Raw genomic sequence first — 117,577 nt, 5'->3', positions numbered from 1 at the left:
CATTTTAAAGGGTTTTGCTATATATCATCATTATGAGGACTAGTGGACCAAAAATGTTAGTTTCTACCGCTGGATGGCACAATATAAGAATACATGTACACACATATATATACTTGAAGTCAGTTCAGTGTATAAATTATAACATACATATATGTAAACTCATATAAGTATGAATGTCATTCAAAGAACGAATGTTGGTTTTGACCACAGGCAGCAATATTCCAGAGCTGTACACAATCTGGACAAGGCAAACCAATGGTTGACAGCATGAGTAACAATCCAAACGATGACAATCAGCCAGGACAAAAGCTGTAACCAACCCACTGTAGTCTGGGCTTGCGACCAACAGTGCATACCTGTCAACTCTCACGCATCTCGCGTTAGTCTCCCATATTTATCACCTATGTCAGCTCACATGCAAGGTTGGGAAATTCTCACTCATTCATATAAAATGTAGATAAAAATATAATTTTTCAGAATTCATGCTCCCTAAGGCCATTAAAATGGTCTTAAAATCATTCAAAACCAGTTTTCGCCCCCTTACGCCCCCCCTGCCCATAAAAAAGATAGTTATATTTGTGCACAGCTATGAATTGCTGTGCCTTATGAAAACAAATGATTGACCATATAGCACCTTCCATAAACACATTGCACAAATACTGACAAGGTAGCTGTGGATCCCCTGGATCGGTTACATGAACCCATGGTTCAACAACTCTAACTGTAACATCTTTGGCAACGCACCTCACCAACACTGAATTCTAACAGCAATACGTTTCTCTCCTAGCCAAATCGAAATGTTTTCCTTGATGTGCTCGCCTGGGTCTCTACTCTTTAGTAATCGCACTTTTAATTTCAATATGATGTTTTTGGTTGAAAACTGTCAAAATAGTTTTGGGTGTTGGTGCTTGAAAATATATGTTCTGGTCGTTGCACACCTCATCTCATTAGGTTTTATATTAGAAGGAAAAAAATAAAGTTTAACACATCACAAGATGATTTTCTCGAGTGACCATTGTTGTGTAGTATATGTAGTAATGTCAGGGGCAGCAAGTGATTGAAGGGCTAGTAGAAATGTGGAGCGCTGTCATGGTTCCATTCTTGAGGCAGTCCAGACATTTATAATTTCTGTTGGTTTGTTGTTTAACTCCGCACTCAGCAATATTCTAGCTATATGACGTCAGTCTGTAAATAATCGAGTCTGGACCAGATAATCCAGTGATTGACATCACGAGCATCGATCAACGCAGTTGGGATACGATGACATGTATCAGCCAAGTCAGCGAGCCTGACCACCTGATCCCGTTAGACTTACGACAAGCATTGTCGCCTTTTACGGCAAGCAAGGGTTGCTGAAGACCTATTCTACTCCGGATCTTCACGGGCCGCTGCCGCTATAGATTATTAATCACTGTATAAATGAAGGGATGGTTTCGTTCCTATGATAATGTACTGTTTTGCAGTTCGGGTTATAATTCAAACAAATATCAAATATTGAGTATGACTATCGTTATTTCAAAAAGTCAAGCTCTGTGTGTAGGTCCAAATAACACAAATTGCTGAGGTTGAATCCGATAAACGTTTAATCGATCTCCAGTTAATTTGTTTTCAACACTTTGAATGATTAAAAAAAAATTGATATTAAATCCCATTGAAACAAATCAGCAAACAAACATTAATGTATCTTCATGTCTGATTTGTCATGCAATAAAAGGACTTTGTGGAATGTTTTGCAATGTTCATACCACACCATGAAACATGCGACGACCCTCAACAATGAACTTAAAACAAATGCATATATATGGGGCTGATCACGTGGCAAGCGAATGCTTTAACCTCTTGGCTACCTTGCTGCCCCTACATTACAGTGTGATATTTGCAAGATAAAAATAAATTTGTTTTATGCAGTGATTGAAATACACGCGTAATGGCTGCGATTCAATCATTAAACATTAGCTAAAATAAAACGCCCCTCTCACACAAGTTATGTTATCAAGTAACATAATATTAACATAATAAAACAAGATAATGGTCAAACAAATCAGCATGCAATCAACAAAATATATTTGTTTTATATAGATATATATAATCGAAATCACGACACAGCAAATATCACATTTGTTATAAAACAATAAACAAACCATTAAAACTGAACGCTACAGATCATCATTCAAATTACAGAAACAAATCACGAAGCAAGTTGTTTAGTGGATTGGTCAAGAATGGACATCTGATATAACATATAGTCATATATAAAGGGTTCCAATGATCCCGGCAGTGTGACATTCACGTAAAGGTTAAAGAAGTATATTGAGCTAACATCTTCAATTTATTTTTTTGTTTGTTGTTTAACGCCGCACTCAGCAATATTCCAGCTATATGACAGCGGTCTGTAAATAATCGAGTCGGGACCAGACAATCCAGTGATTGATAAAATGAGCATCTTACGACATAGTGCCTTTTTACGGCAAGCGTGGGTTGCTGAAGACCTATATTCGACCCCGGATCTTCACCGGTCAGCTAACATCTAGTCGGTTTATAGACTACGTCACATAGTCAGAAGTACTTGGGTTTTTGTAAATACTGTAAAACATTGACAATCTATCCGGCAAAGTGACCAGTAACACCGCCCAGATTGAGAAATGTTCACGGGTCAGTTAACATCTAGTCGGTTTATAGACTACGTCACATAGTCAGAAGTACACATGTTTTGTAAATACTGTAAAACATTGACAATCTATCCGGCACAGTGACCAGTAACACCGCCCAGATTGAGAAATGTTTGGATGAGCGTACCATGATATACAGAGTTATGGCCCTTTGTATATATTGTCGGTCATTCGTCACCACTCGCACCTTTCCGTAACCTGCAAGAAGGCTTGTCCCGGAATAACACGAGTTGGTCACGAATGATATGTAGGTGTGCATACCCTTTAGTTCTGAATTTCTAAATTACGGGAGCTTACTTTTTTATGTAATACTGTTTGGATTGTCGAGGTTTGATGAACTATATCTTTTGTGGAAGATAGGTAAGTGTGTGAGTGAGTGACTTCACATCATGTACGAAATTGCATCTTCCCGAGGCAAGGGAGTTAACTGTCTTAAAAGTCCAGACAAAAATGCGAATCGAACAAGGTCTTCATGAATGCGTGACAATTAGGCTATTTCCCTAACGTTAAGATCATAACAACACTCGTTCCAGCTCAGAATGTAACAAAATAATTAAAAGCAAATAAAACTGCCAAATGCACAAAACACTGGTATGGTAGTCGCTAAATACCTGAAAAAATACCCATACGACTCACAGACCTCTTCGTTATTGGGTCTGGTTTCACAAAGCGACTGTAGCGCTAAGCCTGTCGCAAGTCCAAGTTTGTGGAGGTGGAGCCAGACAGTTATTGTGAAATCTGGAACACCACTACATCTGTGTCGTCTAGGCACTCAAGGTAGAGGTAGGGATAACACACACATACATCAAGATTCAGGCGACATGAGAAAACTGCCATTTTGTCAAATAAATAGAGAATCTCACCCAAGTGTCTTTGGATATCAAATATATGAACGAGTGTAGACAGCAGAGTACTGCTAACAGCTTCAGAAGGAGAGCCATTAGTGATGTCATTTGATTGTGGCGTCATGGCAACCAGTGACGTCACAATGGTCTGCAAAGCATTGTGATGAAATTTCATTGCAGCGATATCTACAATGTAGATATCGCTTGATCACACCCAAGCCATTTCTTCTGTGGGGGCCAGTTTTGGATGATAAACGATCCACCCAGACAATGTCTTCTTCCCGTGGCAAGGGAGTTAACTGATAGTAAAGGTGGAAACTAAAGCCAGTTAACTCCCTTTCCTGGGAACACGGGACAGTGTCAGCACCCTGATTGTTTGTGATATAACAATACCTAGAACATTATTTTAGTTATGCAGCACCGTATCTGAAGGCCGTACTGTTAGATCAAGATTTTTAATCGAGACGACACTAGGATTCGAACCATCACAAATAATTTTTTTTGTCTGAGTTTGTTAGTAATTCTAAAATTTAAACCAGTCACTCACAGACGTTCCTGTTTGCAGCCTTCTAATGCCCGTTAATGCATGGCTTAGAATTAATGATATTTTGATTTAGTCGTTTCATTCAGTTAGTCCTGAATGACTAGTGAAATATATTTAAAGTCTGTATTTGTTTGTAATTTTTGATTATGAGTCGTGTTATACAGTTGAACTCCGATATTCAGTTAAAGGGTTCGGTCAAATGACCTGGAATTGTACTGTTTGTCAAGAGTAGGGCTTAACAAATAATTGACACTCTAACCCTTCAACGCAGTTTGGCTTAAATGGAAAGTCTTGTATCACGTGTACGGCTGCCATAGGTCACAGGTGTCCATACCAGTCGATGAACCATAACCTAATTACAAACATTGTACAGGTTTCTTCATGCCACAATCCTCCTCAGTCAATAGCCATTGCAGAAGGAACAGCTTAAGCAGCATTGATGTTGAAGGTGTAGGCCTTGTCATCAGAGTCTCGTCAGAACTTCAACCTCGTATGGCTTTGGGGTCATGGTCATCCCAAACTCGGGGTCAATGTCAGGGTCGATGTTGCCGACCTTGGAGAAGTGGAAACTCTGCAGCAAGTTGGAGAAGAACAGAAACAGCTCCATCCTCGCCAGAATCTCACCTGCGCACATCCGAGGACCTAGCAGGAACATAACAGTTTGCAAGTAGTATCACTATCTAAAATGACATACATTGATCGTTTAAAATCCACTGAAGCGCATGCACCAATCGTGTGTGACAAATAAAACGTGTTTTTTTTCTAGTAATGGGGACATTTCCATGGGAATTCCGACTAAGAGTTGCACAGAGGCGAGGCACACACACAACACCATCTACGCCGACCTACGATATCATATTAGGATAAATACAATGCCATTCGAATCAGAGCCTTAAAGAATCTTAACGAAGGAATCAAGGTATTATTATTTCAGAATGGAGATATTATGCCCCGGACAATCGAAGATGTACCAACCTCCACCAAAAGGAATCCATGGACCAGGGTAAATTATCTCTCTTTCGGGGGTAATGAATCTCTCCGGCTTGAAGATATGGGGGTCCCCCCACAGCTCAGGGTCGTGCAGCACGGAGTAGATGCTGGTGTACACCAGGGTGTTCCGGGGGATGCGGTACCCCCCTACCCAGGTATCCCAGGGGCTTGTGCGGAGTACGGCGGCAGAAGCTGAAAGTAGACCAAGTGTACAGGATAATGTCAAGAATGATGACCATGCATACTATATACTGTACCAACTCTGAATTATAAAAATAAACAAATTATAAAGAAAACAACAACAACAAAAACAACAAAAAAAACTCTTGTAATTATTCATGAGGATTCCTAACCCTTTAATCAAAACTACTGTCACCTACCGAAACACGGACGGTATGCTTGGCCTTTTTTTTAAGGCGTTTGCTCGTCACGTGTCCGCTTTCGATTCCCCACAATGTGAAAAGCGCATTTCTGGTGTTTCCCTTGCCTGATATTGTTGGAATTTTGTTAAAAGCGGCATAATATCATACACACTCACAACGTAAGGATCTTGGTGAGAAAGTAAGTGATGTTTTACACAGTGTTAGGTATGCAGAAATCCACTAACATTATAAACTTGTCTGGAATCGAACCCATGTCATATGGCGTTCGAAGTTATCGTTAAGCCATGACTGATATCTTGCTTGGTTTTTTCACTGGCAATGAGTGAGTGAGTGAGTGAGTACGCTTTTACGCCGCGTTTATCAATATTCCAGCAATATCACGGCGGGGGACACCAGAAATGGGCTTCACACATTGTACCCATGTCGGGAATCGAACCCGACCGCCCCACTGGCAATGAGGTGAAATGGGGTTTATTGTCGCACTTATATAGGGACGAGTGCGTGTGGTTGTACTAGTGCGGACTAATCTATAGTGTTCCTATTGCTAGCCCACTGAGACACCATGCCGACCAGTCCTTGTTTTTGCCCCTTAATGCCAAGCGCCAGCCTGGGTAACAACAAGTACCATCTTTTAACGTCTTTTGGTATGACGCTGCCAGGGATCGATCCCAGACCTTCTGCTCTCCGGGCGGAGGCTCTACCACTAGACGACAGAGGCGGTCCACACTGGTTACGAGCTACCAAGGTCTTCAGAATTCAAATAAATGTGGGGAGCACGGGTGGCCCAGTCGTCTAAGGCGCCGCGATTCGCTGTCCAGAGTTGCGTCCCTTGGACACGCCAGAAACGTATGGTTGTGGGTTCGAATCCCGGTTCGCCCCGATTATGTTTCTAGGTTTGTCAGCACCATACCCGTGCTCGTGGGTTTCACCGAAGTGGTAAACGTCTGAGACCTGCATCACTTCTGGCTTTCCTCCCACATTAAGCTGACACGCCGTGATATAACTGGAAAACTGTTAAAAGCGGCCTTAAACCAAACTCACTCACTCACTAACTCAAATAAATGTGAGCTTCATGCAAATTTTAGCAATATTCTAGCCATATCAAGGCAGAGACATAACGAGTTGCATACATATAGCCTGTCCTGTCAAATTTTCTCTTTGTAATTCAAATAAATATGAGTTTGGCTTCATGCACATTTTATAGGATATCCTAGCCATATCAAGGCAGGGTGGGACACGTTTGCTTCATATATCGTATCCATGTTGGGCTCGAACCCAGTACTGGGTGTGACGAGCGAACACCTAAACAACTTGGCTAACTCCAAAACAATCTGAGACTGACCAATAGACGACATGCGTTGTATTTCCATCAGCGTGGCTTCAGTGTAGATGAGGGAAGGTCTGTCGGAGACTTGCACTGTCCGCCCGCATCCCACCACCTGGAGACAAACCCATACTGTACTTCATCTTACTTTCAACTCAAAAAATCTAACCATGCATTTGATCATTTATCAATATATAATATTTATTACTTTGTTTGTTGCTTAACGCGCACTCAGCAATATTCTAGCAAAATGACGGCGGTCTGTAAATAATCGAGTCAGGGTCTGACAATTCAGTGATTGATATCATATCAATCTACGCAATGGGGATACGATGACATGCATCAACCAAGACAGCGAACCTGACCACCCGATCCCGTCAGTTGCCTCTTACGACAAGCATAGTCGCTTTTTACGGCAAGCATGGGTTGCTGAAGACCTATTCTTCCCCGGATCTTCACGGGTTTAAAGACTTCGAGGTCTATTAGGCAACTGACCAACTTATGTCGAGTTTGTGTTGCATTTAATTTTGTACAACTGTGATAAAACATACACTTTAGATAACTATAATAATAATCCTGGGTTCGAATCCAAGGTTTGACCCGATTACGGTTCGTGGTGTGTCAGCTCCATATCCGTGCTCTTGGATCTCACCAGAGTAACCATCTACTACGACTTATTTTTGAATTTCCTCTACAATTATCCATCAACCTTCAAAGCGGCGTAAGATGCCTTCGTGGTCCAGTGGTAGAGCGTCCCCGGCCGCGTCATACCAAAAGACGTTAAAAGATGGTACTTGTTGTTACCCTGTCTGGCGCTCGGCATTAAGGGGCTAAACAAGGACTGGTCGGCTCGGAGTCAGTATACTGTGTCTGAGTGGGGTATTCATGTTAAACTGCGGCATGGTATCGCATGAGCTAGCACTATATATCGGCATCAGTCCGGACTAGCAAAAGCAGCCACACACAAGTTAACGCCCTTGCCTTGGGAAGATGATTGCTTGGAGATAGTTGTAGCACTATAGTATTCTATTGCCGATGTAAGTGGACCAGCGACTTTTTACGCCGCTTTGAGGTGAGATGAAAGTGGGTTTAACGTCTTGACTTGGCGCCGCGATTTTGTCTGAAGCAAATGCAGGTGATATGAGAGGTAGAATCTGATTGGTCAATAGGAGGGACTTAGAAGGGACATAACTTGTAATAGCCACTGGTGATGCTGCGATCGAGCCCCGAAATTCCAACCTAGTTCTGCAAGGGTTGAAATTGGACTTTTACAGTAAGTTAACTCCCTTGCCTCGGGACCCGTGAAGATTCCGGGGGGAATATAGGTCTTCAGCAACCCATGCTTTCCGTAAAAGGTGACTAAGCTTGTTGTAAATGGCGACTGATGGGATCGGGTGGTCAGGCTCGCTGACTTGGTTGATGCATGTCATCGATCCCAATTGCGTGGATCGATGCTCATGACATTAATCACTGGATTGTCAGGTCCAGACTCGATTATTTACAGACTGCCGTCATATAGCTGGAATATTGCCGAGTGCGGCGTTAAACAACAAACCAACCAACCCTTGCCTCGGGAAGATGCCAGACAATCAGTCACATACATGTATTATCTGTTTGGACACTCAGAATACCCCAATCAAAGTGAGTGAGTGAGTCTGGTTTTACGCCGCTTTTAGCAATATTCCAGCAAGATCACGCCGGGGGACACCAGAAATGGGCTTCACACATTGTACCCATATCGGGAATCGAACCCGGGTCTTGGCGTGACGAGCCAACGCTTTAACCACTAGGCTACCCGACCGCCCCTACCTCTATCAAAAGGTGAGTAGAACAGACATATTGTCATGAGAATCGGAGGCATAATTACCCTGTCTATTTCCCTCTGGCACTTGTGTTGAACATCCGGGTACTTTATCATGTATAGGATTCCGAAATCTAATGTTGCGGAAGTTGTCTCTGTCCCGGCGAGGATTAGATCCATGATGCATCGCGTCATGTTCCCAGCTGCAGAGAAACTAGGTCATATGATACAGTGTACAGCTGCGATATATTACAACACAAAACCACGCACGTCACTGCCTCATCAACAGTTGGATTACAATATCTTTGCCAACTGCGGGAAACCCTTGACGAAATTATAGTAGGTTGATGCTGTGGTGATTCGTTCATAGTAGTTTCTTGGAATATTCAATTCAATTCACTATTTAGACTATTTTTATAAGGATCCAATCAGCTTGTCAGTCAATCTCATGAAAATCAGATCTTAGTTCTCGCTATCGCTAAACAAAGAGGACATCCCATTACGGGTCACGTCAGAGCGACCTTTCATCCGACCAATCAAAGCGTCGCTTACCAGATTATGAAAGTGACAGTCGGAATGTGTTGACACGGGGTATTCCGACCGACAGTTACGGCCCGTACGACTGAGTCTGTCAAAATTATCTCGCACTTCCGTGGGATAAACGTTTGAACGGAGGAGGCGTTGCACAGTACGTGGGAAGCACTGCCATACAATCTCAAACATATATTAGACATTCCGGAATGTTCGTTTGTTCAGTTTTCAAAATTTTAATCGAGAACTGTGTCAACATATTTTTCAAGCGTAGTCTGAAATGGAAGTCGCTAGGTTAAAACGAGTGCCGTAAAGCTCGAGAAAGCTGCTTTCTAATTGGCTGACGTCGACTTCTTGCTAGTCATTTCAGTGGTCGGTCAAAATTCGCCATATGTACCTGTCATCACTTGGTTGTTGTCACTCCAGCTTGATGACGGTGTAAAAAACTACATCGAAACGTTGCTATATGCAATAAACCAGAAGTTGTTATCCATACCTTTTTCTTACTTATTTGCCAATTTCTAGAATGCCAATCAAACAGTTAACAACATGGCATGTTTGTTTGATCATTTCGGCTGACCACACCTGTATAGACCGTGGAGTCGGGATTCTCAGCCTCGTATTTGAGGAAGGTGTCGACATAGTCCCGTTCCACGCCTTCCTGATAGGTCTGTCGATGTTCTTCAATGCGCGAGTCAGCGTACGCAGAGATCTTGTTGGAGCCTTCAATGTACGGTTGCAGCAACTGTCGTAGAAAATGATGAAGATGTCAAGGGAAATTGTGAGACATACTGCTCCAGCAACGTTAACGCAAGTTTGCCAATTGTTGCGGTCGTTTTTGAACTTTGAAAAATAAAGTCTTCATGTTTGCAGAGTTGTGAAGTACGTATTATGTGATTATTGATACTTTCAGTACAATGCTACAAAAGAATAGATACATGTCCCCGAGATCAACATCTTTGGTTTATAAATCAACTCGCGTCAACGGAAGGCAAACAGAGATCAAAGTGCTCACAGGCGAGAGGACTTACCTTTCTGAAGTATTGGAGGAGACGGAGAGCAAACAGAGAGAATAAGTATGTCTTACCTTTCTGACGTGTGGGTGGAGACGGAGAGCAAGCCGGGAAAATAGTATGTCTTACCTTTCTGAAGTATTGGAGGAGACGGAGGGCAAACAGAGAGAATAAGTATGTCTTACCTTTCTGACGTGTGGGTGGAGACGGAGAGCAAGCCGGGAAAATAGTATGTCTTACCTTTCTGAAGTATTGGAGGAGACGGAGGGCGAACAGAGAGAAAAAGTATGTACGAGTGAGAGGTCTTATACCTTTCTGACGTGTTGGAGGAGACGGAGGGCAAACAAGGAGAAAAGTGTGTCAGGTGAGAGGTCCTCCCTTTAAGTATGGGAGGAGACGGAGGGCAGAAAGAGAGGCAACATGTGCACAGGTGAGATGTCTTACCTTTCCGAAGAATGGGAGGAACCTAATGGATGGAATAGCATTGATGGCCGCCCTAGCACCCTGCGTACGGAACAAGTTGTCTGTGGCGTCTATGAGAGACTTGAACGTCGGATCATCATACTCAAATCTAGACATAGAACATTGGTGTGAGGACCTTCACTGGATTACAAGGATGATACATATTTGAATAACAGTAGTACTTTATTCTTACCCTGAAACCCAACGGGTATCCGAACAATGAATGACATGTGGAGGACTTCCTAAATAATTGAGAGTGGGTGAGATGGGTTTGACGCCCCCTTTTGACAGTGTTTCAGCCTAGTCGGGACGTGGAAGCTGAATGTGACGCCTGTCTTTGTTTGCCAGTCTGGTGGAACCCAATGAGTACAGGAATGGTGCTGACATTCCAAGGATCATAACCGGAACTAATCTTTGATTCGAAACCACAACAAGCGGATCCTGGGACAGCATATTTCAGCGCCCAAGATCACATATCTACAGTTTCAGAGTGATTTCTTCAGAATTAGAAAGAAACATAGTATTAGTGTGTCTAACACCCATATCATGGCGGGGACAGAACACACTGGCTTCACACGTTGTATCCAGGTGGGGAATAAAACACGAGCCTTCGACGTGACGAGAGTACGCTCTATAGTCACCCAGCTCAAAAGAGTGAGTGAGTGAGTGTGGTTTTACGCCGCTTTTAGCAATATTCCAGCAACATCACGGCGGGGGACACCAGAAATTGGCTTCACATATTGTACCCATGTCGGGAATCGAACCCGGGTCTTCGGTGTGACGAGCGAACGCTTTAACCACTAGGCTACCCCCCCCCCCCCCCCCCCCCCACACACACACACACAGCTCACAAAGAACATAGAGTGATGATCTAGCTACGTATCTGGAATATGTTTGTTTGTTTTAATTGTTGTTTAACACCGCACTCAGCAATATTCCATATATGACGGCGGGCTGTAAAAAATCGGGTCTGGACCAGACAATCCAGTGACTGACATCATGAGCATCAGAACACGCAATTGGGATACGATGACAAGCATGAGCTGAGACAGCGAGCCTGATCACCCGATCCCGTTAGTCGCCTTTTACGACAAGCATAGTCGCCTTTTACGGCAAGCATGGGTTGCTGAAGACCTATTCTATCCCGGATGTTCACGGGTTCTGAAGTATGTTCCCACCTTGAACCAAACAGTACACTGTATATGACATTGGCAACAGATCTTGTCAAGTTTTTTCGGATCTGCACTGGTTGTCCGTCTAGGTCTGTAAGAACCTCTTTTAAACAATGTATCTCTTCCGTGATACGTTCCTCCAAGGGAGATTTACCAACGCCAAGGTCACGCAATGCCCTCAGGGTCATTCGACGTAACTGTCGCCATTCTTCTCCATCCCCCCATATGATTCCTGTGAACAAAACAACATTTGTTGTCATTGTGTTTTATACGCTATTAATAGTATTACCCTACAGTATTAACCTATCCACTTCAACAACATTTCGACTGACCCATGCCATTGTTCGAAACTTAAAACACATCCTGCCATTGTATAAGGGTGGACGTCATGAAAACAGGGTTTGGATGAGTGAGTGAGTGAGTGAGTGAGTTGTGTTTAACGCAGCTTTTAACAGTATTCACGTTATATTGCGATGTGTCAACTGAATGTGGGAGGAAAGCCCGAAGTGATGCAAGTCTCAGACGTTTACCACTTCGGTGAAACCGAAAAGCACGGGTATGGTGCAAAGCCAACAAACCTAGAACATAATCGGGGCGAACCGGGATTCGAACCCACAATCATAGAATCTGGCGTGCCCAAGGCACGCAACTCTGCACAGCGAATCGCCGCGCCTTAGACGACTGGGCCACGGGGTTTTGGATTTCTCCAAACTACAATTGTTTTATGTTTACATGTTTTATAACGTTATACTGAAGAACCAGAAAATGGAATTCAAATTTGCGAATGAATAATGAATAATAAATGAGCAGTCGCTACTCCCACACCCCCACAGCCCTACACCGTATCAGTTCCACACACCGGAATCATTACAGCGTGTAGACCTACACTTCAAGCGAGCGTGGACGAGTGGAGTCTCCCTTTAAGGTCGCTCCGTTTGTCTCGAACTACAGACAACTCGACATGTCAGCTTATTCCTTGGACTTCGAGTTAACCGGGTTTTATTGTAGTGTAAAATATAGAAAGGTAATAGTTTGGGGTAGATATGTTATTAATTTAAACAATAGCAGAAAAAAATGTATTAGATATCTTGAATCAAAAGTACTCCATCTAATTTTACATTGAAACTTGAGACGTTTGGGTTTAGGCTGACTGTGTACAATTGTCATGAAATTGTTAAACATCTGTGGTTAAAGACGCAGTTCACAAATGAAGACCAGTATATTTCATCTCTCAAACGTTTTCGAAATTTAAATCTCACGATTTGCCAAACTGTCGATTAGTCGTAGTATTCTTCCCAACATGGCGTGTGTGCTGTGAATATTTAATCATTCGTCTTAACAGCTATACTACTCCACGATCCCAGGAATTAAGTAACATGATGCATTTTCCAAATACAGTAAACTACGGTTATAACGAACACAAAGGGACCACTAAGTTTAGTTCGCTATAACCGTAGTTCGTTTTAATCATATATACAGCAAATATTGGGACGAAAAATAGGTTCGTTATATCCGTCAGTTCGTTATAACCGTGTTCGTTCTAAACGTAGTTTACTGTATATTTGATCGCGCTGCACTGCACTACATCGATCGTATATACAATCATGGCTATATTACAGCCACTATTCGGATCAACATGCATATCGCTAGATCCTATAACGTTCCAAAAGCAGCTGGCGCTTGGTGAGCGAGTACACACACATACAGAGCATGCAAGTAGCGGCGTTTCCGCTCACCTGCTGGACCGCCAGTTACAGATTCCCAACCCGGAAATGCTTACCTCTCCCTTTCTTTGTTGCTTGTTGCGGGCCGTACAACCAAATCGGACGATAGCTGAACAAGCCCCCTTGCTTCACCAACACCTCATGCACAGGCCCATAGCCGTTCACAACTGTCATCATGGAACTCCCGAAATATATCCTGTACACGTTCCCATACTTTTTCTGCATCTCCGCATAATACAAATGCACTTTGGTTCGTCCATGCTTCCCAATGTCCAATAGATTACCTATAACTGGCCAGGCTCGAGGCCCCGGGGGTAGCTCGTGTGACGAGGAACAGAACAGGTAATATGACACAGCTAACACCACCAGTGACACCAGGAGAGTCTGTAGGTCTATAAATTCGAGGAGCACGATCGCCATTTTCATTCAGCTCACTCGAGTTGTGATTACGACGGATTTGTACCAGGCAGGTGTCAGAACTGGGTCACACCGTCGTCATCTGACCTCGTTCACGTTTGTGTGATCCTCAGTGTTTAGTCAGTTGAAACAACCAGTCGGCTATCGTCGTCTTTTTCCGTGAGTTGGTTTAGTGTGGAAATTGTGAGACAGGTTGTCCGGGGGTATGTAATGTAGGGCCAGCGTAGTAATGTTCCCATCGTCTGCGGAGTTTTATAGATATGCATATCAATATCTTTTACATCAACATTTGCGTGGCGGTAAGTATATGTATCATTTTCGCTTTATAGCATTCGGTATTGAAACGTAACTACTGTTAACAACTATAGAGATTCAGCGTAAGAATATATGTCCCATTAACCCATACTTGTCGTAAGAGTCTACAAAATACGTCCCCAGCAATCTATATGTGTCCTAAGAGGCGAGTAAATACGCCCCCAGCAATCTATATGTGTCCTAAGAGGCTACAAAATACGTCTCCAGCAATCTATATGTGTCGTAAGAGGCGAGTAAATACGTCCCCAGCAATCTATATGTGTCGTAAGAGGCTACAAAATACGTCTCCAGCAATCTATATGTGTCCTAAGAGGCGAGTAAATACGTCCCCAGCAATCTATATGTGTCGTAAGAGGCTACAAAATAAGTCTCCAGCAATCTATATGTGTCGTAAGAGGCGAGTAAATACGTCCCCAGCAATCTATATGTGTCGTAAGAGGCTAGTAAATACGTCTCCAGCAATCTATATGTGTCCTAAGAGGCTACAAAATACGTCTCCAGCAATCTATATGTGTCGTAAGAGGCGAGTAAATACGTCCCCAGCAATCTATATGTGTCGTAAGAGGCTAGTAAATACGTCTCCAGCAATCTATATGTGTCCTAAGAGGCGAGTAAATACGTCCCCAGCAATCTATATGTGTCCTAAGAGGCGAGTAAATACGTCCCCAGTAATCTATATGTGTCGTAAGAGGCGAGTAAATATGTCCTCAGCAGTCTATATATGTCGTAAGAGGCGAGAAAATACGTCCTCAGCAACCTATATATGTCATAAGAGGCGACTAAATACGTCCTCAGCAGCCTATACGTGTCGTAAAAGGCGAGTATATACGTCTCCAGCAACCTATATGTGTCGTAAAAGGCGAGAAAATATGTCCTCAGCAACCTATGTCCTAAGAGGCGACTAAATACGTCCCCAGCAGCCTATACGTGTCGTAAAAGGCGAGTATATACGTCCTCAGCAGCCTACACGTGTCGTAAAAGGCGAGTATATATACGTCCCCTGCAACCTATATGTGTCGTAAGAGGCGAGTAAATATGTCCCCAGCAATCTATATGTGTCGTAAAAGGGTGAGTATGTACGTAAACAGCAACCTATATGTGTCGTAAGAGGCGAGTAAATACGTCCCCAGCAATCTATATGTGTCGTAAGAGGCGAGTAAATACGTCCTCAACAACCAATACTCGCCGTAAGAGGCGACTAAATACGTTCCTCAGCAACCTATTTGTGTCGTAAGAGGCGAGTAAATATGTCCCCAGCAATCTATATGTGTCGTAAGAGGCGAGTAAATGCGTCCACAGCAATCTATATATGTCCTAAGAGGCAAGTAAATATTTCCCCAGCAACCTATATGTGTCGTAAGAGGCAAGTAAATAAGTCCCCGGCAACCAGTTTGTGTCGTAAGAGGCGAGTATATATGCCCACAGCAACCTATATGTGTCGTAAGAGGCGACTAAATACGTCCTCAGCAACCGATATGTGTCCTAAGAGGTGAGTAAATATATCCCAAGCAACCTATGTGTGTTGTAAGAAGCGACAAAATACTCTCCTCAGCAACCCATATGTGTCGTAAGATGCGAGTAAATACGTCCACAGCAATCTATATGTGTCGTAAGAGGCAAGTAGATATTTTCCCAGCAACCAATATGTGTCGTAAGAGGAGTGTAAATACGTCCCCAGCAATCCATATGTGTCGTAAAAGGCGACTAAATACATTCCTCAACAACCTATATGTGTCGTAAGAGGCAAGTACATACGTCCCCTGCAACCTACATGTGTCGTAAGAGGCGAGGAAATATGTCCCAAGCAACCTATGTGTCGTAAGAGGTGACTAAATACGTCCTCGGCAACCGATATGTCCCGTAAGAGGCGAGTAATTACGTCCCAAGCAACCTATATGTGTCGTAAGAGGCGAGTAAATATGTCCCCAGCAATCTATATGTGTCGCAAGATGCAAGTAAATATGTCCCCAGCAACCTATATGTGTCGTAAGAGGCGAGTAAATAAGTCCCTAGCAACCAATATGTGTCGTAAAAGGCGAGTATATATGCCCACAGCAACCTATATGTGTCGTAAGAGGCGACTAAATACGTCCTCAGCAACCGATATGTGTCCTAAGAGGTGAGTAGATATGTCCCAAGCAACCTATGTGTGTCGTAAGAAGCGACAAAATACTCTCCTCAGCAACCTATATGTGTCGTAAGAGGCGAGTAAATACATCTCAAGCAACCTATATGTGTCCTAAGAGGAGAGGAAATACGTCCTCAGCAACCCATACTCGCCCTAAGAATGGACTAAATACATTCCTCAGCAACCTATTTGTGTCGTAAGAGGCGAGTATATACCTCCCCAGCAACCTATATGTGTCGTAAAAGGCGAGTAAACATGTCCCCAGCAATCTATATGTATCGTAAGAGGCGAGTAAATGCGTCCACAGCAATCTATATGTCAGCAACCGATATGTCCCCTAAGAGGCGAGTAAATATGTCCCCAGCAACCTATATGTGTCGTAAGAGGCGAGTAAATATATCCCCAGCAATCTATATATGTCGCAAGATGCAAGTAAATATGTCCCCAGCAACCTATATGTGTCCTAAGAGGAGAGTAAATACGTCCTCAGCAACCCATACTCGCCCTAAGAGGCGACTAAATACGTTCCTCAGCAAACTATTTGTGTCGTAAGAGGCGAGTAAATACGTCCACAGCAATCTATATGTCCCCTAAGAGGCGAGTAAATACGTCCCCAGCAACCTATATGTGTCCTAAGAGGCAAGTAAATACGCACTCAGCAACCTATGTGTCGTAAGAGGCGAGTAAATAAGTCCCTAGCAATCAATATGTGTTGTAAGAAGCCACAAAATACTCTCCTCAGCAACCCATATGTGTCGTAAAAGGCGAGTAAATACGTCTCAAGCAACCTATATGTGTCCTAAGAGGAGAGTAAATACGTCCTCAGCAACCCATACTCGCCCTAAGAATGGACTAAATACGTTCCTCAGCAACCTATTTGTGTCCTAAGACGCGAGTATATACCTCCCCAGCAACCTACATGTATATGTGTCGTAAGAGGCGAGTAAATACGTCTTAAGCAACCGATATATGTCCTAAAAGGGGAGTAAATACGTCCTCAGCAACACATACCCGCCCTAAGAGGCGACTAAATACGTCCTCAGCAACCTATATGTGTCGTAAGGGGCGAGTAAATACGTCTCAAGCAACCTATATGTGTCGAAAGAGGCGAGTAAATACGTCCTCAGCAACCCATACTCGCCGTAAGAGGCGACTAAATACGTTCCTCAGCAAACTATTTGTGTCGAAAGAGGCGAGTAAATACGTCCACAGCAATCTATATGTCCCCTAAGAGGCGAGTAAATACGTCCCCAGCAACCTATATGTGTCCTAAGAGGCAAGTAAATACGCACTCAGCAACCTATTTGTGTCGTAAGAGGCGAGTAAATAAGTCCCTAGCAATCAATATGTGTTGTAAAAGGCGAGTATATATGCCCACAGCAACCCATACTCGCCCTAAGAATGGACTAAATACGTTCCTCAGCAACCTATTTGTGTCCTAAGAGGCGAGTATATACCTCCCCAGCAACCTACATGTATATGTGTCGTAAGAGGCGAGTAAATACGTCTTAAGCAACCGATATATGTCCTAAAAGGGGAGTAAATACGTCCTCAGCAACACATACCCGCCCTAAGAGGCGACTAAATACGTCCTCAGCAACCTATATGTGTCGTAAGGGGCGAGTAAATACGTCCTCGGCAAACTATGTGTCCTAAGAGGCGAGTAAATACGCCTTAAGCAACATATATATGTCATAAGAGGCGACTAAATACGTCCTCAGCAACATAAATATGTCCTAAGAGGCGAGTAAATACGTCTCAAGCAACCTATATGTGTCGTAAGGTCAGGAATCGGGTGGTCAGGAACAGTGACTTTGTTGACTGCATGTCGATCAATTGTGTGATCATGGTGTCAATCACTGGATTGTCTCGTCTTCCAGTTGGAATATTGCACACTGTGGTGTTAAACAACAACAGACACAACAAATTGTTTACGAGCGACTGGGTGACACTTATACCTGTTTGGTGAAACCCTGGGGCATGAATGGTGCTGACAAACGAATGACTATAATTGAGGCGAATTTTAGATTCGAACCCCAGATCTTTGGGGCACTGGATCCTAAGGGACGCAACTCTGCACAGTGAATGAGGCGACTGTGCCGTCCTGCAGCCTATACATGCATGTCAGGTAAACATAACATTATGTATAAAGTGAAGGCAGTGTTGTTACCGAGTGTACAGTGAATGACATATTTGTCATCGATATGGGAAGATCTAGCTTAATATAAGTTGTACTCAATAATTTAAAATCTCCCAAAGTGGCTTTTCTAATACCACGTTAGATGTGTGAACGGTGAAAGCTCGTTAATACAGAAGTCGATAATCTAATATCTAATTATTCGAATACATGAAACCTGACATTACAGGTGAGGTAAAATGGGGTTTAACGTCGCGTCCAAGATTATTGCACTTATATAGCGACGTGCATTCACATGTGTGTTTGTGTGTGGCTGCTTGTACTAGCCCGGACTGATGCCTGAATAACCCATTCAGACACAGTATACTGACTCCGAGCCGACCAGTCCTTGTTTTAGCCCCTTAATGCCGAGAGACAGACAGGGTAACAACAAGTACCACCTTTTAACGTATTTTGGTATGACGCGGCCAGGGATCGAACCCCGGACCTTCCGCTCTCCGGGCGGACGCTCTACCACTAGACCACGGAGGCGGTCCCCTGACATAAGAGCTTATTAAAAGGACCCTAACATTATATAAATTCATAGATAGCATATCGAGTTAAAGTGGGTTTCGGTTTATGTGTGTGTTAATAAAGTAAACACCAACACAGTTCTTTCTTTTTCATATTTATTCACAGAACCAATTGAATTTCCACACCACACGAAAACATACAATGACTTGTAAATTTGACCCGTGAAGATTCCGGGGTGGAATAGGTCTTCAGCAACCCATACTTGCCGTAAAAGGCGACTATGCTTGTTGCGACTAACGGGATCGGGTGGTCAGGTTCGCTGACTTGGTTGATACATGTCATCGATCCCAATTGCGTGATTGTCTGGTCCAGACTCGATTATTTTACAGACCGCCGTCATATAGCTGGAATATTGCTGAGTGCGGCGTTAAACAACAAACAAACAAACAAACTTATAAATTCAGTGCGCCATGATTCTGCTTCGAAAATAGCCTATAAATTATACACACATATTCTGGTTACTCAGATGAGTTGAACAAGGCTGGCGAGCACAGCAGAGCAATCTATAACCTTTCCAGCAGAGTCACCAGCCCATTACGAAACAGCCAGTTCAGAAGCATGACGACAAGTGCACACAGGCACAGCTTCTTCAGCAGACATGTCCATCCGTCATACAGTCCATCCCTTTCATTCTGCCCTGACTTTCTGGTTTGCATGGGATACAGCGTCTTCTCCCGCACAGAAAAGATGGCGTTCCGAGCTCCGGACCACTTCCCCGGACCTTCCAGTCTCCACTGAGTGGGAACCGCGGGTCCGAACACCATCTTGTACCACAGCTTCGGGTCAGTGAAGAACAGCCGACCAAGATTAGGTTTGCAACCGATGAGAGAACCTATTTCGTCTTGGTACTGAATGAAATACACTTGAAGCGTGTACCTTGCAGAGTCCACGTACCTTGTTTTCAGGAATGCCTTCCGTTTTTCCAGCTCGGAAAGCATTACTGAAGGGGGAGGTAACTCTACTCGACCTGCGAATACTCTCGAAGCGAGTCGTGCTTGGATTTCAAGAATTGGGGGAAGAGATCCAAAGGGTTGGACTAAGCCCACAACTGCAAAAGTGTTTTGGTGAATATTTGGTGGGAAGATAAGTTTGTACAAGTACGAAAAATGTCCCTCCATCTTCACAATGGAACTGTCGAGAAATGGGAAGCTGTAGTTGTATCCTGTAGCCAGAATGACCACGTCAATGTCCTTCACCTCTGACCCATCCTCAAATATGGCTCCAGTTTTGGTGAATGTTTTGATGTCGGCTTTTATGCTAATAGCTCCAATGAGAATTCTGTTTGGCAGATCATCACTGATGGTTGAAACGCCTGCGTCAAAGCGAAAGTTGGGAGAAAGTCCATAATCCCTGTGTCTGTAGCGGTAGTTGATTTTGTGGTAGTGTATAGGGCGCATCAGACTGACGGGGATGCCCTGGACCCAACGCTGGATGGCGACCTGGTCGAACGGTTGGCCAAACTCCCCCGCTCTCTGTATTGTATAGCATCCACGACGTGTACTGATGTACACCTTTGGGGGATGAGAAGGGGATAATGAAGGCGATATACAGCCTGGCAAACATGGATTATTTGAAACGCGTAGCACGTCAATGTTATTACGTATACGAGGAGGTGCAGGGTGCAGGATGCGGGGTGCGGGATGCGGGATGCGGGATGCGGGATGCGGATGCGGCATGTGGGATGCGGGACGCTGGATGGGGGATGGGTGAAGCTGGATGCGGGATGGGGGATGCTGGATGCGGGATGCTTGAACAGGATGCGGCATGTGGGATGCGGGATGCGGGATGCAGGATGGTTGAATGATGGAGACCTGATTTCCCACTGAGTTAAATGTATCTACTTTTTCACACAAATTAAAAGTATACTGCGCCCATTATAACCATTCTTGTCCTGAAAACCATGCTTTCGCAAAAGTACAAAGAACTTATAACATTTGAACTTGTAAATCTCGAAAGCTTTAATTTTTAACATAAGTTTGTTATGGATTTGTAAAACTAACAAAGCTTTATAGAATTCTATATCCTATTTATCTATATTTAAAATAGGAGCAGTGATTATCATTGCAGAAAAAACCCAATACGACTTACATGCTCTGCGTGCCTACTCAATACACAAGCCACGTCACTTCCGGAATTACCAATCCCAACAACCAGAACTCGCTTATTTTCAAATCCGTGGAAGTCTTTGAAGTCGTGAGTATGCAGAACCCGACCGCTGAACTGTTTCAAACCCTCGAGATGTGGAATATTGGGTTCTGTCAGGTGCCCGTGACATACCATCATGAAATCCACAGCCTCTCTTTCGATCTTTCCCGTCTGCAAATCACGACTGATGATCACCCAACTTCCGGTTTCTTCAAAGTTATCTCCCTTTTCAACCTTCTCAACCAATCTATTGAAGCGGATGTACTCTCGAAGTTTGAAATGGCTGGCATAAAGCTCAAGATATTTTTGAAAATAAGATCTGTGCATGAAGTTGGGAAACTCTTTGGGTATGGGGAAATCACTGTAGCATGTCATCTCCTTACTGGTGTTGATAACACACGAACTGTAGACACTGGGGCAGCCATCTTGGGGAGTAGGGGAGTAATTCCACAGCCCTCCAATGTCGTCCGACTTCTCAAAACAGATCGGCAGCAGACCTTCATCAAGGGAAGATTTAATGGCTGCCAGACCCGCTACTCCCCCACCTATCACTCCAACTGTTTTCGGCATTGTGGCTGCAGGATTCTGCTCAGCAATGTATAGACTGCAAGCAAATATAGAAAACGGGCTAGTTGAATAATTCATTAGTTACTTTTTACATTCTTACAGGACAAATGCTGTATGACCTTTCATCACGCAACTAATATCCCTTAATTGTGAAAGTGCTTGTACCTGTCTGCTGGTGTTCGTTATGTTCAGTTCTGTAGAAACACTAAGTAGAAATACTCCGGGTGTGTTGTTATGGGCATTTATCTTGACTTAAAAATGCACAGACAGGTGGCGGAGTTTAGATAGTACTCCAACCTTGACCTCTTATATGTAAAGCGGTTTGACAGGTAAACAGGATAAGTTTGCATAGGTGTGGTGATTATTGCTTAATGAGTTAATCGTAGGCGGGTGGGATGAAATAGCCTTCATCTCTGTTGATTGATGGCTTGTGGCGGCGAATGTTGACTGCTTCTGTTAATTTCCTTTAAGTAAAGTGATGGAGGTTGTTAGAGAGGATTTGGACGTTTTCCCAGTTGATGTTGTGATTGGGGCAGTTGCTAATATGGTCCGATGGCTGATTTAATGTCTGATTTGATGGTTGAAGTTTTGTCCTTCGCAGATGAAACATCCCGCCCCATCAACACCAGAATCAAAGAGTACACATTCGCCGCTGCAAGCCATCAATCAACAGAGATGATGGCTATTTCATCCCACCCGCCTACGATTAACTCATTAAGCAATTATCACCACACCTATGCAAACTTATCCTGTTTAATTGGCTTTTTCCGCCGTGTATATATGATAAATGCATGTCGAAGTGCTTAATAGTTGTTTGAATAGTTCACTGGTGTCGTACTTTTATCGTTTTGGATTTTGAATGCAATATTTGTATGTAAACAATAACCTTTATTTGTTGTATTCATTCTTTATTCTAGTCAAGATTCGACTATAATTGCGTACTTTTAGTTAGTCCTTTATTTCAACTTTGTATTTTTTTACCGAATGGCAGCCATCATGTTCTCGTAAAAACGTCTATCGGAAAAGGGCTAAAACGACCATGAACACGTTATAATTGTCATATCAAGTCAAACCTGACATTTGCTTAGTTAATTTGACCTTAATGTTTTGAATAGGACAAAAGATTCTTTTGAAGTATGTTACGTATCCAGATCGATGCTTGTCAACATGTCTAATCCCCACGTGTTAATAATAGTTTCCTGCACGTGATGTTTTATGGAATCCTGATCTTGTTCAATTCAGAGTGACTACTCAGTATCTTAACACCCTCAAAACATTGATTGAGATTCACCCATGGTCCAGTGTTTTTGCAGTTTTAGCAGACTGACATTGTCGTTGGTATGTATATTTTTCCATCGAATACTCTTCCCATCCACACAGCTTATGTTTGGAAAACCTGTTGAGTATTTCTCAGTTTTATTGTACACGAACCATAAGCCTAACGAAGCATTTATTCAATAGTAACATGGACACTGTTGAAAACGGTAATGTTTTCCCATGATAACAATGTTATCGTAACATTATATGACGTTCGTACCTTTTAAGTATTTATTGGTTTGGTTTGGGTTGTTTGTTGTTTACATCGAACTCAGCAATAGTCCAGCTATATGACGGCGGTTTGTAAATAATCGAGTCTGGACCAGACAATCCAGTGATTGACACCATGACCATCGATCCACACAATTGGGATACGATGACATGCATCAACCAAATCAGTGAGCCTGACCACCCGATCCAGTTAGTCGCCTCTTACGACAAGCATAGTCGCCATTTATGGCAAGCATGGATTTCTGAAGACCTATTCTACCCTGGATATTCACGGGCATTTATATTCAAGTATTTATTAAAACCACCTCGTCCTATAACATGTTAAAGTAAATGACATACACAAGGATATCGAACTGATAGCAGGCTCGCAATAGCGGTTAATACTTACTTATTTCTCAATACACTTTGTATTCACAAAGTCCATGATTGTCGTCGCTTCACTATCTACCTTAATTATAACGCTGCACAATATATGTTTATAATATATGTTTATAACCCGATATCTGCACATGCAAACACTCTACACTTCCACACACCTACACAATCATTATTAAAAATAAAAAAAATAGTGTTTGCATATGTGTCACTTGTTCCGTATCCATTTGATATTTTGCTATAAGATATGTTTAAATAAATCAAATAATAGGTGCTTATGAATAGATAGAGACCCCAGTGAAAAAATACAAGAAAGGACAATGTGAACAAGTGCCTTTAACGTTGTTTGAAAAAGGATTTCAGTAACATCACGCTATAATAGTTTGATGTTTAATTAAAAGCGACGAAACCCTGCCATGATCATAATAATCTTGGCTAAAAGAAAGAAAGTACTTCGTGATGCGGGCCAGAGAATCGAGCCTGGTCGTCCTAGAGTTAAGAGGTCAGTTTGTCTTTGAAGTTATAAGTTGCCGTTAACTATTGAAATATTCACAGCATACATAACGAAAATATGGAACTAGCACCACGTTAGCACTTACCTGGCTTGTCCTTTTCGCAGTCAGTGATAGGGTGACTGTTCAAGTCAGTCTTTATCTGAGCCATCTGGGATCTCCCATATATATACTGAACCGCAAAAGAAACGTCACCATGGATAGATATATGAGAAACCTCATTTGTCCAAACACTGTAAACATACTTTGAGACATATCAAAAAGATGAAACTTGGCAAAACTAATCATCGAGGTTGAAATTAAAGTGTCAAATGTTCTTAAAGTGAAATACAACACTAGTCTCTGAGAAAATGGCATTACAAGTCAGTATCTCGTGAGTCCACCATGTTCATTGTTGACTGCCGTGCAACGTCGATAAATGGAATGGATGAGGCGGTTGATGAAGGCCATAGGCACTTGAAGACACACTCGGAGGAACGCCTGACGCAGTTCAGCTGCAGTTATCGGCCTTGGTTGGGCGTCATTCAGCCGTCTTTGAATCTCGTCCCACGGGTGCTCAATGGGATTTAAATCGTGACTGAGGGCAGGCCACTGCTTGGTTGTGATGCCATTCTGCTGGAGGAAGTCATTTGTTGCCCTCGCAGTGTGGGCACGGGCGTTATCATGCTGAAACTCGAGTTTGCGGCGACGTGTCAAATGAGGTATGGCATGTAGTCTCAAGACTTGATCAATGTGCCGAGCTGCTGTGACACCATTGTCTCTCCTTGGACCGATGTTCTGGAAGACCACAGGGCCGAACCTCTGTGCAAAACCGATCCCACCCTACACCATGATGCTCGGACCACCCCACGAGTCTCTCTCAACAACATATGCATCCGAATGACATTCCCCACGGAATCGCCAGACTCTCTCTCTCTCGCTCTCTGCCATCTGCTGTTGAGATACAGTAACGGTCCCGTCTGAGAAGACTCTTCTCCTCTCCTGGTTGCACCAATGCTGGTGCTGTGTTGCCCACTTAAGACGGTCCCGGCAATGACGTGGTGTCAGAATGGGTCCTCGGTGCGGCCTGTGACAGTGGAGGTGTCTGCTCGTCAATCGTCGACGCACAATGTCCGCACAAATGTGTCGCTGGTGTGTCCCCATGGTCTGTCGAGCAGTTTCCGCAGCAGTAACAAAGCGATCTCGAAGATGCTGTCGCACAATCTGACGATCCTGACGTCGGGTGGTGACCTTTGGTCTTCCACTACGTGGTCGGTCATCTGTAGTGTTCGTGGTCTGGTACCGTTACGTGGACTTGAAATGCATTGGCTACTTGCCGGGCGGTTTGTCCAGCTTGCAATCGTCCTTGGTGTCGGGCTTGGTGTCGCTGATTTCTTGTCAATCTTGGCATGTGGTAGCAATTCAATAACTCACGTGCATCGGGTTACCATGGCCGTTGCCGTGATGCGTTTGGGTGATCGGTTTTATTGTCATCTGCTTTGTTTTTTTATCATCAAATTTATTTTTTCCGGACAAAGTAATGTTAAATTTCAGAAACTTTGCCCCAAATTTCCCAGATATTTGAATGACAACTTTTCATGCAATGTTACTTGGGGTGACGTTTCTTTTGCAGTTCATTATAGATGTAAACACAATAGCCATCAATGTAGGTATATATCTATCTACCTTGCTACACAAGGCAGACTTCGCAGAAGATATATTATTATTATTATAGATACTCCTGAACACATTACATCATCTATTGATGTTATGGTCACCGTCACGCCGCCATCTGGCACACATGGTTAAGCTGACATTGTCCTATTGTGTGTTGTCCTGAGCAGATAGGCGATAATGCATGTAAACAGTTACTATATATTGGCAAATGCAAGATTTATACATAAAGAATTTACCCTAACTTATCTTTAAAGTACTGAATGGACACTAGAATTAGAACTGGCATTATTTCTAGTGGGTGGTCTGGTTGTGGAATTTCCCAAGGTGTGCAACTGACATACCTATTTACATTTGCTTTAACACAAGTTATGAATCAATTATAATAATTATGTTCAGCAAATTTCTTCTAAACTCCCCGTTTCATTCAAGAAACGATTTAATTATTGTTTTAATGAATGGATCCTCCTCTATCGCAAGTTATATTCGAGCTAAACTGACGTCCAAAAGAAACTTTACCAGAGTTTGAAATCACTCTTGCTCAAAAACAACAAAACATACATGCATGAAGTAAAGTGTATTGAGAAGATCAATATATCAACATAATCAACACTGAAAATGACAATCATACCGCGTCCGAGAATGACGCCAGAGCCCCCCAAAGTTGGGTGTGGTACAAAACTCGAGCTTTCAGAATCATGGACAATAGACAGAGTACATAAACAATCGCTCTCGTTCAATAACAAGTCATTAGTAGCGTGTGTGACCACCAAATGCCTCAATACACGCAAAAACTCTCCGACGCACAGAAAAAGTCAGTCGTCTGATGAGGTCACGTGGGATTTGACGCCATTCTTCTTGGTGGGCCCAGATCAGTTCTTGCCGGTTGGCTGGAGAGTGTGGCCGACATGCATAGTCGCCTCTTGTTATATCAAGTGCAAGGATAAGTTGTTTAATTTTCAGACATAACAATAATTAACTATAATGTATTCGTAACCAGATACTATAAACATGTAAACATGGCCAGTACCAAATATTTGTTATTCATACGATTACCTTAATTTCACTGACGTCGAATTTGATTTTTTGACGTTTTCTTCTGTCTTCGTATATTGGTCTGTTAAAACGTGTTACTCCAACACAAGCACTGGTCGGCTCGGGGTCAGTATACTGTGTCTGAGTGGGGTATGCATGTTAAACTGCGGCATGGTATCTCAGTGGGCTAGCAATATAAATCGGCATCAGTCCGGACTGGTACGAACAGCCACACGCACGCACGCACGCACGCACGCACGCACGCACACTCTCACACACAGACTCTCTCTCTCTCTCTCTCTCACACACACACACACACACACACACACACACACACACACACACACACACATACATGCATGTCGCTATATAAGTGTAATAACCTTGGACTCGACGTTAAACCCCATTTCGGGGGCACGGGTGGCTCAGTCGTCTAAGGCGCCCCTTACAGGTGCAGAGTTGCGGCCCTTCAGCATGCCATAAACCTATGATTGTGGGTTCGAATCCCGGCTCACCCCGATTATGTTTCTAGGTTTGTCAGCACCGTGCTCGTGGGTTTCACCGAAGTGGTAAACGTCTGAGACCTGCATCACTTCGGGCTTTCCTCCCACATTAAGCTTGACACGCCGCGATATATTCCATTGAGAGGTTTTCCATCACCACTCATGTATTGTAGTTCATGTGGAGAGCATTTTGCTTTTTCGTTGTCTTGTGTGAGGCATCACTCCGTTTTTAATTGACGGCTTTGTCTAAAATACCATTCCTTCTCAAACCAATACAACCTTCAAATGGTCTAGATTTCATATAATTGCCTTGAAAAGTCCTTAAATTAATTTTTGGCTTCGAAAGGCCTGGACTCAGACACAAAAATGGGTAAATGGTAACTGAAAGTTATTTTTTTATGGGATTACTATGGCATTGCAATTTGAAAATAGCCTGAAATGGGTCTTAAAAGGACCTCTGGTCATGTTGACAGTCTCCGTCCCGAGATCATGTTGACAGCCTTCGTCCCGGGATCGTGTTGACAGCCTTCGTTCCGGGATCGTGTTGACAGCCTTCGTCCCGGAATCGTGTTGACAGCCTTCGACCAGGGATCGTGTTGGCAGCCTTCGTCCCGGGATCGTGTTGGCAGCCTCCGTCACGGGATCATGTTGACAGCCTCCGTCACGGGATCATGTTGACAGTCTCCGTCTCGGAACATGTTGACAGTCTCCGTCTCGGGATCATGTTGACAGTCTCCGTCTCGGGATCATGTTGACAGTCTCCGTCTCGGGATCATGTTGACAGTCTCCGTCTCGGGATCATGTTGACAGCCTCCGCCCTGGATCATGTTGAGAGCTAAACGCTTGGAATGGGATATAAACGATGTGTTGAAACATCACAAAGGAAAAAGAAGGCGTCAGCTGTGTACAATTCACACAGTATGTTGACATTTAATCTCATTTCTGACAAAGACAAATAATGTCTTGACTTTTTTCCCAGCATTTTATTTTAATCAATGACTTAGACGAGGTGGTTACACACTAGAAATTACATGATACATGATACACTCTGGTCAGGGATATCTACATGCACAAACATTCATGGTTACAACAAACAAAGAAAGTACTGAAATATTGTGATGATCGTTCAGCAGCATCTGCAAAGTTCATTCTCAGATCGCTTTAAGGAGGTTGGTGGGCATCACATATCAAGCCGTAGTCTTTCCAATAGAGTCACCAGCCCATTACGAAACAGCCAGTTCAGAAGCATGACGACAAGTGCACACAGGCACAGCTTCTTCAGCAGACTTGTCCATCCGTCATACAGTCCATCCCTTTCATTCTGCCCTGACTTTCTGGTTTGCATGGGATACAGCGTCTTCTCCCGCACAGAAAAGATGGCGTTCCGAGCTCCGGACCACTTCCCCGGACCTTCCAGTCTCCATTGAGGGGGAACCGCGGGTCCGAACACCATCTGGTACCACAGCTTCGGGTCAGTGAAGAACAGCCGACCAAGATTAGGTTTGCAACCGATGAGAGAACCTATTTCGTCTTGGTACTGACTGAAATACACTTGAAGCGAAAACCTTGCAGAGTCCACGTACCTTGTTTTTAGGAATGCTTTCCGTTTGTCAAGCTCGGAAAGCATTACTGAAGGGGGAGGTAACTCTACTCGACCTGCGAATACTCTCGAAGCGAGTCGTGCCTGAATTTCAAGAATTGGGGGAAGAGATCCAAAGGGTTGGACTAAGCCAACAACTGCAAAAGTGTTTTGATGAATATTTGGTGGGAAGATAAGTTTGTACAAGTATGAAAAACGCCCCTCCATCTTCACAATGGAACTGTCGAGAAATGGGAAGCTATAGTTGTATCCTGTAGCCAAAATGACCGCGTCAATGTCCTTCACCTCTGACCCATCCTCAAATATGGCTCCAGTTTTGGTGAAGGTTTTTATGTCGGATTTTATATTGATAGCCCCAATGATAATTCTGTTTGGCAGATCATCACTGATGGTTGAAACTCCGGCGTCAAAGCGAAAGTTGGGTGAAAGGCCATAATCCCTGTGTCTGTAGCGGTAGTTTATTTTGTGGTAGTGTATAGGACGCATCAGACTGACTGGGATGACTTCAATCCAGCGCTGTGCAAACATCTGATCGAACGGTTGGCCAAACTCCCCCGCCCTCTGCATTGTGTAGCATCCACGACGAGTGCTGATGTACACCTTGAAGTGGAAGAATGGGAAAATATTTACCTGCAAGCATTTTCATTACGATTGTACAGGACGAAATACATAAGTGTACTGACGACTTTCAGAAGTAAGTCTAAACAGTAAATAGTAAAGATCTCCAACATGTCTACTCTATTAAATGCATGTCATGAGGAAAACTCGGTAATCTTGTTCCATCAGACATGTCTACATACTTAATATATCTAACATTATGGGGTACTGGTTATCTTTTTAACTATCCTGGAAGCCAACGAGGACAACCAAGCCAAATGAACTTCATGAGTTTTATCAAGAATCAGTAAACACAGGATCTAAACACTTGGCTGTTTATACTTAGTTCTTGCATGTCAGAGCTGTATGCTATATCCCATTAATGCATACAACCGCCTATATTTGAGGGGGCACAAATTTGCCCTGACAATCATCCTTGTCAGCTCCATACTGGTTTGTACCAAAATGTTAAACGTCCAATATCATCACCATTTTGGGCTTTCCCGTCGAATGTAGCTGATCTTCCGTTATATAACGGTAATACTGTTCAAAGAAACTTCAAACCAAACTCCCATTCTTAACCTTGATCTATTTTCAACCAAGTGTAGAAACAAGATGGAAGATTACAGCACAACATATGTTTACTTACATGCTCTGCATGCCTACTCAACTCGCAAGCCACGTCGCTTCCGGAATTACCAATCCCAACAACCAGAACTCGCTTATTTTCAAATCCGTGGAAGTCTTTGTAGTCGTGAGTATGCAGAATCCGACCTCTGAATTGTTTCAATCCGTCGAGATGTGGAATATTGGGTTCTGTCAGGTGCCCGTGACATACCATCACGAAATCCACAGCCTCTCTTTCGAACTTTCCCGTCTGCAAATCACGACTGATGATCACCCAACTTCCGGTTTCTTCAAAGTTATCTCCCTTTTCAACCTTCTCAACTAACCTATTGAAGCGGATGTACTCTCGGAGTTTGAAATGGCTGGCATAAAGCTCAAGATATTTTTGAAAATAAGATCTGTGCATGAAGTTGGGAAACTCTTTGGGTATGGGGAAATCACTGTAGCATGTCATCTCCTTACTGGTGTTGATAACACACGAACTGTAGACACTGGGGCAGCCATCTTGGGGAGTAGGGGAGTAATTCCACAGCCCTCCAATGTCGTCCGACTTCTCAAAACAGATCGGCAGCAGACCTTCATCAAGGGAAGATTTAATGGCCGCCAGACCCGCTACTCCCCCACCTATCACTCCAACTGTTTTCGGCATTGTTGCTGCGGTATACAGCAGTAGTGTAGACACTGAAAGGAAATATACAACATGGGCTATCTTCATGCACTGTTTTAAACCTTTCTCATAGTTTCATGAAGCTGATTTAATTCTTCTATCTTCATTTTACTGATGACATTTAGATTCTTTATTGACGTAGTTTTCAGTTCTCTGTCGATTTTGACTTTGTAAACTATTTTGAGAAAAACTCGAAAATATCTGTTAAGACGTCACATTTTAAAATGCGTACTTGAATATTAACTTATCTTTATTATTAATTACAGTCAACATAACCTGATACTCGACATCATAATTTCACTGTTTCAGATATGTGTGACTGGGTAAAAGAAGAATAAGAATGTTAGACATGACAATGGTTTCTATGATGTTTTCTTTTTACTACTGAGAATGTAGGAACAAGACTTTAAATTAAAAGAAATTAAACGATTCCAGCAACCTTTCCTGATGGGTGGATCGGCAAACATTACGAACAGTATCGACTAGGCAGTGTAGTTCTTGATATTGCCTTTAAACTTTTGACCAACCAGAAGCTCCATCAAATCTGACAAAGACTTCATGTTTTTGAATATGAAATTTGCAAACAAGGTAATTGGTGTCTTAAATTAATATTCTCATACAAAAATCAGTTTACCAAAATGTGCCACAATATTTCATATTTGGGGAAGCATCAACAATTCCATTTTCCAATACGAAAACATTTCATCAGCTTGTTCAGTGAAATTGTAAGAAAGTTTTGCAGAACGTGGTCTTCGCGGCTCATGATGTAAATTCTGCTACTTATGGCTGCCAAGACCAACCTGTAGGTCATATAATCACCGGTGACTTCTCAGTTGTTGACAATAACTGCCTTCGTTAGCTGTTTAAATATGGACTAAAATATTGGGCAGCCTCCTACCAATTGGGATCACAAGTTTTAAATCATTATGGATGCTATCGAAGCATATGCCAATAAATGGGCCAAAAGAGAAAAGGGACCTGTTGAATGTCTTTCGGAGAGGGTTAAGTCAGAGGGAGAATACACAAACTGAAAACGAGGAAACAGAATTGGAATATACCCATTCTGTCCCAGCCAGCTCTCAGAGAAAACCGTGAAATGCTGCGGTGGCAAAACAAGATAAGAAGGCCAAGAAGTATAACTTCAGCTTCAGGTGATCTGATATTGTTCAATAACCATCAAATGGCTAATTCCCTTTTACTGTTTTACCCAACTGAACTAAAAAAACAAAGAGACCAGTCAGATTGCTCATCTGTTTCATAGTTAGATATGTGCATTAAGATTCAGAGTGACACTATACTCTCCACAAGAATGCATGACAAGAGGGATGACTTCACCTTCCCTATAGTCTTTGAATGGCATCTAGCAGAAAGGAAGAGAATTATTAATGTCAACGTTTAGGAGTATATACTTACTCCTTCATCAGGTGAATGACAACGTTCATTAGGAACACAACGTTTCGGAGTATATACTTACTCCTTTACCTTATGAAGGAGTAAGTATATACTCCGAAACGTTGTGATCCTCATAATAAAGAAGTTCTCTTACTTAACTTTCCAATAGTCAACTTTCCCTTTATGTAGAGCAATATTCCTGCAGCTACAGCCCTTGGTGTTAACATTTCACATCTTTCGAGGTACAATTGAGCATATTCGTTCTACCAAGATTTCAGAGAGTGTCCTGGGACTCTTGCTCAGAAGCTGTTTGATCAAGGTTACACCATTCAAGGCTCAGTAAAGCTTTCGAAATAATTTCCAAATTTGTCGTATGTACCACTATTTGCTCATACTCATTTATCACTCTTTACCAAAACACGTGTAAGACTATGCTCTAATGCTCATTGCTCTAGTGTTTTAAAACCCATGTATTAGAATGTTCATGTACCACTTTGTTCTAAGATTCATGTATGGCTATGTTCAAATGATCATGTATCGCTGCGTAGTAAGACTCATGCATCAACATGAAATGATGCTCAAGCACCACTATGAAAGTCCTGCATCGCTGTTCTAATGCTTATGTATCACTGTTCTGATGCTTGCGTTTCACTATGTACTGATGCATAAGTAGCACTATGTACTGATAATGTTCATGTATCGCTGCGTAGTAAGACTCATGCATCAATATGTAATGATGCTCAAGCACCACTATGTTCTGAAACTCATGTCTCGCTGTTCTGATGTACAACTATGTACTAACGATCATGTATTACTATGAACTAATGCTTCCGTATAGCTATGAACCAATGCTCCAGTATTACTATGAACTAATGCTCCTGTATCTATATGAACTAATGCTCCTGTATCACTATGAACTAATGCTCCTGTATTACTATGAACTAATGCTCCTGTATCACTATGAACTAATTCTCCTGTATTACTATGAACCAATGCGCCTGTATTACTATGAACCAATGCTCCTGTATTACTATGAACTAATGCTCCCGTATTACTATGAACTAATGCTCCTGTATTACTATGAACTAATGCTCCTGTATCACTATGAACTAATGCTCCTGTATTACTATGAACTAATGCTCCTGTATTACTATGAACTAATGCTCCTGTATTACTATGAACTAATGCTCCTGTATTACTATCTACTAATGCTCCTGTATCACAATGTGTTAATGTTCATGCACCATTATGTTCTGATGCTCGTGTTCCACTATGTTCTAGTCCTCATGCAATGTAATAGAGTATAACTCCATACTATTCACGCGAAATTTGATATGTGGTTTTTTAAAGAATAGTGAACACAGACACATCGTTTGAATACGTTGAGCATATGTGATGATACATAGATAACTTTAAAGCAATATGAGTTTGACTAAGACCTAAGACAAAATCATAATCTTACCTACAATCAGAATTCACGCAGAGTCTCTAGATTTAGCAGCACGGTGGATTGCCACTTGGCATATATATACACAGAGAAAGTCCCAGTCATCCAATGAAACATAACAGTAATTAATAGTCGTCCAGTAATGGTGCTATCATGTACTATAATGGTCATTTGTCCGACCATGCAGAACATGTTCTAGGGGACTTAATAGAAGTAGGATGAAATCGTAATTTATGATATTAGATGCCATCCTTAATTACTTTTTAATAATTCCAGTTTCTATGGTTCATCTCGACTTCCGATCATTGCCCTACATATTGATGTAGGGTCACATTTACAAGTGGATCTTTATCTGAAGAAATGTATATTGGACGCCCCTGTTTCGTATTAGTTTTTAGCTGTACGCTGATTCGTTTCGACCATTCCCAAAGTGCAGTAGCCAATTTGTCAGCACCCATGTAAATGCGTGAGTTAGAACAATGGATTTGTCAGGGAAGCTGATATAGCTCTTCTGTTCATCTCGACTGTGGGGTATGGAGATCTGATACTGGCAGATGTTTTTCAAAGAATATGTATTTGATTGAACGCAACAATAACTAATATCCAAATCTCGATGTGATGTAGTGTTGTCATACAATGTGCATCCAGTGTGAATCTGACACTGTGTGAATTATGAAAGCAATGGCAAAGTTTTTGAAGACAAAATGATAACAAAATGACTCACTCAGTATGTGATGCTGTTATCTACATCATGTGTAAAATTATAGCGTTTAGAAAATGTTGGAAGTAAATAATTGATCTATTATTCGAACTACCATCAGGGATTACAGTGTGTTGTTTTCAGGAAATAACATATTAGAATTGTTAGAGAAACTGGTTTTAGCATGATTTGATTTATATAACAGTTATCAAATATAACAGTTATGTTCAAATGCCTGATCATCAATCATGGCGTCACCAACATGGCGTCACCCTGTCTTTCGGCGAGCGAGTCAGAATTGACCATTGAAGATCTTGACAAATTACTGGAATAATAATCACAGTCCAATTGAGACGTGTTTAAAAAATCAAGTTTCAGCTGGATGTTTTTTGCTGTGAAGAAAGTGGTTTATCAAAAGTTATTTATGGTGTTCTTCAGAAATAACAGAGGTTGCAATCTAGAAATAATACCACTGCATCACTAAACTTGTTAACTCAGGAAACTCAATGAAACGGAAGAAGTACTTCGCAAGAAAGAATAGGAATGTTTTGAACTTAATAAAAAACATGTAGAACTTAAAGATAAGATTTATCTTGAAAAGTTTGGAGTTAGCCGTTTTAGCACTGATAATTCTTTCATACGATTCTACACTGGTTTTCGAACATAAGCTCTTTTTTGTGCATTTTTCTCTTTCATTCAGCCTAGTGCCCCCAACATGCAAAGTGCATACCATGTTCCGAGAGAAATTGTATGTCTTGCTGGTAGACCAAGGTCAATGCTGCTCATAGATAAGTTTTTTTTAATGTATTTTTTGTAGACTGAGAGCTGGTCTGCTAGAACTGGATTTATCTGTACGTTGTATCACCCATTCAAGTACTGTGAGTAGAAAATTGGTTACACGGGCTAATTTTTTTTGTACATTTTTAATTGATAGATATATGCCTTCATGTTTCAAATAAACTTACCCATCTTCACGAGTAGTCATTGATTGCACAGAAATTAAAACCCAGTACCCATCCTCTATGAATCTAAACTCTAAACCTTACTCACATTATAAGACTACAAATACATTTAATGCTCTTTTAGGTATTGCTCCATACGGTGCAGTCACTTTTGTATCTTGTTTAGCTCCTGGGTGTATGTCTGATGTTGAAATTGTTCAATTGAGTGGAATATTAGATCTACCGGAGCCTGGTGATAGTATCTGGCAAAGGATTTACTATAGGCAACAAGTTAAGTGAAATCAATGTTGGTCTCAACATCCGACCATTCTTACACTCTCATGGTCAGTTTAGTAGGAACCAGGTTGAACAAACAGAAATGTATCCATGTTGAGCGAGCCATCCGCAGAGTAAAAGAAAATCATATATTTGACAGCTTTATTCCCCTTAATCTTGTTGGATCCATCAACCAACTTTGAACAGAAGCTGCTCTTCTTACCAACTCTGGGGGTCCACTTATACAAGATAGGTTAAAATAGCATCAATTGTACTTGTATACAGGACCATAAAACTGTAAAATATCTACAAAGTCAGAATAAAAAGACAAATTCATCATTATATTGTTATCATTTCAAAACACTTTGTATTGTGTACATAATCCAAGAAAGTTTGTACATGTCTCAAACAGTGTTAGCAGTTAAAATAGCACACTGTTCACCATAATTAAAGATCCATGAAGATCCAGGTTAGAATAGCAACCCATGCTTGTTGATCGGAAGGTCAGACTCGCTGACTTGGGTGATGCATGTCATTCTATCCCAATTGCAAAGATCGATGCTCATGATTTCAATCACTGGATTGTCAGGTCCAGACCTGATTATTTTCAGACCGCCGTCATATAGCTGGAATATTGCTGAGTGCGGCGTTAAACAACAAAGGAACCATAATTAAAATTTGGTTCAAATCTGGACAAGCTGGAGTGGTGTTATTACTGACATGACAAACATGGGGTTACTTTCTTGTACACTCCTGAATTCTGCTTCATTACATTTAACTACGTCTTTATTCTCAGTATTCATTGGAAATATTATCATGGTAAGATACAAGTATCTACAATAGATAAGTATCCTTATGTCGTGAAGATACGGGGTAAAATAGGTCTTCAGCAAACAGCAAACGCTGAATACATGAAGATTCGTGAGGAGAGACGTTTATAGACGTTGAGGTTCGTAGGTTATTCACGCTGGAAATGATTTAAAGATACAGAAACAGAAACCGTTACTGAAAATGGGACACACGTGAACTACTTACATCACAGTATCACAGTAAATACAAAGAAAGTATGTATAAATACAATAATATGTGATCCAAGAAGCCAGAAATTTAAGTGTTACACGAACTAACATTATAGTTACAATTCTTATCTCTCAACACTGATGTATACTTATTTCTTGCCCCTCTGCATCCGAAGATTCCGGGGTAGAATTGGTCTTCAGCAACCCATGCTTGCCGTAAAGGGTGACTATGCTTGTCGTAAAAGGCGGGATTGGGTGGTCAGGCTCGCTCACTTGGTTGATGCATTTCATCAATCCCAATTGTGTGGATCGACGCTGATGATGTCGATCACTGGATTATCTGGTCCAGACTATTATTTACAGACCACCGTCATATAGCTGGAATATTGTTGAGTGCTGCGTTAAACAACAAACAAACATCATAAATGTCAGTACCCCTGTAATTATTAGACCCTTGGGCCATAATTTTAGACCACCGAAGTGGAGAATGTGTATATACCAGTATAACTGACAGATACTAAAAGTCTATGTCACTCAACTTGCAACTGTTGAAGAATATGTTGAATAGATAACAAGTATATTTAAAATCAATATTCCACATGAGCTTTCAGATGAACTTGTGAGTTGTCATACCTTCACAATGTTACCAATTAAAAATCAAGCAGCAACATTTGTTCGCAATTCATTACTATCAAGGGAAAATCAGATTGGATCATCTGTCTTGGATACTTATTGTGTTGAATACACACACCTGTAGACAAATTTTGTGTTTCATAGAACATATTTTCTTCAAAAAGTAAATAAATAGTGTAAGTCATTCCTCTACATGTTTATGAAAATACTTGGATGATAATCTGGTCATTATATTAAAATCCTTGTGGCCTAATGATCATGATGAAAATAAACTTTATGTTGACTGACCTTATCGTATTCTTTATGTTTCAGTTTTGGGTTGATTCCAGTATTACTAAAGGGCATTGTAAAATAGCTGCAGAGGACAGATAACTAATTAGTCACTGTTAATTTTGTATAAATTAATTAAGGTAATACTAAAAAAGAATGCATCTAACTTAGCTTGAAGTTTACACCACTTTTCAGAATTAAATTTAACTCTTTCCAAATGGGTTTCCTGCTGAGGCCAAACAAAAAGAGTCACACCATGTTAAACCTGAAACAGCAGGTGACATGACCTGAAAATAATCGTTATGACTTTCCTTAAGGGACATCATACCATTCTTCCTCTGCAGGTAAGCTACATTATCTAAATCTGGAGCTACAACACTTTTGATCTCTAAGAGACCAAAAGGAGGGTCAGGAGAATTTCCGTGTTGCACATTTACTTTCTACAACTGAGAATGTCTGTGTTGCATGTTTACTTCATGCTGCTGAGAATGTCTCTGTTACATGTTTGCTTCATGCTGCTGAGAATGTCTGTGTTGCATGTTTACTTCATGCTGCTGAGAATGTCTCTGTTACATGTTTGCTTCATGCTGCTGAGAATGTCTGTGTTGCATGTTTACTTCATGCTGCTGAGAATGTCTCTGTTACATGTTTGCTTCATGCTGCTGAGAATGTCTGTGTTGCATGTTTACTTCATGCTGCTGAGAATGTCTCTGTTACATGTTTGCTTCATGCTGCTGAGAATGTCTGTGTTGCATGTTTACTTCATGCTGCTGAGAATGTCTCTGTTACATGTTTACTTCATGCTGCTGAGAATGTCTGTGTTGCATGTTTACTTCATGCTGCTGAGAATGTCTCTGTTACATGTTTACTTCATACTACTGAGAATGTCTGTGTTGCATGTTTACTTCATGCTGCTGAGAATGTCTCTGTTACATGTTTGCTTCATGCTGCTGAGAATGTCTGTGTTGCATGTTTACTTCATGCTGCTGAGAATGTCTCTGTTACATGTTTGCTTCATGCTGCTGAGAATGTCTGTGTTGCATGTTTACTTCATGCTGCTGAGAATGTCTCTGTTACATGTTTACTTCATGCTGCTGAGAATGTCTGTGTTGCATGTTTACTTCATGCTGCTGAGAATGTCTCTGTTACATGTTTGCTTCATGCTGCTGAGAATGTCTGTGTTGCATGTTTACTTCATGCTGCTGAGAATGTCTCTGTTACATGTTTGCTTCATGCTGCTGAGAATGTCTGTGTTGCAGGTTTACTTCATGCTGCTGAGAATGTGTGCCTTGTATGTTTGTTCAATACCCCTGAGAATGTTTGTAATGCACGTTTACTTTATACTGCTGAGAATGTTCGTGTTTGGTGTTTACTTCATACTACTGAGAATGTTTATGTTGCATGTTTACTTCATGCTGCTGAGAATGTGTGTCTTGTATGTTTGTTCAATACCCCTGAGAATGTTTGTAATGCACGTTTACTTTATACTAAGTGTGAAACGATACACCGATATTCCGATGTATCGCGATACTTGACCCACGATACGATATACGATAAACGTAGGCCCATTTATCGATACGTCACGATACGGAACACAAATCTCAAGTACAGCGTTTCCTCGCTATTGTGCCTTTCAATAAACCACTAACTTGGTTATAGCGCGCGGTAACGCATGGCTCCCAAAAACGTACTTACATTTTTAATAAGCTCAGGTTTTACACCGACAGATGTTTTTCCCCATCTCAAAAGACATTATCAGCTGATCCCCGCAAGCACATAACAATGGAAATACCTGTCAGCAAATCCGAACTGAAGTACGCAATTCAATACAATTATCATACTATCTTGTTATTAAAACGTGTTCATTGTATATCTGGACATGTGTTTGTAATATATTTTAATAGTTTTTTCAAAATTTCATTTAATATTGTTTTCATTAGGTTATGTGAAATCATGTGTGAAGAGATACAGCAACCAAGGTCAGATTACCGCTTTTGACGCATTGAAACGAACTTTAGTTGCTAGAGATTGGATACATATATTAAAAAAATGCCATACTTTGACTCGTCAAAAGTCATATTTGTGGCAATTCGGCTAATATATGTCAACATAACGTTTCCGCAATCGAAATACATGTAGCACGGGAAGTCCCTAGGGTGACTGGTCAAATTGTTCCATGCGTAAAAATATCCTGCAACAGCAATCACCAGTACCAATATGCTACACTTGTGGTTCTTATAATTTTAAATATATATATATAGTAAAAGCTGCAACTAAGGTAACACGATATTGGAATATATTCTTCCTGATAAAACAATAATTTCAGATACAATTTCTTCGACCATTGCATCCAAATTCTTTGACGTTGTATCACTGGTGGAGCACATTAATTATTTTCTGGTATTTGAACTTTGAATTGTTTTTAAGGAAAGTTAGAGAAAGTTCCACTTTGAAGCTGAACAACTTCAGTAGTCTTGTTATCATACAATAATTTTGACTGTTCCAAAATCATGCTGAGAATGTATCTGTTACATGTTTGCTTCATGCTGTTGAGAATGTCTGTTGTATGTTTACTTCATGCTGCTGAGAATGTGTGTCTTGTATGTTTGTTCAATACCCCTGAGAATGTTTGTAATGCACGTTTACTTTATACTGCTGAGAATGCTCGTGTTTGGTGTTTACTTCATATTAATGAGAATGTTTATGTTGCATGTTTATTTCAACTGCTTCGAATTTTTGTGTTGCATTTTGTTCGATTGCGTGTTTGGCCTTTACTTCAACTGCTGAGAATGTTCGTGTTTGGTGTTTACTTCATACTACTGAGAATGTTTATGTTGCATGTTTACTTCAACTGCTTAGAATTTTCTTGTTGCACATTTACTTTATACTACTGAGAATGTCTCTGTTACATGTTTGCTTCATGCTGCTGAGAATGTCTGTGTTGCATGTTTGCATCATGCTGCTGAGAATGTCTGTGTTGCGTGTTTACTTCAACTGCTGAGAATGTCTCTGTTACATGTTTGCTTCATGCTGCTGAGAATGTCTGTGTTGCAGGTTCACTTCATGCTGCTGAGAATGTCTGTCCTGTATGTTTGTTTAATACCCCTGAGAATGTTTGTAAGGCACGTTTACTTGATATTGCTGAGAATGTTCGTGTTTGGTGTTTACTTCTTACTACTAAGAATGTTTATGTTGCATGTTTACTTCAACTGCTTAGAATTTTCGTGTTGCACATTTACTTTAAACTACTGAGAATGTTCGTGTTTGGCCTTTACTTCAACTGCTGAGAATGTTCGTGTTTGGTGTTTACTTCATACTGCTGAGAATCCCGGTTACAAGTATCCCGGTTCATTGCAGAGATGCATAGTGTTGGTTGGTTTGTTTGTTTGTTGTTTAACGCCGCACTCAGCAATATTCCAGCTATATGACGGCGGTCTGTAAATAATCGAGTCTGGACCTGACAATCCAGTGATTAATATCATGAGCATCGATCCACGCAATTGGGATTGATGACATGCATCAACCAAGTCAGCGAGCCTGACCACCCGATCCCGCCTTTCACGACAAGTATAGTCACCCTTTACGGCAAGCATGGGTTGCTGAAGACCAATTCTACCCCGGAATCTTCGGATGCATAGGGGCAAGAAATAAGTATACATCAGTGTTGAGAGATAAGAATTGTAACCATAATGTTAGTTCGTGTAACACTTAAATTTCTGGCTTCTTGGATCACATATTATTGTATTTATACATAATTTCTGTGTATTTACTGTGATACTGTGATGTTAGTAGTTCACGTGTGTCCTATTTTCAGTAACGGTTTGTTGAGGTAACTGAGTTTCTGTATCAGCTACGAACTACAACGTCTATAAACGTCTCTCCTCACGAATCTTCATGTATTCAGCGCTTCATTGGTTCATTCTCATCAGTTCCTTTTACAATACTCCTCCAAATAATAACTTTACTGGACACACTCACCATACGTAATTCAATAACCAAGTAATAAAAAATACGAGGAATTCATATTTGACAAAAGAATGTATCACGTGAAATTATAGGTCCATTAAGATTGATTGAGTGATTGTGTATGTTTTTACATCGCTTTTAGCAACGTTCTAGCAAGATCACGACGGGGGACACCAGAAGTGGGCTTCAGACATTGTACCCATGTGGGGAATCGAACCCGGGTCTTCCGCGTGACGAGCGAACGCTTTAACCGCTAGGCTACCCTACTGCCCCTCCATTAAAGAAAGTCATGAAGTATGGTTAAAGTGCATGTTTTAAAAGAACGCTTCTTTTGGCAGAGACAGAGCTGCACGTACTGTCATATTGGACGTAGCTCGTTTCAGCATATTTCAAATATTAATTGAATTGTAGGATATTTAACTTTCTTCTTTCGATAAATATGTATTACTTCCCCATAATATAGCAATGCCTTTACTTAAATACATAACCTCTGTTCACAATTTACTGACAGATGAAGCATCTGTGCGACTTTCATTATCTATTTAAATGTCCCTAGTTTAGCTGTCGTTGATACTAGTATATGTATTTTCAGGAAAATGATTTCACAGTCGGACGGACATACTTTATTTGTTTTAGAGGCCATAAGGCCAATAGTACAATATATCACGTACAGGATATCGGTGAGCGCCATTTGTTCTAGGCTTGCAATCTTTTTCTATCTTCCCATTCACTATGTAGACGTTTGAAAAATGAACATATTTCTTGCTTATAAAATACTGCTATGTCCCCGCTTTGTCTACCGAATCGATTAGTTCTTGAAGTTATACTCCGGTGACTTATAGTTTGGGAACACATCATGAAAACTGGATGCATGTTTTGCCCAAGTCATATTATATTCAAAAACAAAATGTCAATAGATGAGAACGATGCAACCGATTTGACAAGGGTATCGTTGTGTGGATACAGTTCACAGTCGTCAGCTTTGTCCTGGCAACGGTCACCTCCCTATACAATTTCTTGCCCTGACGCGTCGTGACGTCTGCTCGAATGGCAATACAAACGTTGACTTGGTGAGGTGAGGTGGGGTGAAATGGGATTTAATGTCGCGTCCAAGATTATTGCACTTATATAGCGACGTGCATGTACCTGTGTGTGTTTGTGTGGCTGCTTGTACTAGTCTGGACTGATGCCGATTTTTAGTGCTAGCACACTGAGATACCATGCCGCAGTTTAACATGAATACCCCACTCAGACACAGTATACTGACTCCGAGCTGACCAGTCCGCGTTTTAGCCCCTTAATGCGGAGCGCCAGACAAGGTAGCAACAAGAACTATCTTTTAACGTCTTTTGGTATGACGCGGCCGGGGATCGAAACCCGGACCTTCCGCTCTCCGGGCGGACGCTCTACCACTAGTGTAGACTGTCTGTATTTACATACCAGAGTGTAGCATGCCAATTATTTTTATGAAAGTGTATTTACGTATAAATACCCTGTGGTAATTAATAATATTGTGTTTGTTATTTAACGTCTTACTCAACAATATTTCAGCTCTGTGACGGCAGCATTTAAATGATCGGACCAGACAAACCAGTGATTGATATTATAAACATCGTCCCGCGAGATCGGGGAACGATGATACGCAAATAACCTAAAGTCGCCGAGCCTCATCACCCGATGCATTTAAATGCCTCATACGACAAGCATAGAGTTCGCTCGTTTAGAAACAACAGTAGTATGAAATCCATGTACCGTTATGTAGTAAAACTAATGCGCCGCTGTGTCCAGGGCCCACTTGCACAAAGCAATCTTAGCGCTAAGACTATTGTAAGCCTATGCTAAAGTATGGGAGTTACGATCATCTTAGCGCTTAGATCACTTTGTGCAAGTGGGCCCTGGTGCTCATATAGGCCACTATATGTGTTCTAATGCTCATGCACCACTACATATATATTTGGCCTACTACATATTGTCATAGAAAAAATATAACAATGCAAGAAACATACTGACGTTTTGAAAAGTCCGTTTTTATTTGAAGAAATACATTTTGCCGCGCCAGTTACGATTTATTTTTTAGCGGTACGCCAATTTGTTTTCGGCCCTTCCCAGAGTGCAGTATCCAATGTGTCAGCGCCCATGCAAATGCGTGAGTTTGGTTTGAGACATGGTGTTTGTCAGGGAAGCTGAGATAGCTGTTCTATTCGGCCACACTCCATCCCGACTACAGGGTATGTAGATCTTGTACTGGCAGATGGTTTTCAAAGAATATGTATTTGATTTTGCTTGACAAGAGCTGATCTTCGATGTGTGTCTATGTGCGCCCAGTGTAAATCTGAGACTGTGACTCCGTGTTATTAATGGATAATTGAGGCTAGTGGGAGTGGCATAGGGCTAGTTAATCAGTGGCAATTTCCAAAAGTCAATACGACCATGACTCCAGTGTCACGTTACTTTCCTTGGTTGTTGTATATTTCATGTAACACGTGTAACTGTTGAAGGCCTAAACTCAACTTCAAACGTGACAAATTTGACAAACTTGAATAAACTGCGAACACACAATGAAAAAATTATTTCATGAAAAAATGACAGAAAGACAAAATGAGAAAAGAATACTCAATTAGTATGTGATGTTATCTACATCGTGTGTAAAATTATAGTGTTGGGAATTGATTATGATTTTATCTTTGATCAATCATGCATGGATTACCATGTGTACTTTTCAAAAGTAACCCAGTTATAACATATTATGGTTGTCAGTGGTTCTGTTGAAATACCTGATCATCAGTATGGCTGACTAATGGGGCCCATGTGTGTTTATTATATCTATATGCAATTATCTATTATAGATTTAACAAGGAAAAATGAACCTGGTGATTGTTTCAACATTTATCACCGTGTTAAGGGTTTTCGGATGCTTAAAAAAACATTTATAGTTTTCTCATTAATCACATGGACAACCGTAAAATGTCTCACTCACTTAAAATAAAAGACAAGCCATCATCTGAGTATTTACAATGTGTAATTGATACCATACCCCTTGTTATAACCCTAGTCGTCAAGATAAACATGGCCGTCCGAAAACATATGATGTTTGAAAACCTATGATCTGAGATACATAGAAATCTGATATAGATTAGGGTGTTAACATGAGTCGATTCTGGACACTTTGAAAAATTAATCATTGCTTCGAAAATAATCATTATTAGTACATCATGATCATCATATGAAACATGTTAACCTCACTTCTTGGATTTGATTAGGAATATCTTTCATCACCAGCCGTCTAAGGCACCACAATTCACTGTGCAGATTGCGTCCCTTGAGCATGCCAGAAATCTATGATTATGGGTTCGAATCCCGTTTCCCCCCGATTATGTTTCTAGGTTTGTCAGCACATACCCATGCTCGTGGGTTTCTCCGAAGTGGTAAACGTCTGAGACCTGCATCACTTTGGGCTTTCCTCCCACATTAAGCTGACACGCCGTGATAAAACTGGAATACTGTTAAAAGCAGTGCTAAACACAACTCACTCACTCACTTTCACCAATGTACATGTGTCGTCTTCACGATAGATATAATAAATTGTACTTCTTTTTCAGATGGTGGTTGCGGCACGGAACTATTGGAAAGTTTTTTACATGGGAAATATGAAGATGTCTTGAAACATGACATTGGAGAAAAACTCTTGAAGGAAAACCCAGGGAATAAAGACACCTTAGCTGCAATAGTTTCACACAATGTGGAGACATATATTCTCAGTTCTGACAGAGACAAAGATATTGTGTGAGTTTATTATACAGCTTTTAACTTTAACTTATATCATGTGTGACACACATTTGCTCAGACATAGCAATAGGTTCGGGGTTCGATCCCAAGCCTCGCCATACCAAAAGATGATAAAAGATGGTAATTGTTGTTACCCTGTTATCTCAGTGTGCTAGCACAATAAATCGGCATCAGTCCAGACTAGTACAAGCAGCCACACAAACACACACACAAACATGCATGTCGGTACACGCAAGTGCAATAATCTTGGAGGCGACGTTAAACTCCATTTCACCTCATCTCACCTCAGACATGGTGTATTTAAAGGGAAACAACACAACAACTATTAAAGTAGACACAATTTATGGATAGCAACTTTATTAATACTGTAAAGGCGACGTTTCGGTATAATTTGTGTCTACTTAACATGCTTAATCATCCGTCAACTTCTAAGTAATGCCTATCAAACAATTCACACCAACCATCAGTGCCTACCTCTATGGTCTAGTGGTAGAGCATCTGTCCTGAGAGCGGAAGGTCGGGGGTTCGATCCCTGGCCACGTCATACATAAACATGATAAAGACGGTAAAAGATGGTACTTGTTGTTACCCTGTCTGGCATTCGGCTTTAAGGAGCTAAAACAAAGGACTGGTCAGCTTGGAGTCAGTATACTGTGCCTGAGTGGGATATTCAAGGTAAACTTCTACATGGTATCTCAGTGGACTAGCACTATAAAATTGGCATTTATCTGGACTAGTACAAGTAGCCACACACCCACGTGCATGCATGTTGGTATATGAGTGCAGTAATCTTAGATGCAACATTAACACCAATGTCATCTAGCTGGTGCCGTTTAATGAGCCCATGTAATCACTAGATGCCAATTAGCGTCAGCGACCCAACAAACTGAGCCTCGGACCAGTGAGGGGGCAATTGGAGGACCTCTTTGACTGCGAGGTGGAATCCCCTTTAATCCTTGCATTTGAAAGGATGTGTCTTATCCACACAAAGGCGTTAAAAGTCCAGATTATTATCTATATCATTACTTCACCATGTTGACTTAATGAATCTGAGTTCTTAAAAAATATTTTGCTATCATTTCCAGTAAATTAATTAAAATGACTTTTTTAAACAGTTGTGTTTTTTCACTAAAATGTATTTCAGTAAGCTTCCACTGCCAGGGGGGTGGTCGGGTAGCCTGGTGGTTAAAGTGTTTGCTCATCACCCCAAAGAGACGGGGCTTTGTACACAAAGTTTTCTATGTGCTGAAAATCAACTTTTCTCTTGATGTGTATTAAGGCTACTCTGTAACCATGGTTACAGGCAGCTGGAGGTTCTGCTGGTCGGAGCGTCATGTCTGCAGCTGTTTGTACAGAACAACTGGACAGGACCGTTGACCGACAAACAAGCGACGGAGTATCTTGCCCCCTCTGTCTGCCAGTCAAACAAGGTAATCAGAAGTTGATGATGGTGATGGTGATGACGACTTTCAAATATTTTCTTAGCCTACAAATGTCATGTACAAGAATCCTACTACCGGTATACTTATAGAGTTGTCTTGTATAGAGATGACACAAAAATATATGGTTGGTTGGTTGGTTGGTTGTTTAACGCTGCACTCAGCAATATTCCAGCTATATGACCGCGGCCTGTAAATAATGAAGTCTGGACCAGACAATCCAGTGATTTATATCATCGATCGATGACATGTATCAACCAAGTCAGCGAGCCTCACCACCCGAACCCGTTAGTCGCTTCTTACGACAAGCATAGTTGCCTTTTACGGCAAGCATGGGTTGCTGAAGATCTATTCTACCCCGGATCTTCACGGGTCACAAATACATGACATAAAATATAAAAAAACAAAAAACAAATCCCTTTCCTGGCAACAATTCATTTAATTTTTTATTTTTTTCCCTATTTTATAACAAATAACAAATAAGAAATAAGAACAAAATATGAATTGTTGCCAGGATAGGGTGTAATTTCCATAAATAATTTGAATAAATTAAACATTTTAAAGCAGTACTCAAGCAAGCATGGTCAGTTAGTGAAGTTGCCTTCCTCAGGAGTATTTATACAGACCTGTCAAGATGATCAATGAGATTGTCCTTAAATATGATAGATGAATGTTGTTTATAACTATATAATTACAGCAAATTAGAGATTTTCGTTTTGTTTTCAGGCCTTCATAGAGTACATACTGAGTGACTTGAGCCAAGATGGTGCACCAGTATACAGTCTGGCTAGACATATCACGTATCTGTTTCTAGCCAGAATTATCTTCCTTGATTGTCGTGACCATTTGAAAAGTTTGCAGGTAAGACAGAACAAAGTGCTGTTTCCCAACTAACCACACCCCCATCCCCACTCATACCCCCGACCAAACACACATCCACCCCCCACTCACCCACCAGACCAACCACACATCCACCCCCACTCACCCACCCGACCAACCACACATCCACCCCCACTCACCCACCCGACCAATCACACATCCACCCCCACTCACCCACCCGACCAACCACACATCCACCCCCACTCACCCACCCGACCAACCACACATCCACCCCCACTCACCCACCCGACCAATCACACATCCACCCCCACTCACCCACCCGACCAATCACACATCCACCCCCACTCACCCACCCGACCAACCACACATCCACCCCCACTCACCCACCCGACCAACCACACATCCACCCCCACTCACCCACCCGACCAAACACACATCCACCCCCACTCACCCACCCGACCAATCACACATCCACCCCCACTCACCCACCCGACCAACCACACATCCACCCCCACTCACCCACCCGACCAACCACACATCCACCCCCACTCACCCACCCGACCAACCACACATCCACCCCCACTCACCCACCCGACCAAACACACATCCACCACCACTCACCCACCCGACCAATCACACATCCACCCCCACTCACCCACCCGACCAACCACACATCCACCCCCACTCACCCACCCGACCAACCACACATCCACCCCCACTCACCCACCCGACCAACCACACATCCACCCACAAATTCCCCCCAACCGACCACACACCCACTCACCCACCCAGCCAACCACACCCTCCCACAAATTCCCCCAACTAACCACACACCCACTCACCCACCCAGCCAACCACACCCTCCCACAAATTCCCCCAACTAACCACACACCCACTCACCCACCCAGCCAACCACACCCTCCCACAATTTCCCCCAACTAACCACACACCCACTCACCCACCCAGCCAACCACACCCTCCCACAAATTCCCCCAACTAACCACACACCCACTCACCCACCCAGCCAACCACACCCTCCCACAAATTCCCCCCAACTAACCACACCCCCACCCCCACTCACCCACCAACCCGACCAACCACACATCCACCCCCACTCACCCACCCGACCAACCACACATCCACCCCCACTCACCCACCCGACCAACCACACATCCACCCACAAATTCCCCCCAACCGACCACACACCCACTCACCCACCCAGCCAACCATACACTCAGCCACATAGTTCCCCAACTAACCACACACCCACTCACCCACCCAACTAACCACACCCTCCCACAAATTCCCCCAACTAACCACACACCCTACCCCACTCACCCACCCAACTACACATCCACCCAGAATTTCTGACAAACGAACCAAACATCCACACACCCACTTGTCCGCCCCACCAACCACACGTGTGTGTTCCACTATATCATGTGTGTTCCACTGAAGGAAAGACTTGGACCCGTGAAGAATAGAATAGGTCTTCAGCAACCCATGCTTGCCTTAAAAGGCGACTATGCTTGTCGTAAGAGGCGACTAACGGGATCGGGTGGTCAGGCTCGCTGACTTGGTTGAAGCATATCATCGATCCCAAATGCGTGGATCGATGCTCATGATATCAATCACTGGATTGTCTGGTCCAGACTCGATTATTTACAGACCGCCGCCATATAGATGGAATATTGCTGAGTGCGGCGTAAAATAACCAACCAAACCAAACCAAAACCACAAATCCACCCACGTAGTCCCCACAACCAACCACACACCCACCCAACCACATACTCCCCCAACCAACCACTGACATAGTCCCCCAACCAACCACACACCCACTCACCCTCCCAACCAACAACACACTCACCCACATAGTCCCCCCAACCAACCACACACCCATTCACCCACCCAACCAACCATACACTCAGCCACATAGTTCCCCAACCAACCACTCACCCACCCAACCAACCATACACTCAGCCACATAGTTCCCCAACCAACCACACACCCACTCACCCACCCAACCACTCGCATACTCCCTCACTCACTCACCGACTCCCTGACCACTTGCAGACCTCCGACTGGTGGCTGATGAGGTACGTGTCGCTGCATCAGGATCTGCTGGAGGAGAAGTCCCCGACTCACAAGGCCACAGTCCTGGAAATCATAGACGAAGGTCAGTTGAACGATGGAATAAAGCTGCCATGCAGATCCTTGTACACATCTACCAAACCAATATGTCATATAATAATAATAATAATAATAATAATAATAATAATAATAATAATAATAAAAACAGTATCTTAAAGGGGCACTGATCTAACGCAATTCCCCGGGACTGGTTGTTGCCTTTGTTATTGTTTTTTTCCCAGTGAGTACCCGGATGTAGAGCAGAAATCTAGACTAGCTCGCGACCTCTGTTGCGCCATTGGTAAGCGCATTAGTCACTTTTATGGATACCGGTAGTAATAAGAGCGTATGGTCACATTGATCAACAAAATGAAATACAGTTTTCGAGATAATAAGGAAATGTAGGCATCTTTGTGGGTAGCATCGGTAATGGTGACGAAGTTTTGATAAGTCACTTGCTTGGTAATTTTGCGATTTTCGTTTACACTATCTTGACTTGCAACACAAAGTAAATATTTCACCTGAGCATTGCTTTTTTTATAGTGTGTATATTTTTTTACTGTCAAAATGTGTAACATATTTATTAAACGTCTAAATATTCAGTTATTTTACAAAGTGACTGAAAAACATTTCCATCTGTATTATTATAATAACGAATTCCAAACATTTTGATGTTTAATGTCATCACCAAGAGACTGAAAATGTTACGTTGAAAAGTACATTTCTATGTTGTTTGGCTTCTAATCCTACATAATAATCTGTTGTGATGTTTGTAGGCCCTTTTGATCGTCTTAATCAATCTGGACAGATTTTTTAGTCAAAATGACTGAAATATTTACACATTTTAAAAATTGCCTAAGAGAATCACATTTTACAAATTGACGGTAATCTATACATGCTTACAAAGGAAATGACCTGTGAAAACAACGTCTATCGCGCATTGAAGAATTTCCCAACCAAGACGTAGAAAAACAAGAACGAATCGGTTCAAATGAAGGAAAACAAAATGCAAATACCATAATTACAACTTACCAAATTTATGTGTATAAATAGGCAGCTTCCTTATTCGAGGAATGTATCCTTGAATATCAACACAAAGGAATAATATCCCACTCGTCTGCAGCTATACAAAATAACTTATTCGATGTCACGTGTCTTTGTAACTATCAAATATTCTAAAAGATATATATCGTTTCGGGTGTCAAGTCTCAAGGGTCGGCTGAGAAAGGCCACGTGAGAACTATTTTCATTACGTCGACGGTTCCTAAAAAATCCATTGAGTTTGATAACAATGAGCAACAAATCAACGTATTATCAGTTAACCCTTTGAACAAATTGTATGTTGTTTTTACATCGGCACTTCACGCCATGATATGAGTGTATTCCCTTTGTTTTAGTAAACCTAGACATGTAAACACTCACTTTTGACATATCCACTGTGCAAGATTACAGTGATTAATCAATCAACGTATTTTCTGTTAATCCTTTGATGACTAGGAACGATCCGTTGATTTACAAAAAAAAGTAAATCAACTGATCATTCATCTCTTGCTGGGCTGCCACGTGCATATTACATAACCTCACTTCGAACCTGGATTTAGATTGAATAATTACCCCAGACACAATAAATGCCAAATGAGAACCTTTGTCAGGTAATCTAAGTGGTGCTACCACTAATTGTACCTGTAATAAATTCATTAACTGAGCATCAAGTGAATGGCGACAAATACACAAGTGTAGGGTTATACGAGAAAACGTGTATGACAACAAGGGAGTAGTAATCGTATTACACAATCCGAAATCCGAAAATGCTTTCACTGCATGGATACTTTTTTTAGTATTAAACTATAACCATCTGGGGTATTTCCAAATGACGACTTCCGTTGAGCTCCGCCGTTCTTTTTGTCTGTTTGTTTAGGCTGAAGAAATTATTTAACATGCGCCCTTTGTCGAATCTTTATAGATCACAGTTAACCAATCAGTGTTTATGCAAAAATGCGTAAAACAAATATTGCCTCCAGCCTCCAAGTTTATTTAGCTGTCCTTGCAGACGGTAGCCCAGTCTCTGGTCACGCTCAGTTGCGTTGCGTATCATCCGGGTACTCACGGGGGAAAAAACAATAACAAAGGCAACAACCAGTCCGGGGGATTGGCGTTAGATCAGTGCCCCTTTAAACGACATGATGTTGTAGCTCGATCATTTTATTACCGTCTTTGCCATGAGAGTTATCATATCGTAGTAAGAGCTCTCATCGTATCAGTATGCATTCCCACAAAAGACCGTGAAGATCCAGGATAGAATAGGTCTTCAGCAACCAATTCTTGCCTTAAAAGGCGACTATGCTTGTCGTAAGAGGTGACTTACGGGATTGAGTGGTCAGGCTTCCTGACTAGTACCAGTCTTGCATGTCATCGTATCCCAATTGCGTGGATCAATGCTCATGATGTCAGTCACTGGATTGTCTGGTCCAAACTGATTATTTACAGACCGCCGTCATAAAGCTGGAATATTGCTGAGTGCAGCGTTAAACAACAAACAAAAAACATTCCCACAAAAACCTTGACTTCTTCTGTTGCAGTGTCTAAGAGGGAACCCCTGATCACGAGTGATGACAACAGGTGAGACGAACACCATCCTGGAGGTGTCACCATGGTTACAGCATACACAGCCAGTCTTGCTGCATCAGCATGATTTGTGCAACAGAAATGTTTTGTGCCACACACTACTTTGTTTAGTGCAACACGTTGGTTAAGTAAAACATTATTAGGGGATTTCGGGGGCACGGGTGGCCCAGTCGTCAAAGGCGCTGGAATTCACTATGCAGAGTTGCATCCCTTTGGCACGCCAGAAACCTATGATTGTGGGTTCAAATCCCGGTTCGCCCCGATTATGTTTCCAGGTTTGTCAGTGCCATACCCCTGCTCGTGGGTTTTACGAAGTGGTATGTGTCAAAGACCTGAATCACTTTGGGGTTTCCTCCCACATTAAGCTGACATGCCATGATATGACTGGAATACTGTTAAAAGCGGTGATAAAACGCAACTCACTCACTCACTCAAAAATTGGAGCCATAATTTTTTTTCCAAAGTTATTTCCCTAGCTACATGTGTTTTGGATTTTGTGCATGCACAGTTACAGCCCTTGATCCATGTTATTTTTTATTTATTTAGTGCATAGTCTCCGCAATTGGGAAAGTTTTCAAAGAAACTACTGAAGTTAGTTACATGAGCGAAGCTTATCTAATAGATACTTATCAAGTCAGAGTTTGAAAATCAGTTTTTCCAGGACATCAAGCCAGCCCAGTGCCCATCTTTTCTTAAGGTCCAACAGGACTCTCTATTTGATAGTAAACATTAACCTCCATGTTATTCACTACTATATGAACAAGCAAAACTCTATGGTGCCCCATAGTGTGAGAGAGTGATAAGCTGTTTTCTTGTTGATCTGTTCACTAGGGCTGGGACGATACACCAACTGTGCGATCCGATACGTATCACGATACCTTGCTCACAATCAGATACGTATCACGATACTTGAATGTGCACTTTTCTGTATGTTTTTCATAGACAGGATTGCCAAATACCTGGCACACTAACGATTTACAGTTGGCAGTGTCAGGAATGGCACATGTGGATGAAAATATTTACGTTTTCACTACTCATTTTCACTAGTAATATGTTTTTGGTGTAACATTTATTGAAAAATACATTTAAGGTAAGAACTGATACTTTTAACTTAGTGTGCGACTTATCGATTCTTGTATCGAGAAACAAAAAATCGTGATGCAATGGTGTGTCGTCCCACTAGTACTGTTCACTGTATTAACCACTTCATCCATGATAGCACTGCGGCTGTATTGCAGGGACGTGGCCATCTTGTTCCACCTGGAGGCTGGTCATCTGTGTCACACGTTCTATGAGTACAGGAGAGCTACAGCGTGTTTCGGCGCTGCCCGGAAACTGTCCGGCTTGCAGGTCGAGCTGACAGGTATTCATTTTTCTGATTCCAGTCCGGGGCGGTTGGGTAGCCTAGTGGTTAAAGCGTTGGCTCCTCACGCCAAGGACCCGGGTTCGATTCCCGACATGGGTACAATGTGTGAAGCCCATTTCTGCTGTCCCCCGCCGTGATATTGCTGGAATATTGCTAAAAGCGGTATAAAACCAGTATCATGTGTGTTCCACTGAAGGAAAGACTTGGACCCATGACGATCCGGGGTAGAATAGCTCTTCAGCAACCCATGCTTGCCGTAAAAGGTGACTTTGCTTGTCGTAAGAGCCGACTAACAGGATTGGGTGGTCAGGCTTGCTGACTTGGTTGATGCATGTCTTCTGATTCCGATTGTGTGGCTCGATGCTCATGATGTCAATCACTGGATTGTCTGGTTCAGACTTGATTATTTACAAACCACTGTCATATAGCTGGAATATTGCTTAGTGCGGCGCTACAAACAGAAAAGATTTGATGACAATCTTTGTGGCCGGATTCATTTGCATGATTTACAAAGCGAAAAATACATTTAAAAAATATGTTACCAGATGTATTCAGATGTTTGAGTATAAGATTCTTTTTTTTCTTACATCTCTTGGACTTTTATTGTAACTATATGAAGTCTATTCAATTCTAAAATGTGCATAATTGACTTTTGAAAAAATTACAAATTTGGTGGAAGTCATATGAACAGAATGAATATGACCGATAGGGTTCAGTATAACATCCTTGAGGTACAATGACGCAATCAGCACATGTAAACCTAAATTAAATTGATTAATTCTGAAGGTCATGACAACAATTTCCAAACTTTGTATTGGGGGTTGTTCCAGGGGCTCTTGGCAAGAGAACCAAGTTCCAGCAGGAGGCCAAGGCTCAGCTCATGTTGAAGGTGTCAAGGCCGGACACTGAGTGTTCAACCGGAACATTTGAAAGCAAAACAGATGAAGTTATCATTCCAAAGGTAAATCATAGAGGATATTTCATGTGTCGAGTGAAATATCATGTTTCTCTTATAGAGTGACTGGGGGACAGGAGATATTTTCATGAGTGGCATAGATGAGAGAAACGTGATATTTCACAAGACATATGGAATATGTCCCTTCCTAACACACAAGGACGGTTCACCACCACTTGTATTTTCGACTTAAAAAGTGTTTTCGTGTTTGCAAAATCTTATACAATATATACAAAAGTATAACAAAATATTTAGGGTCACGGGAATTCTTTGTCATACATTTAGATATGATTATATTCAAAAACAACTTTAACAAAAAATATCCTTGAAAACTAGGAGACCGCTGATGGAAGCGAAAGAATACACGCTGGTCAAGTCACTAGAATGGAGCTTTGCAAAAGGAACTGTCTCAATTTATAAGTTAAATGAAAAATTTTCAGTTTACAAGGAAACATTTTTGAGAGAATAACAAATGGGAAGAAGGCATATGGACTCCATAAATGACCAGCTGGCATTATTTTGCCTTGTCAATGTGGAACTAACGTGAAAAGGAAGTCAACAGTTTGTGTAAGGGCTTGACACTTACAATAGAGGGAGACAATTTAAGGGGAGGTAACGCATGTATGACAATAGTTCTGTCAAAGTGTTATGTTCACTGCAGTGCAATAGCAAGTGTAAAGTGTTATATTCACTGAAATGAAAATATCAGTTTTCTCAAGTTCAGAAAACTCAGTCTTTCACACAGAAATATCGAATAAATTTTGATACATGGCATGTGTCCTGAGTTGGCATGGGTGGCCCAGTCGTTTAAGGCGATGCAATTCGCTGTGCAGAGTTGCGTCCCTTGGGTACGACAGAAACCTATGATTGGGGGGTTGAATCCTTGTTCACCCGGTTATGTTTCTAGGTTTGTCAGCCATGCCCGTGGGTTTCACTGAAGTGGTAAACGTCCTAGACCTGCTTCACTTCGGGCTCTCCTCCCACATTAAGCTGACATGCCGTGATATAACTGGAATACTGTTAAAAGCAGCATTAAACCCAATTCACTTACTCACTCACTAAGTTGTGTCATAATTATGAATGGCACTAAACATGATCATAAGTCAGGAGAGCAATGATGCCTCAGCTCAATCACTGATGTGGAGCAGTTTAGTTGATGAGACAAAAATGCTGCCCTACTTTTCCTATATATGTGTATTTGTGTCCATTTGACATATAAGTTGAAGGGAGATAACTCTTCTTGGCATTGATTGGTCCTCAGCAACCTATGCTGGTTGTAAGAGATGCCCAAATGGATCGGGGGGTCAGACTCGGTGACTTGATTGATAGCGTGTCATCGTATCCTGAGGGTAATATCAATCACTGGATTGTCTGGTCCAGACTTGATTATTAACACACCGCCGTCATCATGGTCATATAACTGAAATATTATGGAGTGCGGCATTAAATGACAAGCAATGATTATATGTTTAAGAAGCATTATCATTTGACTCTGTTGTGTTGTCTGGGGTCCCGTGCCATAATTACTGATATTACTGGAATCTTCATAAAGCTACAATCATTAATTCATTTGGATGGGTGACCACGTTTCGGCGGCTTGGCTCCTGAGAGTTTCTAGGGCTTCAGTCCTGCCCCACACTGAAGCACATGTAACAAATCAGGCGTCTCCTTGGGCAAGTGACTTTGTTCAAAATGTGCCTCTGCTCACCCAGCAGTGAATGGGTACCCGGTAGGATGAGATGGCAATTTGGTTGTAAACCTAGCGCCTGTATACTCCCAAGGGAGCTGAGAATGATTCTTGAGTGCACACTGATCCAGTGACCGGGGTAATAATAGCGCTTTGAGCATGCCCCTGAGTTGTATGGAAATATGCGCAATATGAATGGTCTATTATTATTATTACCATTACTATTTTTTAAATTATTATTATTATTATTATTATTATTATTATTATTATTATTATTATTATTATTATTGGGGCGGTTGGTTAGCCTAGTGGTTAAAGCGTTTCGCTCGTCACGCCAAAGACCCAGGTTCAATTCCCGACATGGGTAAAATGTGTGAAACCCATTTCTGGTGTCCCCAGCCGTGATATTGCTGTAATATTGCTAAAAGCGGCGTTAAACCATACTCACTCGCTCACTATTAATATTATTATTATTACTCCCACAAAGTCAACAAGCTAACACCAGTCATTCTTAACATTTGTGATGTCAGATTGGCAAGAGTAAAGGTTTTTTTAATGACTGAAGCGAAGGTTGTGAAATGTAGCAGGACCATGTAGCAAGCTGAACTCTCTATTATGCACAGAATGTCCCCCTGGATGATGACACTGTGCTGGACGGCGTGCAGCTCGCGGAGGGGGAACGCGAGTTCTGTGTCCACCTTTCACAGCTGGACCAGGCTGTCATCCTCGGAATCATGTAAGTATGCAGCATTCAGAGGCATATTCCCCAGATTTCATGTGAAACTTGAAGCCTGATCAGGGCTTGCTCCTTTCAAAGATTACTGGCCCTACTCCAGGCTAACTGGCCCTTCTCCAGACTAACTGGCCCTTCTCCAGGCTAACTGGCCCTCCTCCAGACTAACTGGCCCTCCTCCAGACTAACTGGCCCTTCTCCAGACTAACTGGCCCTTCTCCGGACTAACTGACATTCACCAGACTAACTGGCTCTTCTCCAAACTAACTGGACCTTCTCCAGACTAACTGGCTCTTCTCCAGACTAACTGGCCCTTCTCCAGACTAACTGGCCCTTCTCCAGTCTAACTGGTCCTTCTCCAGACTAACTGGCCCTCCTCCAGACTAACTGACATTCTCCAGACTAACTGGCCCTTCTCCAAACTAACTGGCCCTTCTCCAGACTAACTGGCCCTTCCTCAGACTAACTGGCCCTCCAGACTAACTGGCCCTCCTCAGGACTAACTGGCCCTTCTCCAGGCTAAGTGGCCCTTCTCCTAACTAACTGGCCCTTCTCCAGACTAACTAACCCTTCTCCAGACTAAATGGCCCTTCTCCAGGCTAACTGACATTCTCAAGACTAACTGGCCCTTCTCCAGGCTAACTGACATTCTCAAGACTAACTGGCCCTTCTCCAGACTAACTAGCCCTTCTCCAGGCTAACTGACATTCTCCAGACTAATTGGCCCTTCTCCAGAATAACTGGCCCTTCTCCAGACTAACTGACATTCTCCAAACTAACTGACATTCTCCAAACTAACTGGCCCTTCTCCAGACTAACTGGCCCTTCTCCAGACTAACTGACATTCTCAAGACTAACTGGCATTTTCCAAACTAACTGGCCCTTCTCCAGGCTAACTGGCCCTTCTCCAGGCTAACTGGCTCTTCTCGAGACTAACTGGCTCTTCTCCAGACTAACTGGCCCTTCTCCAGACCAACTGACATTCTCCGCCCTTCTCCAGACTAAATGGCCCTTCTCCAGGCTAACTGGCCCTTCTCAAGACTAACTGGCCATTCTCCAGACTAAATGGCCCTTCTCCAGGCTAACTGACCCTTCTCAGGACTAACTGGCCATTCTCCAGGCTAACTGGCCCTTCTCCAGACTAACTGGCCCTTCTCCAGACTAACTGGCCCTTCTCCAGGCTAACTGGCACTTCTCCAGGCTAACTGGCCCTTCTCAAGACTAACTGGCCCTTCTCCAGACTAACTGGCCCTTCTCCAGGCTAACTGGCCCTTCTGAAGACTAACTGGCCCTTCTCCAGGCTAACTGGCCCTTCTGAAGACTAACTGGCCCTTCTCCAGGCTAACTGGCCCTTTTCAAGACTAACTGGCTCTTCTCAAGACTAAATGGCCCTTCTCCAGGCTAACTGGCCCTTCTCAAGACTAACGCCAGCAGTTAAATCAACCCCTGCTGAAAGTTTTATTTGTTAGTCAAAGTAGTATGACTGGAACTGATGTAATGAGTTGTTGAACAAATTGAAGCGCAACAGTTGACCCATAAGTCAGTTCAACAGACCTGTATATACAGAAGATGTATTGAAACACACAGCTTCAGGTTTACTGTAAAAACGGCAGTATGATCGGTCATATAAGTGGCAGCAGAAATAAATGACAGGTCCTAGAATATGTCCGTGCACTCACCAATTCCAGAATTTTGTCACTGTTGAATGTCTTGAAAGAACCCTTGTCTCTGCATCCGGAATAGTGTTGGAAGCTGGTGGGAATTGGGTATTTTCAAATAGGTATTCAGTCCTCAAGTAGATATACACAACTTAGGTAAAAAAAGGCCTTGATCGCCCTTGTGTTGCTGTTATTAAGGTTCAGCCAGGAACTGTCCCATCCCGAAACTTACACGTGTCATGTGTGTTCAGTTGATTACGTTAAGGGGGATAACACCGACCAGTGTCTGAAATAACTGCTTGCCTGCATGTAGCTGGTAACTTTTGTGTCGGGCTATCTGAAATTTTCCCCTACCAACCTGCCTGGCAGATAATTTTAAGACTACTGACGTATTCAGTTTTATCTACCTCTACCATGACTACTTCTCAATGACTAATTTTTCAAGTTATTGTTTGCATTATTTCAATTAAATCAAGATGTGATCTGTCTCTTATTTTTTGCGATTATTCAATTTAATGTTTAATAATTTTTTAATTTGAAGTTTACACAATATACGGCTTTTCCATTGGACGAGAGGTTGGTCACATGACCGCGAAATTGACACAATTTGACGTTCATACGTTTTTCACGAGATCGTGTTCTTGAAATGACGTAAACACTGACGGACTACTTCCACATTCCTGGGGAAACCCCTGGGAATTCCCTAGCACGAAAACATACATAAGTGTTCTTTCTGATCATTTGGAACCTTTAATCTTGGTCTCAGCGTTTCAGTATACATTGAGAAATGTCAGAGAGCGTGACTGCATGATTGTTCACGAATATCCTCACTGCGGCCCATCCTAATGAACAAACGAAGAAATGCACATCTAAACTATCGTAGTATCGACTCAATCCGTGCCTAGGCTGACATTGACCGTCTCCAGCAGTCTATGAATTTACCTTAGTGTCTGTTTGATGCATCTTTAGTCACCTTTCAATGATCCCAAGCTCCGATGTTCATACAGTTTGGCCCTCACTCTATGAAGGTTCATACTCCAATGAACTCACACAAAGTGAAGGTCAATTCTTACATACGAGCAGGTAACTTTGAAGATGGCAGGCAACATTTATGGGTCACCATCCCGAATGTCTTGCTGGGTTTAATAATTATTTCAAACACTTGACACCGGCAGCACTCATAATTTTAGTAGCACTTCTTCCGTCACTTGCTGCTAGTGACTAGAAACCCAGGGGGCACGGGTGGCCCAGTCGTCTAAGGCGCCACGATTCGCTGTGCAGAGTTGCATTCCTTGGGCACGCCAGAAACCTATGATTGTGGGTTCGAATCCTGGTTCGACCCGATTATGTTTCTAGGTTTGTCAGCACCATACCCGTGCTCATGGGTTTCCCCGAAGTGGTAAACGTCTGAGACCTGCATCACCTCAGGCTTTCCTCCCACATTAAGCTGACATGCCGTTATATAACTGGAATACTGTTAAAAGCGGCGTTAAACACAACTCACTCACTCACACTACTAGAAACCCATTTACAACAGCCTCTACTGCCACATCATTCAATTCACTAAACAGGGTTTAAAATTCCTTAAACTAAAGTGCTAAATGACTTGGTAAATATAAGGTCCTGGCACATTTAGAACATTATAGACATCAGAATCTTGTTTCATAAACACAGGTTTTAGGTTTGTGTTGTGTGTAATATCATAATCTTCTCACAAGACTCATATTGTATTGTGACAAGATGTGTCATTACCATGGTTGCAGCCCTGCAGAAGTGTTCATCGGTATGTTTTTTATCCCCTGAATTGGAAGGGGGATATAGGAATGGGTGCTGTCCGTCCTTCTGTCCGTCCATCACGTTTTGTTCCCAGAGCAGAGCTAAAAACATCATGAGAGATATCTTAACCAAACTTGGCACGTAGATAGGTCAAGTGGTAAACTGGTGACTTTTGATAGTTTCGGATTTTTGAAAAATATTATTTCGAGTTTCCATGGCAACGACTTTGACTTAGACTGAAAATGGTGGTAGTGCTCCTTTCCAGAGCATGTCTTGAAAACCGTACAATATTTCTTCACCAAATTTGGCAAAAAGATAGGTATAGTGATAAACTGGTGCCTTTGGGTAGTTTGTATTTTCAGAAAAAAACTATTTTGAGTTTCAATAGCAACAGCTTTGACTGAAAATAGCGGTAGTGCTCGTTCCATATTTGAAAAATGTTCAATATTGCCCACCTTGCACACAACTGGACATATTGGCCGGGCAGAGGGACATTTCATGCTTGTTTTGATTGATGCAGGGAGGACTACAAAAGGAAAATGGCAATTGAACGTCTGACGGAGGAGGAGATCCTGACATATGTCATTGTGAGTAGAAGTGCTCACAGCAACAAATTACTAAGATCCAAGGTTTTTAAAGCAGGGAGTCATGTAGGATTTTCAACTTAGTGTCTGTGTCTGGCAAATTGGGGAAAATGCAATCTTTGTTCAAAGTCAGATTATAATTAATAATTATTAATCAAGTCGGAGATCATTAAGCAGTGTTTAGATTTGCTCCCAATGCAATAATAAAAACATTGATATTATTTATTTTTTTCATTGTTGATCTGGTATCACTGAATTACAAAATCACCTATGCAAAACTTAACGTTGATCTGTTGATTATGATCACCTAAATCTAACTTGAAATTTAAAAAAAATAAATTTTGGAATTTTTGCTGACATTTGCAATAAACCTTGTACAAAATGTTGGCCAACAATATTTTAATTTAGTTTATGACCCTATTTTTGAATTTCTCATGATTAGGATTGAAATATTGACAATAGCTTTTGAATAAGAGAAGAAGCTGTTAATCATTGTTGTTTAATCATTGTGTTCTTGCACTCTTTAGACAATGTGCTTGGTCCTGGTAGAGTTGGACAGCTACAAGTCTGTCCGACAAGTTGCACGTGTGGGGGTTTCCAGACACTGCCTAACTCTCATCTTCCTGAGGCAAGGGAGGTAACTGACTATAGAAGTCCAGTTTCCACCCTTGCCGAACTTTGTTGGAACTCCAGAGTGACATTTTGGCTTGACTAATGAGACTTATGCATAGGCTAGCCGAAATCATGTAACAAACCAGACATCCGTTATGTAAACAACTTGGTGAAATATTTCAACGTGCAGATTTTAGTTGTCTGCAGGATTTGGAAAGCATGTGTACCGCCAACTGGGCATCGACAGACATTTTACCAATATTTTCATGTTTTTAATCAAGGTGCTCACATGATTTGATGCACTGAGTGGGGTAAGACCGGTTTTATTGCAATATAGATCTTGATTATTGATCAGATCGTCTTGACTGGGCGCAGCCATTTTGTTTGAAGCAAAGGCCAGTGATATTAGAGGTTGAATCTGATTGGTTAATATGAGGGACATAGAAGGGACATAATAGCAATAGGGATAATAGTAACTGCTGGCGCTATGATCGAGCCTGGAAATTCCAGCCTGTGTTATGACATTCAGCTGTAAGTTACCATAGTGATGCAGTCAGTTTAGATGATTTGGGACAGTGACATTTTTCAGAGTCTCTAAATATGGCAATATTTGTTTCCAAGGGTATTATAGATCATATGAGCAGCTGGTGTGTTGGTACAACGTGTCTGGCACTTCGCTCCAAGCTTCAGTGGGATAGCCGACGAAGGGTGGAACGATCCATGAACCAGTATGAGGTAAGACAGACTTGATGTCATTGGTGAGGAGATATTATTTTGAGACTAAGTTGCTACAAATATGTATTTAACCTCGAAGCAAAGCAAAATGTTATTTCCCTGCACTACAAATAGACAAGGGGATACCCTGATGGTAACAGACAAGTTGACTTCATTTGAAAAATATACTTATATGAATATCGCTGATGTTTTGCTCAACAACAAAGATTTATAAGGTGCTTTATTTACCGGTCCACAGGGACTGGCATTCACAAGAATTACTGGTCCAAGTCTATATTTACCCTTAAAAAACTGGTAGTTACCGGTGAACAGGAACACTGGTGTTACGAGTTTGTTAGGGGGCACAATTTGATGTGCAGAGTTGTGTCCCTTACCTGTCAGGATCCACTGTCAGTGGGTTTGAATCCCATATTAGTTTTGACTTTTCCAACTGCAGTCTGTCAGCTGTCATGTTGTGATGTTATAAAGTGCTGTTAAAAGTGAATCCAAAGTCGCCTAACATGCTAATGCCAAGTCATTGAATTTTCAGGAATTAGTGAGTCAGACGGATCGACCCAGCCCTCCAGTTATAAGAAGACAGAACCTGTTCTATGCCTCCAAGATGCCCAGCATATGGTATCTTCAGGTAGGACTTTGAAGAAGAGATGTGTTGTTTAAGGAGGAAAGTGAAAAAAGCCAGACCACTTGATTATTTAAATATGGTAATTGGTATGTATAAATATGGTATGTATAAATATGGTATGTATAAATATGGTATGGTATGGCATAAATGTGGTATATGATGCAAGGTGATAATATTGCAGTTGTTGTTTGTGTTGTAGTAGGAAAGTAGTATATGAAGGTGTTATCATGCTGCGTTTTCTAGAAGTATGTGTAGTAGTAGGAAAGTAGTATACGAAGGTGTTATTGCAGTAGTAGTTTCTAGATGTATATGCTGTAGTAGGAAAGTAGTATATGAAGGTGTTATCATGCTGTGTTTTCTAGAAGTATGTGTAGTAGTAGAAAAGTAGTATATGAAGGTGTTATTACAGTAGTAGTTTCTAGAAGTATGTGTTGTAGTAGGAAAGTAGTATATGAAGGTGTTATCATGCTGCGTTTTCTAGAAGTATGTGTAGTAGTAGGAAAGTAGTATATAAAGGTGTTTTTGCAGAAGAACCTGGCGACCCTGCTGTTGTCCCTGGGTCTGGTGGGAGCCGGACTGGAGATCTATGAACGGCTACAGATGTGGGAAGAGGCCATCGCATGCTACCAGACGATGGGGAAACTCGAGAAGGTGCAGAATTCTCACCTAAATTCATAACATTGTAATTTATAATTTCAAAGGATGAGGGCAGATACCGAATGTAATAGTTGTAATGTTTTTATTGAAAGCATATGAACATACACAACTAATGGTGATATTTCTTAAACATTTATAATTTTTCTGCCCAGTGTTTTATCGTATGATTAACTCCCACTTGTCGTTATTTCTTATATGAGATATCAACATTATGTAAACCTCTTTAAGGATGTTGATAAAATGTTTAAAAATATTCACCCAAATTTTAATAATGATGACTCCCTCAATCAAATCTGAACTTGGAAATGTCGTACAAGTCCATTTCCAGGTGGGTTAAGTTTGGTATTTCCCGCATATTCTCACAATCCTCACATGGATTATCCGTACCTTTTCTCCTAATACCGATTGTCTTATCCCTCCCACTTTTTGATGCGATCGTTTGGCCATTGTGGTTATGTGCGTAGCCCAGCTACATCTATGGGGAACAACTTACCAGACACTTCCCTCTCAAACATAATTTGCTAATGATCTCTATGTACAATAATAGATATAATCAGTTGTCAAGTTGGGTAACATTATTGATGTGTTTTCTTGCTCTGATTATACAGGCAGAAAGTCTGATACGAGAACAGTTGAAGGTGAAGGAGACGCCCAACCTGTACTGCTTCCTGGGTGATGTGACTCGGAATGCTGACCACTACCATAAGGCGTGGGAGTTGTCCAACAGGCGGAGTGCCCGGGCCATGCGATGTCTGGGCTACCTGTACTTCGGCAGACAGGAGGCATGTACACACCCTGTCAGGGGTAGATTTAACAAGTTTGTATGTAGCCAGCAGGGCTTGCTCCTTTCAAAAGTTACTGGCCCTTCTCCAGACTAACTGGCCTTTCTCCAGACTAACTGGCCCTTCTCCAGACTAACTGGCCCTTCTCCAGACTAAATGGCCCTTCTCCAGACTAAATGGCCCTTCTCCAGACTAACTGACATTCACCGAACTAACTGGCCATTCTCCAGACTAACTGGCCCTTCTCCGAACTAAATGGCCCTTCTCCAGACTAACCGACATTCTCCGAACTAACTGGCCCTTCTCCAGACTAACTGGCCCTTCTCCGAACTAACTGGCCCTTCTCCAGACTAAATGGCCCTTCTCCAGACTAACTGACATTCTCCGAACTAACTGGCCATTCTCCAGACTAACTGGCCCTTCTCCAAACTAACTGTCCCTACTCCAGACTAACTGGCCCTTCTCCGAACTAAATGGCCCTTCTCCAGACTAACCGACATTCTCCGAACTAACTGGCCCTTCTCCAGACTAACTGGCCCTTCTCCGAACTAACTGGCCCTTCTCCAGACTAAATGCCCTTCTCCAGACTAACTGACATTCTCCGAAATAACTGGCCATTCTCCAGACTAACTGGCCCTTCTTCAAACTAACTGTCCCTACTCCAGACTAACTGGCCATTCTCCAGACTAAATGGCCCTTCTCCAGACTAACTGACATTCTCCGAACTAACTGGCCATTCTCCAGACTAACTGGCCCTTCTCCGAACTAAATGGCCCTTCTCCAGACTAACCGACATTCTCCGAACTAACTGGCCCTTCTCCAGACTAAATGGCTCTTCTCCAGACTAACTGACATTCTCCGAACTAACTGGCCATTCTCCAGACTAACTGGCCCTTCTCCAAACTAACTGTCCCTACTCCAGACTAACTGGCCCTTCTCTAGACTAAATGGCCCTTCTCCAGACTAACTGACATTCTCCGAACTAACTGGCCATTCTCCAGACTAAATGGCCCTTCTCCAGACTAACTGACATTCTCCGAACTAACTGGCCATTCTCCAGACTAACTGGCCCTTCTCCAAACTAACTGTCCCTACTCCAGACTAACCGACATTCTCCGAACTAAATGGCCCTTCTCCAGACTAACCGACATTCTCCGAACTAACTGGCCCTTCTCCAGACTAACTGGCCCTTCTCCGAACTAACTGGCCCTTCTCCAGACTAAATGGCCCTTCTCCAGACTAACTGACATTCTCCGAAATAACTGGCCATACTCCAGACTAACTGGCCCTTCTCCGAACTAAATGGCCCTTCTCCAGACTTACTGACATTCTCCGAACTAACTGGCCATTCTCCAGACTAACTGGCCCTTCTCCGAACTAACTGGCCCTTCTCCAGACTACCTGGCCATTCTCCAGACTAAATGGCCCCTCTCCAGACTAACTGACATTCTCCGAACTAACTGGCCCTTCTCCAGACTAAATGGCCCTTCTCAAGACTAACTGACATTCTCCAAACTAACTGGCCCTTCTCCAAACGAACTGGCCCTTCTCCAAACTAACTGGCCCTTCTCCAGACTAACTGGCCCTTCTCCAGACTAACTGGCCCTTTTCCAGACTAAATAGCCCTTCTCCAGACTAACTGACATTCTCCAGACTAACTGACATTCTCCAAACTAACTGACATTCTCCAAACGAACTGTCCCAAAACTAAATGTTGGAAGCCACAACTAAATAACCCAGGGTCCTCCGAAAATCTTTGAACTCCCCATCACTAAAACGTCATTGCCTGCACTCTAAGATTAAATCTTAGCTTCCATTAGCCTCATTATGATCAAATAAAAATGTTGTTCTTGTTCGGAATATTACAAAATGGCCGCCAGTTGTGTCATTCCACCGAGATGATCTTTTAGTTAACCATTCAAACAACGTCACCTCCCCCAAATATTTTCTCATCAAAATTACATGATTCATGAACAGTGTCGAATTAAAAAACAGTTAAATATACACAGAGAAGGGGTGAAATTTTGACTTGCTAGAACATGGCTGAACCCACTTGCAAGATCCTAGCACTGGGACGGTTCTGAATGACTGACACTATTTTTGCACAAGTTTGCCCACTGAGGATGGTGTTGATAGATTGTCCCCCTTGTTTAACTTTGTTCCATGTGCTGCATGGAAAGATGGGCGCTGTTGCCCATATAGTGTTAGGCACTGCAAGTTGCTCTGTAGAGTTGTGTCCCTTAGCTACCAGGATCTGCTGTTTACTCCAGTTGTGATCATTGGTCAGTCAGTAGTGGTAACTGTCAATGACTGCTTCAGGGTGGTCTTTCCTCACACAGTAATCTGAGACGAACAGCCATTGTTTTACCTGCCTGAAGTCTGATTGGTCTGTGGATAAATCTCCCCAAACTGCCTGGGAGAAAGACACAAAACTCCACTCACTCCTTTACTCATAATACGAGCACACACACACGCACGCACTCACCCACTCACACATACACAGACAAGCACACACATACACTCTGACACACACACTCACATACACTCTGACACACACACACTCACATACACTCTGACACACACACACATACACTCTGACACACACACACACATACACTCTGACACACACACTCACATACACTCTGACACACACACACACACACACTCACATACACTGACACACACACACATACACTCTGACACACACACACTCACATACACTCTGACACACACTCACATACACTCTGACACACACACACTCACATACACTCTGACACACACACACTCACATACACTTTGACACACACACACATGCATTCTGACACACACTCACACATACACTCTGACACACACACACACTCACATACACTCTGACACACACACACATACACTGACACACACACTCACATACACTGACACACACTCACATAAAATCTGACACACACCAACACTCACATACACTCTGACACACACACACTCACATACACTGACACACACCCTCACATACACTCTGACACACACACTCACGTACACTCTGACACACACACACTCACATACACTCTGACACACACACACTCACATACACTCTGACACACACACTCAAATACACACTGACACACACACACTCACATACACACACTCACATACACTCTGACACACCAACACTCACATACACTGACACACACTGACACACACACACTCACTCACATTCACTCTGACACACACTCACATACTCTCTGACGCACACACACTCACATACACTCTGACACACACACACACTCACATACACTCTGACACACACACACTCACACTGACACACACTCACATACACTCTGACACACACACACTCACACTGACACACACTCACATACACTCTGACACACACACACTCACACTGACACACACTCACATACACTCTGACACACACACACTCACACTGACACACACTCACATACACTCTGACACTAACACACACTCACACTGACACACACTCACATACACTCTGACACACACACACACACACACACATATACACTCTGACACACACACACACACACACACACACACACACACACACACACACACACACACACACACACACACACACACTCACATACACTCTGACACTAACACACACTCACACTCACATACACTCTGACACACACACACACACACACACACACTCATATATATATATATATAATATGTGTATTTTCTGATCATGTAGACCGCCTCCGTGGTCCTGTGGTAGAGCGTCCGCCCGGAGAGCGGAAGGTCCAGGGTTCGATCCCGGGCCGCGTCATACAAAAAGACGTTAAAAGATTGTACTTGTTGTTACCCTGTCTGGCGCTCGGCATTAAAGGGCTAAAACAAGGACTGGTCGGCTCGGAGTCAGTATACTGTGTCTGAGTGGGGTATTCATGTTAAACTGCGGCATGGTATCTCAGTGAGCTAGCACTATAAATCGGCATCAGTCCGGACTAGTACAAGCAGCCACACACACACATACACGTGCAGGCACGTCGCTATATAAGTGCAATAATCTTGGACGCGACGTTAAACCCAATTTCACCTCACCTCACCTCTGATCATGTAGCTAGGTCCTTACCCCTGGTTATTTCTTTCAGTATGCGCAGTCCATGGAATGCTTTGAGAAGTCCTTGGAAATAAATGCCCTACAGGTACGTCTTCAAAACCAGGCTAGTACAGCCTCAAGCAGACCAAGTCAGTTCTATGTTAGGAACCTATAGCCAGGTATTGAAATGAAATCAGTTTGTGTCTACAGGGTACAACTCTACTGTGTTAAAAATTGTATAATGACACATTTATTTTCCTACAACATTCTGCATTGTGTTGATGTCACAAATCTTATGCAACATATTTTTTAATACACAATGCCATTTAGAAAGTGGTCAAATGTAACAAATGTTATATTTGCGATAACACTTTTTTAGTAAAGTACAGATTCTTGTAGACCGCCTCCGTGGTCTAATGGTAGAGCGTCCGCCCGGAGAGCTGAAGGTCCGGGGTTCGATCCCCGACCGCGTCATACCAAAAGACGTTCAAAGATGGTACTTGTTGTTACCCTGTCTGGCGCTCGGCATTAAGGGGCTAAAACATAGACTGGTCTGTTCAGAATCAGTATACTGTGTCTGAGTGGGGTATTCATGTTAAACTGCGGCATGGTATCTCAGTGAGCTAGCACTATAAATCGGCATCAGTCCGGACTAGTACAAGCAGCCACACACACAAATACATGTGCATGCACGTCACTATATATGAGTAAGTGCAATAATCTTGGACGTGACGTTCAATCCCATTTCACCTCACCTCACAGATTCTTGTACTTTTTATACCCCCGTTTACGAAGTAAATTGGGGGTATATAGCGTTTAGAAACTTAAACTTTTAGGGTGGGTGTTTTGTACGGCCCATAACTTTTTAACTATGCACCCTAGCTTCACCAAACTCTCTACACACATTAACCACAATGAGTACTACTTGTGCCTTTTGCTAGTTTGAAGATTCTGAATTTTTTTTTTTGCCGTTTCCATGGAGTCATTGTGAAACATAAATTTTGGGTAGAGTTTTTGTACGATCCATGTTTACAATATTATGTATCCTAGCTTCAGCAAACTTGCTACATTAACCACTATGATTGTTTTTTTATCTTTTATAAGATTCTGAAAGTTTTCTCTTTTGCTGTTTTCATGGAAACTTGATGGAATTTAGAAATTTTGATGACTGGTTTTGTATAGCTAATATATTTTCCAAAATTGTTTCCACACATGTAGATCATCATAAGTATCTGTGCTTTGTGATAGTTTGAATTTATGAATTCTTAACCATATCTGTTAAGGCTAGATGGAAATTATTAATTTATTGGTTTTCTTATATGATATTGTTCCATTTTTTATGTGTTTTTATATCAACAATTTTTGGTCCTTTTGATAATTCTTCTTATGCAACTCCTCAATCAAATTTTTATTTTTATTCAAAGGTGTTCATGGTGATCTACTTCCTCGTAGTGAACACTGGTAACATGGGAGATTGGGGGAGGGGGGGGGGGGGGTCAATTGTCACTTGTACTCAATCTTAGTTTTTAAAACATTGAAGTTAAAATCAGTTAGAAATATGTAATATTTCATTAATTAACAAACTATTTACTATTTGTTGTTGACCAGTGGGGATAACGGGGGAATGTGAGCTTTGCTCACTTTTTTCTTGTTTTACATTTGTGCACTTTCTAAATGGCATTGTGTATTCATCGCTTTTGGTCATGGGAGCCGTACCAATTTACACTTGTCAGAGGGGTACACAAAGTACGTGATCTAGACAACCAGTTGTTGGACTTTCATTTTGTGGGAGCCTCATTGGCTGCCATATCGGATATCAAGTCTACCCACTGTGTTGAAGACCCGTGAAGATCCGGGGTAGAATAGGTCTTCAGCAACCCATGCTTGTCGTAAGAGGCGACTATGCTTGTCGTAAGAGGCGACTAACAGGATCGGGTGGTCAGACTCGCTGACTTGGTTGATGCATGTCATTGATCCCATTTGCGTGGATCGATGCTTATGATATCAATCACTGGATTGTCTGGTTCAGACCGCCGTCATATAGCTGGAATATTGCTGAGCGCGGCGTTAAACAACAAACAAACAAACAAACAAACACTGTGTTGATGACTTCCAGATCCCAGTGTGGTTCACGTACGGCTGCACGGCCATGACGGTGGAGAAGTACGAAGAGGCCGCTGGAGCCTTCAGACGATGTCTCCACATTGAAGCCGATGTGAGTCGTGGGTCAAAATCTAAATAATAGTCTTTGGTTTGTAATGACTTCAAGAGAGTAGTTTCTCTCTATTGGTTTCTTAAAGGGCAAGTAAAGTCAACATAGCAACTTTGCAAATTTTAAGGATATACTTGACCAAAATGAAATTTAAAAAAACATGGAAATAGCGTAAAACAGACGATAAAAAAAACGACAGGTGAAATAGTGTCCCAAACGAAAACTTTCGACGAGTTCAATGAACAGATCTCGTTCTGAACCCACGATCTCCGTAATGAGAGAGTGATAACTTCCTGGCCTAGGTCACATGTGCAGACCAGGGGTGTATTCGTATAAGCTGTTTTGTCTGTCCCTGGGAACACAGTTCAGGAAGTTTCCACTACCTTTCGGAAATAGAGAGATAAGCAATTAGGCTAAAAAAATAACAGTCTTGGTTCTCAGGCACATTATCATAAAGTCTACCACACATTTCGTTTTTATCTCCATTTTCAAAACAATTAATAAATCCTAACACTTAAAAACATTATAACACAGTTACTTTCCTTTGCATCTCGTGTTATGGTCATGGCGGCAAAAGGAGTTTGTTTGATTGTTTATGTGGGGAGGCCATTTTTCTCAGGTTGATGGTACACCTCTATTTGGTTACATACAAGTTTAAACACCTACACCCTATCCCCCCGGAAAAAAAGAGACACCGCCTGTCCCCCCCGCACTATATTTTCAAAAGTCAATGCCTGAGAACCAATTCTTTTATTTTTTTAAGCTTTAGTATGATTGAAGATAAATATAAATGATACTTTTACTCTTACGAATACATCTTTGGAAGCTGATTATGGTGCGTGTGATCTCATCGCCTTCACTTGGACATTTAAATTCTTTCTACTTATGGTTGGAATTTTTGCCACTTGGAAATTGGCTCAATATATATACGACAATTTATATCTTCCAAATAATTACAATCATTTTTCACTTTACATGCCCTTTAACCACAATGAACGGTTCAGTTTTTTCCTACTTTCTTGTGCCAAGTTATGTAGATATTGTGTGCACGGGTGTATTGTATAAGGTTGTTGTCACATACTCTTTTAAACTGTTAGGATATTATATGGTAAAGGGTTGGGGCACTGGTGGCCCAGTCGTCTAAGGCGCGTGATTCACTGTGCAGAGTTGCGTCCCTTGGGCACGCCAGAAACCTATGATTGTGGGTTCCAATCCCGGTTCCGCCCCATTATGTTTCTCGTGGGTTTCACCGAAGTGGTAAACGTTCGAGACCTGCATCACTTCGAGACGATGGTACAAATGCGTTGCAAATCCTGCAATTGACTGAAATCTGCACGTCAGTTTACGATTTCGTTACACAATTTTTATTGGACTATGCATAGACTCATTAGTCCAGCCAAAATATAACTCCATATTTCCAGCGTAGTTTTGCAAGGGTGGAAACTGGACTTCTATAGTCAGTTAAATCCCTTGCCTTGGGAAGATGGTAGCATACAGCTAAGTGCCATCTGCCACTGAATTAGATAAATTATATGATATGATTTTTTTATTTTTTTTCAGAATTTCGAAGCATGGGGTAATCTTTCCACTTGTTTGGTGAAAATGAAAAAACTGTAAGTGCCAAACTCTTCATCTCTTGTTAACAAATAAATTCAGTTTAGGTTGCGTTCGCACAGTGCCGATTATGGCTCCCGTTTGAGATAAGAGAAAAGTGAAACAGTCTGATTGCTATCCTCAATGATCTGGAATGTCCTATCATTGTCTGAACACAGTCATATACGTTCTTAACAGAGTCCTACGGATCGGGAAAGGTCCAGAGAGGTCGACCTAGCATTCCCGACAGTATAGTGTGTCCTGTAAGATTCAGGAAACTCTGTCGGATTACAAACGTGATTATGTCGTAACAGATTCTGCTGTATGGGATCAAAATCGTAACAATGTCCTGTGTTGTCTGGACCGTGTCCTGTGGATCGTGACACTGACGTGATGAGTGGGCATGATTAGGAGAAATTGTTCATTGCCTTTGATTGTCGATTGAGTCCAGATTGCGTCCAGTTCTTGAAGAATGTGAACAGTCCTTGTCGGTCACTGTCTGATCTCTATCGGATCGTATACAGGAGAATCGGGATTCGGTCATTTTTTACCATGCGGAAGATACAAATCGGATCAGATTTGGATTGAGAACGGGAGAATCAGGACAAATTCGGCTGGAAACGGTTGAATCGGGACGCTTACTGAACAATATCTGATTATTGGCGTGATTCAATAAATGTTTTTACAAATTGGAGAATTTCACACCACGAATCACAGGATCTTGATCAGACTTTTGATGAATTATAATCGGGAATGGTCCTATCAAGGACGGCAGTAAAAATCCTGATTGTCTGACTGAGGCCTTAATATGGACATATCAGATAGTGGTTGTTGTGTTCTATAAACCTGGACACAATCAGTCCAGTGTAGACAGAGGTTCTGATCAGTGAGGACCCGTGAAGATCCGGGGTAGAATACGTCTTCAGCAACCCATGCTTGCCGTAAAAGGTTACTAACGGGATCGGGTGGTCAGGCTCGCTGACTTGGTTGATGCATGTCATCGATCCTAATTACCTGGATCGATGCTTATGATGTTAATCACTGGATTGTCTGGTCCAGACTTGATTATTTACAGACCGCCATCATATAGCTGAAATATTGCTGAGCGCAGCGTAAAACAACAAACCGAACCAAAAAAAATAAATCTGATTAGTGAGATTACTGCAGGAATTACAAGTTAGATATTAACACATTTAATTGAAGACGCACATACAACAAATTGTTTCTGCTATCTCCATGATAACACATCATTTTTTCGATATCTTAGACTATTATTTTGATTCTACAGAATCTCTGTCTTAAAGGAAATAACGAAGGCGAACTTACCATCCTTACCAATAATATACAATTATACATTTTAATTTTATATGCATCAATGACACTTGTTTGTACCTCAAGACTTTGAGTAATGTGAAGTCTGATACAGCTGAACTAGACGCTCACAGATGGCTGAGTGTAAATTTAGGAGTTTCCACTAAATTTTAGTGTATTGTTTACAGGGTGTGGATGTTTGACTGCAGTATAACATGTTGTTTACAGACTTTGTAGTTTCAACTGATTTTCTATTTCCAGACCTGCTGCATTTAAAGTTTTGAAAGATGCAATCAAATACAACTTTGAGAACTGGAGGCTGTGGGACAACTATTTAACTGTAAGTCAGAGACATTGTGGAATTGCTTGAATATTATGTTTTGCATGAAAATATATAAGATTATTTTTCCTTGATGGTGCATGACATTCTGAATTCAATACATCAGCACCAGAAATTAATCAGTATTGACTAAATGAATGGATCACTTAAAATAAGTGATGACACCCGGTGTTTGCAAAAAGGGTAAGCATGTCCTACTCTTCTGGTAGCACCCGACAACCTCCGTGGTCTAGTGGTAGAGCGTCCGCCCAGTGAGCGGAAGCTCCGGGGTTCGATCCCCGGTTGTGTCATACCAAAGGACGTTAAAAAATGGTACTTGTTGTTAACCTGTCTGGCGCTCGGCATTAAGGGGCTAAAACAAGGACTGGTCGGCTCGGAGTCAGTATACCGTGTCTGAGTGGGGTATTCATGTTAAACTGCGGCATGGTATCTCAATGTGGTAGCACTATAAATTGGCATCAGTCTGGACTAGTACAAGCAGCCACACAAACACACACACGTACATGCATGTTGCTATATAAGTGCAATAATCTTGGACGCAACGTTAAACCCTCTTTTCACCTCACCTCACAAAGAAGTAAGTGTTTGTTGCCTGACGCCACGCCCAAATAATACTCTTGCCATACGACGGAGGCCTGTAAATGATCAAGTCTGAACCAGACAATCCAGTGACCAGTATCATGAACAAGACACAGTATTTTCATTGCAGAGAATAGGCTACCGGTAGGCATGGTAGATTTAACCACTCTTAATTTATTTTGGAGTTGAAAGCACAGCCATGACAAAATTATCAAATATATATTTTATTTCAAAATGTCTATTGACATTGATGGAGAAAGAAGTATTTTTCAACAGATATTATCTTCCGTGGTAATTCCATGGCTTTCAAATCAATTGTTTCAGTCAGAGGTTGTTATTGTGATTTGAAACCTCTTATTGACCAATCAAGATCAAGTATTTTCCAGATTCATGGTAGATTGTCTCACCTTAAAATTGACTAAATGAGGGGACAATTTTGATGGCTGTCAGTCCACATTTTGTACCATAACTCTCAGATGTGTCTTGTCAAAATACTTAAGTGTGTGAACTGCCTCCGTGGTCTAATAGTGGAGCATGCCCCCGGAGAGCGGAAGGTCCGGGGTTCGAACCCCGGCGAGTCATACCAAAAGACGTTAAGAGATGGTACTTACCCTGCCTGGCGCTCAGCATTAAGGGGCTAAAAAAAGGACTGGTCAGCTCAGAGTCAGTATACTGTGTCTGAGTGGGGTATTCATGTTAAACTGCGGCATGGAATCTCAGTGGACCAGTACTACAAAATCAGCATTAGTGCGGACTAGTACAAGCAGCCACACACATGTGCATGGATTCACATTGCTATTTAAGTGCAATAATCTTGGATGAGACGTTAAATCCCATTTCACCTCACCTCACTTAAGTGTGAATGATATCAGGAATATCAGGTGAAAAAAAATTCCTTGTTGCATGTGCTGTATGTAAGACATTAGACACCAAATAAGCACCCTGCTCTGATAAGCACCCCCGGCGATATTTGCTAATATATTGGCTAGTGAACAATCACAATTAGCACCCTTCCGATTGATCAATGTACACAAGACTTATTTATTCGTATATAATACGCACTCATGTGTTATATGCACCGTTAATTATGCGCAATTAAATTCTGGAAAAATATATCTGTCGTGTATTATGCGCATAGACTTTTCTTTTCTATCATATCAGGCTGTCAGCATAAACCACAAAATTTACGATCTTTTACCAAAATTATATTCTAATAATAAGGGCTCCCTATTTCTAATTTTGAGAGCACTCTGGGCTCTAATTACGTCAAATACGGTATTTAGGAAGTTTTGCAAATCTGGAAATATACGAGATTGTGAATTAAATGCGAAAAATGCAAGTGCTCTTTGTTCGCATGAATGAAACGTCACATTTATGTCACCAAATGACTGTCAACAATAAGACGGCCTCACTGCACACTTTAGACAGCAGAAATGCCAATTTGAGTGTAAACACAAACAAGGTTTATTGAGCAGCAGTTGTAACAAGTATATAACAATGTCAGTTAAAGAATAGGAATTACACAATGAGCATCTGGTGAGTTATCACTGCTGGGGTCAAGAGTTCTACCCACTCCTGTCCAACTTGTTGACACCTCCGCATACCAGTCAGTGAACTGTTGTTGGTTCAATTATTTTATTGCCTTTGCTACTTCCTTAATGCCAGTCAACCGAGTAAACATATAAACTGTGTGTTGTTTTTAGGAAAACACTGTTTATTGTTTATACGGAAGTGTTCTACTCAGCACATTATAAGCAGTGCTATTTGATTGGATTAAGGTAATGTGTCATCCCACTGGGGATGGGGTGGGGGGAGTCACATTGATATTGAGTCGAATTTTTGGCTAGGGGGACAGCAGTCATAACTATTTGGAGATGCATTAATTTCCAGATTTACAGTATTATGGCCTATAGGGCTGTAGGAGAAAAATGTGATTTGCATAATTATAAGAACAAGTCAAATTAACCAGTCATTTGAGTGAAACACAAGCTGGTGGACAGCAAACAACCTGTTGTTAGCCAGGAAACAAGGAACCTTGAACGCATGGACTCAAGTATCTGTGTGGATAATACACAAGGTCGGTGTATCGTGACGACTCTGACATTCAGCCACCATGTTACTGTTGAGTGTGTTATTATTCCCTGCTACGAAGTGGAAGGGGAATGTAGGAATGGGTGCAGTCGTCCATCTTTCCATCTGTCTGTTCGTCACGTTTCGTTTCCGGAGCAGAACTCAAAAACCATGAGAGATATCTTAATCAAACTTGGCACATAGATAGGTCTAGTGGTGAACTGGTGCCTTTTGAAAGTTTGGGAGTTTTGAAAAATTTAGTTTTCGAGTTTCCATAGCAATGACTTTGACTTACACTGTAAATGGTGGTACTGCTCCTTTCTGGAGCAGATCTTGAAAAACGTATATTTCTCCACCAAACTTGGCACATAGATAGGTCTAGTGGTAAACTGGTGCCTTTTGAAAGTTTGGGATTTTTGAAAAAAATATTTTTCGAGTATCCACAGCAACGACTTTGACTTATCAGATTTGAAAGATCTTGAAAACCGTACAATTTTTCTTCACCAAACTTGGCACGTAGATAGGTCTAGTAGCTTGCCTTGCACACAACCAGACCTGTCATATTGGCGGGGGATATGAGTATTTCATGCTTGTTTGTCCACAGATCGGTACCGATATTGGAGAATTTGAGGATGTTATTCATGCCTATCATCGACTGATGGACATCAAACAGAAGTGGACCGATGTACAGGTCAGTGGTGAAATTGTTTATAGACACTGAATTGTCATGCAAGACTCAACACGTAGGATGTCTTCAAAAACATGTTCAGATCTACATGTTGCAGATATTCTGCCAATGTCTCTGTTTTCCATTTTGTTAGATGAAAGTGACTGACACATAATAAATAACACCATTAAATCAGACCTCATGATTTTATGGTGTCTGATTTTTCTGTTAGTTGTGTAATGGAGCAATGCATTTGTTAACAGTTATGTCGGATTGTTTCATAGACAGCAAGATGCTATGTCTGACTGTTTCATAGACAGCGAGATGCTATGTCTGATTGTTTCATAGACAGTAAGATGCTAGGACTGTTGTTTCATAGACAGCAAGATGGTATGTCGGATTGTTTCATAGACAGTAAGATGCTAGGACTGTTGTTTCATAGACAGCAAGATGCTAGGACTGTTGTTTCATAGACAGCAAGATGCTAGGACTATTGTTTCATAGACCCCAAGATGCTAGGACTGTTGTTTCATAGAAAGTAAGATGCTAGGACTGTTGTTTCATAGACAGTAAGATGCTATGTCTGATTGTTTCATAGACAGTAAGATGCTAGGACTGTTGTTTCATAGACAGCGAGATGCTAGGACTGTTGTTTCATAGACAGCGAGATGCTAGGACTGTTGTTTCAGAGACAGCAAGATGCTAGGACTGTTGTTTCAGAGACAGCAAGATGCTAGGACTGTTGTTTCATAGACACCAAGATGCTAGGACTGTTGTTTCATAGACCCCAAGATGCTAGGACTGTTGTTTCATAGACCCCAAGATGCTAGGACTGTTGTTTCATAGATGGCAAGATTCCAGGACTGTTGTTTCATAGACAGCAAGATGCTTAGGCTGTTGTTTCAGAGACGCCAAGATGCTAGGACTGTTGTTTCTTAGACACCAAGATGCTCGGACTGTTGTTTCATAGACAGCGAGATGCTAGGACTGTTGTTTCAGAGACAGCAAGATGCTAGGACTGTTGTTTCATAGATGGCAAGATTCCAGGACTGTTGTTTCATAGACAGCAAGATGCTTAGGCTGTTGTTTCAGAGACGCCAAGATGCTAGGACTGTTGTTTCTTAGACACCAAGATGCTCGGACTGTTGTTTCATAGACAGCGAGATGCTAGGACTGTTGTTTCATAGACAGCAAGATGCTAGGACTGTTGTTTCATAGACACCAAGATGCTAGGACTGTTGTTTCATAGACCCCAAGATGCTAGGACTTTTGTTTCATAGATGGCAAGATTCCAGGACTGTTGTTTCATAGACAGCAAGATGCTTAGGCTGTTGTTTCAGAGACGCCAAGATGCTAGGACTGTTGTTTCTTAGACACCAAGATGCTCGGACTGTTGTTTCATAGACAGCGAGATGCTAGGACTGTTGTTTCAGAGACAGCAAGATGCTAGGACTGTTGTTTCATAGATGGCAAGATTCCAGGACTGTTGTTTCATAGACAGCAAGATGCTTAGGCTGTTGTTTCAGAGACGCCAAGATGCTAGGACTGTTGTTTCTTAGACACCAAGATGCTCGGACTGTTGTTTCATAGACAGCGAGATGCTAGGACTGTTGTTTCAGAGACAGCAAGATGCTAGGACTGTTGTTTCATAGACACCAAGATGCTAGGACTGTTGTTTCATAGACCCCAAGATGCTAGGACTGTTGTTTCATAGATGGCAAGATTCCAGGACTGTTGTTTCATAGACAGCAAGATGCTTAGGCTGTTGTTTCAGAGACGCCAAGATGCTAGGACTGTTGTTTCTTAGACACCAAGATGCTCGGACTGTTGTTTCATAGACAGCGAGATGCTAGGACTGTTGTTTCAGAGACAGCAAGATGCTAGGACTGTTGTTTCATAGACCCCAAGATGCTAGCACTGTTGTTTCATAGACAACAAGATGCTAGGACTGTTGTTTCATAGACCCCAAGATGCTAGGACTGTTGTTTCATAGACCCCAAGATGCTAGGACTGTTGTTTCATAGACAGCAAGATGCTAGGACTATTGTTTCATAGACAGCAAGATGCTAGGACTGTTGTTTCATAGACAGCAAGATGCTAGGACTGTTGTTTCATAGACACCAAGATGCTAGGACTGTTGTTTCATAGATGGCAAGATGCTAGTACTGTTGTTTAATAGACAACAAGATGCTAGGACTGTTGTTTCATTGACGGCAAGATGCTAGGACTGTTGTTTCATAGACAGCAAGATGCTAGGACTGTTGTTTCATAGACAGCAAGATGCTTAGGCTGTTGTTTCATAGACAGCAAGATGCTAGGACTGTTTTTTCATAGACAGCAAGATTCCAGGACTGTTGTTTCATAGACAGCAAGATGCTTAGGCTGTTGTTTCATAGACGCCAAGATGCTAGGACTGTTGTTTCTTAGATGCCAAGATGCTCGGACTGTTGTTTCATAGACAGCGAGATGCTAGGACTGTTGTTTCAGAGACAGCAAGATGCTAGGACTGTTGTTTCATAGACAGCAAGATGCTAGGACTGTTGTTTCATAGACGCCAAGATGCTAGCACTGTTGTTTTGATGAATCATTAGAGTGTAATAATACCTGAAAGTTTATGCATACCATATTTCAGGTTTTGAGAATCCTTGTCAACGCAGTAACTGAGAACCTGAAGGATGCGGGAGGCCAACCCTCAGCCCGACTCCGCCCAAAGCTCCAGGAACTGTTTGGTCGTGTCACAGCAGCAGTAAGTATTGTCACATGAGGGAGGAGTTACGACATCCTCATTTCACGGGAATTGAGTAAATAAATGTAATCATAACAACAAACAACACTGAAGGAAGTATGTGTAAGATGTTGTTGGGCTCTGCAGATAAACATAGTGGCTGAACGATCGCATCCCAAAGTGGGAGGGATATGAGACTCAGTATTTGGAGAAAAGGTACAGGTGGTGATCGACGTGAGGATTGGGAGAATATGCAGGAAATACCAAACCCACTTGTCCTACTTTTCGAAGGTCGGATTATTAAGGGAATCATTATCAAAATTTAGGCAGAGCCACTTTATTCTCCCTGCAGTGTTTTATTGTACGATGAACAACTCCTACTCGTTGTTTATTTCTTAAATAAAAAAATATGTGCTGACCTTGACATTTCCACCCCCAGGTGACGACAGAGTCTGAGATCTGGCGGCTCTACAGCAAGCTTGTCAGCAGTGTGGAGCACCCTGATCAAACAACATCGGAGAAGGTAGGTGCCTGGAGGAAGCCATCTTCCTGATGCAAGGGAGTTAACTGACTATAAAAGTCCAGTTACCACCCTTGCCGAACTAGGCTGGAATTATGGAGTTATATTTTGGCTGGACTAATGAGTCTATTCATGGTCCAATCAAAATCGGGTAACCAAATCGACATCCGGTTTGTCAACTGCCGTGCAGATTTCGGTCTGTTGCAGGATTTGCAAAGCATGTGTACCTCGAACTCTGCGCCAACATATATTTTCCAAATCTTTCCATGTTTTCATTCAATATGCTCACGTGATTTGATGCACTTTTCGCGAAGTAAGACCCGTTTTACTGCAATGTTGACGTTGAATATCGATCAGATCATCTTCACTGGGCGTCGCCATTTTGTTTGAAGAAAATGCAAGTGATATGAAAGGTGGAATCTGATTGGTCAGTAGGAGTGATATAGATGCGGCAAAACTCATAATAGCAGCTGTGGCGCTAAGATTGAGCCTGGAAATTCCAGCCTAGTTCGGCAAGGGTGGAAACTGGACTTTTAGAGTCTTTTTTCGTGGCACTATGAAACAGTTAATATACCATACAGTAAAAACAGGGCAGGTCATGTTCAAAGAATGGTGGATCGGTTGGACGATGGTTAGAGTATTGGGTGGCTAGGTGAGTCATAGGTAGACTAGCTGTCAGCTGTTGCAGCATGTCTCCTATACCTTGTGCCTTTGGATGTGAGCTCTGTGTTGTATATGAGACAATTTCACAGGTGACGTCTGTCATGTCGTATTGTATAGTTTACAAATACTTACTCTTCACAAGGTCAATAGACCGCCTACGTGCTCTTGTGGTAGAGCGTCCGCCAGGGGAGCAGAAGGTCAGGAGTTTGATCCCCGGCCGCGTCATACCAAAAGACGTTAAAAGATGGTACTCCGGCCGCGTCATACCAAAAGACGTTAAAAGATGGTACTTGTTGTTACCCTGTCTGGCGCTCGGTATTAAGGGGCTAAAACAAGGACTGGTCGGCTTGGAGTCGGTATACTGTGTCTGAGTGGAGTATTCATGTTAAACTGCGGCATGGTATCTCAGTGAGCTAGAACTATAAATCGGCATCAGTCCGGACACACACGTACATGCACATCACTATATAAGTGCAATAATCTTGTGACGTTAAACCCAATTTCACCTCACCTCACCACCACAAGGTCAATATTCAAAAACTTTGCACTGGCCTTGGTCAGTATCATTTTTTTTGGATCCATAAAAGACGATAATGCCCTCATGAATGGTCAATAATTGATAAATATCACATGTCACCTCTGTGTTGTATGTAAGACAATATCCTATGTGAACTCTCTGTTGTATATTAAATATGACATCTATATTGTATATGAGATAATAACCTCTGTGTTGTATGTAAGACAATATCCAATGTGAACTCTCTCTTGTATATTAAATATGACCTCTATATTGTATATAAGACAATAACCTCTGTGTTGTATGTAAGACAATATCCTATGTGAACCCTCTGTTGTATATCAAATGTGACCTCTTTGTTGTATCATGTTGTATATAAGACAATAATTCTGTGCCCTGTGTAAGACAGCATCACATGTGACCTCTGTTATGTCTGTGTTGTATATTATAAGGGTAACGCTATTTTTCAGGGCATTATCATTTGCAGAAGCCCGAGGTCTTCCATTAACTGCCCGATGAAGGAGGGCAGTTGAAAAGACCGAGGGCTTCTGCAAATGATAATGCCCTGAAAAAGAGTGTTACCGTTATTATAGCTAAAATGGATGGAATTTGCTATCAAATAAAAAGAAACAACAACATCGGTTTTGAAACATTTACTGAAATCAACACGAATGTCACTGACCACATTTTACAAATATGGAAACGTCATAGAACAAACCAGATGACGTCACTATAATACGGAACGTCATTTTCTCTACCCTAAGACATCACCTAACAACGGGTGTGATAATGGCCCGTCGTCAAGCAATATGAGGGCATTATCAAGTTACAGTGACCGACTCATTTCTGTGCGGCCGGTTTAATGATAATTCTGTCCATTTTAGCTATAATAGACAATATTGTATGTGATAATTATTTGGTCTACATACTTCTCAAAAGAGTTAAAGAACACCCACGACTTTCACATTTCTATAGTTAATCTGTTAGGCCAAGATAGATTAACCATAGTGATATGAAAGAATAGGGTTTTCTTAAACTTTTAATGAGTAGTATAAAATATTGTATGCAACCTCTAAATATGCGATCTCTGTGTTGAAAATATACAATATTGTACATGACCTCAGTTATGTAACCTCTGTTTTGTACATAGACAGTATAGTATGTGACCTTCATGTTGTATATATACAATATTGTATGTGACCTCTGTATATATATGACCTCTGTGTGGTATATATAAAATATTGTATGTGACCTGTATTGACGTACCATATTGTATGTGACCTTTGTATATATATATATGACCTCTGTGTTGTATATATACAATATTGTATGTGACATTTGTATATATATGATCAGTGACCTCTGTGTTGTATGTATACAATACTGTGTGGGACCTCTGTATCCATGACCTCTGTAGCCGTGACCTCTGTGTCCGTGACCTCTGTATCAGTGATCTCTGTATCAATGATCTCTGTATCAGTGACCTGTATGCGTGACCTCTGTGTTGTATACTGACAATACTGTATGCAACCTCTGTATCCATGACCTGTGTATCTGTGACCTTTGGATCAGTGGCCTCTGTGCCATGACCTCTTTATAATGACCTCTGTATCCATGACCTCTGTATCAGTGACCTCTGAATCCGTGACCACTGTTTCCATGACCTCTGTATCCATGACCTCTGTATCAGTGACCTCTGTGTTGCAGGCTGTGCAGTACCTTCAGAAGGCTCACCGATGTGTGATGCAGACCTCAGGATGGGAGAAGGATGTGGATCAGTGTGTGATTGTAGCAAAGCAGTCTCAGCAACTTGCTACAGGTAACCATAACAACTGCCCTTGTGCCAACCTAGTGATGGGTCATGTTTGTACTGTAGCTGCATTGGTCTCCTAGTAACTATGGCAACTGTCTAGGCTCTCACCAAATGGTGAAGCATGTTTGTACTGTAGCTGTATTAGTCTGCTGGTAACTATGGCAACTGTTTTGGCTTCCACCAAACGGTGAAGCATATTTGTACTGTAGCTGCATTGGTCTCCTAGTAACTATGGCAACTGTCTTGGCTCCCACCAAATGGTGAAGCATGTTTGTACTGCAGCTCCATTGGTCTCCTGGTAACTATGGCAACTGTCTTGGTTCCCACCAAATGGTGAAGCATGTTTGTACTGTAGCTGCATTGGTCTCCTAGTAACTATGGCAACTGTCTTGGTTCCCACCAATAGGTGAAGCATGTTTGTACTGTAGCTGCATTGGTCTCCTAGTAACTATGGCAACTGTCTTTGCTCCTATCCAACATGTTTGTATCATATGCATATTTATTGTTTTCAGAACATCTCAAGTTTGCTGAGCGTTGTGCTCCGTCGCAAGCAATCAGCTCTCTGTCATCGGCCAAACTGATGCTGAGAAGCCTCCTGGTCAAGTTAAAGGTAGAAGCATTTTTCTAGGGTCAGCTGGATGTATTCTGTATTCCAGGGTTGTCTGTTTCAGAATCAGTTATGGTAAAATGCTGTTAGCTGGAAAAAATTACCATTGGCTAGCTCCTGTTTTAGGTTGTGTTAGTCCATATTTATCAATCTTAAGTTTCTCCATAAAATTTCACAAGGAAATACATTTTCCAGAATAACAGGACCGTATTTTGAGGTAGTTATGATTTAGTTGAAATAAGGCTGACTTGGCATATTTGCATTCACTCACACTGTCAGAAGTTGAACTATTTTGAATTTGTTCAAGCTGATTGTTCTGCAGCTTATGTTCTATTTGTTATTTCAGCAGGCAAACACAGACCCAGTGACACAAACGCTGGCCGCGAAACTGCAGAAGCCGTGTGATGACCTGAGTGCCAGTCTCGACACAATAGTCCGCAGAATCGATGAGCTGAAGGGCACATGAGGGGGGACTGTGATACGGAAATATTTTTTATTAAAATGTCCAATGTATTCTGCTGTTGTTTTCTGTCAACTGATTTCATTCATCATTTGTTTAGGGCGGTCGGGTAGCCTAGTGGTTAAAGCGTTCACTCGTCACGCCAAAGACCTGGGTTCGATTCCTGACATGGGTACAATGTGTGAAGCCCATTTCTGGTGTCCCCCGACGTGATATTGCTGGAATATTGCTAAAAGCGGCGTAAAACCATACTCACTCACTCATCATTTGTTTAGTTGCCATGCCATTCAAAATTTCTCTTGGGAGAGTGTCACACAATCATTAGGTCCTCTATACATTATGGATGGGGCATTATCCATTTTTACAGTGTGATGTACTGGAAACAAACTAGTGTTTATTAGTCTGAAAGGAATAGGTTACTTCATGCTACTTGGGACCCGTGAAGATCGGGGATAGAGGCGTTCAACGACAAACCAACCAAATCATGCTACTTGAGGCGGCACGGGTGGCCCAGTCGTCTATAGGGCGCTGCAATTTGTTGTGCAGAGTTGCGTCTCTTGGTCATGTCAGAAACCCATGATTGTGGGTTCAAATCCCTATTCGCCCCTATAGAAACGGGCTCCGTCCGTCCGTCCGTCACGTTTCATTTCCGGAGCTTAACTCATAAACCGTTCAATATTTTTTCATCAAACTTTGCAGTTCTGTCAGGTACATGCTGAACTGGTGCCTTTTGCTATTAAGAAATTTTAGAAATTTTTATTTTTTCCGTTTCCATGGCAACAAGATGGACTTAGGTTCCAAACTCATCTTTTTTTTACAATTTCCATGACAAGTTCCACCTCGGTTAAAAAAGGTTAGGGTTTGTTTAGATTTAATTATGTCATAAATTCTGCAACAAGGGCGGGGGATATAGCCACGTTAGTGGCAAACTCTTGTTGTTTCTTGGTATGTCAGCGGCGGTCGTGTAGCCTAATGGTTAAAGCGTTCGTTCGTCACGACGAAGACCCGGGTTCCATTCCCGACATGGGTACAATGTGTGAAGCCCATTTCTGGTGTCCCCCGCTGTGATATTGCTGGAATATTGCTAAAAGCGGCGTAAAACCATACTCACTCACTCACTCTTGGTATGTCAGCACCATACCCTTGCTCATGGGTTTCACCAAAGTCGTAAACTTCTAAGACTTCGGGCTTTCCTCCCACATGAAGCATACATGTCGGGATAATACTGGAATAGTGTTAAAAGCGGCATTAAAACCCAACACGCTCGCTTGCTCACTCACTCACTCACTCACTCACTCACTCATGCTACTTGAGCACATAATGGCTTGTGTGTCATCGTGCCTCAACTATGTGGATCGTCAGGAAGATGTCTGACCAAGTCTTAATTACTTACAAGCTGTTGTGAAATAGCTGCAGTGATGCTGAGGATGGTGCATACACAACTCTCTCTCTCTCTCTCCCTCTCTCTCTCTCCCTCTCTCTCGCTCTCTCTCTCTCTCTCTCTCTCCCTCCCTCTCTCTGTGGAATATTGCTGAGTATCTCAATAGTGAAGATTGATGCTCACAATGTCAATCACTGGATTGTCCAGACCAGACCATAATATTGCTGGAATATTGCTGAGCGTGGCATTAAACAACACACACACACACACACACACACACAAACACAATTATTCATAATTGCATCAAACCTATACTCACTGCAAAAAGTAACGCGAACCATAGACACATATAGAGAAGTCTGTACCTTAAGAAAAAGATGTTTTCCAATGAGTATCAGTTAGTGACAAAATAACAATCAGTCAAGTGTTACCACAGTGTCTTTATTCTGATAACAATATGCTGTATGTGAATTACAAACTTTACACGCTAACCTGCACGAGACAAATGATGCATCTCGAGTCTTGGATCTATGACGTCACTCGTGATGCATTCATGAGAGTCGGTTCACACAACATTTAAGAATTGACCTTCACTTTGTGTGAGTTCATTGGAGCATGAACCTTCATAGAGTGCGGGCCAAACTGTATGAACGTCGGAGCTTGTGAGCTCGGAGGTTCACACAGTTTAACCAGCTCTTTGAAATCGTTCACACTTCCATGAACCCAACCAAACTGACGTTCAATTCTTAAATGAACGTCAATTTCGCAGTCATGTGACCGCTCTCTCGTCCAATGGAAAAGCCGTATATCGTGTAAACGTCAAATTAAAAAAATATACCAGTATGTTTGTTTGTGCATCAAAGCAATCTTATATCTCTTGAATTTGAGTAATTCTTTAAATATTAAATAACATATGGTATTCATGTTTCTTTTATGGGTGAGACCGCCTCCATTGTCTAGTGGTAGAACGTCCGCCCGGAGAGTGGAAGGTCCGCGAATGACCGCGTCATACCAAAAGACGTTAAAAGATGGTACTTGTTGTTACACTGTCTGGCGCTCGGCATTAAGGGGCTAAAACAAGGACTGGTCGCCTCGGAGTCAGTATACTGTTGTCTGAGTGGGTTACTCAGGTTAAACTGCGGCTTGGTATCTCAGTCAGCTAGCACTATAAATCGGCATCAGTCCGGACTAGTACAAGCAGCCACACAAAGACACACACGTGCATGCACGTCACTATATAAGTGCAATAATCTTGGACGCGACGTTAAACCCCATTTGATCTCACCTTTTGTCGGTGAGTATATACACGCTACACAAGGAAGGTGAGCTTCAGTATCTAGACTACCTCAACACTAGCTATTGATCCCTTAAATCTCTTTGCCAGTGTACACATTGTTCCTACACCTAGTACCAGCTGTTGCTGTAGAGTGATGCTGGTTGGTACTGACATACAAACTTTCTTAATAATGAGTTAAAATTGAGACAGGTAAACTGTCTGCCATGGACCAGCGGAACAGCCCACCCCGTCGTAGTTGCATTCTCACTTCAGTGTTGCTATAAATGTATTTACCGAGAAGCTACAGACCACTCTAACCACGTGGCAACTTTAACCAGCTGACTATATGAAAATATTGATTTCCTGGTCCACGTCGGCTTTGAAAATATCTCAATCACCTGAGGCCTACGCCACTCAACACCACATGCGTCATGGAGTCACGTGATAATTTGTCGTCTGCGGTTGGACTTAATCGGCTGCTAGGACGTGTGGGCGTTTTATGAATGAACCTCTTCTTACAATGTTGTCATCAACGTGAGAGTAGACTCGGACCATGTATGTTCAACAGGCTGGAGATCAGGTATGGAGCGATATAATAATTTCAGGTGGATGCCTAACCTGGCTCACTATCACCGCTTGCTTGATGGGGATGACATTCCAACCGGCAGAGAACAGGGCGTCGTACCATTATGCAGTGTCCCATACTCTCCCTATAATATCAACCATCTCCCCGATGAGGTCCTTGCTCGGATTTTCGGCTACCTTCGCCCGATTGAAGACCGCCTGCCCTCCCTGGCTCTCGTTTGCCATAAATGGAGACACATCCTTTTAACGTCTGGTTTCCTGTGGAGGTCCCTCCATATCGACCCGTCACAATATTCTTACGGGCATTTCAGCCTTGTGTGCTGCATATTTCGGCTATACGGGTATCATGTTCAGAAACTTACATGGCGGGAACATTCGCTGGTTTACGAGAGCGTCTTCTCACTGATAGCTCGGCTAAGGAATCTGAAGTATCTAAGACTGCCGATCCTATGGACCAGGGCTGTAGTTGAGAGTCTCCAGACATTAACAAACCTCGAACATGTTCAGATCAACGGCGGTTATGCCCTAAGTGATACGGATCTTGAAAGAATCGGAATGTACTTCCCTCGACTCCGTGAAGTTTCTATAAATGCCTGCTGGAGTATCTCAAGCCAAGGGGTGGAGAGGTTTATAGATTCCCTGCGCAATCTGGAGACTATCAAACTTAAGATTAACTCTGGCTTACCGCTAAACGACGTGAGGAGTGAACGCGCCATGAGGGAAGGGGGACGAATAGTGACGAGTTTAACTGAACATGGCTACTCCAAGTTAATTGGGGTGTTGTGTCTTCATTTTGTGCCCGTGGAGATGGATCAGTTGTGGGACTCGGTCAACAGGATGAGCAATCTGAAGAAGCTGAGTATAAGTAATTGCGAGGTAAGCACATGCAGCACCCTGCTATACACTCCTGTAAACCCCACTGTGACTTGACGTATCGTTAAAACATCTTTGATAGGAAAGAATTCCGTTAGAAAACGTTATGTTGCGTTTAACCCATGAAAGGCTCCAATCGTGAGACTTGCATTGTATGAACCAATCTGCTGACATGACATGGTCCAGATGGAATGGGACATTCGACATGACATGATAGCATTTAGGATTTCATGTACAGTACATTACGGTTATAACGAACCTACGGATATAACGAACTAACTGTTTAGTCCCGACTATATGCTGTAGTTCTGCTGTATATATGCTTATAACGAACTACGGTTATAACGAACTAAAATTGGTAGTCCCTTTGAGTTCGTTATAACCATAGTTTACTGTACTTCACTTGTGACAATTAAGCTTGCAGCGCTGCCCTGTGTTACCCTGGCCAATCATTTTGTGTTAGACTAATTGTGTGAATGTATTCTGTCGAACGAATTATCTGTGAAACCAGATTCGATTAACAATTGCCACAGCTGCGTCTAACAGTTTGTTGAAATAGTACGGTGCCAATACACAGCTGTTGCTTGCTTGAACTTCAACATTGTAGTCGAATATTTCCAATAAACACAAGTAATACTAAATGGATGGAAAGTTTAACATACCTGACCGACCTACCTTACGAATATAAACAAATCATGATGTATGTGCTCGAGGCGAAAAGGTTCTTGCTTCGGACAATGCCATTGAAAGATTACGTCTCAGTAGTGTTGTTTCAGAAATGAAATACAAATCATTGATTTAACTGCGCGGTATGTGTGGCACTATGGTCGTCTTACATAAGCTATAAAATAGCAATATAGTTCGTGCAGTAGAACGCAGGGTATCCAGGGCGTCAGAATGGGTCATCGATTCATGGGGGGTTGACAATTGCGCAAACGGAGCAGGCGCATGTTAAATTTCGTCACCTTGGCTCAGCGATGGTGCTGGAGCGATTGACGTGTACAGAAGCTGACGCAATGGTTTCTGGGGCGACTTACTTATATCTGAGCTGCGTCAATCAGGGCTGGTCCACCTGGCGTGTGTCAGACCTGCATCAATGTTTAATTGATGGACTGACAAGTAGTATTATCGTGGTGCTGACGAAATAATGACCTGATGGAGTTGACGTGTAGGCTTATAGGAGCTGCAGCAATGATGTGTAGGCTTATAGGAGCTGCAGCAATGATGTGTAGGCTTATAGGAGCTGCAGCAATGACTGCTGGGGGACTGACGTGTAGGCTTATAGGAGCTGCAGCAATGACTGCTGGGGGACTGACGTGTAGGCTTATAGGAGCTGCAGCAATGACTGCTTGGGGACTGACGTGTAGGCTTATAGGAGCTGCAGCAATGACTGCTGGGGGACTGACGTGTAGGCTTATAGGAGCTGCAGCAATGATGTGTAGGCTTATAGGAGCTGCAGCAATGACTGCTGGGGGACTGACGTGTAGGCTTATAGGAGCTGCAGCAATGACTGCTTGGGGACTGACGTGTAGGCTTATAGGAGCTGCAGCAATGACTGCTTGGGGACTGACGTGTAGGCTTATAGGAGCTGCAGCAATGACTGCTGGGGGACTGACGTGTAGGCTTATAGGAGCTGCAGCAATGATGTGTAGGCTTATAGGAGCTGCAGCAATGACTGCTGGGGGACTGACGTGTAGGCTTATAGGAGCTGCTGCAATGATGTGTAGGCTTATAGGAGCTGCAGCAATGACTGCTGGGGGACTGACGTGTAGGCTTATAGGAGCTGCAGCAATGATGTGTAGGCTTATAGGAGCTGCAGCAATGATGTGTAGGCTTATAGGAGCTGCTGCAATGATGTGTAGGCTTATAGGAGCTGCAGCAATGACTGCTGGGGGACTGACGTGTAGGCTTATAGGAGCTGCAGCAATGACTGCTGGGGGACTGACGTGTAGGCTTATAGGAGCTGCAGCAATGATGTGTAGGCTTATAGGAGCTGCAGCAATGACTGCTGGGGGACTGACGTGTAGGCTTATAGGAGCTGCAGCATCAAGTGTGTACAAGTGTGGGGTTTTACCTTACCTGGTGGCCCAGTCGTCTAAGGCGCCGCGATTTGCTGTGCAGAGTTGCGTCCCTTGGGCACGCCAGAAACCTATGGTTGTGGGTTTGAATACCGGTTCGACCCGATTATGTTTCTAGGGTTGTCAGCATCATACCCGTGCTCGTGGGTTTCACCGAAGTGGTAAACGTCTGAGACCTGCATGACTTCGGGCTTTCCTCCCACATTAAGCTGACACGCCGTGATATAACTGGAATACTGTTAAATGCGGCGTTAAACCCAACTCACTCACTCACTCATACCTGTAAACATCACGTGTGTCAAGTATGGGGTCAAACCTGTAAACATCACGTGTGCATGGTGTGGAGTCATACCTGTAAACATCACGTGTGTACAAGTGTGGGGTCATACCTGTAAACATCACGTGTGTATAGTGTGGGATCATACCTGTAAACATCACGTGTGTACAAGTGTGGGGTCATACCTGTAAACATCACGTGTGTATAGTGTGGGATCATACCTGTAAACATCACGTGTGTATAGTGTGGCATCATACCTGTAAACATCACGTGTGTACAAGTGTGGGATCATACCTGTAAACATCACGTGTGTATAGTGTGGGATCATACCTGTAAACATCACGTGTGTGCAAGTGTGGGATCATACCTGTAAACATCACGTGTGTGCAAGTGTGGGGTCATACCTGTAAACATCACGTGTGTGCAAGTGTGGGGTCATACCTGTAAACATCACGTGTGTACAAGTGTGGGATCATACCTGTAAACATCACGTGTGTGCAAGTGTGGGGTCATACCTGTAAACATCACGTGTGTGCAAGTGTGGGGTCATACCTGTAAACATCACGTGTGTACAAGTATGGGATCATACCTGTAAACATCACGTGTGTACAAGTATGGGGTCATACCTGTAAACAACACGCGTGTACAAGTGTGGGGTCATACCTGTAAACATCACGTGTGTACAAGTGTGGGGTCATACCTGTAAACATCACGTGTGTACAAGTGTGGGATCATACCTGTAAACATCACGTGTGTATAGTGTGGGATCATACCTGTAAACATCACGTGTGTACAAGTGTGGGGTCATACCTGTAAACATCACGTGTGTACAAGTATGGGATCATACCTGTAAACATCACGTGTGTACAAGTATGGGGTCATACCTGTAAACATCACGTGTGTACAAGTGTGGGGTCATACCTGTAAACATCACGTGTGTATAGTGTGGGATCATACCTGTAAACATCACGTGTGTACAAATGTGGGATCATACCTGTAAACATCACGTGTGTATAGTGTGGCATCATACCTGTAAACATCACGTGTGTGCAAGTGTGGGGTCATACCTGTAAACATCACGTGTGTGCAAACAACTGATCCTCGAGTCAGCGAGTGGAGGGGTAGGTTAGTATGACATTAATTGTACGTGAAACACCAACAGCGCGTCTTACTCCTAGTTCATAAATCACCAGAGAAAACCACGGATGTGCTTGTCGCTCACGTCAGCTTCTTTCATTACATGTGTACTTAACCGCCTCCTCAACCTGCACTTTAATGACCCATATAGTCTGCAAGCTTTATATTCATTAGAAGCTGCACCATGGAAATATTGAACCTGCTGTCATGAAATCTCGGTGTCACATTCCCGCGCCACATGGTTATCTACAAGTTCACTAAGTCTGCTTAGTCCATAGTGTTGTAAGCCTTAACCCCTTAACCCATACATACACTTGTGGAGATTTCGGGTCAGAATAGGTCGTCAGTATCTCATACACGTTGAAGCCAACTAACGATAACCCCGTGCATGCACTATGACCTGACTGACAGTAGGTCAGCGTGACCCGGCGGTGCTCAGTTGTCAACCACTGGTTTTGTCATCTTTGATGTTGGTTGGTTGGTTGGTTTGTTGTTTAACGCCGCACTCAGCAATATTCCAACTATATCACGGCGGTCTGTAAATAATCGAGTGTGGACCAGACAATCCAGTGATGGACATCATGAGCATCGATCCACGCAATTGGGATCAATGACATGCATCAACCAAGTCAGCGAGCCTGACCATCCGATCCCGTTAGTCGCCTTTTACGACAAGCATAGTCGCCTTTTACAGCAAGCATGGGTTGCTGAAGACCTATTCTACCCCGGAATCTTCACGGGTCTCTTTGATGTTGGTGAAATAAGGCGTAAAACAACATTCACTGCTTACCTACCCGTTTTCCACGTGGTGGTGGAGTAGATTCGTGGTTGACACGCTGACTGGACCTGGGTTCGACTCCTATTGATACAAGTTATGAAGCCCCTTGGTATTCAGCTTGATAGTACCCGTATGTAGGATATTATAAGGAAATACCATTTTATATAAACAAACATATAAATCAGCTAGAATTACGAAATAATCAGCTATTCCAAATTTTGTCAGAAATCCAGCAGTGAATGGGTACCCGATAGCATGAGATGACAAGGTTGTTAACCTTCTAGGGCCTAACTGGCAGCTTCGGCTGTATACTCCCCAGGGAGTTGACAATGATTCTTGAGTGCACACCTATCCAGTGATCGAGGTAATAATAGCGCTTTAAGCATAGTTGTTATTATTATTATTATTAATAATATTATTATTATTATTATTATTATTATTATTATTATTATTCAAAGGCAATCTATCTTCAGTCACATTTCAACAAGGATTTTATAACGCACGTATGAATGTGGGGCGAAGTAATATGTTCACGTGTTACACCAATAAAACAGCCTCTTTGCTGTTCTGCGTAATAAAATAGTCCTCCATGGACGCCTAGACTAAACAACTACCAAGGCCATCGATTCATTCTTCATTCATTTCGTTTTCTATTCAATTCCACGGATGAATATAAACAAAACCTGGTTGAATGATATATGAATACGCCAAGGCTGAACAAACCTAATATGCTACGAGGCGAATACAACGGATCGATTCTCAGAACCATATTATGAAAAAAAATGTAATAAATGTATTCGTGCAATTAGACATTTCTGCATTGATGGGTAACAGGATGTTATCAAGTGCCGGTGACGTGCGGATATGTTACAGTGAGGAAAAAAATACATATAAATCATATAGACCAAACAGGAAACGCCTACAGGTACCAAAAAAACAAAGACATGAATGAATGGAAAGATCATTTAATGAATGGTGAAACGATAAAAAAAATATAATTATTGATATGAAATATGACGCATATTGCATTAGGCTTGGGCCAATCGATACGTAAAGGGACGGTCGGTAGCCTAGTTATTAAAACGTTCGTCACGCCGAAGACCCGGGTTCGATTCAATGGGTACAAAGTGTAAAGCCCATTTTTCGGTGTCCCTTGCTCTGATAATGCTGGAATATTGCTAAAAGCGGCGTAAAACCATACTCACTCACCCAATCGATGGGTAAAATAAGGGCGGATTCGTTTAACGAAATGTGTTTTGAACAAAAGCTGTTTCACCATATATACTTCGTCATTATCGAAAGGACTGGGAAATGAGCTGGAACACAGAACTAGGTTTGACGTCACACTATAACAGCTGTTGCGCCAACAGGACCATATGGTGTCTTTTGTAACTACCATACTGGGCGTCCATAAACAGACCATAAACTGGGTCTATGTGTGCTCAGTGCAGAATATATACGCCAGTGCACGGCACGGTGTCATTTGTTGGTGTGGATGTTGCAAGCGGTGTTCTTACTGGTGTTGTCGCTTAAGACGAAGAGGACACTTCTCATTTGAGTATGTGGGCGTTTTAAATCGACTGAATTCGATCAAATGAACCCATTGCTGTGAATGATTGAAGGGTCATTTCGCCACCGTGCCATCGTCATGCTGTCAAGAAAAAGCTTTCAATTACTAGTATATTTGAGTGTGATATTTAAAAAAAATAAAGAGAGGATATTCCATGTGTCGAGTGAAATATCATGGTCCTCTCATTAAATGTCTATTTAACATATACTTTTTGTGTAGTTGTCTACCAGAAAATTAATTTTTTTTTACAAACGTAAAACCTTGAAACGTTAATTCTCCCTACCTAATACACAGGGACGGTTCACGACCCCTTGTATTTGCGACTTAAAAAGTAGTTTCGCGTTTGCAAAATCTTAAATAAAAGAAACAAAAGTATAAAAAAATATGTAGGATAAGGAAAATTCTTTATCATACAATTAGATATAATTATACACAAAATCAACTTTAACAAAAAATATTCTTGAAAACTAGGGGAGCGCTGTTGGAAGCGAAAGAATACATGCTGGTCAAGTAACAAAATTGGCGCTTAGCGAAACGAACAGTCTCGATTGACGAGTTAAATGAGAAACTTACAGTTTATAAGGAAACATTTTTGAGAGAATAATAAACGGCAAGAAGTGACATTAACTCCATAAACGGCCATCTGTCAGTACTTTGCCTTGTCAATGTGGACCTAACGTAAAAAGAACGCCAGCAGTTTGTGTACGGGCTTGTGACAGCGATAACCCGTTCACGGAACTCTCTTATACTGTCGCGATGTTCCCGAGAGTGTAACGAAGGTGGCAGACGCTGGGAAGGAGCTTGAGTCACTTACAAAGAAGGGAGACAATTTAAGGGGAAGTATATGTTCACTGCAGTGAAACATCAAGTGTTATGTTCACTGCAGTGAAACATCAAGTGTTATGATCACTGCAGTGAAATATCAAGTGTTATGATCACTGCAGTGAAACATCAAGTGTTATGTTCACTGCAGTGAAACATCAAGTGTTATGATCACTGCAGTGAAACATCAAGTGTTATGTTCACTGCAGTGAAACATCAAGTGTTATGTTCACTGCAGTGAAACATCAAGTGTTATGTTCACTGCAGTGAAATATCAAGTGTTATGTTCAGTGCAGTGAAATATCAAGTGTTATGTTCACTGCAGTGAAACATCAAGTGTTATGTTCACTGCAGTGAAACATCAAGTGTTATGTTCACTGCAGTGAAATATCAAGTGTTATGTTCACTGCAGTGAAACATCAAGTGTTATGTTCACTGCAGTGAAATATCAAGTGTTATGTTCACTGCAGTGAAACATCAAGTGTTATGTTCACTGCAGTGAAACATCAAGTGTTATGTTCACTGCAGTGAAACATCAAGTGTTATGTTCACTGCAGTGAAATATCAAGTGTTATGTTCACTGCAGTGAAACATCAAGTGTTATGTTCACTGCAGTGAAATATCAAGTGTTATGTTCACTGCAGTGAAACATCAAGTGTTATGTTCACTGCAGTGAAATATCAAGTGTTATGTTCACTGCAGTGAAATATCAAGTGTTATGTTCACTGCAGTGAAACATCAAGTGTTATGTTCACTGCAGTGAAACATCAAGTGTTATGTTCACTGCAGTGAAATATCAAGTGTTATGTTCACTGCAGTGAAACATCAAGTGTTATGTTCACTGCAGTGAAACATCAAGTGTTATGTTCACTGCAGTGAAACATCAAGTGTTATGTTCACGGCAGTGAAACATCAAGTGTTATGTTCACTGCAGTGAAATATCAAGTGTTATGTTCACTGCAGAGAAATATCAAGTGTTATATTCACTGCAGTGAAATATCAAGTGTTATGTTCACTGCAGAGAAATATCAAGTGTTATGTTCACTGCAGTGAAATACCAAGTGTTATGTTCACTGCAGTGAAATATCAAGTGTTATGTTCACTGCAATGAAATATCAAGTGTTATGTTCACTGCAGAGAAATATCAAGTGTTATATTCACTGCATGTTCACTGTATTGAAAATATCACTAATACTTTTCTCAACTTCGGAAAACTCAGTCTTTCACACTGAAGTATATTATCAAAAAAATTCTGCCCCTGTTAACTCTTATCCTATCGTAAATTGAATTTGATATCAATGTATTTAATAATGATCAATGAAAAGCACACTCACTTTTGATCGCACCTCAATCAGTTAAAGTGGTTGCCATGTACATTTCAATATTACCACCGAATTGGAAAACCCATTCTTTGATTCTTAGAATTGTTTCCTGCTAACTATGCTTGACGTACGAGGAGACTAAATGGATCGGTTCGGATGGTCAAACTCTGATATTTTGTTGATGGCGTTTCAATATACCTTGACGTCGTGGATTGTTGCTTATAACATAATCACTGCATTGTTTTGTCCTGACTCGTTTTAAATACACCAACGTCTTATAGCTAGTATTTTGCTGACTTCTGATATTTGCCAGTTCTTTATAGGCAGTTTTATATGGGTGTTGCTTTTATATTTGCAAGTATGCAGACCATCAAAAGAAGTGTTTGTACCCATCCATAGATAAACTTTTAAGGCACATTTAGATAAAGAGATAAATTGATTTGTTATTGTTTAGCCAGGCGGTTGCATGCATTGTTTTTTCTTAAAGATATGATTCCAGGCAACCACAGCCACAGATACTAATATCATGCTGTCCTCAATGTCCACTGTTGACCCTAAGGGGATCCGGTTTGACCATTAGGGCGATTTAGTTGATTGGCTGTTCAAGCTGTCACGATTGTATGTCATCGTCCCACGATGGCATTGGGCGTTGTTCATAATATCAACCACTAGTTTATTTGAAAAAGACACGATTATTTATTGGCCGACGTGATATATCTGGACTATTGCTGAGTGTGGCGTGAATAACAGAAAAACACCCACACTCACTTATTTGAGATAACATTTGTAAACAGCTCTATGAATGAAGCTGAGCTAATATCGATAAGGTCACGATTAGCGTATCAGCCAATTGTATGCTCAGCTTTGTTATCAAACACTTCGGAAGAGTGCATTGTGACGGAGTGCTAAGTGGGTGGATGTTATTTGCTTAAACTGTTTGACACGGCGACGTGACCCAAGACCTGTTGATCTATTCTATGTGCGAAGTAGTAAACACCGTCCTACACGTCACTTCTGGAATATTGCTGACTGCAGCGTAACACGACAGACAAACACACAAACAAATACACAACACACAAACAAATACACAAACAAACAAATATACAAACAAAAACAAATATACAACCACAAACAAATACATAAACACAAACAAATATGCAAAGACAAACAAATACACAAGCGCAAACAAATATACAAATACAAGCAAAAACACAAACAAATATTCAAACATAAACAAATATACAAACACAAACAAATATGCAAACAAACAACTACACAAACACAAACAAATATTCAAACACAAACAAAAACACAAACACAAACAGATGTTTAAACACAAACAATATACAAACCAACAAAATTACAAACACAAACAAATATACAAAGAAACAAATATACAAACACAAACAAATATTCAAACACAAACAAATATACAAACCGACAAAATTACAAACACAAACAAATACACAAACAAATAAATATACAAACGCAAACAAACAAATATTCAAACACAAACAAATATACAAACAAACATCAAGTGTTATGATCACTGCAGTGAAACATCAAGTGTTATGTTCACTGCAGTGAAACATCAAGTGTTATGTTCACTGCAGTGAAACATCAAGTGTTATGTTCACTGCAGTGAAATATCAAGTGTTATGTTCAGTGCAGTGAAATATCAAGTGTTATGTTCACTGCAGTGAAACATCAAGTGTTATGTTCACTGCAGTGAAACATCAAGTGTTATGTTCACTGCAGTGAAATATCAAGTGTTATGTTCACTGCAGTGAAACATCAAGTGTTATGTTCACTGCAGTGAAATATCAAGTGTTATGTTCACTGCAGTGAAACATCAAGTGTTATGTTCACTGCAGTGAAACATCAAGTGTTATGTTCACTGCAGTGAAACATCAAGTGTTATGTTCACTGCAGTGAAATATCAAGTGTTATGTTCACTGCAGTGAAACATCAAGTGTTATGTTCACTGCAGTGAAATATCAAGTGTTATGTTCACTGCAGTGAAACATCAAGTGTTATGTTCACTGCAGTGAAATATCAAGTGTTATGTTCACTGCAGTGAAATATCAAGTGTTATGTTCACTGCAGTGAAACATCAAGTGTTATGTTCACTGCAGTGAAACATCAAGTGTTATGTTCACTGCAGTGAAATATCAAGTGTTATGTTCACTGCAGTGAAACATCAAGTGTTATGTTCACTGCAGTGAAACATCAAGTGTTATGTTCACTGCAGTGAAACATCAAGTGTTATGTTCACGGCAGTGAAACATCAAGTGTTATGTTCACTGCAGTGAAATATCAAGTGTTATGTTCACTGCAGAGAAATATCAAGTGTTATATTCACTGCAGTGAAATATCAAGTGTTATGTTCACTGCAGAGAAATATCAAGTGTTATGTTCACTGCAGTGAAATACCAAGTGTTATGTTCACTGCAGTGAAATATCAAGTGTTATGTTCACTGCAATGAAATATCAAGTGTTATGTTCACTGCAGAGAAATATCAAGTGTTATATTCACTGCATGTTCACTGTATTGAAAATATCACTAATACTTTTCTCAACTTCGGAAAACTCAGTCTTTCACACTGAAGTATATTATCAAAAAAATTCTGCCCCTGTTAACTCTTATCCTATCGTAAATTGAATTTGATATCAATGTATTTAATAATGATCAATGAAAAGCACACTCACTTTTGATCGCACCTCAATCAGTTAAAGTGGTTGCCATGTACATTTCAATATTACCACCGAATTGGAAAACCCATTCTTTGATTCTTAGAATTGTTTCCTGCTAACTATGCTTGACGTACGAGGAGACTAAATGGATCGGTTCGGATGGTCAAACTCTGATATTTTGTTGATGGCGTTTCAATATACCTTGACGTCGTGGATTGTTGCTTATAACATAATCACTGCATTGTTTTGTCCTGACTCGTTTTAAATACACCAACGTCTTATAGCTAGTATTTTGCTGACTTCTGATATTTGCCAGTTCTTTATAGGCAGTTTTATATGGGTGTTGCTTTTATATTTGCAAGTATGCAGACCATCAAAAGAAGTGTTTGTACCCATCCATAGATAAACTTTTAAGGCACATTTAGATAAAGAGATAAATTGATTTGTTATTGTTTAGCCAGGCGGTTGCATGCATTGTTTTTTCTTAAAGATATGATTCCAGGCAACCACAGCCACAGATACTAATATCATGCTGTCCTCAATGTCCACTGTTGACCCTAAGGGGATCCGGTTTGACCATTAGGGCGATTTAGTTGATTGGCTGTTCAAGCTGTCACGATTGTATGTCATCGTCCCACGATGGCATTGGGCGTTGTTCATAATATCAACCACTAGTTTATTTGAAAAAGACACGATTATTTATTGGCCGACGTGATATATCTGGACTATTGCTGAGTGTGGCGTGAATAACAGAAAAACACCCACACTCACTTATTTGAGATAACATTTGTAAACAGCTCTATGAATGAAGCTGAGCTAATATCGATAAGGTCACGATTAGCGTATCAGCCAATTGTATGCTCAGCTTTGTTATCAAACACTTCGGAAGAGTGCATTGTGACGGAGTGCTAAGTGGGTGGATGTTATTTGCTTAAACTGTTTGACACGGCGACGTGACCCAAGACCTGTTGATCTATTCTATGTGCGAAGTAGTAAACACCGTCCTACACGTCACTTCTGGAATATTGCTGACTGCAGCGTAACACGACAGACAAACACACAAACAAATACACAACACACAAACAAATACACAAACAAACAAATATACAAACAAAAACAAATATACAACCACAAACAAATACATAAACACAAACAAATATGCAAAGACAAACAAATACACAAGCGCAAACAAATATACAAATACAAGCAAAAACACAAACAAATATTCAAACATAAACAAATATACAAACACAAACAAATATGCAAACAAACAACTACACAAACACAAACAAATATTCAAACACAAACAAAAACACAAACACAAACAGATGTTTAAACACAAACAATATACAAACCAACAAAATTACAAACACAAACAAATATACAAAGAAACAAATATACAAACACAAACAAATATTCAAACACAAACAAATATACAAACCGACAAAATTACAAACACAAACAAATACACAAACAAATAAATATACAAACGCAAACAAACAAATATTCAAACACAAACAAATATACAAACAAACATCAAGTGTTATGATCACTGCAGTGAAACATCAAGTGTTATGTTCACTGCAGTGAAACATCAAGTGTTATGTTCACTGCAGTGAAACATCAAGTGTTATGTTCACTGCAGTGAAATATCAAGTGTTATGTTCAGTGCAGTGAAATATCAAGTGTTATGTTCACTGCAGTGAAACATCAAGTGTTATGTTCACTGCAGTGAAACATCAAGTGTTATGTTCACTGCAGTGAAATATCAAGTGTTATGTTCACTGCAGTGAAACATCAAGTGTTATGTTCACTGCAGTGAAATATCAAGTGTTATGTTCACTGCAGTGAAACATCAAGTGTTATGTTCACTGCAGTGAAACATCAAGTGTTATGTTCACTGCAGTGAAACATCAAGTGTTATGTTCACTGCAGTGAAATATCAAGTGTTATGTTCACTGCAGTGAAACATCAAGTGTTATGTTCACTGCAGTGAAATATCAAGTGTTATGTTCACTGCAGTGAAACATCAAGTGTTATGTTCACTGCAGTGAAATATCAAGTGTTATGTTCACTGCAGTGAAATATCAAGTGTTATGTTCACTGCAGTGAAACATCAAGTGTTATGTTCACTGCAGTGAAACATCAAGTGTTATGTTCACTGCAGTGAAATATCAAGTGTTATGTTCACTGCAGTGAAACATCAAGTGTTATGTTCACTGCAGTGAAACATCAAGTGTTATGTTCACTGCAGTGAAACATCAAGTGTTATGTTCACGGCAGTGAAACATCAAGTGTTATGTTCACTGCAGTGAAATATCAAGTGTTATGTTCACTGCAGAGAAATATCAAGTGTTATATTCACTGCAGTGAAATATCAAGTGTTATGTTCACTGCAGAGAAATATCAAGTGTTATGTTCACTGCAGTGAAATACCAAGTGTTATGTTCACTGCAGTGAAATATCAAGTGTTATGTTCACTGCAATGAAATATCAAGTGTTATGTTCACTGCAGAGAAATATCAAGTGTTATATTCACTGCATGTTCACTGTATTGAAAATATCACTAATACTTTTCTCAACTTCGGAAAACTCAGTCTTTCACACTGAAGTATATTATCAAAAAAATTCTGCCCCTGTTAACTCTTATCCTATCGTAAATTGAATTTGATATCAATGTATTTAATAATGATCAATGAAAAGCACACTCACTTTTGATCGCACCTCAATCAGTTAAAGTGGTTGCCATGTACATTTCAATATTACCACCGAATTGGAAAACCCATTCTTTGATTCTTAGAATTGTTTCCTGCTAACTATGCTTGACGTACGAGGAGACTAAATGGATCGGTTCGGATGGTCAAACTCTGATATTTTGTTGATGGCGTTTCAATATACCTTGACGTCGTGGATTGTTGCTTATAACATAATCACTGCATTGTTTTGTCCTGACTCGTTTTAAATACACCAACGTCTTATAGCTAGTATTTTGCTGACTTCTGATATTTGCCAGTTCTTTATAGGCAGTTTTATATGGGTGTTGCTTTTATATTTGCAAGTATGCAGACCATCAAAAGAAGTGTTTGTACCCATCCATAGATAAACTTTTAAGGCACATTTAGATAAAGAGATAAATTGATTTGTTATTGTTTAGCCAGGCGGTTGCATGCATTGTTTTTTCTTAAAGATATGATTCCAGGCAACCACAGCCACAGATACTAATATCATGCTGTCCTCAATGTCCACTGTTGACCCTAAGGGGATCCGGTTTGACCATTAGGGCGATTTAGTTGATTGGCTGTTCAAGCTGTCACGATTGTATGTCATCGTCCCACGATGGCATTGGGCGTTGTTCATAATATCAACCACTAGTTTATTTGAAAAAGACACGATTATTTATTGGCCGACGTGATATATCTGGACTATTGCTGAGTGTGGCGTGAATAACAGAAAAACACCCACACTCACTTATTTGAGATAACATTTGTAAACAGCTCTATGAATGAAGCTGAGCTAATATCGATAAGGTCACGATTAGCGTATCAGCCAATTGTATGCTCAGCTTTGTTATCAAACACTTCGGAAGAGTGCATTGTGACGGAGTGCTAAGTGGGTGGATGTTATTTGCTTAAACTGTTTGACACGGCGACGTGACCCAAGACCTGTTGATCTATTCTATGTGCGAAGTAGTAAACACCGTCCTACACGTCACTTCTGGAATATTGCTGACTGCAGCGTAACACGACAGACAAACACACAAACAAATACACAACACACAAACAAATACACAAACAAACAAATATACAAACAAAAACAAATATACAACCACAAACAAATACATAAACACAAACAAATATGCAAAGACAAACAAATACACAAGCGCAAACAAATATACAAATACAAGCAAAAACACAAACAAATATTCAAACATAAACAAATATACAAACACAAACAAATATGCAAACAAACAACTACACAAACACAAACAAATATTCAAACACAAACAAAAACACAAACACAAACAGATGTTTAAACACAAACAATATACAAACCAACAAAATTACAAACACAAACAAATATACAAAGAAACAAATATACAAACACAAACAAATATTCAAACACAAACAAATATACAAACCGACAAAATTACAAACACAAACAAATACACAAACAAATAAATATACAAACGCAAACAAACAAATATTCAAACACAAACAAATATACAAACAAACATACACAAATCAACAAATATACAAACATATATGCAAACACAACCAAATAAACAAACAAATATACAAACACAAACTAATATACGATCCCCGCGGTGATATTGCTGGAATATTGCTAAAAGCGGCGTAAAGCCAAACTCACTCACTCACTAATATACGAACAAACATACAAACACAAATAACAGATCACCACCCTAGCTCCACCAGTACAACAGATTCGGGTATCATCATTCCACCAATGGTTCTTACTCACTTTTTTGCGAAAAACCTGGTTTCATCACTATTTGATAATGATTTATAAACACATTATTCATGCTATAGTTTGAATCGTACAACGGACTCGGCTTTTAGCAGAGGTTTCTTATGATTATAGAAAGGGTTTTGTCGCTTTTATTATTTATTATTATTTTAACACCTGAAGGAAATACCGGGGAAAAAAGGGTTGTGCAACGACGATTTCCTCTCATGGGTCATTATAGTCCCCACAAACCGATCCTCCATTTGTCCATATGCAATGTTTCTTGAATATGAATACGGTTGTTCAGGACCCGTGAAGATCCGGAGTAGAATAGGTCTTCATCAACCCATGCTTGCTGTAAAAGGCGACTATGCTTGTTGTGAGAGGCGACTAACGGGATCGGATGGTCAGGCTCGCTGACTTGGTTGATGAATGTCATCGATTCCAATTGCGTGTGTCGATGCTCATGATATCAATCACTGGATTATCTGATCCAGACTCGATAATTTACAGACCGCCGTCATATAGCTAGAATATTGCTGAGTGCGGCGTTAAACAACAAACCAACGAACATTCAATGAACATGGCTGGTGAGCACTTGAATCCAGGTCATAACCTGTGCCTGCTATAGATCAATCACAGTATGCAGTTGCTAAACAATCCAGCGGGACGTTCTTGAATAATATGGTGAAGAAAAATTCCTTATCATGCTCGATAGATCGCATTTTGACAGCTGCTTTAGGATCCTCAGAGACTAGCTCTAAGTGGATAACTTCTAGAGGAGTGTTAACATCAGTAAGTTGATACTGTCATGCATTGCATCTATCTGTCCACAAGGAGGTGATGAATAGGACTGGTGGCAGAGATCTTGTTATAATACTGATAACAGCATCAAGGACATGCCATACGAAGTAATTGCAAGTACATCAATATAGCTGCACCTAAAACTGTTCTACCTGGACGGTGTGTCTCTCTCATGTATGACAGAACCAGTATGACTTGGAAGGTCAATGAAGCCAGGTCAAAGTTTTAGGTTTTGAAGATCTAGGCCAATTGAAAACAGATCTGAAACAGCAGTTAATGCGCGCACTCCTTCAGGGAGCATGTGTTGGGGGACAGGTGCTTGATGACCGTCCAACACTACCGAGCCCTGTAGCCCCGGGTTGGCAGAGGACATGGAGTAATACGTGTGTACCCAAGGGGACAACACTTGGTCCGGCTCAAGAATAGCGTTATAGTGAGTAAGTGAGTTGGGTTTAACGCCCCTTTTAACAGTATTCCAGTCATATCACGGCGTGTCAGCTTAATGTGGGAGGAAAGCCCCAAGTCATGCAGGTCTCAGACGTTTACCACTTCGGTGAAACCCACGAGCATGGTGCTGACAAAACGTAGAAACATAATCGGGGCGAACCGCGATTCGAACCCACAATTATAGGTTTCTGGCGTGCCCAAGGGACGCAACTCTGCACAGCGAATTGCGGCGCCTTAGACGACTTGGCCACCCGTATCCCCGAATAGCGTTATAAACTAACACACTAAAAGAAGGTTTGCACAGGCTTTTGTTAGCGTCACATAGACGGTATTAAGTGTACTGCTATGCGCCACTGTGACTAAAAGAGTTCCCAGTAACTGAATTGTGGAACTGTAAACAGATGCTTTGACCTAATAATCCTTGTCATACTCGATGTAAGTATGTATAATTTTTTCGGATTCATGGCAATAATGTCAATATTACTTATACATATGTTCAGATGTTAAGATATAAATCCACTCCAACATTATATGGCAAATATAATATGTACAATTTTATTAATTAAAATTGCTTCCTTCTTGTTCTCTGAAACACTGCATTTGCAAAATACTAGGTCTAATAGTTCTCATTAAACCTTTTAAGAATTTAATTGAGCCATAATACTCATAGACTATACACAATACTATACAAAGACAAACATTCCAATGTGTCATTTAATCATGTGTTTTGTTTGTTATACAAGATATATTTAAATCTTATCAACTTATCCAAGTCCTGAAGATATAATATCATATCGATCAGTAGAAATGGATAATATCTGAGAGTCCAGACTTTTTCGGAATGGTTCAATGTATAAGTGTGCCAAATTTGGTGCTTTTAACCCAAAGTCCCCAATTTTCGCCTTAACCTGCCCAACTTTGTCGCTACGCAAAGCATAACTAATAAAAAAACAAGCAATGAGAAACAAAACATTCGATAGTGAAACAGCGTTTCAGCTGTTACTCAGAATATAACTTACGTAGTTAACCATATGTTGTCAAACTTCACTGAATAACATTCATTTCATTATTTTGCTGACAACATTTGACGATGGTATGAAAATGACTAATACCGCAGCACAATGACACCGACGACCGTCACACCCACAACGCTGCTACGTCAGCAACAGCTGACGGCGACCCACGTCATACGGTACATAATACACGTCCATATAGAGAGGGTAGCAGGTGTTGGGTGCTCTTACGGTACAGGTGTATGACGGAGCTATGAAGGCTGTGTCACCACGCCTACGTATACTGTCGATGCAGGCACAATATTGACGTCTAGCTGAGCGTTCGTCTGTATCAATTGCAACGCTTAAAACAGGTGAATATTGAAAGCTGTTGTTTGGGCAGGTTATGCTGTTTAGAAATTCGTTTTGTGGGTCGAAAATGTAACCTTATTTTTCTAGTATCAGCCCACAACATATGGATATTGTTATTAAAGATCTTGGGGATGACGTCATTCGTCTGAAACTCTATAAAATACTGAAACAAACGTTCGGAGGGACCTGTATTATCTTTCACGGAAATTGATGGACACATTAGGTGATATGTTTAATGTGTTTATGCACAAAAGGAGCATGAGTAATTTAGTACGAAGGGGTGATTAAAAGAAACTTTACGTAGAGACAAAATTATGTTACGTCAAACTACTGGAAACGTTGTGAATGCACCAAAAGCGTTCTAAATTCTGTACCAGCCGTAATGTCAGCAAGACGAAATCACAGACGAGACAATGTTGGTGCAAACACACACAATTTTGGCCATTTTGAATTCAATTTTTTTTTAACTTTGGCAAACTCCAATGGCGTCGCCAAATATGTTTCTGCTAACCTAATATGACACCAGTGCCGTAGCCAGCCGGGATTTCTTTTTATAGAAAACAGTTTTATTTGAATCAATTTGGGGACAAGTGATACTTGAACAAATATTAATGTCCTTGCACATCACAATTAATGATAGCAAAACACAAAACAGTGTCAAATAACGAATTTCGGTACCAGCATTTCCATGTGAAATATGTGAGGTGGGTGTTGGAAAATCCAAGATGGCTGTTACTGACGGTGTACGGTCTCATATTAGGTCAGTAACAACCATCTTGGATTTTTACTGACAGTATACGGGCTCATGTGCGGTCAGTAGTTCTGCTCTCTGATTGGTCAATCTCACTTTGAGGAATAATAATAATATTATTATATACTCACCCACTTTTACGCGAATACTATACAGGTTGGTTAATATATGAAGAATTTACTTATATTCAAGATATTAGATTGGTTCGATGCACAAACGAACATACTGTTCGGTTGTCTGAACCGACGCTCATGAACGCATCACATGTGACGTCATAGATACATGACAAGAGATGCAGCATTTGTCTCGTGCAGGTTTGCGTATAAAGTTTGGAAATCGCGTGCAGCATAATGTCATAAGAATAAAGGCACTCTGTGGTAACACTTGACTGATTGTTAGTTTTGTTGTTAAATGGTACACATTGGAAACATCTCTTCTTAACGTACATACTTCTTTATTTGTTTATATGGTTCGCGTTTCTTTTGGCGTTGGGTAAATTATAATCAGGTTTTTAATAATGTTGTTTTAACCTTTAAGATTTCTTTATTTGTTTTGTAATCGAATTATGTTTCCCTTTCTAATGTTGAACCTTTCCCTTCTGTTTAGCATCTGCATGGCATCCGGCTTGTATCCAAGTCCCTCCAGAAGCTATACCTCTTCAACCTGTGGAACGTCCTCTTCATCAGCGTGGACGGCAAGGACCTCCGTTACATCAACATTGACGACGGTTTGGAGACAATGGAACATCTTGAGCTGTACACACCCAAACTCCGACGCGCTCGCATCAACGGCAGCAACGTCATGAAAACAATCAGCATCAAAAGCAACAAACTTTCTTTTCTGGAACTTTCCAACTGCGAAGAACTGGATATGCGTTCGTTGAGGGAGACTCTCAAATCCAACCCGTCCATTTTATGTCTTAAGATCGGATGTCTTTCGCAGGATAGTTTGCTTCTGGACGAGCTGATTATCCCAAGTCTGCATGAACTGTGTCTCTTGTCTGACTTCGCGTGTGAAGCGATCCACATCAGAAGTCCCACTCTCCGCCTGTTCCACACAGAAGCAGAAAATGACATTATCACACTCAATCATATCTACATCACTGCCAACCACATATGCAAGATAGCGTTAGTGGGGATGCCAGCCTTGAAAACAATGACGATTCAGTGCGTGAGTGTGGACTCGATAGAGTTGAATCTATGCAGTGACGAGCAGATCATTCTAGATTCCTGCGTCATCCATGCCATGGGTGCGATAGGGTTCTTGAGACTTTTTGACTGCAAGCTCAACTTGCTCTCAGTCAGTACCCCGGTGGCCGAAACAGTTGTCCTTTATCGTTGCCAGATGACCAACTATGTTCTTCAGATGGCGCTGAACGGCTGCCACAATATATCTCACCTCAACTTGGAAAAATGCAAGAGTATAACCCAAGTGTCTGTGGATGCTCCTCCGATGATGTTCCTCAACATGTTCGGGTGCCGAGAGGTCCATCGCCTGGACTTGGACTGTCCGCAGCTGTTAGCTCTCAATCTAGGCCAATGTCCAAACGTACGCTTGTTCCTGAAGGGCGTGGAACAAGACTTGAGCACGTGCTGTGACCATCCGAAGATTGTCAGTCCCACGGCATCCATAAGATGGAGCCATCATTTCCCGCCACTGCATATATGTGGATTGTGACCTGTATTTAATGCAACATTTCCGTGATCTCAAAATATGCACAAGTGATGTTTACTTTTCACAATGCTAGTTTAAACTGATAAAAAAGTAAGGTAACGACCAAAAGGAAAAGGAATGTTTGGTATAAATGTTACAATGACAGAGAGATTATTCTGTAAAGTTGCACATAATACTGACTGACTTAATGTATTGATATGATGCATTTTACTTAACAAAGTAATAACTTTAAATAAGCACAATTTAGACCGTTCCGTTATATTTTGCCATCAGTAAGTATGCAAATTATCACGGCTGGGGAAATTGCATATTATATCCTTAGAGGCGTGTAGCAGTGTAGCACTCTTAAATCTTAAAAATTCGATTTAAAAAAAAAAAATTACTAATCGACTTTTGAATACTTATTTCATACTAATTACATAAACGTTAACTATTGTTTTATTTCCTGCAGTACTCGAATATCCCCGTAAAAATATGAATAGTATGTTTTCAACATGACATGAAAACACCTTACAAAGACACAGAAGTGCTGCCAGTGTCTCAAGTCCCTATCATCACAACTTTCTACAGATTCTAATTTACAAACTGTTTTGTCCTGAAACCGGTATTCTACTATATATTAGATCATGTGTTATATTAACGAAGTACGTATATATGGTATGTAGAATGTTTCCCGATCTCATACACTAAGGTTACCAAAGGGGTTTACTGATATATATAGACAATTAAAATTAGAAAACAATTAAATCATTGTTTAATACTCAGGCGCGAGGCAATATCAAATTCGTGTCATTTTTTACAGTACTATGCGGCGAATTCAGGGTTACTAAATGTTGCCATGATGTACAGATGCATAACATAGAACGACTGAAGTGATAGTTTTCAAAAGTTAAAAGTTGATGCTACTGTCCCTAAAAGGACTTTTTAGATGTTGACTCAGCTCAATGAATCTAGGATATGAAGTAGATATTATTGATCTCCTACTCTAATCATACTGGGATATCGATCAATATCTGAGAACATTTGTGATATCAATATGCAGTGGATGGATCTCTAACACTAACACCTCATGCTTGATACAACAATCATGATTGCAAGCTTCGTTCAAAATAGGCAATCACAATGATGTCCTCAAATGGCACACCGGATGTGGTGCCATGTTTACAACTAGGTGTAATGTTCACTGAAGGTATAACTATGGATGTCATGGTAGTTCTGAGAAATATGAATATTGCAGCTGTGAGTGTGAGTGGTTTCGACGGTGATTGTGATGGTGGTTGGATTGGGAAGTCGTATCAGTGTGAGTGAGTGAGTTTGGTTTACGCGCTTTTAGCAATATTCCAGCAATATCACGGCAGGGGACACCAGACATGGGTCGAACCCGGTCTTCGTCCCGACAAGCGAAAGCTGTAACCACTAGACCACCCGACCGCCCCTCCTATGAGAAAGTCGCTGTAATTATTCAGTTTGGGACTGCTATTATCCTAGGTTAAAAGATACGAATGGATGTTTGTATTTATTTGTACGAGTGTGCATGTGTATGCTGTTACCTACAGACGTTGGCCTATGTGATACTAAACATGGTCTCCTACTGTTCCATAGTGGGCTTCGAACAGTAAATAAAAGGAACAATACCCTTTCCATATTAATAAGACACCTCTGCCAAAAGCAAAGTCCATTGGGCGATTCCGGCTTTATCGTGAGTATGTGTCCCCGAATCACATCCAGACAATGGTTGAGACCAAGTGTTCGTTTTGAAACGTTTTGCTTCAGTACAATTAATAACTATTCAAGTTGGGAAACTTCTTTGACCTTTTGTAAAACGCCTGATAACTCGTATTTTATCTCTAAAACCTACATTAACACCAAGTACAGAGTTGAGTATACATATTTGAGTAATATGTACAACGCTTCCGAAATGTCCAAATGCATCCTTTTGCTCGCATTTTGCCCCACCACTGGAAGTAAATAATTTGAGGAGTCTTTCAATAATTTGTGAGTGACTTGGGTTTAAAGCCGCTTTTAACAGTATTCCAACTATATCGCGCCGTGTCAGCTTAAATTCGGAGCAAAGCCCGAAGTCATGCAGGTCTCAGACGTTTACCACTTCGGTGAAACCCACGAGCACGGTATGGTGCTGACAAACCGAGAAACAATAGGGGCGAACCGAGATTCGAACCCACAATCATAGGTTTCTGGCGTGCCCAAGGGACGCAACTCTGCACAGCGAATCGCGGCCACCCGTGCCCCCTCTTTCAGTAGAGGATCACCACAACCTCCCTCTTAAACCTTACGCCAACTCTGTACTTGGGCAGTTCTTGTGCGCCAACCTTTCTTTCCCCTTATTGTGTAACGTCTTGCCTTCACCATACGACCTTGCTCAAATAACGACTTTCCAATATTTCGTGGCATCTTCCTTACTTTTTCGAGATTATTTTATTTCATATCCTTGAACTTGAATATGTTATCCATCAAGAACATTGATAATTACTTACCAATTGTTTATCAATTCAATATGCATTGGTGACGTGTTCCAGGCGTCGTTTTTTCTTGTGATAAAAACCTAAATACAATCATGTGATGTAAGCGTCTGCACCACGTGACCAGGTCACGTGGTTACTTAAGGAATCTGAACCGGTGAAGCAGCAGTTCAAAACATGACGAGAGTATTCAAGACAAATATTGTCCAATTGTTTAATTTATTTCAATTACTGTATTATAAACTTTATAGGTAATTGTTACACTTGCATGTTGCGTATTTTGAGAGTAAATGTCATTTGAAAAAGGCGGAAGCAAGCTCAATACTAAACACGGCACTATTTTAGAAAAGATTCCAGTTTTCGCGATACTTATTTTAAAAGATCTGATAGGAAGATAATCAGTGAAATCCTGTATATTAACAACATATGAAAGTAAGGTAGAAAATAAACACCAACACGTGAGAATAAATTATAAGCCACAAATCCTTTTCATAATCATAAGAAATATACGAATCATTGTATGATTTTGACCATATCATAAGCCTGTTTTTATGAATCACTGAAGCAGTGATTATCAGGTGTTCTCTAAAAGTCGAGCATATCTTGCCCCACCTGTGGCACCCGTCACAAACACATGCAAAGGCAAGTCAAATGTTCCCCTAACAAAGAGACGGGAACATATGGTCAAGATAGGGAATTGCATCTGACATCATTTCTGTCACATAATTTACATGTCTGCCATAAAACTTTTTAAATCTTAGAAACGGTATGCTCGATTGTAACCAAAAAATTGTGAACTGTAGACACCTAAATGTGGAGCTGCCGGAATTATTGCTCGACGTTAAGGGAAAATATGTATTCGAAAGTTGAAATCACGCCTGTTTTCATATAGCCCTGTATTGCTTGAAGTTCAGAACGGTTGTGGGCAATATTGTCTTTTACGCATGCGCAGGTCATTGTGAAACCTTGGTGATAAGAAGATTGTTGATGGTCTTTCATTCTTCACCAGGCGAACGCAATTCGACACTCGGTTCGTCAATGTAATTATGAACCGTTGATTGGGAAGCTCAAACGCGAAAGGTTAAGTTTTGATATTTGAAGCTAATGTGACAAGTAGACTATTTTTTCTCTACTGGGTATGTATTCAACGACCCTAGATAAATTACTATAAGATGCCTATATACGATATTATATCGTGTTTATTGACAATGTGTTTTGTTTAAGTTTGACCTATGTTTCAACGCTTTATTTATTTCGAACGCATGGATATATGTCCAGCATGTGATCGTGTGCCGTGAATATTGATGTAAAGTAAATCCTGAATCATTCGGACCTCGTTAGTCCGAATACCTCGCCTTTCGGACGTTTACTTTTGAAACTTCTATAAATATGTAGAGGCATCACTCCTTACCCTGGTAATCCGGATCATTGGTAATCCGGACTATTTGATTGGGAACGATACAGTCTGGATTAGCGAGGTTTCTGTGTATTTCTAGCGTGGCAATATTCATTCTATGTGTGAATGACTTTTATTTTTGCATGTTTGATATTGCCGCCTGTCACAAATGTGTTTTTATTTTAGTGGGTAATGTCTACAAATATGAATGCGGTTAAGATTCACAACTAATGTATGAACTCTGTTCAGAAAATGCTGTAAGAACTGCTGGATTTTATGTGTTTTGTATATATTATGGATATCTGGTGTTGTTTGGTCGAAACAGATTTATTTTCCTAATCTTGTTGACATGTATGCTTTAATGCGCACAAAACCTCTATTCAGGATACAAATAAAATCAGACTTTAAAGACGATTGTTCTGTGATTATTGACTCAAAGAAATAATGCGTGGTACATACAGTACTACGTTTATGACGAACACGGTTATAACGAACTGACGGAAAAAATGAACATATTTTGGGTTCCGGCCATTTGCTTTTTATGTGCTGTATATATGCTTATAACGAACTGCGGTTATACCGAAGTAAAATCTGTGGTCCTTTTCAGTTCGTTATGTGTACAGTACATATGTACTGTACAGTTGAACACCGGTGTGTCGAACTCGGAGGGACCTGACAATATGTTCAACTTAGCTGATTGTTTGATACATTAGAAAACAGATTATCAAAGTCAATACCAATGGAATGACACCTACTGTTCAATTATTGTCGATATGTGCGTGTTAGCCGCACTTTAAGTTAAAATTGCCATTGTATTTTGCATCTATGGCTAATCTAAGGTATTTTTGAGTCAGACAGGGTAATTTTGTACTTATATTTGTCATTTTAAAAGATAAGTTTGAGACAACAAAAAATTCGACATATCCGACTTAAAGATCAAATAATGATAGAAGATAGGGAAAGTCGCTGGGAGTGGACAATCAGATCGGCACAACCGAAACTTCGACACAATGGTGTTAAAGACGATTAATCATCAATAATTTCGGAAGACGAAATAAAAAAAATACGAAGATAACTTTTTTTACTTTTAGGTTGGCTTATAATAAGGGCTGGCGTTGTAAATTCACATTCAAAGAATATATCCCCCGTTGATTCAAGATTGGACATTTAAGGTCTGACATCATGCACGGTGTTCAACATCGTCGAAAGTGAATTCACTTGTACTATCGCCATAAGACTACAATAATTGTACCATTAGTGCAATGGAACTGCAAAATAATTTTCCGTTATTGCAATAGCCGGAGCCGAACAAGAGGAGAATGTAGACCGAAGTCTACTTACTCGTCACCTTGGCAAATAACAGACAAACAAGAGTTATTTCCCTTATATCAATCGGCTACCATCATCTACATTATAATCACGATGATGGATAGTAGTTTTATGTGATGTGCGTGTGTGTGCATGCGTCCGTGCGTGTGCGTGTGCGTGCGTGCGTGCGTGCGTGCGCGTATGTGTTATATAATAGTGGTGTCCTGAGGCCTGGATTTACAAACATTGTTTATTTCATTGTTTGTTGTTTAACGCCGCATTCAGCAATATTCCAGCTATATATGACGGCGGTCTGTAAATAATCGAGTCTGGATCAGACAATCAAGTGATTGACATCATGAGCATTGGTCCGCGCAATTGGGATACGATGACAAGCATCAAGTCAGCGAGCCTGACCATTCGTTCCCGCTAGTCGCCTATTACGACAAGCCTCGTCGATTTTTAGGGCAAGCATGGGTTGCTGAATACCTATTCTACCCCGAATCTTCATGGGTCGAGAAGAGATAACTTCTTGCCAGGTTTACAAACAATATTGCTTACAATATGGCTTGTGAGGACCTGGAGACATTTCGATTCCAAATGAGATATCTTGCGGCCTGTGATTTCCGGGGGCATTGAACTAAACTATACGTATCTGTATACGATCCTGTGGCTATACAACAGTAGTGTTAGTAGATACTGCAATCAACAGGACCCCGTTCCACATCACGATCCTTCTGCCTCTCGCATCCCACATACTTTAACACAGGAGTAGCTATGGAGGTGACACCGTTTCTCGAAAGCGGTCCATGCGCCCGAAATTAAACATGATTAATATCACACAAGATACAGGAATTTAGCGGTGAGGTGAAGTGGGGTTTAACGTCGCGTCAAAGATTAATGCACTGAGATAGTGCATGCGTGCGTGCGTGCGTGCGTGCGTGTGTGGATGCTTGTACTAGTCCGGACTGATGCCGATTTTATAAGGATAGCTCACTGAGATACCATGCCGAAGTTTAACATGAATACCCAATTCAGATACAGTATGCTGACTCCGAGCCGACCAGTCCTTGTTTTAGCCCCTTAATCTCGAGCACCAGACAGGGTAAAAACAAGTACCATCTTTTAACGACTCTTTGTCTGATCGAAACGGACCTTCCGCTCTCCGGGCGGACGCTCAATCCAATAGATAACGGAGGCGGTGCCAGCACGTAGGCATCTGACTCGAGTTCATGGAAACACTTTGAAGAACCTATTGTTCTGTTCAAGTGACAAGAGGTGGAACGGTGTAAGGCGCCGCGATTCGCTGTGCAGAGTTGCGTCCCTTGGGCACCCCAAAAACCTATGATTGTGGGTTCTAATCCCGGTTAACCCCGATTATGTTTCTAGGTTTGTCAGCACCATATCCTTGCTCGTGGGTTTCACCGAAGTGGTAAACGTCTGAGACCTGCATCACTTCGGGCTTTCCTCCCACATTAAGCTGACACGCCGCGATATAACTGGAAGACTGTTTAAAGCGGCGTTAAACCCAACTCACTCACTCACTCAAGTGACAAGATACAGCTGTTACAATAATTAACAACCCAGTCGTCTGTATCCTAGTCGAGATACAGCGGGGTTGTTAACATGGTAAACATGTCATTCGTTGTGCCATTAGGAGTCCCGTGCGGTTTCAAATTAAATTCACTCTATCATGAAGGAGAATTACCGAGTCTTACTGATAATTCAGAGGTTTCAAAGCACAAGAAACACCTCTGAATTAACCAGCTATTTTGTTTAGCATCATAATATACATTTAGAAAAACACAGTTTGTTTATCTACATTAAAAACACAGTATGTTTATCTGCTATTTAACGGTAAATCCTCATTCACCAGTAGCTCAGAGGCCCTGCACAGAAGCCTTTTAGCGGATCATCAGCTGTCGTAGGTTCGAATCTCCCCTATGATTCCAGGGCCCCGTTCCTCAAAGCGATCTTAGCGCTCGATCGATCTTCATGATGTTAGTCACTGGATTGTCTGGCCCAGACTCGATTATTTTACGGAGCGCCGTCATCCAGCTGGAATATTGCTGAGTGCGGCATTAAACAACAAACAAACAAACAACATCCGGCTTACACGCCGTGGTAGATCCCAACATCGCACTGAGACCGTCACAAACGCGTGCTGAAGCGTCGTATTGCAACAGATAATCACGACACAGAGTATTTGTATAGTTTATTTAAAATCACAAACCAAACATAACGGTTAAAGAGGGATAAAACCTTTGCTCACTGAAGTCTGCAGGTCACAATGTTATCGCGAATAAACATAACCATGATTTTACAGACCAAGACCAAACTTGATTTCCTGGTACAAAAAGTGTGCTTTTTATTTTGTTTCAACCCCATTCCATGAATAAAAAACCCCATGATATTTCTGTTTTTCTGTTGGTGTGCCATGATCCCCGTTGACATTGCCCTGCAGTTTGCACGAGCTAACAACCAATAAAGGTGCAATACAATTTTTTCATTACATCCAAATTGAGATTTAAAACGACCAATTGCATGCATAACCAATTTTCTCTCAAAACAAAACAGATATATCACAGATGGCGCTTGATCATAATCAGTACATATATAGCGAAATAATCACAGAATCACAGAATCTCAGAGAGTGACATTAAGTTATAAAAATATACATAAGCAGTGACATGTATTGCGCATTGCATATCGCTCCAAATGTAATTCAAATGATCATTTTCTTTTGATTGTATTGCCCCGATGCGATCATTTACTGGCCGTCAAGATATAGCTGGAATACTGGCTGACCCACATCGCTATATATGTAGACATGTAAATAGACCTTTAACGTTAAGCCTCCATTATACTTGATCATACCTGACACAGACACCCCCGGCACACCCACTCCCACATCCACAACACATTATGCAATTTGTTGTCGATGTTATCGGTAAGCGACCGCCACCGTGGTCTAGTGGGTGGCAGAGAGAGTGGAAGGCTGAAGGTCGGGGGTTCGATCCCCGGCTGCGTCATACCAGTAGACGTTATAAAAATGGTACTTGTTGTTACCCTGTCTGGCGCTGGGTCAGTGCTACAGATTAATATACTTATGATCAACAAATACTGTGTGAACAAATACTGGAATGTTTTGAAAATAACTAATAGCAAACATCAAACCTGTACACATATGGAAATGTTAAAACAAGCATGTAATAGTTATCACAATTTAAAAAGTAATCCGCAAACAACAGGACGGTGGTGCTTAAAATGTATTCGTGAATGGATTTGTTAACTTTATTTAAATCAAGAATCCTTTCAAAACTGGTGTCTCAATCATTTACCTTAAAGGTATTTCAAATAAACGGGATCATCCTTTTTATCAAAAGAATCAATCATTAAAAATGTATATGGCGTGGATTGATTTATCATTGGTAAGGCACGGACTGTTAAATT

At 41.3% G+C, this 117,577-nt stretch overlaps 5 protein-coding genes across 6 annotated transcripts; 2 read left to right on the top strand and 3 right to left on the bottom strand.

Moving 5' to 3' along the window:
- Positions 1–554: 554 nt before the first annotated feature.
- Positions 555–13,913, bottom strand: LOC139443304 (cytochrome P450 2H1-like). Its single transcript, XM_071224281.1, has 8 exons — positions 13,515–13,913; positions 11,741–11,966; positions 10,545–10,671; positions 9,673–9,832; positions 8,623–8,759; positions 6,774–6,870; positions 5,034–5,240; positions 555–4,700 (listed from the first exon to the last, which is right to left on the bottom strand). The coding sequence occupies exons 1-8, from the start codon at positions 13,882–13,884 to the stop codon at positions 4,522–4,524; spliced, it is 1,503 nt and encodes a 500-aa protein (XP_071080382.1). The 5' UTR covers positions 13,885–13,913; the 3' UTR covers positions 555–4,521.
- A 5,246-nt stretch (positions 13,914–19,159) lies between these two features.
- Positions 19,160–24,291, bottom strand: LOC139443239 (flavin-containing monooxygenase 5-like). 2 transcript variants are annotated; one of them, XM_071224211.1, is made up of 3 exons: positions 24,263–24,291; positions 21,117–21,777; positions 19,160–20,539 (listed from the first exon to the last, which is right to left on the bottom strand). In XM_071224211.1, exons 2-3 carry the CDS (start codon positions 21,741–21,743, stop codon positions 19,532–19,534), a joined length of 1,635 nt encoding a protein of 544 aa, XP_071080312.1. In that variant the 5' UTR covers positions 21,744–21,777; positions 24,263–24,291; the 3' UTR covers positions 19,160–19,531. The 2 variants fall into 2 exon arrangements, with proteins under 2 accessions (XP_071080312.1, XP_071080311.1); XM_071224210.1 differs by lacking the exon at positions 24,263–24,291 and adding an exon at positions 23,032–23,133.
- Positions 24,292–28,546: 4,255 nt separating this feature from the next.
- On the bottom strand, positions 28,547–30,839 carry LOC139442292 (flavin-containing monooxygenase 5-like). Its single transcript, XM_071223084.1, has 2 exons — positions 30,213–30,839; positions 28,547–29,566 (listed from the first exon to the last, which is right to left on the bottom strand). The coding sequence occupies exons 1-2, from the start codon at positions 30,837–30,839 to the stop codon at positions 28,547–28,549; spliced, it is 1,647 nt and encodes a 548-aa protein (XP_071079185.1).
- A 12,794-nt stretch (positions 30,840–43,633) lies between these two features.
- On the top strand, positions 43,634–84,681 carry LOC139442620 (tetratricopeptide repeat protein 27-like). Its single transcript, XM_071223475.1, has 24 exons — positions 43,634–43,729; positions 45,101–45,284; positions 46,591–46,717; positions 47,453–47,587; positions 49,640–49,742; positions 52,276–52,315; positions 53,560–53,684; positions 54,518–54,648; positions 56,953–57,065; positions 61,017–61,083; positions 62,314–62,427; positions 62,957–63,052; positions 63,578–63,700; positions 64,315–64,488; positions 68,616–68,669; positions 70,680–70,778; positions 72,336–72,388; positions 73,941–74,019; positions 77,273–77,359; positions 79,968–80,081; positions 80,500–80,583; positions 83,468–83,579; positions 84,086–84,183; positions 84,527–84,681. The coding sequence occupies exons 1-24, from the start codon at positions 43,666–43,668 to the stop codon at positions 84,644–84,646; spliced, it is 2,496 nt and encodes an 831-aa protein (XP_071079576.1). The 5' UTR covers positions 43,634–43,665; the 3' UTR covers positions 84,647–84,681.
- A 3,130-nt stretch (positions 84,682–87,811) lies between these two features.
- On the top strand, positions 87,812–111,831 carry LOC139443473 (uncharacterized). Its single transcript, XM_071224456.1, has 2 exons — positions 87,812–88,758; positions 107,873–111,831. Exons 1-2 carry the CDS (start codon positions 87,880–87,882, stop codon positions 108,941–108,943), a joined length of 1,950 nt encoding a protein of 649 aa, XP_071080557.1. The 5' UTR covers positions 87,812–87,879; the 3' UTR covers positions 108,944–111,831.
- Positions 111,832–117,577: the final 5,746 nt, after the last annotated feature.

Source organism: Haliotis cracherodii, unplaced genomic scaffold (genome assembly GCF_022045235.1).
Source record: "Haliotis cracherodii isolate W230 unplaced genomic scaffold, xgHalCrac1.p SCAF_5, whole genome shotgun sequence".
NCBI classification, from domain to species: Eukaryota; Metazoa; Mollusca; class Gastropoda; order Lepetellida; family Haliotidae; genus Haliotis; species Haliotis cracherodii.
This window is presented reverse-complemented; position numbering and strand designations above follow the sequence as displayed.

What these genes read in the sequence shown, in the direction of transcription:
- LOC139443304 (XM_071224281.1), bottom strand. Translation starts at nt 13,884, where the DNA reads ATGAAAATGGCGATCGTGCTCCTCGAATTTATAGACCTACAGACTCTC. An exon ending in TCCTCCCATTCTTCGGAAAG is followed by an intron (nt 9,833 to 10,544) that starts GTAAGACATCTC and finishes TTTCTACGACAG; the next exon opens with TTGCTGCAACCGTACATTGA. An exon ending in GCCAGAGGGAAATAGACAGG is followed by an intron (nt 6,871 to 8,622) that starts GTAATTATGCCT and finishes GTTTGTCTCCAG; the next exon opens with GTGGTGGGATGCGGGCGGAC.
- LOC139443239 (XM_071224210.1), bottom strand. Translation starts at nt 23,096, where the DNA reads ATGGAAAAATATACATACCAACGACAATGTCAGTCTGCTAAAACTGCA. An exon ending in GCAAAAACACTGGACCATGG is followed by an intron (nt 21,778 to 23,031) that starts GTGAATCTCAAT and finishes ATTTGCTTGCAG; the next exon opens with TCTATACATTGCTGAGCAGA. An exon ending in TGAGTAGGCACGCAGAGCAT is followed by an intron (nt 20,540 to 21,116) that starts GTAAGTCGTATT and finishes CATCCCCCAAAG; the next exon opens with GTGTACATCAGTACACGTCG.
- LOC139442292 (XM_071223084.1), bottom strand. Translation starts at nt 30,839, where the DNA reads ATGCCGAAAACAGTTGGAGTGATAGGTGGGGGAGTAGCGGGTCTGGCG. An exon ending in TGAGTAGGCATGCAGAGCAT is followed by an intron (nt 29,567 to 30,212) that starts GTAAGTAAACAT and finishes TTCCACTTCAAG; the next exon opens with GTGTACATCAGCACTCGTCG.
- LOC139442620 (XM_071223475.1), top strand. Translation starts at nt 43,666, where the DNA reads ATGGTGTTTGTCAGGGAAGCTGAGATAGCTGTTCTATTCGGCCACACT. An exon ending in GACAGAGACAAAGATATTGT is followed by an intron (nt 45,285 to 46,590) that starts GTGAGTTTATTA and finishes CCATGGTTACAG; the next exon opens with GCAGCTGGAGGTTCTGCTGG. An exon ending in ATCACGAGTGATGACAACAG is followed by an intron (nt 52,316 to 53,559) that starts GTGAGACGAACA and finishes GCTGTATTGCAG; the next exon opens with GGACGTGGCCATCTTGTTCC.
- LOC139443473 (XM_071224456.1), top strand. Translation starts at nt 87,880, where the DNA reads ATGGAGCGATATAATAATTTCAGGTGGATGCCTAACCTGGCTCACTAT. An exon ending in TGAGTATAAGTAATTGCGAG is followed by an intron (nt 88,759 to 107,872) that starts GTAAGCACATGC and finishes CCTTCTGTTTAG; the next exon opens with CATCTGCATGGCATCCGGCT.